The 126,458-nt window shown below is 43.7% G+C and overlaps 3 protein-coding genes and 2 long non-coding RNA genes across 8 annotated transcripts in view; 1 reads left to right on the top strand and 4 right to left on the bottom strand.

Annotated features, from left to right (window-relative positions):
- Positions 1 to 7,181: 7,181 nt before the first annotated feature.
- Stxbp3 (syntaxin binding protein 3) lies at positions 7,182 to 56,259 on the bottom strand. The gene is made up of 19 exons (XM_052179420.1): positions 56,101 to 56,259; positions 45,503 to 45,552; positions 44,982 to 45,063; positions 43,934 to 44,010; positions 40,523 to 40,601; positions 39,795 to 39,895; positions 32,241 to 32,395; positions 29,104 to 29,194; positions 25,941 to 26,065; positions 22,053 to 22,148; positions 21,875 to 21,932; positions 18,075 to 18,140; positions 16,920 to 17,000; positions 15,426 to 15,564; positions 14,760 to 14,866; positions 13,740 to 13,832; positions 11,799 to 11,884; positions 8,802 to 8,953; positions 7,182 to 7,878 (listed from the first exon to the last, which is right to left on the bottom strand). Exons 1-19 carry the CDS (start codon positions 56,147 to 56,149, stop codon positions 7,784 to 7,786), a joined length of 1,782 nt encoding a protein of 593 aa, XP_052035380.1. The 5' UTR covers positions 56,150 to 56,259; the 3' UTR covers positions 7,182 to 7,783.
- Positions 32,676 to 35,720, bottom strand: LOC127682790 (uncharacterized). Its single transcript, XR_007977428.1, has 7 exons — positions 34,925 to 35,720; positions 34,133 to 34,558; positions 33,612 to 33,884; positions 33,459 to 33,520; positions 33,153 to 33,367; positions 33,033 to 33,092; positions 32,676 to 32,939 (listed from the first exon to the last, which is right to left on the bottom strand). It is a non-coding gene; the product is annotated as an uncharacterized LOC127682790 (long non-coding RNA).
- A 15,235-nt stretch (positions 56,260 to 71,494) lies between the features above and the next one.
- Positions 71,495 to 105,806, bottom strand: Fndc7 (fibronectin type III domain containing 7). The gene is made up of 12 exons (XM_052178522.1): positions 105,744 to 105,806; positions 105,169 to 105,187; positions 98,842 to 99,096; positions 97,360 to 97,620; positions 92,466 to 92,723; positions 86,969 to 87,223; positions 85,344 to 85,601; positions 83,858 to 84,112; positions 82,081 to 82,335; positions 77,968 to 78,228; positions 73,865 to 73,894; positions 71,495 to 71,538 (listed from the first exon to the last, which is right to left on the bottom strand). The coding sequence occupies exons 1-12, from the start codon at positions 105,804 to 105,806 to the stop codon at positions 71,495 to 71,497; spliced, it is 2,214 nt and encodes a 737-aa protein (XP_052034482.1).
- Positions 95,978 to 96,947, top strand: LOC127682123 (uncharacterized). Its single transcript, XR_007977354.1, has 2 exons — positions 95,978 to 96,073; positions 96,687 to 96,947. It is a non-coding gene; the product is annotated as an uncharacterized LOC127682123 (long non-coding RNA).
- A 14,583-nt stretch (positions 105,807 to 120,389) lies between the features above and the next one.
- The window catches only part of Prpf38b (pre-mRNA processing factor 38B), an 8,715-nt gene continuing 2,646 nt past the window's right edge, over positions 120,390 to 126,458 (bottom strand). For 3 of the 4 annotated variants that reach the window (XM_052179415.1, XM_052179419.1, XM_052179417.1), the window contains 5 exons: positions 125,651 to 125,719; positions 125,273 to 125,424; positions 125,112 to 125,190; positions 122,506 to 122,729; positions 120,390 to 122,318 (listed from right to left, as the gene is read on the bottom strand). In XM_052179415.1, coding sequence (XP_052035375.1) covers positions 121,469 to 122,318; positions 122,506 to 122,729; positions 125,112 to 125,190; positions 125,273 to 125,424; positions 125,651 to 125,719 — 1,374 coding nt within the window. In that variant the 3' untranslated portion in view covers positions 120,390 to 121,468. The remainder of the gene's footprint in view (positions 122,319 to 122,505; positions 122,730 to 125,111; positions 125,191 to 125,272; positions 125,425 to 125,650; positions 125,720 to 126,458) is intronic. The other variant, XM_052179416.1, reaches the window with a different exon arrangement.

Genomic DNA, 126,458 nt, shown 5'->3' with positions numbered 1-126,458 from the left:
GTTACCAAACGCAAGATGGCCTCGTGGTTGTTGAAGGTTTATGGTAACTGGGAGGTGTGGGGTCTCAGGAGAATGACCACACCACCCAAAGCCATGCAAAAAGTTGTACTTTTGCCAAAAGGTGTGCTAGCTTCAGAAGGGCTAGCATAGCATAGCGGACCTTATAGCCCCTCCGATGGGTGAGGAAGAATCTCAGAATGCTGAGAGACATGTGGACAGTGGGGTTTCAGAGGGGAGCAAGGGCTCTCTTGGAAACCAGAGTCTTCATGTCACATTCTGGTCAAGAATCTGGCTGCACTCTTCCTTTGTCCTGAGAACTTGGGAGCTGAGATATACATTACATTGATAAGCTGTCGCGTGCTGTTTAAATGCGTTGATTTGGGGCTCTCTTGTGGCAGACTCCAGGACATTTATTCGAGTGTCCTCCAAAACTCTCTGCCCCGAGTCTTCCCACGTTGGTTCAACTTTCTAGAAATGTTCTCACAGACACGCTTACAGTTGTCTCCTAAGTGGTTCTCCAACTCCTGTTAGGTCAACAACCAAGATTAACTGTCACAAAAATCCTTCCTACCCAAACACACTGCTTTTAAAAGCACATATAAGAATGCAGGCTGAGCAAGTCGTGGGGAACAAGCTAGTAAGCAGTACTCCCCTTCACTTAGTTCCTGTCTCCATGTTCCTGCCTTGACTTCACTCCGTGACAGACTAACCTGTAAGCCAAATAAGTCCTTCTCCAAGAAGAGGCAAGGCTGAGGTAAGTCTACCTTCGAGCACACAAGGCCGTTCTTAAAGCTGAATAGAAAGTCTATATTGCCTGCCAGCTGCTTGGGGGAACTTGCTCAAATCAGGCGGCCCGATCCCCACAGTTCTTTGACTTTTAAGTGCAAAGTACACATTCTGGTTGGCATAGTTCCATTAGCAAGAAGCAAAACTACAGAAGCCAAAGAGCAAGCCCCTTAAGGGCTTTCCTGGATCCCGGACCCTGGAGCAGGTCTTGAATGGATTAGGTCTTTGTTCCTGTTTGGGATGGCGTTGGGGCCTACATGCTGGGTTTTAAGCTTAGAATGGTGCCCTTAACATGGAGTCAGTTGTGCTAAGGTCTGGGGGCCTGTTACAATAGAAGACTAACTACTATACGCATTACGCCCCACCCCTCCCTTTTGGGATGATGTTGCCGCTGCACCACTGTATACATAAGGTATGGAGTGTGCTGGTTTTTTAGGGATTTATGGGTAAGAGATTTGAGTATCAGGAGACTGCCTGGTCAACCTGAACTGATATGGCAAAGTCCCCTCTGCTTCACCACCTAACAACACCAGGCCTGGGCCTCGAGGATGGACTAAACACATTTTGCATGAGATGAAGATGAGACTTTGGGGTTCAGGAGTGGAATGCTATGATTTAAAACAATGTGTCGGGGTGTCAAGTTGACAAGGGGAAGTCTTATGAGAGTTAATCTTAATTGCCAACTTGACAGGACTTGGACTTGCTTAGGAGACAACTTCTGGGGATGCCTGTGCGGGCATTTCTAGAGAGTTTAACTGAGGCAGGAAGACCCAGCCTGCACAGCGCCCTCCATGGACTGGAATCCTGCACTGGATAAATAGAAGGAAGTAAGGTGCCCATCAGGATCCATTTCTCTGTTCCTGATGGGATGCAACCTGTCGGGATGTCTCCCACTCCAACTCTCCCACTTCCTGGCCACGACAGACTAAACCTTCAAAACCGAGCAACCTAACCCTGGATGTAGTCTCAGCTGGTCTTCAGTATACACTAGAATCCTGAAGGAGTAGGCTCTAACGCCAGTGAGTGCTGGAGCAAGCAGGCAGAGAGCTGGCTTCCTCCTTCTGTGTCCTTATTATAGACTTCCAGCAGAAGGTGTGGCCCAGATTAAAGGTGGATTTTCCCATCTCCAAAGATCCAGATTAAAAGTGGGTCTTTCCACTTCAAATGATTTAATTATGAAAAAAAAAATCCCCACAGTTGTACCTAGATGCTTGGGTTTTAATTAATTCCAGATGTACTCAAGTTGACAACCAAGAATAGGCATCAGAGGGCTTATGAAAATTTGTAACATTCCCCTTAGAATACCAGCAAAGCTTCTGAGTTGCCATTTAAATATTTTACCGTTGTTATTGTCATGCATGTGTTGGTGCACCTGCACCCCCGAGGTGCACCTGTAAAGGTCAGAGGACAACTCTGGGGGTTAGCTTTCCACCTTCCACCATTCCTCGGTTCTGGGAATTGAACTCAGTCATCAGGCTTGCAAGGCAAATGTCTCCGCCCTCAGATCCATCTTGCTGGCCCCTGAGCTCCTTCCTTACAATGACAGAGTGGCAGATTATTGACCTCTGCCCCTCCTGCAGCCTCCCAGCTCCATCATCCAACACCCAGCTACAAGTTTCCCACCCCCAGTTAGGCTCAGCATCTCTGAGAAGGCAAGAATGCCTCACTTGAGGTTTTTGTACCAACCAAGGCAGCTGTTATTTGTCTAACTCAGAGCAGCCATTTCTAGCTTTGGGACTTGGGAATTGGTTCAGGGTACCTAGAGAGAATGCAGAGGCTGGCCCGAAGAGAAGTCTGTTCGTGGCTAAGCTTAGTTCAGGCTGAGGCACTGCAAGAAGGGACGAAGGCCTACAGCGGTGGCCAGAGAAAGGGAAGGTAGCATAGACTGTGTGCTGTCAGAATTGATGGGGAGTGAGTGGGTGTGGCCGGGCTCAGGAGGCAGAGGCAGGCAGAATGAACTGTTCTCTCGAACAGGCATGTTCGAGCCCAGCCTGGTGCACACAGTAAGTTTTAGCCTAGCCTGAACTCTACAACGAGACTTGTTGAAAGAAGTAGAGTGAAGGTGAGGGGTCATTTATTTTCCCAAGCTCCTATATTGACTTCAACAGAGCCAACCAGAACGAAGCCACTCATGCTAGTGGCTAAGCAGTCAACTGAAGTGTAAAACTGGCCACTTATTATTATTTAACTTTTAAACCAGGAGGTTCAGTCACCACTCGGACAAGGGCTAGCCAACCTTAGCATGCTGAAGATATGGCTGTTTTGCCCTACACCAGGGACAGGACTGAAAGCACCAACCGGCTTTTTTGTGCCTTGCTTTCTGTCCATAAGGCTCACCTGGGGCACTCCATGCTTTTAATGCTACCCAATTCACGATGGCACCAAAAGCCAATCAGATCATCCAACTCAATACTGGAAAAAATATTCTGATGAAAAGTTTTGTGTTAGTTATGTTTTGCAGTGCTATGACCAAACACATAACATATATATTGTGGTAGGAACAACTCAAGGGAGGGAAGGTTTATTTTGGCTCATGGTTTCAGAGGCTTTCAGAGCATCTCAGCTGGTGAGGTCTGGTGGATCAGCTCCTGATGGGGAGAGTGTGGTGGAGACTGTTCTCATCATGGTGGCCCAGGAAGCCGAGAGCACGGCAGGGACCTCAGGCCAGGTATCACCTTCAAAGGCTCACCGCTCTCAGTAGCCGCCTTCTGTCAGGTTGGCCCTACCTCTTAAAGGATCCTCAGCTTCCCAACATGGCGCCAGCAACTAGGGAACGAGTATTTAAGACATGGCCTATGAGAGCACTTCATGCTGAGACTGCAACACAGGCAAGGCCCTTAGCAGGCTCTGACTACAGGGTACTTGTTGACTCTGTAACTTGGGCTCTCTCCTCAGAGCATAACTGTATTAACTGTGACTTGACAATACCTGATGAGTTTCATTACCCCATCCCAAGGTTAGAACTGCACACTTTAGGCTGCTGAAGTAGCTAAGAAAGGGCACCTCCTGCCAAGCCTGCCAACCCAAGCCGGAATCCACATGGCAGAGACAGCTGACTCCCACACGTGGTACTCTGACCTTCCCCAACACTACCCCACCCCCTGCCCCCAATAAAAAATAATTAGCTGAAAATGTAAAACTGTTCACTTTGCACTGTGCTGGAGAGATGGCTCAGCAGTTATGACTGCTCTTCCAGAGGACCTGGGTCCAATTTCCAGCACCCACATGGGAGCTCACAACTGTCTGTAACTCCAGCTCCAGAGGAGCCAACTCTCCTGGCACCTATGGGCGTAAGGCATGCATGTGGTGCGTGACCATACATGCACATAAAATACTCATACAAATTAAATAGTTGTAATAGAAATGCTTTAATCAAACACTTCTCTGGCTCAGTTTAAACTTCCTTGTGTAACTCTTCAGTTCCCTATCTGTTTGGGGTCCTGCCCCTGAGACCCTGATAGAGTTACCAAGCCTTTCTTCCCCCAGGCTCTATCTTCTATAAAAGGGCTATCTGCATTTACACAATTTTGCACATTTTTAAAAAGCATTCATGGATATGGGCTAGAGAGATGGCTCAGCAGTTAAGAACACTGACTGCTTTTCCAGAGGGTTCAGGTTTGATTCCAGGACCCACAAGTTCTCAATAGCTTGTTATTCCTGTTCCAGGGGGGTCTGATGCTCCCTTCTGGTCTCCAAGGTACTGCACTCACATGGTACACAGGCACTCATAGGCAAAATAACTATAACGAACTAACTATCATGGATTCCTTGAAACATGGAATTCCTTGAAAGTCCATGGGATCCTAGATCCTGCAAACTCATTTTCTTTCTTTGATCATTATGCCCATTCACAGAAGCACAGATAATTCAAGGAATAAAGGATTGGGGCAGTGCCATTAAAGACAGTCAAGGCTACAGAGTGAGACCCTAGGAGAGCACTCATCAAGTTCTGACTTGCTCAATCTGTAACCTGTGCTCGCCTGACTCCTAGATCAGGGCTGGTCTTTCTTCTGATTCTGTCCCATTAGCAAACCTGAAAAACCAGCCAGTTATGTAAAACTGTATCTCTGATACTGAGTCCAGGGGCTCGTCCAGGCTGAGGTTGGGGCTGCTGTGAACAGTCAGTTTCCTTACAAGAGGGAAGCCACATCATGCCGCTCTTCAGGAAACAAACTCCTACAGGTATCTTTTTTTTCTTTAAAGATTTCCTGATCAACTTTAGTTTGAGTGCTCTGCACCCTTGTATATAAATGAATCATATGCATGTGGCAGCCACATATGTGGCTGCAGGGAATTGAACCCAGGTCCTCTGGAAGAGCAGTACAATCTCTTAACCTCTGAGCTATCTATCTCAGCCCCATCTTCTATGTTAAAGGGATTTAAGAGAAAGTACTATACGGGCTGAACAGGTTGTATTTGGGATTATGTATTTATATCATATACATATAAGCAGGAACAGAAAATAGAAACTAGGTCACTGTCACCAGCTATGAGCAAGAGACAGGGAGTGAGCACTGCGTCACGGCAGGAGCAGCATCAGCACTGGCTGGGGCTGCTGCAACTGGTACCACTCACTCTGCAGCTGGAGAGGTGCTCCGCCTCCTTCCTGCCTTCTAAATTTTGACAAAATAAATGCCTATGAATGGCAGACCTCCGCTTCAGAGTCTACAAAACTTCACTTCCAGCTTTTCCCCTCAGTGTGATGCTGGGAAGGAAGCAAGGCAAGCCATGCCAACTGCGGGAGACAATATTAGACACACACACTCACCAAGCCATGCCAACTGCGGGAGACAATATTAGACACACACATTCACACAGCAACATCAGTTCTAGATGCCTGAACTTAACTGCAAAATGTCAAAGTGCTATCAAAGGAACTTTGTGAATTTATAATCTTAAGAGTGCAATTCTGAAGCCAAAAATAGAAAAGCTGTTTGTATAACCACCGTGATGGCTACTTCTGGTTGTCAACTTGACTACATCTGGAGTTAGCTGAAACCCAGAAATGGCTGGGCAAACCTGTGAGGGATTTGTGCTTAATTAAGTCATTTGAATGGAAAGACCCACTTATAAGCTGGACCTCTGAGATGTGAAGACACACTTTCAATCCAGATCTGGGAAGATCCACCATGATCCGGGCCCTACCTTCTGCTGGAGGCCTCTATAAAGATCATGGAAGAAGCTGCCTGCTTGCTTTTGCCCTTCCTTGCAAGTCAATTCCTTCACTGGCATTAGAGCCTACTATTTCAGGATTCTGACATACACCGAAGACCAGCTGAGACATCCAGCCTTGAGGACTGAACAACTACTGGATTGTTGGACCTTCTGTTTACAGGCAGTCATTGTTGGATTAGCTGGACAAAAGCCTATAAGCCATTCCAATAAATCTCTCTCTCTCTCTCTCTCTCTCTCTCTCTCTCTCTCTCTCTCTCTCTCTCTCTCTCTCTCTCTCTCTCTCTAATACTTATATCTATCTATCTATTGAGAGATAATCCAGTCTGTAAGTTGTGTTACCCTCAAGAACCCCTGACTCATACGATTGTGAAGTAGTGCTCAGACATGGCTCAGTGGCAGAGCACTTGCTGAACACGGGTGAGGCCCTGTGTACAATCCCTAGCATTGGGAGAAACAATGATGGGGATGATGTCCACTAACAGTGTAAGCACACACACGCTGTGCCACTGGTAGCAATTTGCATTATGGAATATATAAGTTGGTAGACGTTCACAACCAGAGAATGCAGCATTACCTGGAAAAATAAAAGTCTGAATGGGAGCAATTCAAAGTTAGACTTCTCTGAGGTCAGGCAGAGCTCTGAAATAAAGACTCCTGCTGTGGTTTGAATAGGCATGGCCCCCATAGATCCATGTGTTCAAATGCTTGGTCCACAGGGAATGGTGCTCACTATTAGGAGGCATGGCCTTGTTGGAGTGGGTGTAGCCTTGTTGGAAGAAGTGTAGGGGTGGGCTTTAGGGTCTCCTATGTTCAAGCACCATCCAGTGTGGAATTACAGTCAATTCCTTCAGATCAAGATGTAGAACTCTTGGCAACTCCAACAACGTGTCTGCCTGCTTGATGCCATGCTAGCTGTCATGACAATAATGAACTGCACCTCTGAACTGTAAGCCAGCCCCAATTCATGTTGTCCTTTGTAAGAGCTGCCGTGGTCATGGTGTCTCTTCACAGCAATAGAATCCCTAACTAGAAGATCCCCTTCTGTAATGCACATACCTATAGGCCTATCTATACCACCCAACCCCACAGATAATACATTGTTTTTTGAAAGTCATCAGGTATTGTACTCATGGGAATATTACAGGATCTTTTGCTTCTTTCTGGTTCCAATTAAGAGTCAAAAGAAAAAAAAGAAAGAAAAAAGAAAAACTCGAAAAAAATTGACAACAATATATTTATTTTCTCATAGAATATTCATGATTATTTTTGGTTTCTAACTTAAACAGACATGATCTCAAACATATAAAACTGTGTTCTTTAGAATTATTTTGCAGGTAATATACACAATGAAATCATCATTATTAATAACTGGAATTATTTTATACATAAACATTATGAATTTCAGTTTTTATGAAACTGCACTTATAAGAAATAATTCTATCATACATAAATTTACAGTTTTTACTTTTATAATCTTTTCATTCAAAATCATTTTGCCCCCAACACTGTATTTCAGCATAAGTATCCAGTGAGTAATTAATATGTACACAGCTGGCTGTGAAAACTACCCATACCTTGTAACAAATTCTGTTCCAAAGGTGAAAACCTCCTGATTAGAAAGCCCTTTAATGTCATATCTTGTACAGAGCAGCAACAGTATTTAAATTATTCAGAATGGCAAATCCAGTAACACATAAACTTCCTTAAGATGTACACTTGAAAATCACATTACTCCATACACTATTTACACCACTTAAATTACAACAGCAACATCTGCTTTAGCTGAACGTATGAACAAAACCTCTAGACGATAATAAAAAAGCTACTCATCCTTAAGAAAGGAAACTTTATCCTTTGATTTATTCAGCATTTTTATATCATCCAGCAGCTTTCTGGGTGTTAAAATATGTGTGGAACCTGATGGAAGAAATTGTAAATAGTTAGAATTAAATCATTTTCTTTGGCTTAAGATCTTGTCTCTTTCATATACAAATATTTGGTGCATTTGACAATACTTCCAACCACATGTCTCCAAAATTCACATCAACCCTTGTCACTGAGCATGCTCAGTAATTCTTCAGAAATCCTGCCCATCACAAGTGCTTTGTCTGATTTGTACTATATATTGGTGTCTAGTAGAGAGAAAAATGGGGGATTTTCCTATCCTCCTAACGGAACTGCAGCAGTCGTCACCTGCAAACAGAGTCTCTAAGCAGGTCATACAACTCCTGCAGCTGTCTGGGTTAGGACGCTATCTATCTGCAGTGGTTTCACTGGAAAACATTCTAATTTACTTTACCGTCTGTACACATGCATGTACGTGTGTGCACGTGCATGTACGTGTGTACACGTGCATGCCACGGCTCAAGCATGGAGACCAGCGGATGACTCTCATCATGAGTAGGCTTTTTCCTGCCACTGTGGGTTCTGGCAGTGAAGGTTGTCAGACTGGCTCAGCAAATGTTTTTTACCCACTGAGCCCTCTTGCTGGCCCAGACTGGTATTTTAAAGCTCAGGTCCACACAGGCCTCACCATTTAAGATCCATATACACAAAATAAATGCTTCTAAAGTAAAAATGTACTAATGTGCCACAAAAGCTTCTTAATGATGAGAGCAAATAAAATCAGAAGATGCAGTTTTAAAGGAGCAAGTTCAAGTTCCGAAAATTGGAATATTTAAAAACAAAACTATTAAAATACCAACCAGGAAAAAAAATCCTTCAGGCAATTTTACAAAGCATGTTTTATAATTCTTTTTCTGCATGTAATAATAGTCTTAAATTTTCCCATGCATAATTTTGCCTTAAACATTAAGAAACAAAAAAGATGAAAGTCTTACCAATAATAACCTCACAGGATTTATGTGCCTGAGAAACTTCATAAGCACAACGCATCTCCGAGTATGTAACTCCTCCGATTACAAAGATAATGAGCCGTGACCCATTTTTCCGGTCCAGCTCTAAGTAGTTGGCTCTGGGTTTCTGGCGAGCACTAGAGAGTGAAACAGGAAGCAAGCAGTGGTGAGCACTCCAAAGCCGCGGCGTGGCTCTCAAGCTCACCTTTGGAAGCAATAGTCCTGATTTTAATGAAATGATCCAACCACGGTACAATTTCACTACAGTTCTCAGGCAAAGGCTGCACAGCTCCCCTTCAGATTTCAATTTGAATAAATCACACATAGTTTTATATGTGGTGAGACAACAGGAAAAAGAGATCAAGGCTAGATCTAGGAGATAAATATATATATATAAAAACCTTATTTCCAAAAACTATAATAAAAACCACTCAGTCTAGGTTTAGAATTAGAATTTTTATTTATAAGGTAACATTATATTTTAATCTTTAAAGTATTTTTAAATTTTTATTGTGTGCACGGGTGTTTTGCCTATGTGTAAGTCTGTGCACCATGTGTATGCAGAGCCTGTGGAGGCCAGGGAAGGGTGTTGTATCCTGTGGGACAGGCGTTACAGAGGGTTGTGAGCCACTGTGTTGGTGCTGGGATGAGCCTGGGACTTCTGGAAGGTCAGTCAGAGCTCTTAGCCATCCTTCCAGCCCCCCTTTTTATTTTATATGATGATTTAACGTCCCTGAAAAGTCTATATGTTGACATTTTTAGGAAACCTGAGGTGCAGCCTTGTAAGAATGAGATCTGGAGACAGGGGCAAAAGGACAGAGTCTGACTGGGACAGCCACTGCTGGGGTTGGTGCCACACCAGGATGATATGTCTAGACCTGAACAAGGATACCTGCCGTGTGCCATCGCACGTCAGAAACGGATCAGGGAAGTCCGGGAAGAGAGGAATCAAAAATCAAAACATCAACAACAAAAAACCAACCCAACAACAAAACCCCAAAATAACCCTAAAGTTATGCTATGTAGACGTTGCTAGGTAACTGCCCAGCCTCTTACATGCAGGGGAAACTCAAGAACATGTAGGGAAAGGATGGGAAGGAGGACGGTGATCAGTGGAGGATGGAGGGACATGCCTGAAGCGCCTGACAAGGTCTCCCGGACAACCCACTGACTGCAACTACACAGACACAAGCAACCAGGAAGCCAAGCTGAAAAACTCCAAAGACCAAAGTGGCCATACACAGCAGAGAGAAAGTCCACAGTTTAAGTCTACACCAACTGCTACCACAGTGGGCTAGAGAGACGGCTGAGAGTCAGTATTGCTCTTGCAGAGGATGGGGTTCATACCTGTGACCAACCCCAGGGGACAGAGACATCTCTGGGTTCTGTGGACACCTGCACATACATCATATACTTCCTCCAACCTACATACATCACTAGGGAAGACAGAGGCATGCAGATCTCTGAGTTCAAAGCTAGCCTGGTCTACAGAGTGAGTTCTAGGACAGCCAGGGCTACACAGAGAAACTGTCTTAAAAAACGAAAGTGAGACAGACTAAGCCTGAAAACTCACCACAGAAAGCAACTCAGAGTTGCTTTCCTACGCTAGCTAAAGGGTCCATTTCCAATAAAAGATGGTAGATATGGAAAGAAGCAGTGTGGTAGAAACTTAGTTTCATAGAAGTAGAGATTGGATTGAGCAAAGACTTTCGAGCAGATTATATGTACACCATATCTATGTAACTCTATCTGGATGTAGGATCTCGGCCCCGCAGAAGTGATGGGAGAGCTGACGGGAAGCAGCGGTCAGGGCTTGCCTAGCCCTAGGTTTCACCTTCAACACCACAAACCACAAAACAAAAGCAGAAAGGAAACCACCAAGAACCAACGGCAACTGCAGACCTGCCGCAGGATGAACTACGAAGTCAGAGATGAGCTGAGAGCAGCCGTGCCATTCGAAGGAACTCAGACAAACAGGTACAACTGAGAGCACAGAGGACAGAAACGGGACCCCAGTGACCCCAGAACACAGGGACCAAGAAACAACAGAATACCTCAAACATACCACACCCGAAAACCCGCTACACAGCAAACCCCAGAGGAGTAAACCGGAAAGACCTGTGTCAACAGAGCAGCCAATGTAACAGAAGCCAAATCTCAAGAAAAAGTCCCACGTGGGCTGAGTGGCCACGAGCCGACGTGTCAGCTCAATGTCTGGGCCTGCACGGTGGAGGGAGAGAACTGTCCCCTGTAAGTTGTCTTCTGACCTCCGTACAAGCAGTCATGTGTGCAGCCACACCCAGGAACAATTCAATACGCTACACAGGGCAGGTAGAAAGGTACAGACATACAGGTAATGACTAAACTAAGACAAATACGACAAAAAGGGGCGCTGAAGTCAGCACGGAGCCAGGAAGCTCGGCTTGTCTCTAGGCTGTTAAGCAGGGCTCTGAGTGCAGGAGCATGCATGAGACGACTTTGTCTTTCTGAAATTTAAAATACTTAACACAATTATCAAAAGGGTTACACCAAGTCAGTGTGATTACTCAGAGAGGGACTGGCTGTCTAGACTACACAGTGAGACCCTGCCTCAGGAAAGAAAAGAGAAAAGAGAAAAGAAAAAAGAGAAACGAGAAAAGAGAGAGAGGAAGAAAGAAAGAAAGAAAGACAGACAGAAAGAAAGAAAGAAAGAAAGAAAGAAAGAAAGAAAGAAAGAAAGAAAGAAAGAAAGAAAGAAAGAAAGAAACTGGAACAACTAGAAGGGAGGTAAGGAGGCAGCTATCTATGTGTGGGGATGATGTAACATGTTCTGTATTACAAAGTACGTTTTCCTGAGTTTATTTAATTAGGTTGCAGTTGAAGAGGAACCACCTTTACATTACTCTGTTTCCAAGAGGACACTGGTTGAAGGGGAACGCTGGGCCGCATCTAACTACTGGTCTGCAGCAAACCACGTCTGCAGCGGCTCATTTCCAGCCTTACCTCACAGCTCCAGAGCCATTCCACACTGCCGGGCACCGCGAGCAATAGGGCCACTCTTTGGAATCTAATCTATTATCAATGGCGTCCTAGGGAGGAAAGTTATTCACACCATCAAGAAAATTTCAGGAATTTGTTTCATACACAGCTTGATGAACATTAAAGGTGCATAAATACTAAGTAAGACTAGCCTTTCTTTATACCCATGAATACTAACTGCAGTAAAAATCAATGCACTGCGACCCAAGAGATGGCTCCGTGGTCAAGCCAATCCTCATTCTTCTGGAATTGAAAGTCACCAAGTCCTGTTGGTGAGCACGGGAGGGGGAAGGGATGGGGGTTTTCAGAGGGGAAACCAGGAAAGGGGATAACATTTGAAATGTAAATGAAGAAACGATCTAATAAAAAAGAAAGAAAGAAAATACCTGAATGTATAACTGATAGCAGAAGAAAAAAAAAAAAAAAGAAAGTCAGGTCCCAGCACCCACATCCGGCAGCTACCAACTGCCTCTGACTCCAGCTCCTGGGCATCGATGCCTCTATTTCCATGGGCACCTGCACGCATGTGCACATACCCACACATATACACATCATTAAAATAATAAAAAGAAATGTAAAAAATCGATGCACTAGTTTACATGCATATTAAACACGCATTTCAGATCTGCCTTTCTGTACTGGAAGGTTCTGCAATGCTCTGCAGACCTATCAGCTCTAGGGAAGCTAGAGGTTTCTCAATGGCACCACAGGCCTCTGGCCTTCACAGAAGTTCCTCAAAACAGAATGCACACTCCTAACCTGAGACGCTGAAGACAGTCCAGTGACTGTGGAATGTTTCCCCTTCTTTTCTCAGTGCTATGTTTTATGATACACTTTTGAATATGCTTATGATGAATAAACAGATTATGAATGCTTTATTAATACAGTATATATTTGGTCAATCAACAGATAATGTTCATAATTTATTATGGTTACACTTCTTATTAGTCCATCAACTTGCTTTATAGTTGACAGCACAAAGGCACTGAAAAGTGGACACGAGAAGGAAAAGCAACTCAGAGAGGAAGAAAGCACTGTTTTAAGTTAGGAGAAATCCTAAAAGCCCAAGACAGCACAGACCCAAGTACAGTCTCTGGGTTTAACATGCAGACCTTGTCAGAGGGTTTAAACAGGTTGATTTCCATTTCAAAAAACAATCATAAGAAAAACTAATTGGGGGGGGGCGGCGGCTAGAAAGGTGGCTAAATGGTTAAGAGCACTGACTGCTCTCCCAGAGGTCCTGAGGTCAATTCTCAGCAACCACATGGTGGTTCACATCTGTAATTGGATCTGATGCCCTCTTCTGGTGTGTCTGAAGACAGATGAAGTGTACTCATATACATAAAATAAATCTTCAAAAAGAAAAGAAAAACTCTTCTGCAAATCACTGCCAGGGTGGGAGGTGGCTTACATTGCAGAAGACAAAGTCTAAGTTCTTTAGACTTTTCAAATATGTTCACACATTTATAAATGACATAAAAATTTGAAAAATGGGAAAATAGTAAAATCATTAGTACACTAAGGAAAGTAGAAATTAGAACTATAATTAGTCAAAGGAAAGCTAGAATAAATGTTTTTCATTTAGCTCCTGAGGCAATTTTAAAGTAGTTCGGTTTACAATCCCTGTAAATTATTATTTTCTTCAGATCAAGAGCACTAAAAGCATATTCTCCCAGGGACTCGTTAGGAAGCATGCAGGCGCGCACTTTTATAATTTATTTATAGATAGTGGAGAATTTCTGAGATCCTTAAGACTTCTCTCTGCAACTGAATCCTAGCAGACACAGGTGTCTTTTGTGAACTTCCAAGATGGCAGAGCTCCTGCCCGAGACCCACACTGATGAACCAAGAGGACAGAACAGCTCCAGAGGCGCTCAGGGTTAGCAGGGACGCTGGGACTTTTACCTCCATGATATCTTTGATAAAAGGTGTCCACCGAGAAAGCTGAAAAGTCTCTTCTGCAGACCGATCTTTTCTTAGTGGTTTGGCTTGTTGGGACTAATTGAAAGAACAAATAATTTCATTCAGTAATATAATTATATTTTCTAACAAAGTTTTAATTACAGCAAAATTACCAAACAAACAAACAAACAAACAAACAAAAAAACCAGAAGCACATGAGGCTGGTACCTGCTGGTCACTGGAAAGCATGCTGTACCCCAGCAGTTTGTATACAAGGCTGCATGGAAGGTGCAACCATCGGCACAGATGGATCGTAAAGAGGCAGCGTAAGGAGCAAATTACAGCGACGACAGAAAACACACACTCGCTAGAAAACTTATGTATGCAGGTTACTTTGAAGACAAAACTCTGGGCTGGGCATACAGCTCGCCCAGAAGTTCCCAGCAACACAGACATTGGGCATGGTAGCACCCAACTGGAACCACCACTGAAAGGTAAAGACAGGAGTTCAACATTATCCTTGGTTCCCATAGTAAGTTTGAGGCCAGGCTGGACTACATGAGATCTTGTCTCAGTAAATGTAAACAAGCCGGGCGATGATGGCGCACGCCTTTAATCCCAGCACTTGGGAGGCAGAGGCAGATGGGTTTCTGAGTTCGAGGCCAGCCTGGTCTACAGTGTGAGTCCCAGGACAGTCAGGACTACACAGAGAAACCCTGTCTCAAAAAACAAACAAACAAACAAACAAAACAAAAAAAACAACAAAAAAGAAAATGTAAACAAAAACAAAACAAAAAGAGCCTAATTGTTTCCTTAATAATCAAATTCTATAAAATGAAGTCAAGATTCCCATATACAAAACTAGTTCACACAGGGACCTCATGGAGCAACACAGTGTGTCTGCCTTCAAAAGTAGTTAATATATGGTCATCCACACAAAGACAGACAGACAGATACACATACAGACAGACAGACTCAGTGACAGAGAAAAACAGACACACACACACACACACACTTCCTTACTGGGGGAACAATGGGAACACCAAGGTGACTCCAGTTACGAATCATATCGCTATCATCTTCTATCTTCACGTTGTGGATCAGTCTATCCAGATTTTCTTCAGTGGTTCCTTAGGAAAGAGAGACAGGCGCGCACACTCAGATTCCTGCTACTGCAGCTAGCTCTAGCACTGAAGGGCTTCCTCCATGACTAAAGCTGGAAGGAAGCCATCCCCTCCAGGATCCTCCCATTTCCTCTGTCTCCACCTTACTAAGCATTTCCTTCTGAGGCCTCCACAACTCCCTTGTGTTGAGTAGTAACAAGCTAGTTATTAAACTGTGACTTGGTGGGTAGGGAGATGGCTCAGAGGCTAGCAGAGCTTGCTGCAAAGACCAACAGCCTGAGTTTGATCCCTGAAACACATATGGTGAAGGGAAAAATGGAAACTCAAAATGTAACCCAAACGGCAAGATCCCAGAGTAGATACCATGTGGGGACTGGCCATGTCTGTGGGTGCTATAACCCAGAAATAAAATCACCTCCAGTCATAGGCTGTGGCACATACCTTACCATCCCCACCACACACATGGAAATTATCTGTAGCAACTGAATGTAAAGTGTGACTAAGGCTAGGTGATTTTAGAGTCAGGATTTAATGCAGTTTTAGAACTGAGCAGGTGCTCCATTACCATTAATGCCGAAGATGTAGAGCAGGACTGCCCGTATTTTGTCGCAGTTGTCATGGTTCTTGTTGAGCAGTACTGGGAGGAGCACCAGCATGGAGTCCTTCACCCGCTGGCCTTCGGCATCTGTTCCAAGTGCCAGGTCCTAATGACAGTAAAGTGCACACAGTGCTCTGCAATCTACACTTGTTTTGCTGTTAAAAGTATCTCTTATTAAACTGTCAGATTTGGGTAGAACAGATGATTCTGTTTCTCCGTTTCACAGGAGACGGGAATGTTAGGTGCAAACTATTCATTGCACAAAATATAAAAGGTCATAAAGCAGATCAGAGGGAGAGAAACTCATATGCACCTGAGCTCAGTCTGAGTCTGAATGGGCTCTTGGTGCAAAACAATGGGTTTCTTAATATTTGTGAAAGAACAGAAAATATCTTATCAACAGTTTTAATATTAATCACATGTTCAAACAATAGTGTGAACATATTGGGTTAGGCTAATTTTATTTCCACAATTAGTTGCACTTCTTTTTAACTTCATAGTGTGATTACAGAATAGTTAATACTGCAAGCAACATGCATTCGATTTGTTAGTGTAATATTCTGAACAGGTTAGGAATATTCAAAAAAACAAGGGGCTGGAGAGATGGCTCAGCGATTAAGAGCACTGACTGTTCTTCCAGAGGTCCCGAGTTCAATTCCCAGCAGCCACATGGTGGCTCACAACCATCTGTAATGGGATCTGATGCCCTCTTCTGAAGGTGTGCCTGAAGAGAGCAATAGTGTACTCATACATAAAATAAATAAATAAATAAATAAATAAATAAATAAATAAATAAATCTTGAGCGTTCTTGCAGGATGGCGCACCTGCCCTGCAGTCCTGAGAAAGGGCTGCGATGAGGCTCCGCTAACGTAGCACTGCACAGCTCAGCCGCAGCTCACAGGGCAGGGACTCCAGCCAGGGTCAGAGGGCCCCAGTATGATCTAAGTGACCCCAGGGCCTCATAATAAGGATGACTCTGGTGTTTCTGAGAGCTGGAGGAACTGGACCTAGACAGAGGGAGCCCTGCAGGTCTTTGTTGTGCCTTGGAAGGACACAGGGGAACTGCCGTCCTCGTCTCTGTCTACCTCCTGGTACCCTTGCCATGCGGTGAGCTCCTGTGCTCTGTCAGACATCCCTGTTATGATGGGCCACATGCCTAAAAGCAGTGCAGCCAATTGTTTATAATACATAAGTCTCAAGAATTCTCAACCAAATGTGCCCTAGCACCAAACCTTAACCAACCAAAACTGTAGCCAAAATAAGTCTTTTCTCAGTGGTAATCGTTCCAGTGTTTGTTATAGTAACACAGAGCCATCAGACATCAGACACTGCCTAGGTGAGTCCCTTCTAAGAGTCCATGATTTTGTGGAGCCCAACCCCTGTACTGAGCGAAAGCTTTACGTGCTAGCTTACAGTCACTCTGGGGTCTACTGCGATGCGGTTTCTGGGCCTGTGCATACCTGTTCAGTTTTGCAGAGCTTCTCAATATTCATCTTAAACTTATTCATGCAGTCTTCGGCTAAGTTAAGATGGACGACTTGCTGAAAACCGGAAGACACTGATTATTTACGACACTCTAATCACTCTTTCTGAAATTGATAATATTAAACTTAAAAAAAAATGGGTGTTTTCCCCAGATGGGTGTCGGTTATGTGTGTGCCTAGTGCCCAGAGGCCAAAAGAGGGCATTAGATCCTGTGGGACTGGAGTTACAAATGACTGTGAGCCACCATGTGGGCACGGGGAACTGAACCGGGATCTTTTGGAAGAGCAGCCAGCGCCCTTAACTGCTGTGCCTTCTCATCAGCCCCAATTTAAAGTTTTAAGATAATATGGGTTTCAGTGTAAAAAAGAAACATTAAATAAAGAGAAACAGCTCAAGAAAGGCAGTGAGAATCAACATGACAGATGCAATCAACAGACAGCGAACAGAGCACAGAGCTGAACCTGCGTGGGGTCTGAAGACGAAGAAAACACAGGCAAGTGAAAAGGCAAATCCTAAAGAGGGACAACAAAGGGTCTCGTTTATATTGTTGGTTCTTGACTGGAATACAACATTACAAAAGTGTGACAAGAGAGTGACTTCCAGAAAGGGCTGGGCTCGGCATGGTGGCTCACACCTAGTCCCAGAAACCTCAAGGATTAAGTGGACGGACCTGCCTCAGGTCTGACCGTACCCTTGGATGGAGTGAGTTCCAGTTCAGTCTGAGCTGGAATGAGACCCACCTCCCCACTACCAAAGAGGAATGGATAGATGAACAAATGGACAGACGGATGGGAGGACAGGGGGAGAATGGGAAGGAGGGAGGAGTTTACCTGGACAGCTACACCTTAAGCATTTGGGTTTACAAACATCACTAGTTAAATCTCACACTGAATTGTTCTATGAATTTGAGAAATACTAAAATTATTCTGTTCAGCTGTTCAAGACAAATCGATTTCTAAAAGTGTTTTAAAAAAAATACAAATGATGTAGAGGGAAGTCGGTGGCTCCTTGGGTCCGTCCGGGCATTTCTCAGAACTACAGTAAAGGCAGCACAGACAGTATAGGCGGTGCTCCAGGGACCCTGCTAAGCAGGCAGGCAGGCAGAGCGCCCACGCGGGGGCCTTGCTTACCTTCGAGATCTGTTTTCGGAAGTGCGGCATCTTCTTCATCAGCTGGGTAAGAGCACTAAGTGATGTCTGGAAGCAAACAGACAGAACAAGCCATGCTTCAGATATTCCACAGCATAGTTTTCCAACCCAGACTCCTAAGTCTCAACAGACTTAGCTAATTTAATAAACACACTAGGTTTTAAAAGAACTATGGGGGCTTCTGACTCTCACAGCAAACCAGCTGCCATCAAGCCACTCTTCCCTGCAGACTGACAAAGCCGGGCCGTGATAACCCAGCAGCTGATCCCCAGGGCCGCTTCCCTCAGGGCTGCCTAGGTAGGTTTCACAGGCTCAGTGTTACAGGGAGAAAGGAACCAGCCAGAACATAGATAAAGCCTGTACAGTGGCTTTCCTCACACCCCATATCCTGTACAACTCTGGGCGCAGCATTTCAAGGCCGGTAGAGAACAACTAGGGAGCTAAGCACTGGCAGGGATTTCAGAAGAGTCTCAGTGCTCAGGACACAGTAGCCTTCTGATTCAGACAAAACAAAAAGACTGAAGCAAACACTCCAGACATTCAAATCACATCTCAAATAACTAACACCAGAAGTGAAAGGAAGAGAAAGAATGCTCTTCAAGCCCTGGGGCTTGGCAACTGCGGCTACAAGGAAATACCCTGATAGACACTGAGGGAGAGAAGTTACACATCAATCCCAGGAATGTCCAACTCAGGGAGCAGGAACAATTACATCAACAAGGCAAAGGGCATTAAACTGCATGCAGGTGAACTACATGTAAACTAGCCTAGGCCGGCCACAGGTGGGTCAACAGGTCACAGTGCTGGCCGTGATCCCCAGGGCCCACGAGGACGGAGTGGACAGCGGACTTCACTAAGCTGCCTTCTGGCTCTACATGTGCACTGGCACTCATGCGCTCAGGAGCAGATGGAGTGCTGAAGACAATGGCCAGCCTTGCCTACAGGACAGTCAGGGCAAAGTATCTTACAAAACAGAAACAAACTCAGATTCTATGTACCAATGAAACTGACTAAATGGCCTTTAACAACTAAATTTTAATGGGGGTAACTAAGTTTTGAAAATGAGGTAATGGTGCACCAGGGAGCCAGGAGACTCTACAGCTTTCTGTGCACAGCACACCAGGAGAGAGAGATTTCCCAGCAGTGCTTTCACTTTTGCGCTCAGAGGAGTAGGACACAGGCTCATAGGCCCACAGGAGGAACAAACTCCAGCCAGAGACAACAATACCAACTGGCACCAGAGATAACCAGATGGTGAAAGGCAAGCACAAGAACGATCAACAGAAACCAAGGCCACATGGCAACATCAGAACCCAGTTCTCCCACCACAGTAAGTCCTGGATACCCCAACACACCGGAAAATCAAAAGTTAGATTTAAAATTCTATCTCATGATGCTGATAGAGGGCTTCAAGAAAGATTTAAATAACTCCCTTAAACAAATACAGGAGAACATCAGTCAACAGGTAAAAGCCCTTAAAGAGGAAACACAAAAATCCCTTAAAGAAATAGAGGAAAACACAAACAAGGAACTGAAGAAAACCATCCAGGATCTAAAAGTGGAAGTAGTGAGACATCTCTGGAGATAGAAAACCTTGGAAAGAATTCAGATGCAAGCATCAACAACAGAATACAAGTGATAGAAGAAAGAACCTCAGGTGCTGAAGATACCATAGAAAACATTGACTTGACAGTCAAAGAAAATGCATAAAGCTGGCAACCCAAAACATCCAGGAAATCCAGGACACAATGAGAAGACCAAACCCAAGGATTATAGGTATAGAGGAGAGAGAGGATTTACATCTTAAAGGCCCAGTCAATATCTTCAACAAAATTGTAGAAGAAAACTTCCCTAACCTAGAGAAAGAGATGCCCAGGAACATAGAAGAAGCCTACAGAACACCAAACAGACTGGACCAGAACAGAAACATAATAATCAAAACACCAAACTCACTAAACAAAGAAAGAATATTAAAAGCAGTCAGGGAAAAGGGGCAAGTAACTTATAAAGGCAGACCTATCAGAATCACAGCAGACTGGGCAAGTAACTTATAAAGGCAGACCTATCAGAATCACACTAGACTTCTCATCAGAGATAATGAAAGCTAGAAGATCCTGGGCAGACCTCATACAGACCCTAAGAGAACACAAATGCCAGCCCAGGCTACTATACCCAGCAAAACTCTCATCATAGATGGAGAAACCAAGATATTCCATGATAAAACCAAATTTGTCCACAAATCCAGCCCTACAAAAGATAATTGATGGAAAATGCCAACACAAGGAAGAAACTACACCCTAGAAAAAGCAAGAAAGTAATCTTCCAACAAACCCAAAAGAAGATACCCAAACATATAAATAACAATCACTATTCCTTAATATCTCTTAACAATGGACTCAACTCCCCAATAAAAAAACATAGACTAACAGAAATATTTCTCATGTAAATCTTTAATTTTTATCAGAAAATGTTTGTAATTCCCTTTTTAATTAATTAGTAATGTTTTTTAGTCTACCATTTTATCTGCATTATTTTTCATGATAATCTTCAATTTTAATGTCTTTCTATATATTTCCTCTATTTTATCAGAAGTGTTTTCAATGTAAATCTTTGATTTTATCACAAATGTTTCTAATTTCACCTTCAATTAGAGTTTTTACATCTACCATTTTATATGTAAAAATTTCCACAAAACAGTCAATTTTAATGTGTTTGTCTATATATTTCTTGAATTTTGCCAGAAATATTTACCATGTAAATCTTCAATTTTATCTGAAAAAGTTTATAACTCCACCTTCAATCAACTTAAAATTATCTTTATGCCTATCATTTTATCTGTATAATTTCCATGGTAATCTTTAATCTTAACATGTTTTTCTATATATTTCTTCAATTTTATCAGAAATATTTTCCATGTAAATCTTCAAGTTTATCAGATAATGTTTATAATTCCACTTTCAATAAATTTAGGAATACTTTTATACCTACCATTATTATAACTATATAAAATCTTCCATGATAATCTTTAATTCTAACATGTTTTTCTATATTTTTCAACAATTTTATCAGAAATATTTTCCACGTAAATCTTCAATTCTATCATAAAATGTCTCTATTCCATATTTCAATTAATTTAGCAATGTTTTACATGTCTAACACTTTACTCTTTAATTTTCCATGAAAATTGTCAATTTTAACGTGTTTATCTGAAATATTTTCTATGTAAATCCTTAATTTTATCATAAAGTGTCTTTACTTTCCTTTTCAATAAGGAAAAATATATATACATACATATATACATACATAATAGACACACACACACACACACACACACATATATATATATATAAATTAAGGTGTAAATCATAAAAAAAAAATGAGGTAATGGTTGCCTAGGACTTTATTTTCTCAATTTCACTGTTAGAATGTCCCCAGATAGACAGTTAACGGTAATTTTCATCTTTTTCACTGTCAACTGTGCTTATAATTTACCTCTGCAGGGACTGCAAGATGGCTGAGTGGGTGAAGCACTTGCCTGACAGTTTTACATGAGAATACATGTAAAGATGAGAGAGAAACTAACTCCCAAGAGTTGTGCTCTCACCACCACCACCACCACCAACACACACACACACACACACACACACACACACACACACACACACACACACACAAGGTAATGAAATGACCTGTGTAAACTCAGCTGATGTCAGCTCCAAGAGGCTTTGTCTCTAAAATAAAAGAAAACGAAGAACTCTGGCCTCGCCTTGAAAGACTCTTACCTTCCCTTCTGTAGCTTTCTTTGTTGATGAAATTTCCTTCATAAGCTTTGGAATTTCCCTGTCAGATTGTCAGAAAAAATGTCTAAGTTAGTTCTTTACAAAACTATTTTAAGGCTATAAAATATACTTCAGTAATTTAGTCCCTATAAACTATAGAACAAAGAACAGGTTCACATACTCCAAGACCACCGCGATGTGCCGGTGCCGCACCCGCACCCATAGGTCATCGTCTTCTTCAAGAACGGCTTCCTTCTCTTTGCCATCTGTTTTGTACCTATGATAAACCAAGGAGAACATTTTTGGATTCTCTACATCAGAAGGCAGAAGAAACATTTTTCCAAACAACAATTCCGAAAAACAAACTGAAGTACAGATTCAGCCTGCTACCCAAGGGATCGAACCCCAAAGCAGAAAACCCCAAAGCAGAACATCTGTTCCTCTCAAATGTTAGGTTTACAGTCTTAGCAGAACATCACCCTGCAGTCAGCTTTAAGAGTAAGTATAGTGCACTCGGAAGGCAGAGGTTAGAAGGACTGGAGTCAATGTCGTCCTGATAGCAGTGTTCAGCGGCAGCCTGAGTTACACCTTGGCGCCTGACCCAAACAGCGAGACTATGAGGACTAAGCGACCGCCACCGGCAACACTGAACGCCTGAACGGTGGTTATGTCTGTAATCACTTAAGATGGCCGATGTGCTAATAATTTAGCCCAACCATCAAACATCTGTTAAGAAGAGAGCCGCCACTCCAGGCAGGCTGTTGAAAGTGTTTGGTACAAATTCACAAACACCACACACCATCTGCTGCTTTACACTACCCAACCCTATAATCACACCTCATGTAAAGAATAGGAAGAAACAAGAAAAACTAAGATGTTTGTAAAAAATGTTATGACAGCTTTAACAAGTTCTGCTGGAGTGCACAGCAATGCAAGAGGTTCATGGAACCCATGCAATGGGCTTTTTGACTGATTGCCTTAATGTAATTACTTTTCTTTTAATGCATATACCCTCCTTTCATTTTGGAGGTAGGGAAGACTCAGCTGTTCTTGGGAATGTTAATTTCCTGAGGCAATATTAGGAACTACACAGTGTTCCCTCAGTTCTGAACTATGGACAATACATGTAGGTTTTTTTTTCTGCTATATGAATGCAAAAATTTCTATAACCCCAAAATTACAAGCTTCATTTACAAAACAATCTTCCTATGTGGTCTTAGTTAAGATACCTAAAGATAAAATGGCTGTGTTTAATTACAAAGCTAACCTAAGGATGGAAGCCCTTTGTTATGCAGAACACCGATGTGTATTTACATAATACCTTTGCTGTTTAAGTGGCTTATAAGCAAACTAGTAGCACAGGGGCAATATTCCCAGCCCTTGGGAAGCAGAGGCAAGTGGGCATCTGTGAGTTCAAAGCCAGCCTGGTCTACATGATAAAATCCACACGAGCCAGGCCTACATAGTGAGGCCCTGGGAGGGAATGTGTGATTTCCAGATTAGCAGGGATGTGAGTCCCACTTCAGTGTGTGAACACAGAGCAGGCAACGCAATTAAACTACAACCGGGGTGGGGGTGGAGGCAGAGGTGATGTGAGACTTAGGGACTACTGCATCCACTTTGCCATTTTCTCTGAAGAAATGGAAAGTCATTTAAAGGTTCTGAGAGAAGCGATATGCACTGAAGGAGATCTTACTAAGACTTTCTCCCCTGAGTTGGAGAAAGACTGAAAGGGTGGTGGGGCAAAGACAAGCAGAGCATTAGAGATCAGTTACAAGTCTGCAGGAAGACTGAGCTGGAGGTCAGTCTGGGAACATCGTGAGTTCAAGGTTAAGGCTTCTCTCCAGTTAAACAATTAGATAGGTCTTTAAAATGCACGCATGAGTATTTACTACTCAACTGAGTGTTCTGAACTTGCTTGTCCATGACTGAAATTTTGACTTGAGTTGAGACAGGAGCTGCATTTGCTGTGGGGAGCACTGGCTGTGCACTAGAAGGCACCATCAACTCGGGTGTGGACACACAAGTCCAAGACGCTCACTAGGGACGTGAGGCTGAGGTTGAAGTCAGGATACACACAATGTGGGAGCCAAGGTTGGAGGAACCTTGAGACCAAGTATGGTTCTGAAGTATGTAAACGGAATCCCCAAGCTAAATACCAGAACATCCCAACCCTAAGAAGCAGGGATTAAGAAGGAACATGAGACCAGACTTTTGGATTTAGTAAAGCAGAGGTAGAGAAGGCATTTCTGGGCTGGCTCAGTGAATTAAAGCTCTTACAATAGAAGGCTGACAGCATGAATTTCTGAGTCTGACCAGTGGATCCCACGGGAAAGGAGCTCACTCCATATGTTGTCTCCATGTTCATGGACGGGCACATGCATACCTGCACACCCCCCCCCCACACACACCCCCACACACATACATGGAAGGGCACGTGTGTACCTGCATTTGTGCCCCCCTTGTCTCTCTCTCTCTCACACACACACAAACACACACACACACACACACACACACGCACACGCACACACTCATGCGTATGCACAGCATACTACCACAGTACTTCTATTTTTAATAAGAAATCATCTCCTATGTAAAAACTGACGGAGCAGAGGGAGTTTATATTTCCACATCAGTCTTCTTTCTGAACTTTTGTGATTCAGTTAAAAAAGGTAAAACTGTCTTTTAAAACATTAACTCTCTTCCTTACTCTTAAGCATTTAAATCTTCCTTTGTTTGCCAGCAAACCCGGGAAGAACACACTTTTATACTAGTTAAGTACTGTCTAAAAATTCTATCCAGTCTAGAACCAAATTCTCTATCGTTTGATATCAGATTCTTTTCAAAGCCTACTGAGCAATACATCATGGAGACCTAAAGAATAACAAGGGTGTGGGAAATACTTCGCAAAATCCCAAACAAACTGCCGAAAACAATTTTTATAATAGAAAAATGCCTCTGCTGATTTCCTAACACAGATATAAACAATACAAAAGAACTAAAAATAAATGAATAAATAAATAATAAAGCAGGATTTAACTGGAATGCAAGTAAAAAGACAATGGAAATATAAAAATTAAGAAAAATTGCAAAGTATCATAATTATCAAAGTATCTGTTAAATAAAACTACTATTAATTACCTAACTAATTAATTAATTAGGTTATTTTGTGGTACAGTGGGTTTACTGTAGGGCTTCATACGTGCTAGCAAGTGCTGTACAACTAAGTCTGCTTAGTTTTATTCATTTATTTAAATCTAATTTGTTTTTTTTAGTTGGGAGTCTTACTAAATTGCCCAGGCTGGCCTTGAACACATGATCCTCCTGCCTAAGGTTCCCAGCAGCTGGAATTATAGGTCTGAACCACTAGGCACAGCTCTACAAATTAGCATAAGCAAAATTTTATAAAGTTAATGTTCATTTTTATTGCATGTTCAAGTAGTAAGTCTGCCTGTCTTGAACCTGTTATGCAGCCTGGCTAGCATCAATCGCCCGGCTCTCCTGCTGAAGGCTGCTCAGTGCTGAAATTACACATGGGCTGATGCCTCACTTCAACAAGCAAATCTTGGCCAGAAAAGGACTATTTGGACTTAGAGATCATGATGTCAAAAAGCACAATGAATGTGTGTGTGTGTGTGTGTGTGTAAATCATGGGAAACTAAGTAAAGCAGTTTCTTAAGAAAAGTTGCTCATTTTGATTTTTGCCCAAGTAATATCCCTATTTAAGGGTCACATCAATAATTTGGGGGTATATGATTTAGGATAAACACAGTTTAATCATCTTGAATATAACATATATGAAATAGAATAAAGGCCTGGTATTTACTCTAAATATAAGTAAAATGTCTGAATTCAATTTGTTTAAATGCACTGTATCATAGCATAGTCGAGGAAGCCAGTCCACTTCAAAGCTCTGAGGCGAGCTGCCCGTTAGCTTATGCCAGGGTTAGTCAGGAGTGAGAGAGAGGGAAGGTCTGTGAGTAAGCAGGTCCCAGGGCTCCCGACTCTGCCCCGTCAGTCATCACGGTCTGTCTGCACGCCCCCTAGCGGCCCTCCAGTGTATACTTGCTTGTATGTGTCATTCTCAATTGGTAGCAGATCATATGCCATTGCCTGAAAGGTCAGCTCATGCAGGACAGTGGACACAGGGTCAAAGCCACGGTCAACTATTAAGAGCTGGGACTGAGTTTTACCCTAGAATAACAAGATAAAATTATCTTAAGAAATTTTAGTACCTTTATGTGAACACATTTTTAATATCTTAGAAAGTTTAATCCTTTCCCTCAACAAAACACATTAAAACAAAAACACAATAAAACAAAACAAAGAATTAAGAAGATGCAGGTATATGAAAACAAACAAAAATATGAGTGGCATAGTAGGGAAAACAAGACTATATAACTAACATTTTCATAATCATTAAGAGGTTAAATACAACTATATAAAATTCCCAATTTTTTTTTGAAGTTACAGTACCATTTGGCTTTCCCTAAATTCTCTTTCTTTCTTTTCTTGTTTTTGTAGGATAGGGTGTTCACCATGTATGTAGTCAGGCTGACTGTGGCTCTTTGCCCTCCCACATGCTGGGCCTATAGACACATACTATGCCTGCTCAAAGTTATCTTCTTGTACATTCAGTTCCACAAACAAGAAGGCTGACATAAATTATGAGTACTCGAGTCCTTTGTATTAGACATTTTCTAGCCAAGAAAGGCATTTTATTTCAGAGGCACTACTTCAGTTCTTACAGTTCCTTGAGACAGATATTAATTATATCCATGTGACAAAAGAGGCCATTAAAGCTTAGGATTAAGTAATTCTCTAGGTCACACACAGCTGCTAACTGGCAGAATAAAAATTTTAAACCCAAGTCAGCTCTATTTCAGTGCTTGTACTTTGAATTATTAGAATTAAAATAGCATATTGAATATGCTATTTTAAGAATAGAGATCATATTAACAAAACTATGATTATAAATAATAATAAAACCCTGTTAACATTAATTTCACAACAACACGTACCACTCAACAGTGAGTGAGTAACTTTGCTGAGAAATTCTACCGCTAATGTTTGAATCATTGGCAATTCTTTTGGGGTGAAGAGGCGGTGGAAGCTGGGATCAAACCCAGGGCTTCCTGCTAGGCAGAAACTGTCCTACTAAGCTATTCCAGCCCCTTTCCACTTTCAATTTTGAGATAGGTAGCCTAGAGCTCACTTTGTACCCAGGCAGTCCTTGAACTTGTGATCTTCCCTCCTCAGCCTCCAAAGTAACTGGGATTACAGGTCTGTGGTACCAACTCTGGTTCACACTTCACTCTTAAAAGTAACTAATTCTGCCAGGTGGTGGTGGCACACGCCTGTAATCTCAGCACTTGAAGGGCAGAGGCAGGCAGATTTCTGAGTTCGAGGCCAGCCTGGTCTACAGAGTGAGTTCCAGAACTGCCAGGGTTATACAGAGAAAGCCTGTCTCAAAAAACAAAAACAAAAACAAAACAAAAAAAGTAACTAATTCTTAAGCTTCTTAGTCAAAGAAGTAAGAGGTAACTAAAACTCAGACATTTCCTGTTCAGTTACACACAGCACACAGAGGTAAGTTACATCAGACTTTCAAAATACTTTTGAGTTCACTACTGACTCTCCTAATAAAGTCTAAAACAGTAAGGTACAGTGATAAAGAGAATATTTTGGAATCAAATCAGTTAAGTTCAGCCACAGTTGGTTTCTCGCTATATGACCTTGGCCAAGATTCTCAACCTCTCATACATTAGTATTTGCTTGGTAAAAATTACACAGAATGACAGAACCTTTCCCTTGCAGGATTGTGTGAAGTTAAATGAATTCTCATGACACACAATATGTATGAGTTAGAGTCTGCGGAAACATACAAACAAAAGGGCAGTGCTATGTGTATGATATAAAAGCTTTGGGATAGAAAGACCAGGGAGGTAGCATCTGTCTTGGAGAGTCAGGAAGGACTTCGAAGAAGAGAGGCAAGCCTTTACCAAGTGCTTAAATAAAGGAAAGGTGTCAAGCAATTGAAGATGAATAATTTCCCAGGAGAAAGAATAAAAAGGAGAAAGGGAGAGAATATTTTGCCTTTTCCCACTGAAACTCTGCAGGACTAAAGAGGTATTTATTATCATTCCTTGACTTAACAAATATTTCTACTCACTGCCCACTGTTTATTAAGCCAGTCTATTTTCTCACAGAACAATAGCTTTCACTAGACCTCCAAGTCAAAAGTCACTAACTTTTCAAGTAACCAGCACTACATCCAAAGTGACATCTCCTATTGTTTAACACTGGATTTTACTTTCTATGTCTCTACCCAGACTCCTGCTACTCTTGCACAAACGCCCTTTGAAATGCTCTCATCACTCTTGAAGCTCGTGGCCTCGTCCTGTGAGGCTTCCAGGACTGGTTCAGGTGAGGTGACCCTAGCTTGTGCTGCCACTATATTCTGTATTTCCTTCCCAAGCCGCCTCCTGCACAGCGCTGCCAGTCCGTGGCTCCCCTGGCCACCTCCTCTTCTAAACTAGGGCAGTTCCAGCCTTTGCTCCGTAGCTATTGAGGTGCAGTGTCTCAGCGCTCACACCATTTGTCACCTCCTCCTTCTCTGGCCACACCTATGTGCTGGCATTCCCCAGGTCCCGACCTTGGTTATTTTTAGAAGACGGTAACAAAGGTTGCTGTTTATTACTCTTCCATGTACAAAATAGTTGGCTGTTTCCTCACCTAATTCTCACACCACCCAAGCAAGGCACACACTACCCCACTCATTTCAGAGATGAGAAGCCACTCAAGGTAGCAGATGGTGGCAATCCCAGCATTTATTAAATATTAACCTAGAGGAAGGCATTATTCTGAAGACTTCATAGATATCAGTTCATTTAATCCTTTTTTTAGCTTAAAAATAGGCATTTTATTTCCACTTTCAGGAGACAAAAATTTAGGTCAAAGTTCTGTAATTTGCCTTAATTAACATAATTATTAGTCAAATGGCAGAGCCAAAGTTCAGACTCACTGCTGACTTCAAAGCCTCCAGCCTCCCCCTGGGCCACACTGACAAACCACAACCTACTAAGCTTTCCACTTGAGGACTCTCAAATCACAACTTCAGACCCACCTTAGTGGTCCCCATATCAATACTAGGAAATGAATGAACAGGTTGCTCTTGACTTATAAAAGAAACACAAGCTTTATGTAGTCATTATTTGCCATTTAGAAATTACCTTTATTAGGCCATTTTCATCAATTTTGTAGTAGTCTTCAAGCTTTTTTTCAACCAGCTGTGCAAGCTTACTGGCATTATCTAGAGGTTTGCTAAAAATGGAACAAATGTTTTAACAATTATCTCTCAGGACACACTTTACAATAGTATAAAGTTAAATTCTAGAATAAGACCTAGCAACTTTAGGTTTAGAAAATAATAAAAAAATTATAAACATGAAAAATTTAGATATCAGATGTCATGTAATTGGCACTGCCTCAGCATGTGCTTCAGACATTTAGCACGAGGGAATAAAACAGTACACACAGAGTGCCGCTCCCGTAATCCCCCTCCGTCAATACATCCAGTCCCCTGAAAGTCACCGAAGGACACTAAAGCCATTCTCAATTTCATGCATTATAAACAACATGGAACGGAACATGCTTGGCGCATCTCTCCACGACCACTGCACATTAAGGTGTGAGTCCTGGCCTGTTCTACACAGTCTGCTTTCAATGAAGGGACAACGGCGGCCTCCTCCAGTGCGGGGGTGGTGGTGGTGTGGGGGGTGGTGGTGGTCTGGGGGGTGGTGGTGTGTGCGGGGGTGGGGAGGGTGTTCCCTCCCATGCTCTCCACTGTCATAAAATGGAGGCTCGTGGAAATCTGCTCAGTGGTTTAAAGGGCTTGCTGCTCTTTCTGGAGACCTGGCTTTTGTTCCACACCAGGCAGCTAACAACTGCTGTACCCAGTCCTCTTCTGGCCTCTGGGTAACTGCACACGTGAGGCACATGAGTTTGTCCAGGCACAGACACAAGGAGAAATAAAAGTAAACAAACATTTTGTAGTAAAAATAAGATGGCAGCATCATACTTCACATGGTAACTTCATGATCAGTGGTATTAGTATATTTTATAAACCCACAAGACAAATGTTAGAAAATGATTTTCAACTAGTATACTAACACAAAAACAGGAGGAATGAGCAGGGGAAGGTCTTCATATGAGGCTTTTAAAAAGGTTTAAGAACTTTTTGGTTTTATATTTTAAAAATAAATGTACACTAGTCGGAAGGTGATGGTGCACACCTTTAATCCCAGCATTCTGGGAGGCGGATGCAGGCGAATCTCTGTGAGTTTGAGGCCAGCCTGGGCTACAAAGTGAGGTCCAAGACAGCCAGGGCTACAAAGAAACCGTCTCAAACAATAAAATAAAATAAAATAATAAAAAATAAAATAAAATAAAGGTATACTTACAAAGAGTAATATATATTTTTTGAGGAAAAATAATTTTAAAAAAATAATTTTATTTTAGAATTTACCTTAAAAGTTTATATAGCATATTCTTAAAGAATGGGTAGAATTTGTGTAGTTGTGTGTGTGTGTGTCTGTGGAGGCCAGAGGTCAACGCTGGGCTTTTCCTCTGTTGCTCTTTATTTTGTTTTATTTTATTTTCTGAGACAGGGTCTCTCACTGAATGTGGAGCTCACCATTCCAGCTCGACTGCTGGCCACTCCCCAGTGCTGCCACAACAGGCCTGGGCACCATGACAGCCAGGCTTATGTGACCGTGGGAGATCTGAACTCTGATCCTAAGGCTTGCCCAGCAAGTATTTCATCCATGGAGCTATCTCTCAGCCCCAGAATTTTAAAATTTCACTTAAATTTAATTTACTACTACTAATAATTATTATCACCAACAATAAAACAAGGAAACATTAATAGTATAGTTATCAATGCTATTAATAATGATTGAAATCAATAAACTATTAATACTTGGTAAATATTAATAAGTAATCGATAACAGACTATTTAAATTCATCAAAAATTTCATTTTTCTAGTGATTGAAAACCGTGTCTCTAGGTAAACTATTTGCTTATAGAATGGCTGGGCTCACTCGCTTCCCTGAGCATAGCCCGCCATCAACAGCAGAAGGGTAAAGGACACTAAACTCCATGGAGAGGCGGCCACTCAGCTCAGCTCCACTCGGTACAGACTGTAATTAGCATATTATTTATGCGTTTCCAAACTCCCAAGGTAAAAAGTCTATCCAGGGATATCTGAGTTAAAGAGATTTACTATATTGCTTTAATAATAAATAAACAGTAGATTTTATTCCTTTTTACATTTTTTAAAAATTTACTATGGACACTAGCATGGAGTAGTGCCAAGGTCAGAGGTCAGAGGACAGCTTATGACAACTGATTTTCTTCTTCTATCACATAGGTCTAGTAGCTTAAAATCAAGAGTATCCATCCAGCCCTTGGTAGCAAGCTCCTTTATCTGCTGAGCCATCTTGCTGGCCCCCAACATCAATTTGAAAATGCACACATTAAGAGTAATGAAGTTTGCAGTAGAACACAAATTTGCAGTTACATATTTCACCAATCAACTGGGCAAATGCCAATATTTGGATAAGAACCTGCTCAAGGAAAAGCCAAAGACACACTCGCTACATGTAGCAGTGGGGTGTGGTTGCTATCTCTCTTAGTGATTTAGAGGCAAACTCCTTTCATTCTAACAACACCATGAGAAAACTATTATCGTCATTCCTATTTCAAAATTAAAAATTCTTAAGACTTACAATTCTAAGACTAAACAGAGTCAGTAGCAGAGCTACGATTAAAGCCTAAGTGACTGAGAAAAAAAAAAAAACCTATGAAACAAACACAGTCCTAGGATCCCATCTATACCAGCTCACAATTAGCAAATGTGAGCTGCAGAGCAGCAGGTGGTCTGGGGGGAAGCAAGGCCGCTGGGAGGATGGGGCCTCCGGGAAACTGCGGATGTGGTTCTTCACCGGAGGGGCAAAGGCTGTTGTTCACATGGAATAAACTAACACACCTTCATAGAATGAATGCACTTTACTGTAAGTTGATTTTTATAAAGAAAAAAGTAAATAAAGTTATGTGGTATAAAAGTTGAAACTTATCTTTTTTTTTTTTAAAAAACTTTCTATAAATAAATGGAATCAAATTTAAGCTCTAAAATTCAGTAACAGGCTATTAGCTACTGTATGATCTGAAGCCTCAACATAAAATCTTCTGTATGCAGGGCATGGCAACTATACAAGGAAAATCTATTTTGCAAAGTGATAGAAAAAAAGCAGAGTCTTGGTGTGTGCTTCGGCCTCACAATGAGCGAACAGGGCACACAAGCCTTACCTCTTATACCTCACGCCAGGGTTTTCATCCAGAGTGGCACACACTGTCACAATCTGCTCAGCCATTGCTTCCATGATTGCTTCTTTCCTGCTGGCATTACTAGGGTCTGGACTGTAACAGTAATAGAATGCATCCGGTACATCAAGGGTATAAACCTAAGTTAGGCCAAAAAAGTTATACTGTCAATCTAGAGACTTGATTCTGAAAAAATATTTTAAAAAACACAGCTAAGCTTGAGACATTACAGGACAAATGTTGTAGATTTCCTCCTGAAGCCATTGCCTTTCTCTTCCTCAGATCTCATCTGTGTCCCCTTCATGTCTCCTGTCTCACCTGTGCTCCCTTCATCTCTCCTCTGTCTCACCTGTGTCCCCTTCATCTCTCCTCTGTCTCACCTGTGTCCCCTTCATCTCTCCTCTGTCTCACCTGTGCCCCCTTCATTTCTCCTGTCTCACCTGTGCTCCCTTCATCTTTCCTCTGTCTCACCTGTGCCCCCTTCATCTCTCCTCTGTCTCACCTGTGCCCCCTTCATGTCTCCTGTCTCACCTGTGTCCCCTTCATCTTTCCTCTGTCTCACCTGTGCCCCCTTCATCTCTCCTCTGTCTCACCTGTGCCCCCTTCATCTCTCCTCTGTCTCACCTGTGTCCCCTTCATCTCTCCTCTGTCTCACCTGTGTCCCCTTCATGTCTCCTGTCTCACCTGTGTCCCCTTCATCTCTCCTCTGTCTCACCTGTGCCCCCTTCATCTCTCCTCTGTCTCACCTGTGCCCCCTTCATCTCTCCTCTGTCTCACCTGTGTCCCCTTCATCTCTCCTGTCTCACCTGTGTCCCCTTCATCTCTCCTCTGTCTCACCTGTGCCCCCTTCATCTCTCCTCTGTCTCACCTGTGCCCCCTTCATTTCTCCTGTCTCACCTGTGCTCCCTTCATCTTTCCTCTGTCTCACCTGTGCCCCCTTCATCTCTCCTCTGTCTCACCTGTGCCCCCTTCATGTCTCCTGTCTCACCTGTGTCCCCTTCATCTTTCCTCTGTCTCACCTGTGCCCCCTTCATCTCTCCTCTGTCTCACCTGTGCCCCCTTCATCTTTCCTCTGTCTCACCTGTGCCCCCTTCATCTCTCCTCTGTCTCACCTGTGCCCCCTTCATCTCTCCTCTGTCTCACCTGTGCCCCCTTCATCTCTCCTCTGTCTCACCTGTGTCCCCTTCATGTCTCCTGTCTCACCTGTGCCCCCTTCATCTTTCCTCTGTCTCACCTGTGCCCCCTTCATCTCTCCTCTGTCTCACCTGTGCCCCCTTCATCTCTCCTCTGTCTCACCTGTGCCCCCTTCATCTCTCCTCTGTCTCACCTGTGTCCCCTTCATGTCTCCTGTCTCACCTGTGCCCCCTTCATCTTTCCTCTGTCTCACCTGTGCCCCCTTCATCTCTCCTCTGTCTCACCTGTGTCCCCTTCATGTCTCCTGTCTCACCTGTGCCCCCTTCATCTTTCCTGTCTCACCTGTGCCCCCTTCATCTCTCCTCTGTCTCACCTGTGCCCCCTTCATCTCTCCTCTGTCTCACCTGTGCCCCCTTCATCTCTCCTCTGTCTCACCTGTGTCCCCTTCATGTCTCCTGTCTCACCTGTGTCCCCTTCATCTCTCCTCTGTCTCACCTGTGCCCCCTTTATCTCTCCTCTGTCTCACCTGTGTCCCCTTCATCTCTCCTCTGTCTCACCTGTGCCCCCTTCATCTCTCCTCTGTCTTACCTGTGCCCCCTTCATCTCTCCTCTGTCTCACCTGTGCCCCCTTCATGTCTCCTCTGTCTCACCTGTGCCCCCTTCATCTCTCCTCTGTCTCACCTGTGCCCCCTTCATCTCTCCTCTGTCTCACCTATGCCCCCTTCATCTCTCCTCTGTCTCACCTGTGTCCCCTTCATCTCTCCTCTGTCTCACCTGTGTCCCCTTTATCTCTCCTCTGTCTCACCTGTGTCCCCTTCATCTCTCCTGTCTCACCTGTGTCCCCTTCATCTCTCCTGTCTCACCTGTGCCCCCTTCATGTCTCCTGTCTCACCTGTGTCCCCTTCATCTCTCCTCTGTCTCACCTGTGTCCCCTTCATCTCTCCTCTGTCTCACCTGTGTCCCCTTTATCTCTCCTCTGTCTCACCTGTGTCCCCTTCATCTCTCCTGTCTCACCTGTGCTCCCTTCATCTTTCCTCTGTCTCACCTGTGCCCCCTTCATCTCTCCTCTGTCTTACCTGTGTCCCCTTCATCTCTCCTCTGTCTCACCTGTGTCCCCTTCATCTCTCCTCTGTCTCACCTGTGTCCCCTTCATCTCTCCTCTGTCTCACCTGTGTCCCCTTTATCTCTCCTGTCTCACCTGTGCTCCCTTCATCTTTCCTCTGTCTCACCTGTGCTCCCTTCATCTTTCCTCTGTCTCACCTGTGCCCCCTTCATCTCTCCTCTGTCTTACCTGTGTCCCCTTCATCTCTCCTCTGTCTCACCTGTGTCCCCTTTATCTCTCCTCTGTCTCACCTGTGTCCCCTTCATCTCTCCTGTCTCACCTGTGCTCCCTTCATCTTTCCTCTGTCTTACCTGTGTCCCCTTCATCTCTCCTCTGTCTCACCTGTGTCCCCTTTATCTCTCCTCTGTCTCACCTGTGTCCCCTTCATCTCTCCTGTCTCACCTGTGCTCCCTTCATCTCTCCTCTGTCTCACCTGTGTCCCCTTCATCTCTCCTGTCTCACCTGTGCTCCCTTCATCTTTCCTCTGTCTCACCTGTGCTCCCTTCATCTTTCCTCTGTCTCACCTGTGCCCCCTTCATCTCTCCTCTGTCTCACCTGTGCCCCCTTCATCTCTCCTCTGTCTTACCTGTGTCCCCTTCATCTCTCCTCTGTCTCACCTGTGTCCCCTTTATCTCTCCTCTGTCTCACCTGTGCCCCCTTCATCTCTCCTCTGTCTCACCTGTGCCCCCTTCATCTCTCCTCTGTCTTACCTGTGTCCCCTTCATCTCTCCTCTGTCTCACCTGTGTCCCCTTCATCTCTCCTGTCTCACCTGTGCCCCCTTCATCTCTCCTCTGTCTCACCTGTGCCCCCTTCATCTCTCCTCTGTCTCACCTGTGCTCCCTTCATCTCTCCTCTGTCTCACCTGTGCCCCCTTCATCTCTCCTCTGTCTCACCTGTGTCCCCTTCATCTCTCCTCTGTCTCACCTGTGCCCCCTTTATCTCTCCTGTCTCACCTGTGTCCCCTTCATCTCTCCTGTCTCACCTGTGTCCCCTTCATCTCTCCTCTGTCTCACCTGTGCCCCCTTTATCTCTCCTGTCTCACCTGTGTCCCCTTCATCTCTCCTGTCTCACCTGTGTCCCCTTCATCTCTCCTCTGTCTCACCTGTGTCCCCTTCATCTCTCCTCTGTCTCACCTGTGTCCCCTTTATCTCTCCTCTGTCTCACCTGTGCCCCCTTCATCTCTCCTCTGTCTCACCTGTGCCCCCTTCATCTCTCCTCTGTCTCACCTTTGTCCCCTTCATCTCTCCTGTCTCACCTGTGTCCCCTTCATCTCTCCTCTGTCTCACCTGTGTCCCCTTCATCTCTCCTCTGTCTCACCTGTCCTGTTCATTTTCCTCTTACCCTCTGCTCCTGTTTAGTCTGTCTCACTCCAAGTTTTCTTTCAAATACAGACTGAGCTGACTGCTTTTTACAACCTGTGCAACAGAGGAAGGTCTCTGAAGTGGTAAGGAGTCAAACTAAAAACATGTAATGCTTGGTACAAAGAACGATAATCTTAACCCAGTACAGATAATGCAGAAGCTTCCCAAGGTACATACATATATCTTGGAGTCACACCCTTAAATTTCTTCCCCAAATCACAAGTCACCATGAAAGACACAAGACAACATAAATACAATGAAATCTCACAGATATGGTCACTCACTCAACTAACAAATGCACTTCCTTATGTACAAAGAACTGGGCTAGTCTCGTAGTACAGTGTTATCTGAGAGATAGACAGGAAGGAATTCAGAGTTCTTTGATACTTCCTCAGTAAAATAAATTTGGAGTTTTCAAAAACAGCGATAGCAAGCTAGGCTGTGGTGGCACACTCCACAATCTGGAGGTGGAGGCAGGTGGATCTCTGAGTCTGAGTCTAGCCTGGTCTACAGAGTGAGTTCCAGGACAGCCAGGACTACACAGAGAAACCCTGTCTTGAAGAAAAAAAAAATAGTAAGAGTAATCCCTTCTTAGTTTAGTTAAGGCACTGGGTGTAGGAATGGATGAGTAACAAATAAAGATTATGTAACAAGTTGTGAATAAGCTTTCTTGCTTTTCCTTTCACTCAAAGCCATTTACTCCCTGAATATAACCAACTACCATAGCAGCAGCCCGAACATAGACTGAAGTTCAGCTGTGCCAACCCAAGGTCTCTGCTTGCAAAGGCTCAACTGCTGCGTTATTACCAACTGACAAGAACTCTGTGCGTGACCTGTCACCTTATAGTCACTACCCCAGTGCAGCAGGAAATGCCATTATCCTAGACCTAAAGGATTTCTAGGTATGGCAGCAGTTCTCAACCTGGAGGTCATGACCCCTTTGACGGTCAAATGACCATTTCACAAGGGTTGCCTAAGACCATCCTCCATATCAGAGATTTACAATTCATAACAGTAGCAAAATTACAGTTATAAAGTGGCAAAGAGCAGCATTTTATGGCTGGAGGTCACCACAATACGAGTAACTGTATCAAAAGGTCACAGCATCAAGAAGGTTGACTGTGGAATGGTGGTAGAGGAGACAGAACATGTAAGAAGCTCTCAGAACCACTATGTGTGCGTGTGTGCGTGTGTGTGTGTCTGTGAGTGAGTGTGTGTGCGCGCGCGCGCGCACATGTGGGACAGAGAGGGTAATGACTCAGCGCTGGATGCTTGTCTGGCTTCTTCAAGGCTCTGAGTTTGAGTCCCAACACCCACCAAAGACAAACAAATCCCCAAAACAAAAATGACTGACAAGAGCAACAAGAAACAACTGTGTGGTTCCAACCTATTTTTTTTTCTCCTGGTTACATATCCATGAGGTCCCAGAATACAGAGGATATAAAATGAAACTGCAGCCAATCACAATGACTTCCAAGACTACTTCTCCTTAAAGTCTTCAGGACCAGTCCTAAGTGTTGTGTGCCAGCTCCTCTGTAATGGTCACCCTGCAGGAGCTGTAGCCCTGCAGTAAACAGACTCAGCCAGCTTATGGGAAGGCCTATTGCACCGGCCCTCCTTGGGACCCACATTCCCACTGCTCCCACATCTCTCTGCTCCTGCGTCTTTGCATTCAGATTATTCTCACCTCCTAGAATGTGCCTCTTAATTGCTGCCATGTCAAACTGTATTCATTTTTCAAATGCTTCCCCAGTCTCCTAGTAAACACTCATTTGTGACTGACTATGACAAGTATTCTGAACAAATACACTATCCTTACTTTATACAGTAATGACTCCAGTTCACTGGAGTATAGCTCTACTATACTATGTTGCTATAAGACACTTTCGGTTTCCCATGTGCTTAGTGTAATGTGACTAAATTTTAGCTGATACAGTATAAATGAAGATTCTTACTTCATTTTGTCTGTTTATTATATATTGTCTGTTGTCCTGCTATCTCATATAGGAATTCTATAATCATCTGGCTCACAAAGGTACTGCCTAAAAGAATAGGCTCCTGGCAATTCTGTAGATCTACCATGTAAGACTTATAAAGCCCATTTCCTGACATTTATAGAACGAGAAATATATTCTCACATTTTAGGCAGCTGAAAGATTAAATTTTCCTGTTGCACTCAATGAACCTAATTCTAATTTACACAGCTTTGGCTATGCTGTGCCTCTTTCACAGTTCTAGATTAAGGCAGTGAGAAGGCTGCCTTGATCTAGATAGTATCCAGCTGCCATGGACTCTCCCTGTGTGGACCAGGCTGGCCTTACACTTGGGATGGCCTTTGCCTCCCCAGTGCTGAGACTTCAGGCATGCTCCATCATGTCTTGCCCTGACAAGACATTATGATTACATTTCAGATAAACCTCTGTTCCTAGCTTAAAGCACTTAGTAATCTTTCACATGAATTTCCAATATATTTTTATTCTCACCATAATTATTCTGTATCAATTAAACTTATTAGGCAAAACCAGGTATGGTATTGGACACTACTTAGACAGTACTTAGTAAGTAGAATCAGACACTATCTCAAAATCATTTTTAAAAGTAAATGCTCATAAGATGTAGATCATGGAAGTGACTTAAGAGGAAAAATAAACTTAGAAAAAAAATCCACGGAGAGGACCTTAAATAATCCTATTTCACAGACTGGCAGTGAAAGACTTCTTTACATATATAGACATTTTCTGCCATAAGCCATCAACTCAAGTCACGCTGCTATAAAATTTTTCCCTGTAAACACAGCAACTATAGAATTTTAATGACTTTTAGGACTAAAACTATATTTGTTTGTTGTGACGTTGTTCTGGAAATGTCCATAGCATTTACTGCACTATCGCGTATGTCACAGATGATTCTAGGAAGCCTGTTCTCATCTGCACTGAACTTATATATTTATTGTCCTGAAGGATGAATTTTAAGAAAATTTAAATAGACTGTTAAAATTTTATGATTTGGATTATAGTCTTTGTCACAGACAGCAAAGCTTAAAAGAAGAATCCTTTATCTAGGATCTTCCTATCCCCAAATATTGACCTGGTAGTTTGAAAATAGCTCTAAATATTCCTCTATAAGATCTTATAGAGGAATGAGAGAGAACAGAGAAGAACAAGGAAGCTAGTCACTGACTGTATAACTTTGGGTACATTACTTAACCTCTCAAATTTCCAACCTTTAAAATGGGTATAGAAGCCAGGCATGGTGGGCGCTGCACACCTTTAGTCCCAACACTCAGAAGGCAGAGGTAAGTGACTCTCTATGAGTTCCAGGCCATCTTGGTCTACATAGTAAGTTCCAGGGCAGTGAGGGCTACATAGTGAGACCTTGTCTTAGAACAGAACAGAACAGAACAGAAAACAAACGAGACATGGGAACAGAAGAAGCCACAGCACTACTGCAAAGATGCAATTACTAAATTTACGCAAAGCAACCAAGAAAATGACCTAACAGAGTCAATACTCTCCTGGTGGCTACTACAACCATCATTACTATTATTTATGCCAAAGGCAAAACGAATGAGCATCATTTAGCTGCCAGTTATGTTATATAATATCAAATATTTATTTTAAAGTTTGCCTAACTAACATAAAGGATTACAAAAGCTAAAAGTCTCTGAATTTCATCATCTAACAGTGATGGAACTTAACAGACACAGGCTTTGGTGCTAATTGGAAATGTAAGTCTCTCTTGTCATTATTAATGTTCTATTCCAATTTTTGTCCATGTTTCTCCATTCATCATGAGAATGTTTGCTTGTAGAAGACTAACCACAAAATTTACCATATATAAATACATAAAACACCCTCAGACCATGCTTTAGTAACAAGTTCATAAAACTAATTCTAAAAATTCATTATGAACAAAAATGTTAAAATAAAAATTGCCAGTACCTGAGATTCCTGTGGAATGAAGGAGATGTTTATTTCCTTACATCTTCTTATGGACTTGGAACAAGATGCTTTAATCTTGTTGAAGAGACTGTCAGGACAAACTGAGGGAGGAAGCACAAGCCCTCATAAGCGTCACTAAGCTTAAACAATCATCCCAGCTGCAAGAACGCTTTCTGTACAACCACTGACTGGCTTCGTAAAGCAAACCACTCTGGGTGGGGATGTCTGTTACAGGGCTTGGGACAGACCAGGAAGATGGACGGCATCTTTTGTCGTTGTTGTTCTGGGACAGGGTTTCTCTGTGTAGCCCTGGCTGTCTTGGAACTCACTCTGTAGCACAGGCTGGTCTCAAACTCAGAAATCCCCCTGCCTCTGCCCCTTGAGTGCTGGGATTAAAGGCGTGCGCCACCACACTGGGCTTCAGACTTATTAAATTATAGTTACACAACACAACATAGAACATAAACATCTTGGGGCTTCGTTCCTCACTTTTGCTATGAAAATGTGGACCATGGGAAAAATATGATGGATTTTTCTCTCATAAAATATGCAAAACAAAAAGGCTGTTTTCTTTGGTCCCTTCCCATAGGCTTCTTTCATAATACAATAATCCTCAGTTGCAATGTTGATTACGATTCCGAAGTATTCACCCACATAAACTAAAGGCAGACACTCTAGAGTTAACAGGCTGTTAGACGGTATAGTAATAACCTCAGAAAGGCACTTACAGTCGGTGAAGTATATATATGCTGCTTTGTATTTTTTCTCAGATTTACTTCCAAAATCTCGCAAGAAACAATCTACAGACTTAAAAGGAAGTGAAATGTTAACACACATTTTATTAAATGCTGATTTAATATGCTGGCTTTGAAGTAACCAAGATTATTTTATTTCAGTAAAATAAGCCTTTACTAACTTTAACGTATAGCCTGATTTTGAAATAACCACGTCTCCAGCCAGTGATAGCTATTAAGGCAACATAATAAGGTCACGAGCGAGACGGTAACATGAATACCCAGAAGCTATGACTGGCAATGAGGAGGTCTAGGACGGCAACAATGAATGACAAGATTACTGAAGGAATTGAGAAGCCAATCTACTGGCCGGATTATATGGAAATAAAATTACCAAGGCTTTTCATCGAAGAAATGTTAAAACAGAGTGTGAGTAAGCAAGAAGCTAAAACTGCTAAGACATCACAATGAGAGGTTTAGGGTCTGGTAGCTGTCTCAAAGAGGAAGAACACTGGATAATACAGCTAGCGGTGTGTGCCTTAATGTGCTAAGTTTAAAAAGATAGATAATGAGGGGCTGGTCAGACTGCTCAGTGGTTAAGAGAAGACTTGGGTTCAGCGCTCAGCGCACACAGGGCTAACCACAACTATCCTTATCCCTAGTGCCAGGGACTTTATGCCCTCCTCTAGAGGTGCAGCCACCATGAACATGTATGGCACTCATGCATACATGCAAGCAAAACACACAAGCACATAAAACAAAAATAAATCATTTTTATAAGACTTGTTTTATCTATATTCCCATCTCTAAACTTATAGATCAACAGGAGCTATGTGAATCACAAATTCTGTAAAGAAACTACCATTTTGTAGCATTAAATTAAAATAGATAGATTCATTCATTCATTCATTCATTCATTCATTTGATGGGAAAATGAAGACAGCAAGTAAATTACTAATTACTCTCTCCAGTCACTCTACTCATTCAAATTTCCAGGGAGTACCTTTCCTTCCATCAGCAGCTAGAGTAAGCAGTCACACCCTAGCTCTACGAAGCATTTCAGAAGCTACATGAGTCTCTCCATGCTGTGCTACTTTTCTGTTCAGGGCGGCAAACTCTTCAAGCGGTTCGTTCCCTAACTGGATGTTTTCTTCCGTTTCACCAGACTTCCTCTCTCTGGCAGCAGAATCTCCTTAAGAGTGCAGCTGGCTGCTTTATCAGTCATATGGGACTTACATTTACATGTGGGAAGGTCCTAAATACAGCCATTTCTACAAGAGTAAAACTGGCAAGAAAGTTTCTCTTCCCAAGGGCACACCACAATGCAAAGTACACACAGCACTATGGCCTTGTGCCACCAGCCAGCCTCGCTAAAGCTGCGTATGCGTCATCGTCATCGTCTGTGTAATCCGGGAGCTGGTGCTGTGCGCAGGCTCTGGGGAAGCCGATCTCACAGTGTGGTTCCCCATTCCCCACAGTGAACCCGAAGGCTCCAAGGCCTCACCTGCTCACAGAAGCTCGGAGGGCAATTGATTCAAGGTAAGATTAAACCTGAGGTTGGCTGTGGGCAGATACAGGGCCCCAGGGGTGCTACTTTCTCTACCTCCCACTGACTGTGGGCACACACAGGGCCCCAGGGGTGCTGCTTTCCCTACCTCCCACTGACTGTGGGCACACACAGGGCCACAGTCGCAGTGGGGTGCTGCTTTCTCTACCTCCCACTGACTGTGGGCACACACAGGGCCACAGTCGCAGTGGGGAGCTGCTTTCCCTACCTCCCTGCTACTTACTGAGTATGCAGCTGCACATCCTTTTGTCACTGACCATTAGAAATGAATCCCAGAGTCACTAGATTCACATAAGCCTTCTTGTTAATGGCCACATGGTCTTTTTATACCACTTTTTATCAAATCTCAGAACTTAACTGATTTATCCCTATCATCTTAATTTAACCATTTATTCCTCACTCCAAACATAACATTTTAAAAGGTTCTTGAAAATGGCAAATCCATTTTCTTATACTGATAGTCCCATTATCAGGATAAGACTATATTGCTTCATTGACCATGGATAGCTAAAATAACTGAGAGAGTTAGAGAGAGAATGTGTGTGTGTTCACATATGAAATCCTTTTGACAATATGCTACGTGAAAAGTAGCTTGGTTGGTTTGCTTTTCTTTTCTTTTTTTCTTTTCTTTTCTAAGACAGTCTTACTGTATAGGCCTGGGTGGCCTACAACTTGTTATGTAGACCAGGTAGGCCCCGAACTCACAGAGCTCTATCTCCTTCTGCTTCCTGAGAGCTGGAATTGAAGGTTTGAGCCACATGCTCTGCTAAACATGGTATTTTTAGGCTGCAAGTTTTTTCCAGTCTTGAATTTTTCCTTGAAATGATAAATTATAAAATTATGCTGTTCCTAGCAGTCAATATGCAGATATATCTAATAGAGTTAAAGGTGGGAGTAAAAAAAACAGTGCTAAAAATGCTTTCTCAGAGTCCATGCCTGCAATCCTAGTATTTGGGAGGCTGAACCAGGAGGAGTCTGCTAGTTCAAGGCCAGCCTAGACTATAAATAGTCATTTCCAGGCTAGCTTATAACATATACTAACAACACATTATAACACTTTTTTGGGGGGGTTGGGGTTTGGATTTGGTTTTTTCGAGACAGGGTTTCTCTGTATAGCCCTAGCTGTCCTGGAATTCACTCTGTAGACCAGGCTGGCCTTGAACTCAGAAATCCGCCTGCCTCTGCCCCTCAGAGTGCTAGGATTACAGGCGTGTGCCACCACCGCCCGGCTAACACTTAAAAAAAGACTTATTTTTCTACATTTCTATCTCTTCCAAAATTAAGGGCCAACAGGAGCTACATGTATCTCAAATGCTGCAAAGAAACCATCATTTTTATATCATTAAATTCTGCTTTCATATGATAAGAGAAATCTCCCTTATACCTTCTTACTGGGAGCAGTACAAATAAAATCTGAGAACACAGAAAAACTTTTGTAAATACGCAGCTAATAGAAAGTCTTCTAATAAGGCATACTTAATATTAATACTCTGAATAAGAAACTGGTTTTTGTTTGTCTTATAACAAATGCTGAGGGGCCGGAGAGATTGTTCAGCAGTTACAAACTGTGCTGCTCTTGCAGAGGCTGTGTTCAGTTCCCAACACCCACATGGCAGCTCACACCTGCCTGTTTAACTGCAGTTGCAGGAGACCCAACGCCCTCTTCTGGCCCCCACAGGCACCTGCACACAGGTGTGCACACACACACAAAAGGAGAGAGAGCAGAAACACTAATCAATTAAGAAAATGTTAAGATCAAGGTTCAATGAGTCTTGCACATGAAAGGCACACACTCTACCACAGCCCAAACACTCCCTCTCGAGACTGGGAATACTCACTCTTGGTGTTGGAGAGATGAAATAAAGAGCTTTCATTTGTCTGACAGGTTCACGATTCCTATAAATATTCTCTATAACTGAGAACAATAACAAAACATCATTTGATGGAACCCAAGTTTAAAATATTTTTAAATAAACTTCATTGTATTTTCCATTTATAATAATAATCACATTTATATACAGTGGGCTTACTTTTTTTTCATTTGCTAAATTAGTAAATATATATACATACATATATACATATGTATACATATATATATATATATATATATATATATATATTCTGAGATTTTATGTAGAATTATGTGAAAAAGACAACAGAGTCATCACATAGGTAGGCCTGCTAGAATACAGCATAAGCAATCAATAGTGAGGAAGAAACAAAGAACTACATCATAAAGTTAAGTTATTCCTGGGGTCACTGAGATGGCCCAGCAACCCCATAGGAGAGGGAACGAACATACTCAAGCTAATACGGACATGGGGACGCACGCACGCACGCACGCGCACACAGCAAGTCTAGGCAACTACAACAGACATCAAGAACATTCCAGAGCAGTGCATTCTCTAAAATGCTTCTTATCTATTGTCAAGTAAGTTTGAAAAATGATTACTCATAGCTTAATGAATAATTCCTGGGGCCAGTGAAATGACTCAGCCAGTAAGGCTGGCCGGGCCTGATGACCTAAGGTCAGGCCCTAGGACTCCACAGCAGACAGACAGAACTGACTTCTGAAGGTTGTTCTGTGACTTTCACATGTGCACTGCTCTCTCCTCCCTCCTCTGTCTGTCTCTCTCTCTCTCTCTCTCTCTCTCTCTCTCTCTCCTCTCTCTCATAAAAATGTCATACAATTTAAAAATAAAAAAATTGTGTTAAAAACATGCTATTATAAATTATAATAGCAAATAAAACTTGAATATGTACTATGTAACAAATCATTTTATTCATAAATATCAAAACATCAGTCCTCCGTGAGGAGGCTTTCTGGAGGATGCTGGCCTCACTTCATCATAACTTTACTTTATGATGAAGAGCAGCAGTACTTACCAGTCACACCCTCTTCCAGAAGGTCTGTCATTTTGCAGCACGATGACAAGAGTTTGGTGGTAAATTCATCTAGTAGCATTATCTTAAAACACAGGGAATTAAGAAAGAGCATAAACATATGATTGTCAAGAGTTAACAAAGCCCAGAGTCTTAGTGATTCCTCTCTCAGCTTGAGCTGGTGGTGTGCTTTCTCAATACACATACGTGGAAATAGTTCATGCAGGTAAGAAAATGGAAATATTTCTATTTTGAAGCAGAGCTTGTTCATTTTAAGTATATCGAAGTTTAACATCAAATTTTCTGAAAATGTAATTGTCATGTACAGAATTGTTGCTATAAAGCACTGCGCAAACACCTAGCGCCTGCAGCTAGGTGGTACTACCGCCCCACCCTTGCGCCTTGCTTAAGGAGCCAGCGCTGTGGCAGAGGCAGGTCTGCAGTGACGTTCTGGGCCCATGTCCTAGGGAAGCGTCCGAAGCAGGGACTGAAGCCCTCCACAGAGCAAGTCACACGACCCCTACCTTCCATTCGCCTTCTTTCCGGCAGTCGTCAAACACTGCTGTTTTTATTTCTGTGAAGAAAAAAGGAAGAAAAAAGGTTTAGTAACCTAATGCAACAATTAGAAATGGAAGTCTATGCAAAAGGTCAAATGAGGAAACCTGCAACTGGAATGTGTAAAACTATATAAATACTATATATTAAGCTGTAGGTAAAAATACAGTTATATTATCAAACCTATTACAAACTGTAATGTATTCTCAAGCATCATAAGTGTATGAATATGTCCAGAAAACACTTCTGAACTATTATCTGATTTAGGTTTTCCTTCTTTCTGAAATCTTAAGAAACAAATGATCCGTAAGAAGGTCCTTAACTGGCTCATGGCTAATCACACCTGACAAGCAAATCTGCATCACCGTTTGTCATCCTCACTTTCTTGGGGCTTGGTGGCTAAGACCATGTGCTGTTCTCACACAGGACCTGGGTTCAGGTGTGAGCACTCACACCAGGCCGCTCAGAATCACCTGCTAACCTCAGTGCCAGGCCATCGGACATCCTTGACAGATGACTTCGAAGCACGCCCCCTCCGGCCTCTACCTTCCAAATTACAGGCATGCACCACAATGCCCAACTCTACTTTGATTACGCTTTTCTATTTTTAATTTTTAATTTTTATTTTTTTCTGAGACAGGGTTTCTCTGTGTAGCCCTGGCTGTCCTGGAACTCACTCTGTAGACCAGGCTGGCCTCGAACTCAGAAATCTGCCTGCCTCTGCCTCCCAAGTGCTGGGATTAAAGGCATGCGCCAGCACTGCCCCTGCTCACTTTTCTATTTTTAAAATTATATGTTTTCAGTAAATGTTTTTGGGAAATTTACCATCATATTTTGACACTGTGTTAAAAAAAGATACAATTGTAACGATCTAATCAATAGGTATCATTGTAACATAATGAAAAGTATCTGGTGGGGGGGTTGGAGATGGCTCAGCTGCTGTGAGCTAGTAGGGTGGCTCACATCCACCTGTAACTTGAGCCCTCCTCCCGCCTCCACACACATCTATGGTTTTGTATGCATACCCACAAGCACACACATGATTCAAAGTAAAATTACATCTTTAAAAATTCTGATCTGTGTTTCTAGGTCCTGGAATAAATCTAAAATCCTTGACATTCCTTCTGTGACAGAGACTATGGCACACTGGTGGTGTGACCCTTGACTGGCTGCAGCACGCAGCTAGTCCCCAGAAGAACCACACTATGACTTCTAAGGAGGGAACAGGGACAAGAGACTGTGTTCAGTTACCAGTGGCTGAGATTTCATCAGCAAGGCCTACATAATGAAAGGTCCACAACCCAGCAAGTCTCTGAGTCACTGAACACACCCATGTGTGGCAGTGGTGATATACCCAGCCCCACAGGCAGGGAAGCCCTGATGACCCAAACCCTTCTAGACCTCAGCCTGTATCTGTCACCTGCTGTTGATGTATATACTTAGAAAAACAACGAAAGGGAAAACCACCAACAACAACCCTGGTAACAGGAAGTAGTTCCTAGAGTTTGTAAGGTACGAATTACTGCGCTGAAAGCAAAGGCAGTGCACAGGCCCCGACTGGGTCCGGAGCCAGGCAGTGTGGGAAACAGGAGTGCTCTATTACTTGCTACCGGCATCTGACCTGAGGCTGAACTAAGTTATGGCTCCGAATCCTTAAGCCTGCCAAGGCTGGCACAGCAGTCAGAATCAAACTGAATTGCAGAGCTGGAGAACGTGTTAGTAAGAAGAAAAAGAATCAACATCTTTGCTGTTCGAAATGTTCTGGGGAAAGTAGTTAATTCTCATCACAAAAGTTGTGCTTTGGGGCTGGCAGGGATGGGCTTAGTGGGTAAAGTGCTGTCCACCAAACCTGACAGTCTGAGTCCAGCCTGATAAAGTCCCTGATGGGATTAGAAAACTGGCTCCCTGACGTTGTCTGCTGACCTCCACAGGCCTCCACAGGCACACTGTGGGCTGTGTGCTCCTGCTCTAACACATGCACTCAGCAAATGGAACATGATAACTTGTGATCTGAGTTTTGTGATCAGGAAGATTCTCAAGTGTTAAGAAACAACAGTTAAAAGCTGAGTGTGGTGGCATGGCACCTGAATGCCCAGTAACTGGATAACAGAGGCAGAAGGATCAGGAGTTCAAGATTATCATCAGAGTTGGCCAGCCTGGGGCAAGTCTGAGGATCCCAGTGCTCCCCGGCCAGCCTAGACTGCTGCAGGGTGAGTGAGAGTCTGAGGATCCCGGTGCTCCCCGGCCAGCCTAGACGAGCTGCAGGGTGAGAAAACCTGCCTCAAAAACTAAGGTGGAGGACTACAGGGTAAGACGCCTGATGCCAACCTCTGGGCTCTACGTGCCTACAGGTACATGCACATCCAGCCACCCCCCAAAAAAGAAAAAGAAAGAGAGATGTCAGTAAAGGCAGTTATATATTACCTACCAGGTAGACCGATTATGTTATAGGGAAAGAACATTAAAAAAAAACAAACAAAAAAAAACAAACCTAAAGTGTTTTACTGTACAGTCCAGAAAGCCCAGGTTTCTAAGGCACGGCGGGCAAGCACGAAGGCCATTTAAGGCAGAGCTCCGACACTGACAGACTGCTTTCCCTGTGAGCCAGCCCCACTGCGTATGCCACAGCTGAGAACAGAAGACACTGCGTGTTCTTCCAATTCTTCCCTAAGAAGCCGGAGCAGAAGTCACAATCTTTGAAACCTTACTTCTGCACTGCCCTAGACGACAGGAGCACGTGACACAGAGCCCTGGAACTGGAGCTAGGAGTAGGCAGGTGCAGCGGCCACACTTGGGAAAGTCTGGCCCTGGAGGCTGAGCAGGACTGCTTGGCATTCCAGGCCTGCCTGGGCCAGAGTGAAACCTGGCTTAAAGAAACCAGATCACTTGAAATGTACAACGGTCCATGAGAAGGAAAATAACAGGAGAGAAGGCTGCGGTGTGGCTCAGTGGCAGAGCACACGCTGAGCAGGTCTGAAACTGATGTGATCCCTAGCACAACAAAATGACAAGCAGAAAGACTGGGAAGTTTTAAAAATCGGGACATATAAAATATCCTATGAATTCTTTTCCCTTTACTTTATAATTTCTCATATCACGTTAAATATTTTAAATGTCAGGATAAATAAAATATATTACAGTTAATTTCATTTACTTCTATTACATTTTTAATAGTTAACTACAAAATTTTAAGTTACCTCACCCAGCCCAGATTATAGTTTTACTGTGTACAAAGTACAGCCTGAGATGCTAAGCACGGAACATCTTAAAAGTAAATACTAAATGACCATCTGGGGGTGGGGTGATCCGGAGCACTCAACAGCAACAGGACTGCAGGTGACCTACGCTGAGAGTGGGGTGGGGATCTCATCAGGTTTGGCGGAAAGGCCCTTTATACACTAATACAATGAAAATCCCTTAACCTTCTCTTCAGCAACTGAAACTGGACCCCAAACTCAATTCTTTTACCTTTGCTCTGCCTCCTCCATACGTCGTTCACCCACGTGCTCCAGGGGTAAGCACTGACTCGCCTCGTGCAGACACAGTTCCACAAGAACTGCTCCAGGCTGCATTTCTGTAGTTTGTCATTCTTGGCCACAGCCATGCGGTCCTTTTCTCCTTGTCCCACATTCAATCCTTAGGCATTACCGACTGTTCTTTGGCTTCTGGCATTATTTTTGGGGCCACTGACATCAAGAGTACCCCGATTCCTGACCTCTTTCACTGAGCTACTACAATACTCGCCTATCTGGCTTGGCTGTTTTCTACCTCCAATCTCAATTCTTCACACCTGTTAGTCACCTTTCTGAAACATAACCCACGGTTTATAACCACATCACCTGAAAAGGCCCTCAAAGGCTCACTCTGTCCACTGAGGAAAATCTAAACACTACCACTCAAGGCACTGCCACTGACTGGCTTCTACCTACTCTGTAAGCTGATCTTCACTAGCCCAAAGGCTATCCAACAGCAACACATTAGTACTGCTTTCTCTGAGGCACAAAAGGAAATATGCATTCTGTAATGACAAAGACAACCAGTGAAGGGAGAAACACAGGAAGTATGACCGTGTACAGGAGCACTGCCAGCAGAACTCACATATGACCTTAAGTCACAAAGAACAATTTGAGAACATGATAGCAATACATTAGAAAGACGAAGTAATTTATGAATAACTAGAGTTTTAAAAGAAAGATATTTTAAAAAGAAAAACTAAATGATGTGGGAACTGCAATCAAGGGAATAAGAGGGAAAAACCTGCTGGTTCTGAGAGACCTCTACTGACTGGAGAAGGGAACTGTTTCTAACTGCTCTGCTTCATTGAATCTGCTGCTATACAAAGTAACCTAAATCCTGACCTTTTAACTCAGCTCCTTTTTCTACTTTGTGAACACTTACATCTCCAAATGCCTATGAGACACCCAAACTGCCACTTAAAGTCACCATATTATAATTCAGGACTGCTTCCCCTCAGTCCTGATCCATCTCTCCTCTTCACCAATGAACGGCAACATCACTTAGTCTCCTGGAGCAGAGTGTCAGTTCCGGACGACTGCAGCTCCCAGCTCACTACTACTCTCATCTGTCTTCTCCTTATCTCCCTTTACATTCTGAGCCACCACCCCCAACCATAACCCAGGAATAGGGACCTGCCAAGGCCCGTGTTCTCGGTGACACTATTCCCCACTGACTCCATGTCAAAATAGGAGGAAAATATGTTTCTTTGCAGAACTGCTTATAACAGTTCTTCAACTATGTTTTGTTAACTCCCAGCACTCAGAAAGCAGAGGCAGGAGGATCTCTAGCCTTGTCTACAGAGTTCCAGGACAGCCAAGACTATACAGAGAAAAATCAAAGAAAAACAGAAGATTCAGAATCTTTATAGGTGGGTAAGATGGCCCAGTGGGTAAAGGTGCCTGCTGTCAGACCTAATGACCTGAGTTCTATCCCCGTGACCCCCAAAACTGCAGGTTGTCTTCTGACTTCCAAAATGTGCCAGTGTATGCACACATATATGTGCATGCACACAAAATACATTTTTAAAAATATAACTTGAAGATCTTTTGAGAAAAGAATTAAGTACACATGCGTATTTGTCACTGTTACTTAGAGAGAGGCCTGTAGTGGGATTGCTGAGATCACACGGCACTGCTTCTGTCTCAGTAACTATCACCAGCAGCTCCCACAACAAGCTGTAAGGAGTAATTCCCACCAACAAGCTTTCCAATTGCTACATGACATCAGCCACCAACTCTGCTCATGTGATGGGTTAAAGGGAGAAGCTGGTCTTAACTTGCATTTTTTCAAGTAAAAACCAGACTACCCCATCGGTAGGCTGCCTCTTAAATTCCTCTGCTCATTTTTCTAATGGGCCATTATCTTTTAGTAATCAGTCTTAGGTGACCTCCACGCATGATGTCTGGCTGATATTTTCTTCAGTCATGCATGTTCAGTTCAGAAGTGTATGAAAGCAGAACCTAGGACACTGGGGAGTGCCGCAAGAACTAAATACAAAGGTGGGGCGTGGGTGACGTCGTCCCAGTGACAGAGAGAGGCCTTCTTGTCTAGCACGTGGAACACACACACACACACACACACACATACACACATACCCCCCAACAGCAAATACAAATACCAAAGCAGAAAAAGCACATGTCCACTATGAAAATCTCATGAACAGTTTCAGGGATGCTCTCTGAAACAAGAGTGTACAGAGGAGAAACAAATTACTGGATGATAATGTAAGTCAGAAGAGTGTTCATCTGCAGCAGAAGAGAGGGTCTACACTGGGAAACCAAAGAGTGCTTAGAAACGTGACTTATTTGTTTTATGAGTTATGTGAGCAGAAGTACTACCTAAGTGTACACTTAACATTAGTATAACTTTCCATTACACCTAATTAAATTTCTCCTAAAAATAGGACCAAGAAATGGCTTCCTTTTAGCATTAAGAGACTGTAAAAATGCCTGCGTCTGCTATTTGAGAAGAGGGGAAAAGTCATCGTGAATGATTCTCTATTGCCCAGAAAATACGAAACCATTTAACAATTGGCTCCAACCTACCTTTTGGTCCAGTGCCCTGTATCCTTAGTAACAAATGCCCTGCACTACCTGCCATGCGTGTTAAGACTTCCTATGGGTGTGTGCACACGTGCAGGGAGGCTACAGGTCAGCACTGAGTGTCCCTTAGTAACAAATGCCCTGCACTACCTGCCATGCATGTTAAGACTTCCTATGGGTGTGTGCACACATGCAGGGAGGCTACAGGTCAGCACTGAGTGTCCCTTAGTAACAAATGCCCTGCACTACCTGCCATGCTTGTTAAGACTTCCTGTGGGTGTGTGCACATGTGCAGGGAGGCTACAGGTCAGCACTGAGTGTCCCTTAGTAACAAATGCCCTGCACTACCTGCCATGCGTGTTAAGACTTCCTGTGGGTGTGTGCACATGTGCAGGGAGGCTACAGGTCAGCACTGAGTGTCTTCCTCCGTCACTCTCAGCCTTCGTTTTTGACACCAGACCAAACAAGGTGATCTCACTGAACAAGCTCATCCACTTGACCAGACTGGCTGACCACTGCCATGCCTGACTCCTATGTGAGTACTGGAGATTCAAACTTAGTACTCACGCGGGGAGACAGGCCCCTTAGCTACTGACCATCACGTCATCCTCTCATTTTCTGTTTAGAGGGGTTTTAAGGTAGCTCCTAATGGCAGCTTCCCTCTTGTGTTTTAGGGCTGAGATGGGTCACTTAGTCAGACAAACCTTTCCTGACCCACCTGTGTCGTGTCGCCTCTTCCTGAGTGTCACCAGGTGGAAGGCGGGGCTTACTCTTTGTTTTCTTTTTGTTGTTAGATCCCACTTGAATGCCTGAAGGGCACTGGGAACTCTCCTAACAGGAATTCAGTGCTGTACAAATGGGGACTTTTATGAAATGGAGAAATGTATGTAACAGATTGTAAAATAATTTAAAATTAAAAAAAAAAAAACAACCCAAAACCATCACTGCCTCTCATTGGGACTCGTAAGAACTTACAGCCCCAGGTGGCTAATGAGAGGGTTCAGCTAACATGCCTACCAAGGGGATAAGGACTGAGTCTGGATCCATCGAACACACAAGAAGTCAGGTCTGGGGGAGCACATCTGAAACCTCAGTTCTAGAGAGGCAGAAACAAGTGAACCTCAGAGGTAACCAGCCAGTGTGGCCATGGGCGCTCCAGGTTCAGTGAGAGACTTCATCTCATAAGGTAGAGAGGCATCTGACACTGACCTCTGGCCTCTGCAAGCATGCACCTGGGCACTAGAATTTGTGTATGCACACACACACACACATAAATTTAAAAGCTTGTAAGACAAAACAGTGGACCTACCATCTAAAAATTTCTCAAGAGACTCCTAACTGTAAATGGTGGCTCATGACTGTAACCTCAGCATTCAGAGGGTGAGGGTGGGAGGGCTATAGCAAATTCCAGGCCAGCCTGGGCTAAAAAGTGAGACTTGTCTGAAAACAAAACAAAAGGAAACAAACAAAAAAGCAAAGCAAAAGGGACTCTTCTTAGGCAATAAAAAAGGCAAATTAAACACTAAAACAGGAGGGTGCGTAAAAAAAAAGTCAGCCTATTTGAACTAAGACTTGAAGGCTAAAATTTGAGTAGGGGAAAAAGTCAGGGAAAGGGATCAAAAGACAGAGGAATGGGCCATCAAGATAAGATAGGAAGATAAAATACTGCCATGGGAATAAACAGTCCTGGCATGGGGAAATCAATATTATACAACGGAGACTGAAGCTAGGTAACAGTCAATAGTACACCGGGTGCCTCTGTGGGTCTTCAAGCCAGTTATTAAAAGAGATTATCCTAGCAGCTATTTGCTGGATGGACTGAAAGAGAGAAAAGGAGAGAGCTCTAAGGTTCGTCACAAGGCTAATGCCATATACTGTGTATAAAATAAGACCCTAAAAGAAGGTTTAAATTGTACAGAAGCCACAGAAAGGTCAATCGTTAACTCTTTCTGTGCTGGGTGTAACTCTTAGGTATAGGTTTCATTTATTTGAGACAAGGTCTCAGAGTTCAGACTGGCTTCAAACTCAATATGTAGCTGAACTGATGCTTGTACCTCCACTTCCAAGTGCTGAGATTATAGGCACATGCCACCATGCCTGACCCTCTGGTCTAGATTTAATAGCTCCTGTCAGGTTTCATTTTAACAGCATTATCAAGATATAAATGGCAAACTACAGAAATCTCTCACTCAAAAGGATACACTCTACTGGTTTCCAGCATGTTCTGCCCCGCATCCATCGAGTGATGGGTGCATTACCACAACCGTTTTGAGAACATTAACACTACTCTAAAGGAAGCCTCATTCCTTGGGGCTGGGAGTGTTCACAGCTCAGCTGGTAGACATTCACCCAGCATGCAAAAGGCTCTGAGTCCAATCCGAGGTATAGTGTAAAACCAGGTATGGTGGGATTTATCCAGGACACTCAGGAGGTGAAGACAGAAAATCAGAAATTTAAGGTCATCCTTGGCTACCAAGTTGAGTGTGAGGCTGGCCTACGGTACAGGAGACCCTGTTTCAAAACCAAAACAAAGTGCTGGGTGGTGGCGCATGCCTTTAATTCCAGGACTCAGGAGGCAGAGGCAGGTGCTCTGTGAGTTCAAGGCCAGCCCAGACTACATAGCTCCAAGACAACCAGGAATACACAGCAAGAACATGTCTCAAACAACTAAACCCAAAGCAAAACAACAGTAACAAAAACCAAAAGAGAAAACCCATCCCTTTAATCCCGTCTCTCCAACAGGGACACAGGAAGGAGTTCCTGTTTCTCTAGATGTGCTTGTCCTGGTGTTTTTCATATGAATGGTGTCATACCAAGCCCTTAGTGACTGGCTTTTTTTTTCTTCAGCAAGTTTCCAAGATGCAGTAGCATAAAATATATCAGCATTGTACTTATGTTTGCTGAAAAAAGAAGACATGACCCTTTGTGCGTGCACTGCTCATCCACACGTCAGCCTGTGGGAATGTGACCTATTTTCATTTCTTTAATTAAGCCATTTCTTCAGCCCCTTAATGTGTTTATGTTTTGTGCAATAAACACTGCACTACTCTTGTCTTTTGGGTGTGTGTTTCTAGTTCCTAAGAATATTTTACAGCCTTGCATCTTTTTCCTTTCATCCAGCCTGTCTGTTTTCTACTCTCCATTTGGTGAGCCCGATGTTACCCCATGTGAACAAGAAGAGGGAACGTCTGTTATCTTCATACAGACAGGCCTCTTGCCTAGTTTTCACACTCTTGATACTGGCATTACTAGTGTTACAGTATCTTTTTCTCATAAGCCCTGATATAAAGTGCCACTAAAACTCAGAAATAATTTCTTCAGCACAATTTGTCACCCATTTTCGTATGAGAGTCAATATAGACAATCTGCCTACGACAGTTCTCTCCTTACACCATGTGGGTCCCTGGGGATCCAATTAGGGTTCTTGGGCTTGTCAGCAGGCACCTGTAGCCACTGAGCCACCTTGTAGGTCCCCAAACTACATTTTGAAAGGATAATTTTGTATTTCACAAAGTCTAGATATCTATTTAGTACCTTCTATATGGCAAACACTATGCCTGTACTGATTTGGATTTTAATTTTATGCAAGGAATTCTTGAAGACAGAATTCTGTTAACTAATTTCTATTCTGTTCCTTGTTCACCAAGTCGGAGTAAGAAACACTAATGAGACGTTCCTCCTTTTCTACGACTAGACTATAATTACTTAGAACCCAGAGATGCCAAACAAGGAAGGTCCTTCCGGTTTGCAGCTTTCATTGCTCCTCTAACCTGGCAGGCCTAGGTTTGGTGTAATTTTAATAAAAGTCATGGTTGATAGTGCCGAACACCAGTAACCAACAAGTAGACCAATTGTAACAGAGAAGGAGCAGGCTAAACAGGGACCGGATACTAGATAAGGCTTTAAAGTCCGCTGTTGCTTTCTCAAAAAAAATTTTTTTTTAAAGCAAGTCATCTCCTCTAGGAACAGTGGCCGAAGGCGCTCTTGAAAAGCTGCGTCTGCACTTTTCACAGGACAAGACACTGAAAAGGATGGGAGGAAAACCCTAGGTGCTAACATGAATATGGGACACCAAGCGACTTCTGAGAACACGGGGACAAGGGCGGGACAGAGTAACACAGAGCTCAGATTGTGTCGGATGGAGAGACGTCCGTGCCTGGTGTGGCGAGGGGGGTGCAATGGTTAGAACTGTCCCCGGACAGCACGGGGACTGGGGCGGGAAAGCCGGCCCGAGTCAGGTCGCCCGAGGGTGGGGCTTTGCCGAAGAGCCTCACCGGGGTGAGAGTTGGCCAAAGCCGCAGAGAAGGCCGCGTCTGGTCACCCCGCCCATCCCTGGTGCTGGCACGAAACCTGACTCTGGGCAAGCCGGAAAGAGTCAAGCCAGGGACTTGGTCGCAAAGCAACAAGTGCCCGTGCAGCTCCCGGAGAGGCTGCAAGGCTGCAGCGGGAAAACAAGACCCGGCACGGCCGACCCTTCCCTGCCTCAGCCCTGACCCCTCCGCACTCACTCCGCCACACGACGCTCTTCAGCCCCCGCTCCGTCACCGGCGGCGCCATCTTCCCCAAGCCTTGGAGCGGCAGCCACCGCCTCCCACTCGCAACCTACTTTGGCCCTGGGAGCTGCTCTCCGGGGAGGGCCCTTCCCCTCGCGGCGGGGAGGCTCCTCCCCCTCCGCGGGCCGCGCCCTCTGGTGACGTCACGCGCAGCAACAAGGGCGTGTCCAGCCTGCGCCTGGACTGCGGCTGCGTAGTGTGGACGGACTTCTGTGCACTGTCTGGCACCCTCTAGCGGAAGTCTACTATAACCCATACCTCAGTGTCCTATTTGGCATTAGAATGCAAATATGTGAACTAATACAATTTATATAATCATGATTTTATACATACCGGGTCTAAGAAATGACTTCTATTCCTATGAAGAATTTTATAGTTTAAATCATAGAGCATGATTTCTAGGATTATTAATTCCACGAGGCAGGAGTAAGACCACTACCACAATTTTAGAGCCGAAATCGAAGCAAGCTTTATTTTGTTCAGGTGTACGAGAGACCTGACCAGTTAGGGGTTAGAGGGAGAAGTGCCAAGAGTCCCTTTTAGGGAGTCCTTTTAAGGAGCAAAATAACAAGTAGCTGCAAAACAGGCTTACAGAAGCAAGACTATGGGACAGTTGGGAAGTCTAGAAAAATCTCAAAAGGACAAAAACCAGTCATCACTGAGTAGTTATTGACAAGGGAAGGTCAAAGTGTTCTCAAAAACAAGTCAGGGTCACAGGGTAGGGCAGGGCAGGTTCCAGGAAACAGAAACTTAAAAATAGACACTCAACTCTCACAGTAAATGAGATTTTGTGTTTAACAATACAACAAAATGTCTCCTAACTTCAAAATGGGGTCAGGCAGGTTCCTTATTCTCCCCTTGACTTATGTGTCCCTGTCAAATCCTTGATAGGGGACTGTAATAATGTCTGTCAAGTGGCAGTAATGCTAGCATTGTTTATCTGACAGGTGGTTCAGGCTGGCAACAAGTTGGCGGGTGCAGAGCTCAAGTATGGTAGCCAGTAGACACATTAGTGGGCCAATGAAGGGGGGAGCCATCTTAGCCAGTCAACATTTGTTTGAGAGATTTTGTTTCTTTCTCCATCAATACTTGTCAATAGTATAAGAAGAATCAGAGATATTAAAACAGCACATTTCGGTAAATTGATGACAACCAAGATTATGTTTAAGTAACAGGTAAGAGGGATCTTTTCTGACATTGAAAGAGTTTTCTTGTTGACTTTCTGGTGGTAGATGGAGCCAGAGGTTTTACCCTACATTGTTAGTTACACACAGGGTTCCTCTGGGTGTGTTAAGTTCAATAGAGATAATTGATGAGTCTTCACTTCCGAATCTTATTTTAGGACACCTGTGATTTCCACTATCAGAACTTTTAAAGAATATTTGATTGTGCTGAAGTCTGTACTGTTACTTTGGGATTGGTCAGTTAGAATAGTCAGTCCCAAGTATCCTCAATCCATGGTGAATAAAAGCAATCATTTGCATGGCAAGACAGTATTGGGGTGTTTCTTTTAATAGGGATGACTTTTATTTCCCCCATCAAGATGCATTTAGATTCTGTTTGCAAAAATAAAACGGCAAAACTGTTAGCCATAGGACAATGGCGGTATAGATTCTAACAGCAAGGTCACAGTGTTTAAAGTTATGTTAGATGGTCAAACCTTAGAAAGTTTGTTTTTTTTAAATGCATTTTTTAAAGATTTATTTATTTTATGTGTATGAGTACACTGTAGCTGTACAGATGGTTGTGAGCCTTCATGTAATTGCTGGGAATTGAATTTAGGACCTCTGCTCATTCTGGTCAACTGTACTTGTTCCAGTTGGCCCCGCTTGCTCCAATTAACCTTTCTCGCTCAGTCCCTGCTCGCTCAGGCCCAAAGATGTAATTATTATATGTACACTGTAGCTGTCTTCAGACATACCAGAAGAGGGAATCAGGTCTCATTACGGATGGTTATGAGCCACCATGTGGTTGCTGGGATTTGAATTCAGGACCTTTGGGAGAGCAGTCAGTGCTCTTAACCACTGAGCCATCTGTCCAGCTCCAAAAGTTTAATTTTTTTTTTAAAAAAGATTTATTTATTTATGTGTATGAGTAACTCTATCTGCATGTACTCCATGCCAGAAGAGGGCATCAAATCCCATTATAGATGATTGTATGCTACCACGTGGATTCTGGGAATTGAATTCAGGACCTCTGAAAGAACAGGCAGTGCTCTTAACCATTGAGCCATCTATCTTTCCAGCCCAAAAGTTTGATTTTTAATAGTCCTTTTTCAGTTATGTTTTACCTCTAGGAGTATGGCTTCTCTTCCACAGTCCCTCAGGTACCTTCTTGAAAATTTTCCATTATTAATTTCTTAGCCGGTTGGTAGTGGCACACACCTTTAATCCCAGCACTCCAGAGGCAGAAGCAAGTAGATCTCTGTGAGTTTGAGGACAGTCTGGTCTACAGAGCAAGTTCCAGGACAACAAATGCTACACCAAGAAACCCTGTCTCAAAAAAGAAACAAAAAGAAAGGGGGAGCAAGAAAGAAAGGAAGGAAGGAAGGAAGGAAGGAAGAAAGAAAGAAAGAAAGAAAGGAAGGAAGGAAGGAGGGAGGGAGGAAGGAAAGAAGGAAGGAAGGAAGGATGAAGAGAGAGAGAGAAGAAAGAAAGAAAGAAAGAAAGAAAGAAAGAAAGAAAGAAAGAAAGAAAGAAAGAAAGAAAGAAAGAAAGAAAAGAAAAGAAAAGAAAAGAGCGGAAAAACAAAGAAAAGAAAAAAAAATTCTTAGAACCACCTGGGTTCTTCCTATTAGGGGTGGAAAGGCCTCTACTCAGCCTGTGAAGATGTTGACAAAGACCAGCAGATATTTGCAGCCATATAGTCCAGGCCTCACTTCAGTAAATCCAATTCCCAAAATTACCCTGGTACATTTTCTTGACTCCACTGTCCTGGGAGAAGCGTGTCCGTATTTCATTTGCCTGGACACTGGTCAGACATTGATCTGGAAAGCTCTGAAATTTGTTCCAGGGTCCAAGTGTCCAGACATGAGAGGAGATAAGTTCTGAAATCTTCTTAGGAGCGAGGCAACGCTTTAGCCAGTTTCAACCCCGTACCTCTGACACCCAGAATCTTCCATCTGTCAGGGTCCACCATCCTTTGCCGCTCTCCTGAGCCCCCAAGTCAGAATATGGCTCAGTCTCTTCTGGATTGTACTCACAAACATCTTCATGGGGCAGAGTCGGGGTCTGGGGACAGCAGACAGTTCCAGGATGGTCTGGAGTTTGGGTTGCCCAAGAGCAGCCGCTTTGGTCTTTGATCTGCATAGCTATTACCTTGAGTTTGGAAGCTTTTGTCTTTTTAGTGTCCTGGCCAGTGTATCACAGCACACTCAGCTGGCAGCCAGGTGGCCTCCGGCAACTGGACAATTTCATGTTTATTTTTAGTAGTTTTTTCTCTGAGGTGAGTAAGCTCCTCCGTTTGTATATCTGTTCATGAACATGAGTCATGACAAAATCATGTCAGCTGTCTGTGAGATATTCACCTTTTTTTCCTTTGGCCCATCTTAAAGCCTATGTTAGAGTGATTCTATCTGCTTTCTGGGTGGATGTGCCCCTGGGTAAGGCTTGTGCCTAAATGACCTACATCCTTCTGGCCTGTGACCACCTCTGTCCTCAGATACCTTCTTGAATGAAGCTGCTACCATCTGTGTAGAGATCTGAATCTCTGGTGGTTAGTGCAATGTGTGCCAGGCTGGGTCCAGTATCTTGGATGATGTCCAGCATCTCCAGGTAGTCATGGATGGGTCCTCAGGGTCGTCTGTGACCTGGCAGCTGGATGGTGGAATTGATGGCCACAGATTTATCAAAGGTCAGTCTTTCCTTATGTAAAAGAAGGGCAGCACTTGACATCCACTGGTTGATGGCATTTGTCTTAGGCAGCGTTTCTACACAAACATCATGACCAAGAAGCAAGTTGGGCAGGAGAGGGTTTATTCAGTTTACACTTCCACATTGCTGTTCATCACTAAAGGAAGTCAGGACAGGAACTCACACAGGGTAGGAACTTGGAGGCAGGAGTGGATGCAGAAGCCATGGAGGAATGCAGGCTTACTGGCTTGCTTCCCCTGGCTTGCTCAGCTTGCTTTCTTATAGAATCCAGTACCACCAGCCCAGGGATGGTGCCACCCACCATGGGCTGGACTCTCCCCTGTTGATCACTGAGAAAATGCCTTACAGCTGGATCTCATGGCGGCATTTCCTCAAGGGAGGCTCCTTTCTCTGTGATTAACTCCAGTTTATGTCAAGTTGACACACAAAACCAGCCAGGATTTCCCCAGTGTGCAAAGCTGTTACAGTTAGAATCTGTCCCACTGTGAGCTGGTCAGCTTCTTTTGCTTTCAGTAGCTGTGATGTCTCTTAAACAAAGGGAGGACATCTCAAGACGACAGGATCTGGCCTCTTTGAGATATAAGTTATTGGCCTCTCCCAAGGACCCAGAGTCTAAGTCAGGAGTCCCTTGACAATGCCTTTTCTTTCATGGATGTAAAGATGAAAAGGCTTGAAGACATCAGAGAGAGTTAAAGTAATAGTCTGTACAAGGATCTCTTTTAAGTTCTTAAAGGCCTGTTCATGTTCCTCAGTCCATTCAAAAAGGGTGTTGCCCCAGCTTTAGCAGAACACAAGGGTGTGGCAAAATCAGCAAACCCACATATCCTAAGACAGCAATATCTAACAGCTCCCAGAAACCCCCTAACTTGTTACTTGGTAGTTGGAGCTGGGGTTTGTATTATGGCTGCTGTTTGGGCTTAGGACAGCAGTGTTCTCCCTTCTCCCAGTTCATATCCCAAGTAGGTAACTTGGAGCATGCAACTTTGGACTTCCTTTCTAGAAGCACTATAGTCTAACAGGGCTGGAGTTTCTACAAGGCCTTGAGTGGCTCTCAACAGTCCTTCTCATCTTTAACAGTCAATAATAAATCATCCACATATTGAAGCAAGGTTAGCTCAGAGTACTTATTACAGACAAGACTTAAATCCTGGCTGAGTGCTTCATCAAAGACAGTAGGGGAGTTTTTGACCCCTTGAGACCATCTGGTCCAGATTAATTGCTCTGATATCCCTAGTTCAGGGTCGGCCCATTCCAATGCAAAGATAAGAGGACTTAATTTTGACAGGGGGATGGAAAAGAATGCACCTTTTAAGTACAATACAATATAAACTTTATGTTCTGGTGGTACATAACAGACTGAGCAGACTGTAGACATTTATAACAATCAGGTGAATGGTTTCTAACTGCTTATTTACTTCCTTAAGTCTCTCATTGGTGTGTCCTCTCGAGTTCCAGGCTTTTGGATAGGATACAAAGGTTATTGCAGACTGACTGGCAAGGAGCACCTGCTTCAAGGAGGCCCCTGATGTGAACCTTAATCTCTTCCTGGCTTCCGAGCAGAGCCCCAGATATTAGTAGCACACATTTAGCCAAGCCAGGAAGAATGCCCTCTGCCCAAACTGTAGAAGTTTCCTGGATTAATAACCCTTCCACTCCCCTTCCAGGGAGAACAACATTGTTGTCTGGAACTTGTTCAAGGTTCCTGCCCTAGTAAAGGGTAAGGACATTCAGCAGTAAGGATAAAAGAATGAGTCATAGTTCCTTGTCCTAGGTTAGCAGTCTAGTCAGTGGTATTAGCTATTCTATTCTGTAGCTAGTCTATTCTGTAATACCCCGTTTTCCCCTGTATTTCCATTGTCTGGTTGGTTAGGGATCCTAGGGGCTCCCATAATACTGAATATATAACCCCCATGTCCACCAGAAAATTTACATGATGGCCCTCATAGCAAAGGTTACTACAGGCTCCTGGGGGCTTAGTTTGAAAGAGTCATGGCCTCACTAATTCTCCATAGTTAAGATTGGCTTGGGTTTACGGGGTCTTACCTGTTTTCATCATGGGCATTCATTCTTCTAGTGACCTATTAATTTGAAGTAGGCGGTCCTTTTTGTAAAGGTTTCTTTTTTATTGTGGAGTTAATGCACAGAGTTGAAAGTGGCTGGGGCTTGCAGTGCAGCCACAGTGGTCCACACCATCTTGTTTGCCAAAAGATCTTCTTTGCTGTCTCTGTGGCCAAACACCTTCTGGGCTATTTCTAATAGCTCTGACCTATTCTTTCCTAGAAACCATTCCATCTTTTATATCCTCCTATGGATATCAGGGGCCAACTGAGGCCAGCTTAATTTCCTTGAGGTTTGCCAGGTCTTCTGGGTCTATAAGGGTGTATAACTGATAGGTGTTGAGGAGATGTCCCAGAAATGCTAAAGGTGATTCATCTGGGCTCTATTTTATGTCTGCTACCTTAGATAGTTTGGGGGTGCTTTCAGGATGCCCATTACATCCCTTCTAAGAGAACCTAGTGGTACTCACTGGCTGACCCATCTCCCTCTGTGTTGTAGTCTCTTTTGAGTTGCTCTGATGGTCAATTGCCTTTACCCTCTAGTCATCAATCACTAAAGATATTCTGGTGAGTGTTTCAGCTGATTTCCTGAGAACCCATTTCCTTTCTTGCTGGAAGAGGGCACAGAGAATATGATGACAGCCATGCCATGTGGGGAGGTGTACTGTGCCAACTTAACACAAGCTGGAGTTATCACAGACGAAGGAGCCTCCCTTGAGGAAGTGCCTCCATGAGATCCAGCTGTAAGTATTTTCTCAATTAGTGATCAAGGGTGGGAGTCTTTGTGGATGATGCCATCCCTGGACTGGTAGTCCTGGGTTCTATAAGAAAGCAGGCTAAGCAAGCCAGTAAGTAACATCCCTCCATGGCCTCTGCATCAGCTCCTGCTTCCTGACCTGCTTGAGTTCCAGTCCTGACTTCTTTGGTGATGAACAGCAATGTGGAAGTATAAGCTGAATAAACCCTTTCCTCCCCAACTTGCTTCTTGGTCATGATGTTTGTGCAGGAATAGAAACCCTGACTAAGACAGGAGGTGGTTGAAAAAGATAGAATCAATTAGAGGGGAAAAAAATAAACCAGGGTTAGTGCTGAAAGGGGTGGGGCTCTGGTTCTTCTAGTTATAGAGAGCTATACTGAGTAGAGAAAGGAGCATATAGGTTTTAATTGTCAGGGAACTGCCATGGGGGAGTTAGGACAAGAGGAAGGTACTATCCCAGAATCAGGGTGAGAGGTGGGAGGGCCATATGGGACCCCCTGATAGGTGGGGAGTGGGGAAAAGACAGGGAGAGATAGGGAAGAAGTAGGGAGAGAGAAGAGGAGGGAGGTAGGAAAGAACTGGACAGGGTAGGTGTTGATGGCGATGGAGGAGCAGAGTGGAAAAGGGTTGAAGGGGATGGAAGGGCAGAGAGAGGCTGGGGTGATGGGGACTGGGGTAGCAAAGGTAGAGGATGAGGAAAAGAACGGAGAAGAGGAGGAGGATAAGATGGTTATAAGAGGGAGGAGGGATTCTTCCTCCTGTGAGGTTTCAGAGGGGGCTCCTGGCTTTCTGCTTCAGGTAAAGGACCCACCTGCCAACGAGCAGGGCTTGCCCATTGAAGATCATTCAAATCTGAATGATATGGGTTGGAAGTTGCTTTAGCCTGAGGCAAGATATATATATATATATATATATATATATATATATATATATATATATATATATATATATATATATATATACCAACCTAAGCTTGGTAGCCAGGGTTACCTAGGGTGATATTTACCATTGCCCAGGCTATCTGAGAATCAAAAATACCTTCAGGGGGCATTCAGTTCCACAGAATGTTTGGAGGCTATTCACAGTGACAGGGTAATCATAGTCCTCTTGACTATATGGGGGTAAAGTTTGTCGAAACTCTTTAGAACACCAGTTAAGCTATTAGACTTGCCTGTCTTATCACTCTTCTTGTCTGTTCATTCAATCGCCCCAAGTTCAAGATAAATCAACACAGAATGGAGAAAGTACAAGGGATGGAGACGATAAAAACAAAACCAAAAACAAGACATACAAAGAGAAGACAAATGAGACACGAAACCAGGACTAGAGACCTCAGGTGGGCAGTGCAACATCTCACTTCTTGCCCTGGAGAGTACTGAGTCTTCTCAGAACCCTTCTCATCCCAGACCAGGAATCCAAAAGAAGCAGATGTCACAGAAATTGCTCTGACTTACCAGGGGAGGTCTCCCTAGACGCTCGCTGCTTTTCTTGGCGTTGTAGTTCATTCTGATAGACTGAGAAACCAAAGTGTGCTTGGAGCCTTGGAATGTCTCACGGTGGCCACCTCCTGAGGTGGTCCTTCAATCCTAGATTCTCAGAACGGAGATCTAGCTTTAGAATCTGGGTGGTTGGTCTTATCCTACTGAGGCATCCAGAAAAAGTTAATACCAATGATCAAGAATAAGAATACTATCACAGTTTTTGAGCCAGAATTGAAGTAAGCTTTACTTCTTTGGCTACACCAGAGCGCTGGCCAGCAGTTGTCTCCTAAATGGGGTTAGAGACAGAGAAGTACTGAGTCTGTTTCTCAGGACCCTTTTAAGGAGTAAATCATGAATGGTTGCAAAGCAGGTTTATAGAATCCAGACAATGGGACAGTTGGGGAGTACAGAAAAATCTCAACAAAAGAAAGCAGTCATTATCATGTGGTTGTGATTAAAGAGAGTCAGGCTGCTCTCAAAAACACGCCAAGGTCATAGGTTGGTGCAGGTCCTTCCAGGAAACAGAAACTTAAAAACAGATACTCAACTCAAAGTAAACAAAAATTTTACTTATTTATTTATTTATAGGTTTTGTTTTTTTTTTTTTTTTTGGATTTGTTTTTTTTTTTTCGAGACAGGGTTTCTCTGTATAGCCTTGGCTGTCCTGGAACTCACTCTGTAGACCAGGCTGGCCTCGAACTCAGAAATCCGCCTGCCCCTGCCTCCCAGAGTGCTGGGATTACAGGCGTGCGCCACCACTGCCCGGGGAAAATTTATTTGTAATGATACAACAAAATGGCTTCTGCTTTCAAAATAGAGTCAGTCAGGTTCCTCAGTATCCTATGGCAGTCAAAAGAGGGCTATAAAGTGAATGCTTTAAGGCCAAATGTGGTGACCCAAATCTGCCATCCCAGTACGAAGAAAATGAAAACAGGAAGGTCAGGAGTTCAAGATCATCCTTGGCTATATACCTAGTTCTAGGCCAACCTGGACCAGAGAAACCTTGCCCAACCCCCCATTCCAAAAAAGCAAATGTCTTACGGATATTATATATATATATAAAGCAATAATCTGTTACTCAACCAATTTGTGCAAAAAATGTGTGGAGGAGATTATCAATGTTGAAGGCTCCAAATTATTGCTAGAAGCTGATGAGCAGGAAATGCTTGCAGCTCAGAAAGCAATCCAGGCAGCAGCCTGCTGGAGGGGGTTGTCTCGGGACCTGAAAGCAAAGCAATCAGCTCAGTTGCTGGCTAAGTGCCCTGACCACCATTATTTACACTATCAGACAGAGGCTTGCCTACAGGATTCTGCAAAGAGTCAGTAGTTTCAGAGATTCAAACTGGTCACTGGGTGGAAATGGTTAGTAAGTACTTTTTCCAACAATGTCTAGTGTTGACTGAGTGCTTGGTATGCACTATGCACCAAAAGTGAATTATCTCCTTTATCCTCAAGCAATCCCCAGAAATGAGGAAGTCAGACTGATTGCCAGAGGTTCCTGGCTTGTGCTGCAGTGGGGGAACTGTCAGTTTGCTCAGCACAGGAAACAAAGGCAAGCGACTGGAAAAGACTGACAAGAGGTGCTTTCTGATTGTGGTTTTTGTGGCAATGCAAGTTGGAGCCCTTGCTCCCTTCAAACTTCCTTTAAAGTGATTCAGTTGCTCACAGTTTTAAACATATGCCATCTTCCCCCCTCCCTTTTCAAGCTTAAATCAAGTTCTGCTTAGTGTGTAGTCAATGGAGCCTGACACATGAGAAACATCCTAAGGGAGGAAACCTTACTGGAGTTCCTTATCCCTGCACGACAAACTAAGAGGAAAAAGTGAGGTGGGTGAGATACCTCCACATCGTACTCTTCAAAAGGCTAGGTGTCAGGGAGTGACACAAAATGCCCTTCATAACTGCAAATATGGTCATAGGAGCTGTGGTTATGACATGTGTCCCTAAAGCCTCAGGGACATTGTAGAGTAGTGGAGGAGTACTAAGCTGCACACATACACAAGTCTATAATGTGCAAATTTAGGTCTAGTTCTTTCTAAAAGTGTGGACTTAAACCATTGCACCTGTGTGTGACATGTTATCTACATGTGTCAGGAGGAGCATGTGTGTGGAAGCATGTGCATGCAGAAGCCAGGGGCCAACGACAGGCGCTTTCTCAGTTACTTTCCCATCTTTATTTTTGAGGTGGGGTCTCTTGTTAAACCTGGAATTCGCTTATTTGGAATAGACAGACTGGCCAGCAAGCCACAGCAATCCTGTCTCCATTGCCTCAGGACCGGGATAAGAGGCACACACCACCATTCCCAATGTTTATCCAGCTTTTCAGTCAGACCCAGGTCCTTACGCTAACTCAGCAAATACCTTACCAACTGAGCTATCTCTGAAGCCCTTGGATACATGTCTAAAACCGTGTAAAACCCAGCAAGATGACAATCTTTATTGCTGGTTTACAAATGAGAAAAAAAGAGGCTGAGGAAAGTTAGGCACATCATGTAAGATCTCAGGATGAGCTAGGACCTGGAGCTATCTGGCTAGAATCCCTCCTTCTCTTGTAGGCTTTTGTTTAGTCCTCCTATGTTCCCTAGTTTTACATAATCTCCCTGAGCTGTTTCTTCAAATCGCCTCTAGTTGGCTCTCCTGCACAGATTAAAAGAGTGTTTGGATTGATTTCTTGAACGTGACACAGCGGAATGAAGGCAAAACCACACCGACACTGGCCAGAGATGAAAAGATGCACAGGCCCCGGGGATTCTGAAGGGCACCAGACCACTGTCATGTAGCCACAGCTCCCCATAGAGAGAATTGTGGCCACCAGTCACTTAGGGCCAGCGCCCCTAAGCCCCGCCTCATGTAGATGAGGCTTCTCAGGCCAAGCCAATAGGAAGCACTTGTTGTCAGACCCAACCCACCCCAGAACTACATCTAAGTAAGATTCTATCCAGAAGGAATCAAGGTGTATGAAAATTACTCCATCATCTGAGAGCATTTGTCACAAGAGCTGTAACACTGCCTGGGAAGAGAACGCTCTTCGGAAGCTTTTGCCACCAGAAGCTCCCCTGCACTCAGCTCTCTCACTAGCCAGCCCTCTGCCAACTCAGCTGGGCTCTGCTGGGCTCTGCTGGGCTCTGCTCAGCTCTGCTGGGCGCGGCTCAGCTCTGCTCGGCTCTGCTCGGCTCTGCTCGGCTCTGCTCGGCTCTGTTCGGCTCAGCACAACCAGTACAGTCTTGGAGCAACAGCAGCTGTTGGGGCAGCGGCACCAGAACAGCTGCAGCAGAGGGAGGTGGCATGGCGGAAGCACTCGCCGCTCCCATTTGTGCCCTTTCCCCTTTGCTTAAACCCTCCCACTGGGCCAGGCCAGTGATCCTCGAATAGCCTCTGGTACACAGACCCACAGTCACCTACTCCAAATCTGCTTTAAATCAGGCCTGCAAGATCACTTGGTTGTCTCTCTAATTTTGGTAATGGGAAACCCCAGCATACTGGACTTCTGCAGAATAAAACACTCTTTGCATTTACATACTGTTTGAGTCTGGGGAGTCATTTTTCGACAATGAGTATGCCCTTACAAAATGAGTATGCAGAAAGCTAAGCAGTGTGTGGCCTGTGCATTGCACATGTTAAGTAAATGAAGTAGGTATACATTAATTTTCCCCTCACCTACCGTGGACCACATTGACTTTTGTGGAATTCTGGCCAGTGCATCCTAGCCTTAAACACACAGCTAAGTGGACATGGCTATTTTCTTGTGCTGATCTTTGAGAACAGAGATACTGGCCTTCCATTTGAGCTAAGCTACTTGTTTCTTCTAGTCAAGCACAGATCCAATCCTGAGGTACCATTCTGAAGGCACACTACTGTCAACCGATGCAGCACATAGTCAGTCTCACACGGTGCTGCCCCACATGCAAGCCCAGAACATGGTTTCATGTCTCTTCCACCAGGCTTTCCCAGCAAAACAAGGAACTCCCCTGAGCACTGTGGGACTCACAAGGCTTTCTTCACAGGCCACGGGTCTCCATCATGTCAGCGTCCCATCACTGAAATCTTACTTCAAGAAAAGAATTCACCAAGGCAAGCCCACTAAGTTTTTTTCAAACTTCTGCATGTCAGAATCCTTTGGTGATCATAAAAAACAAACAAACAACCTACCCACTATTTCCAAGCCTGATCCCAATATCTAATTAATATAAGTCTCCAGAATAACAGCTTGGAATCTATGTGAGAAACGGTTGTTCCCTCTGTGGTGTTCAGAAACTAGAGGAGAGCTGTGGAGTCGGACAAGGGAGGTTAATGGGGCTGAACATGAGGTCAGTATAACAATGTACATGTGAACTTTTCAAAATGAAGCTTATGTTGTTCATTGACAACAATTAATTAAAATACATGAATTTTGTTTTGTTTTGTGTTGTTCTTTTTTTTTTTTTTTTTTGAGACAAGGTTTCTCTGTGTAGCCCTGTTTGTCCTGGTATTTGCTTTGTAGACTACGCTAGCCTCAATCTCAGAGATCTGCCTGCTTCTGCCTCCTGAGTGCTGTGATCGAAAACTGCCTAGATTGGTTGTTGTTTGTTTATGAGACAGGTCTTTCTATACTCTATAGCCCTGGCTGTCCTGGAACTCACTATCTAGTCCAGGCTGGCCTCAAACTCATAGAGATCCACCTGACTCTGCCTCCTAAGGGCTGGCATTAAAGGTATACATCCCTGCACCCAGATAACACCATTTTTTTTTTCCTGAGACAGGATCTTACTATCTAACTTTTATTGGCCTGGAGCTCCCTAGGTAGACCAGGCTAGCCTTGAACTCACAGACATCTACCTGCCTTTGCCTCCTGAGTGCTAGCATTAAAGGTGTGCGCCATCATGACTAGCAAAAACTTCTTCTTTTTTTTTTTTTAATGAACAAAACTCAGCCTGCCTCCATTTGTGCTCTTGAAACATTTAACTCAGCCGGGCGGTGGTGGCGCACGCCTGTAATCCCAGCACTCTGAGAGGCAGAGGCAGGCGAATTTCTGAGTTCGAGGTCAGCCTGGTCTACAGAGTGACCCTGTCTCAAAAAAACTAAAATCCGAAAAACCAAAAAAGAAAAAAAAAAGGGGGGGGAAAAGAAACATTACTCCACTTCTAGAGCTGGCTTGTCTCTGGGAAAGATCTCTTTATCAAGGGGCTCATGGGACCCCACCTTTTACCTCTGAAGCATTGGCTATCAGTAGATCCTCTGAGAGGAGGGACACTGTCTTTAGTTGTGTGTCCTCTGCTGAGCCCATCACAGCCCACACACCGCCCTGGCAAATCTTTCCGTGTCACTAAAGGAAACATCCAGGAACCCAAGAGAGATTGAAAGAGCGTGGGGGGAGTGGACAGGGGTAGTTGAGGACCGGGAAGTAGGTGTTCAGAATGCAAAGTGTACATATGTGAAATTGTAAAAATAAATAGGGGCTAGAGAGATGGCTTGTTGATCAAGAGCATTTGCTGCCCTTGCAGAGGACCCGGGTTCCGTTCCCAGCACCTATATGGCAGCTCACAACCACCTGCTATTCCACTTCCGCGGGATCTTATGTCCTCTTTCGGCCTCCGCAGGAACATGTGGTGCACAGACATACATTCTGGGAGCACACTCATCCATGTAAAATAAAAAAATCAGTCTTTTAAAAATAGATACTTGACAGTATAAAAAAAAATCTCTTTGTCACGTGACACGTTTTGCATCCCTGATTTGTTTGTTGAGACACTGTATGTGCGCCAAGCTGGCTTTGAGTTCATGATCCTCCTGCCTCAGACTCCTGAGTGTTGAGATTACCAGCATGAGCCCTCGTGCTTGGAAAGAAGAGGCAGGAGAGGAAGTTTGCCCTCTTCTCCTTGCTGGCCTCATGCCTAACTTTCCTGCATGTGCACCATTGGGTGCCTGGTGCTCTTGGAGGCCGGAGATGACCGGTAGCGCCCACCACCACCACCACTACCCTGGACCAGAGTTACAGATGTTTATAAGATTCCATGAGAGGACTCAGAGTGGGACCTGTGCCTTCTGCAAGAACAGCCTGTTGTCTTAACCACTGAACCATCCGTTCACACACTACACCCATTCCTTTGAGGATACGAGACCCAAATCTTATTCATACTATTTTAAAATTACTTTTCTGGCATTAGATAGACAAACAACATCTGTTCTACGCACAACAGATTTATGCTAGTTATCCCTGCTTTCCCTCCCCAATCATGGAAGGGAGCCATTACAATGTGTGCGGAGCATAGAGAACAGGATGAGATGGGTGAACCCTGAAAGGCTGTGTGTGCGTGTCAGTCGGCCACGTCGGTCTGAGACTGCTTGCCCTTGGCTGCTGCTCCACCTGACATCTCCCTCTCACTCAGAGGGCGTGATGGTAGTCTTTCCAGCCACAGCCCCACGGTTCTGCTTTCCCAGAGGCTCTGGCAGAGGTCTGCTCACATGGCGCTCTGACTCAGGGAAGTCTGCCGGCAGCACGGCTTTCCCCAGGAACTTGTGCCGAAGGCGAAGGCGTTTGTTAGCACACGTTGCCCTAGCAGCAGCCACTCTAGACTCATGCTTTAAAGCCCCAACAAAGGCCTGTCTCGGATGAATGCTGTCCTCCTTAGCATGGCTTGACTGCAGTGGGGGTGCACCGCCATCCTTCCTGCGGAGAGGATATTGTAGGGAAGCGTTTGAGAGACTCCTGACCAGGACCTTTTAAAGTCTGTGATGGAGCACAACGGTGGATGCTGTAACCGGAGCACTTCGGGAGGCTGAGGCAGAAGGACTGAGACGTCAAGGCCAGCCTGGGCTACATGGGTTTGGGATAAGCAACATTCTGAACAAGCCCCTGTTAAGCACTGCTTTTAGCATTCCAGGCAGGATCAGTGTGCTGACTCAGTCCGGCAACCTTCCGGGCGACTTTCTGGACCATTCCTCTGTGGAGTCCTCTCCTCTCCACAGCTCATCTTGAACTCGACCTCGTCCTCTCAAAACAGTACGAGTTACTCCTTTAAAGCGCAAAGGAGCGTGTCCTATGCTATGGGTATTTTGTGTTCTAATAGAGAGACTCCACGGCTGCTCAGTAACGACACGGGGACTCTGGAAGAGAAGTGGGACTTTTTAAAATGGAAGACAAAAATCTTGCTGTGGAATCAGACAGAATGAATTCTCTCTACTCACCTCGTGAGGTGTCTGTTTTTACCTGGGGCTCGCTGTATCGTTCCTCTTCCCTCTGTAAATCACTGAAAGGACAAGGAAGGGGGCACAGAGGCTGCGTCACAAGGTCAGACATTCAGATATGTTGTTTTTATGGCACCTCACAGCAAGCAAGGAGGAAAGTGAGCTACCAAACTGTTCAAAGGGATCGGAAGTTTCTGACCAACCAGTGTGACGAAATTCCTGCTTCCCGAAATGAACCCTCCAAGTATCCCTGGGCTCACGGTACTGATTGGATGAGGAAAATTCCTTTCACCCTTAGGCTATCTTGCTGTGCCCTCCCCCCCTCCCCAGAAACTTCCACTGTTTCATTCATTCAGGCATTTGCACAAGGTAAACATGAACCTTCAGCTGCTGAGGACGTCGTGGGGAGGAGAGTCCCCAAAGCTCCACAGGATGAGCAGGTGACACTGAAGCTGGCTGGGTACCAAAGGAGAAGGATACCACACAGGGCACACGACCCCACACCTGTCACTTTCTCCTCCAGCCAGGCATCAGGTTCCAGCAGCAAAGGCGCTTTCCTGGCCTAGAGCCCTGATCCTCTGACCCACGTCTGCTGGTTAAAACAGAGTTGCTGGCCGGCCAGGTGGTGGCGCACCTGGCAGGGCACAGAAGCTCTACGTGCTAAAGAGGCGAGGTCTGAATAAGCTTAACTTTAGAGACAATCAGCCCCTCCCCATCTCTCTGCCCCACCCTAGCCTGGGCATTGGAGCGTAAAAATCTTTAATCCCAGGAGATAGAAGCAGACAGATCTCTTTGAGTTCTAGGATGGCCAAGACTATACAAAGAGACTCCATCTTGAAAAACAAAAACACCCAAGCCAAAACCACAAGGTTGCTAGGCTCCAGAATTTCTCAGTTACTAGGTCTTTGGCCAAACCCTAAAGGCAATTTCTAAAAGGTTATCAGATAACATGGGTATTGTTGGGCCCATACTTTAAAACTAATGTGTTCAAGTATTATGAGGGCTAAGGTTAAAATACAATTACATTGGAAGTGCACAGTAAAATGTTAACACCTAGAACATAATAGAGAGTTATGAGATAAAATTGATCCTGAATTCTCACTGTGTCCAATTAATTACATTAATTTATGAGAATTAATTTAATGTCATTATGTTTTATGAAGTGACTATTCAGTTTTCAGATGAGGAAAACTAGGCTGAGGAATTTGAATAATTCAGCTACTGGCAAATAAGAGCAGCAGGATTTAAATCCTCTGTGAGTTCGAGGCCAGCCTGGTCTACAGAATGAGTACCAGGACAGCCAAGGCTATATAGAGAAATATAGTCTTTAAAAAAAAAGTCATTTCAGGCAGGCATTATGGTGTAAAAACATTTTTTAATTTCAGCACTTGGGGGGCAGGAGCAAGCAGAGCACTAAATTCCAGGTCAGCCTGGTCTATATAGTGAGTGCCAGGCTAGACAGAGGTATACAGTGATACCTTGCCCTAAAAACAAAACAAAAAAACTCAAAAAACTAAAACCAAAAACCAACAACAACAAGAACAACAACAATACCCAGTCCCAATTCATGGGGTTGACAAGATTTATGATAGTCCAAAGATCAAGGAAGTCTTAAGCGAACAGAATCCCCAGGGATCCTTTTAGCTGGTCAAGAGGGGTCCTTGCCAGCCAGGATCCTGATCTGACTAGTCTGGTATTCACAGAAGATAATGATGACATCTAGAAATTCTTCCTAGACATGCTGATTTCCATGGTACTGCAGAGGCTCTCAAATGGCTTACTCAGAGAGGGGGAGGGGTTGTCTCTCTAAGGCTGAGCTATTCAAAGCCTGTTCAGACCTTACCTCATTAGCATGGAAAGCCTCTGCCCTTGCCAAGGCTAAATGTGCCTTTGCCTGGTGGGGAGCTGCAGCGGCTGGGGAGAAGCCCTGCTTACCACAGCAGTTCTCAGCCTTCACTTCACTTTAAAATCACCAGAGGAGCTTTTAAAAGTCCTGCTGCCCAGCCTTCAACTTAGAACAATTATGCCACATCTTCAGGGGCCAGAGAGCTAGCATCAGTAAAACTGAGGGCCTCCAAGGAATGTTAGCGTGCAGCCAGGCTGGAACCGGTTTCTAAAGTGAGTATGCAAAGAGCAGGAGTAATCAGCTGCCTTCCAAAAAATTTTTGCATTTTTCTCTGGGACTCTAGAAGACTAAAAAGATTTCAACATCTAACGGAATTCATCTTGGTTTGTGCATTGTGAAGGGGGGCAGGGCACGCTGACATCAAAGGGGCATTTGGCATTCTCAGGAATTAGCATTAGCTTTGATCATGATTTCATAAGTAACTGCAAAACACAGACACACAAATTCTCTCCTATTTTTTATGCTTGGGAAAAATGACTTACCCATCCCAAGTGTACTACCAGAACAGGTAACTGTAAAAAAAAAGAAAGAAAGAAAGAAAAATCAAGACATAAGCAATAAGCATTAAGAATACACTCATTGACATATTTACATATTTACTTATGTATTTATGGTGTGTGTGTGTGTGTGTGTTGTACTTGTTAATGTAGGTGCACATGCACACGTGTGTAAGTGGAAACCTGAAGATGTCAGGTGTCTTTCTTTGCTCTCCACCTGTACGTTTTGAGATAGTGTCTCCCTGAACCTAAAGTCCATAGATTTGGCTAGGCTAGAGTGGTAGTTTGAATAGACGTGGCCCCCACAGACTTATGTTTGAATGCTTGGCCCTTAGGAAGGGGCACTGTTAGAGGCCTCGTTGGGCTCGGTGTGGCCTTGTCAGAGGAAGTGTGTCCCTGTGGGGGCGGGCTTTGAGGTCTCCTGTGCTCAGAGGAAGTGTGTCCCTGTGGGAGCAGGCTTTGAGGTCTCCTGTGCTCAAGCTGTGCTCAGTGTAGAAGATGCAGTCTCCTGCTGCTTTGGATCAGATGTAGAACTCTTGGCTCTTCCAGCACCATGGCGGCCTGCACATTGCCATGCTTCCTGCCATGATGATGATGGACTGAGCCTCTGAAACTGTAAGCCAGCTCCAGTGAAATGTTTGGCTTTATAAGAGTTGCCTTGGCCATGGTGTTTCTTCACAGTAATAAAACCCTAAGACAGCTGAGTTGGCTAATAAGCTTCTGCTTATCACCTCCCGTGCTACTACAAGTGCTGGGACTACCAGTGTGTGCTCTCCTGCCTAGCTTTTCAACTGTGTCCTGGGGATCCAAATTCATTTCTTTCTTTTTTTTTTTTTAAGATTTATTTATTTATTATCCTCAAGTACACTGTAGCTGACTTCAGACACTCCAGAGAGGGTTTCAGATCTCGTTACTGATGGTTGTGAGCCACCATGTGGTTGCTGGGATTTGAACTCAGGACCTTTGGAAGAGCAGTCAGTACTTTTAACCGCTGAGCCATCTCTCCAGCCCCCAAACTCATGTCTTTAACATAGTGTGGCACGCACTTGACCCCCTGAGCCCTCTTCCCAACCCTATCGATGTATTTCAGATGGAAAATATATACATTAAAAAAGAATAAACATGCTGGGCACAGCAGGGCACACTTGTAATTTGTAATCTAGCAAGCTGAGGCCAGGAAGGGCAACTTAGCAAGCCCCTATTGCAAAAGAAAGCTTTAAGAGAAGGTTAGGGGCAGGCCTGGGGGTTGTTAGCTCAGAAATGTAGTGCTTGCCAAGCATGTACAATATCCCGAATCTAACCTCCAGAAGTCCTAAAAATCAATAAGTAGAAAGTAGACAAAAGATAAGGAAGAGAAAACTCCAATAAGAGAAGGCAATGTTGAGGTGGGCAAGCACGTGAATGGTTTGGTAACTTGGGACTCTGCTAGGTCTGGGCTGTGCACATAGAACCCTCTTCTAATGTGCTCCTCGGCCTGTGCAGGCTATGCACGCACACACCCCTCTCCCAACAATGTGCCCAGCAACCTCAGACCCATGTTTGCATCTAGCTCTGCACACCCTCCTCTCTGAACAATGGCATAGATTTCTTCTTGTCCTAACAACAACCACACTTGGACAGTTTCTGTGAAAAGATATTCCAAATGTAATGAATGGGGTGGGAAGAATGGAAAGGGTGATCCGGCCTGAACCACTTCCGGGTGTATAAGCATCAGGCACACTATGTCCTCCAGGTGTACTTTTGGAAAGGATCCCTCAGTGACCATTTTGTGCCTATGCATACTTGGGCTCATATACATTTTAGTGACTTGAAGAAAATGGTTGTAGATTTACACAGTTTCCTTATTTATAAAGGCAGAGACAGTTCATGTCTGCCTCGTCTACATCTTAGGGTTATTTTTGAGATTCAGTCAGCTATAATTGTGAAGACACTTGTTAAGTTGAGAAATATCCAGTGAGCAAAGCATGGTGTTATTGAGTGGCAAGCTGGCCTCCCGGAAGAGTTCATCTGCACCCCAAGAATCTCTTCTCACAAGCTGGCCAGATTACTCTGTGGGGAAAAATAATTCCCTCAAAACAAAAGAACAAAACAAAAGGAAACAAAACATGCCACCTGAGGAGGGGGGGGGGGACCTTGCTCGGGAGGAGTGGGCCATGCTCTGTCACCTACAGCCATCTTGAACTTCTAGTCACCTACATTTAATTAGAAAGTGTGGACTGTGTATCAGTGACAGCTCATGAGTCGTTTCTCCTTCTTCCTGTTCACTCACAAAATTCTAGGGCTTTGTTATTGCTTTTCTCTTCTTTCTCTTAGAAGCACATGAAAAATATATGACTGTGCCTTGGGCAATGTAGCAGAGGGTGCTGCAACACAGAACAAGAGAATTGCTAATGTCTCCTGCCAGCTCTGGTGAGATGCCCAGGCTGACAGCCCTGGGTTGTGATCACAATCTGTCTACCCACTCATATTTCCAGACTTAATTTATGATTCATAAATTCCTTTTTCTCTGATCTTCAAATTTTTCCTTAGACCTCATTTGCAATCTGTGTAAATAAAAGTTTAAGACCTTTCTTTTCTTTTTTTTTTTAAAGACAGGGTTTCTCTGTGTAACAGAATCCTGGCTGTCCTGGAACTTTCTTTGCAGACCACTGTATGGCAAAGTTTAAGTCTTTTAAGGTCCAACAGGACAGGGTGTTTACTGTCTTCTCTATGTTTAAAAATTTGTTCCAGCTGGGCAGTGGACACACCTTTAATCCCAGCACTGGAGGCAGAGACAGTTGAGTTGGAGGCCAGCCTGATCTACTGATCAAGTTCCAGGACAGGCACTGAATAACCCTGTCTCAGAAAAAAAAATCTGTTTCCAAATCTCCAATCACTTTTAATTCACTTTATTATGTGTATATATATATATATATATATATATATATATATATATATATATATATATATATATAAAATATCTATAAAGAGTGAGCAAAAGACAGGGAGAGGAGCAGAGGCCCACATTAAATTACAAAACACAATTCCAGAGAAGCTGGAATTCCCACAGCTTGTAGACAGTTCACACATAGCACATACTTTGTATGTGTGAGAGTGTGTGTGCACTGGTGTGTACCAAAGCATTTATTGGGAGGCCTGAGAACAACTTTCAGGAGTCAGTTCTCTCCTGCCACCATGTGATGGTTAGTTTTCTGTCAACTTGACACAAGCTATAGTCATTTAAGAGGAGGGAAGCTCAATTGAAAAAAAATGCCTCTGTAAGATTGGGCTGTAGGCAAGCCTGTAAGGCATTGTCTTGATTAGTGATCCCTGTGGGAGGGCGCAGGCCATTGTGGGTGGTGTTGGGTTCTATAAAAAGTAGGCTTAGCCCGCCATGGGAGAGCAAGCCAGTGAGCAGCACTCCTTCATGTCTTCTGCATCAGTTGCTGCCTCCTGGTTTCTGCCCCCAACTGAGCTCCTGTTATGATTTTCCTCTGTATTGGAAGCAGAAGCAAATAAACCCCTTTCCTTCACACTTTGCTTTGAGTCATGGTGTTAAATCACAACAATAGAAACCTTACCTAATGTGGGTTCTAGGGATTGAACTCTGGTCATCAAGCTTGCCTGACAAGCACTTTTAAGACTTGTTATACTGGTTAGTTTTTATTGCCAACTTGACACAGTCTAAATCATCTGGGAAGGAGAAACCTCCATTGAGGATTTTTCTTCAGCAGATTGGCCTGGGGCCATGTCTGTGAGAACTTGTCTTTTTGACAATTGATGTAGAAGGGTCCAGTCCACTGTGGGTAGTACAACCCTTAGGCAGGAAGTTCTGGGCTATGTGAGAAAGTTAGCTGAATCCGAGCCTGGGAGCTAGCTAGGACTCAGCTTTATCCCATATTTCCAGCCTCTGCTCCAGCTCAAGTTCCTGCCCTGATTTCCTTACCAGCCTAAACCACCTTACCAGCCCCAGGGTTAGTTTTAATCTTCCTCTTGTGCTTTTCTTTTGGGTGCCACGGGGCCTCGTGAGTGCTGTGTCAAGTGCTGTACCACTGGGCTACATTCAGTTCCAAGGTTGGTTTTAAACTAAGGGCCCTAACTTGCTTTACCTGAATATATTTTTTTCGGGCAGAAAGTAAGCTTCAGTCCTGTCTCAGCAACCGGTGAGACCATGACGGTATATACATCCCCACAGGGGATGTTGGTGATGTCACAGAAGCTTAGACCAGCTTGAGGGGCACATGTAAAGATGCCTTTGGAGCCATAGAGGTCGGTGCTATAATTGGCAGAGCCCCTTGAGGCTTGCCAGTAGATCCGGATGCCATTAGGGCCAAGCCTATACAATTTGACCCCCAGTGGGCAGCAGGCACCTGTAGGAAAAAAGAAGTACGGAATTATTTATCCCATTATCATACAAGCATGGCCATATTTACAATTACTAGAGAGGAGAAAGATCACAAGCAGAATCTTCTGCACACAGAATGATTGATCCCTGGTTAGAACAGAGCAAGGTTTGAAGTGATGCAAGTTCTTCCCGTGCTGAGCCATGTGATCAGAAATCCACGTGTGGGCAGGGTGTTGTATGGGGTTTTTAATATGGAACACTGGTGAATCAAAGGTCTGCAGTTAGCAGAGAGACACTGCGCTGCTCATGACTCAAACTGTGAGTCAAACGCTCACGCTCCCACCAAGTCACAGCACAATGCCCCGATTTTATTTGACTTTAGGGGCACTAAGTTTAAATATAACTTACTGTGCTCGCTATTAGCTGGAAAAGAAGCGGCCATGTGAGTCAAGTGGCACACCATGGAAGCAGCCACTTCTCCGACAGGCTGCCCATGCCTACCTGTGCTCAGTGGGTAGCTGTACTTTGATCCTGTCTTCCAACTATTTTGAGTAGGCCACACATTAGGTACTAATCAGGATACCAGATGGTGGAATGTGAATTAGCTAAAATAAAGATCATATTGTATAATCTTTTAAACTATGAAAGATAATCAGACTCACTTGATTTGTGCATATTTCTCTCTCTCTCTCCTCTGTGTGTGTGTGTGTGTGTGTGTGTGAGTGTGTGTGTGCGTGTGTGTGTTTGCTTGAGATAGGCTATTGTTTTATATCTCAGGCTAGTCCTTAAATTTATCTTCCTGCTTAGTCTTGGGTGCTGGGATGCTGTGATATACCACCATGCCCACTGTGATTGATTAACTGGTTGATTATTTGAGAGGCAGTTTGAGACAGGGTCTGACTCCCTATATAGACTAGACAGGCTTTGAAATCACGGCTATCCAGTGAACCTTTTTGTTTCAGCTTTCTGAGTGCTGGGACGCCAGGCAAGAGCCTGGTGTGGTTGGTTGACACTGTCAACTTGATCAGATCTAGAAACATCCATGAGACAAACCTACAGGGGCAGATTATCTAAAGTTACCTTCCGGAAAAGTCTGTTAAGGAATTATCTAGATTATGTTAAATGGGAAAGACCACCCTACAAGTGGGTGTTAGCATTCTACCAGATGGGGGTCCTGGGCTGCCGACAAGCACTCGGCTATGGGGTTCCTGAATTCAGACAACGTGTCCCGCTCCCTCCTGCCGCCATGATTTCCTCACCATGAACTGAAACCAACCCTTCCTGACACTTTTAAAAGTAATTTCATTGTTTATTGATTTATTTTTAATTCTTTGTGTGTGTGTGTGTGTGAGTTGTGAATGTGAATGCAATTCCCAGAGAGACTGGAAGAGGACATACTCTTGGAGTTGTGTCAGGAGCTGCCTGACATGGGTGCTGGGAACTGAAATCAGGTCCTCTGGAGGAACGGTGGATGATCTTCCTGTTTGTTGGGCCAGTCACTTAGCTCCTTAAATTTATTGTTGTTGTTGTTGGTGGTGGTGGTAGTGGTGTTTTGTGGATGTTGTTTGTTTTGTTTTGGTGTTAGGTTTTGGATTTTTCTAAACAGGGTTTCTGCGTGTAAGTCTGGTTGTCCTGAAACTCACCCTATATACCAGGCTGGCCTTGAACTCAGAGATCTGCTTGCCTCTGCCTCCTGAAAGTTGGGACTAAAGGCATGTACCCCTTTTTCTTCGATATTTTGTTAAAGCCACAAGAAAAGTACCTAAGATACCTGGATTAATTTATTCTTTTTACTGACAAAAACCAATTGTTTTATTTTGAGACAACGTCTCCTTTAGCACAGTAGTTCAAGATGACCTTAATTTCCTGACCATCCTGCCTATATCCCCCATGTAGAGCTTATAGTCATGACCCACCTTGCCTAGACTGATTTAATTTATTCTTTTTTAAAAATTATTTTAGCCAGGAGATGGTGGCTCATGCCTTTAATCCTAGCACTGGGAGGCAGAGGCAGGCTGATTGCTGAGTTCAAACTTGGTCTATAGAGTGAGTTCCAGGACAGCCAAGTCTACACAGAAAAACCCTGTCTCAAAAAACAAAACAAAAAGAGTTTCTAATATAGCCTCCCAGGAAAATCATTCTCAGCTATTTCCAAGATGCCAAAATTATATTTTAACCACGCTGCCCCAGGCCCGGGAAGAGGCAGCTAATAACTACCAGGCAATTTCTCCTCTAGCGTGGAGGCAGTCCCTGGAGCTGCCTCAGCAGCTTAGAATTATGTAAGAGGAAGCCTTTGCTGGCCATGCTCTGCTGCTCTGCTCTGCCTGCTGTTTCCTCCCCTGTGGTTCCGGAATGGCTTGGTCCTTGTGGAGAGCAAAGAACCACGGCATGAAGAGAGGCCTTTGCTCTGTCTGACCTGCTGAAGAGAGAAACTGAAGAGAGAAGCTGCAGTGGTGTGTGTGTGTGTGTGTGTGTGTGTGAGTGTGTATGTGTGTGTGTGAGTGTGTGTGTGTGAGTGTGTGTGTGTGTGTGTGTGTGTGAGAGAGAGAGAGAGAGAGAGAGAGAGAGAGAGAGAGAGAGAGCACTATGGGTCCAGTACAGGTCTCTCTGTCATACAAAACCATCCCTTCAGAAAGCATAACCCAGACTCTTTTATGTACCAACTACTGACAGTAACCTCTGAGCATTGAAGTTCTAAGTCAAAGAGAATTGTAAATATGACAGGAAGTGATCTGCAACGGGGCTAAGGCAATGTCTATTTCAGGGAAGTGCTTGCCACGCATGCATGAGGACCTGAGTTTGAGCTCCAGTGCTCATGTAAAAACTGGGCACAACATCCCCAGGGTGGCATGTGCCTATACTACTAGCACTGGGAAGGGGGAGACAAGACCATTCCTGGTGCTTGGTGGCCAGCCAATCTAGCCAAATCAGTGAGCGTTAGATTCGACAAGAGGTCTTACATCCAAAAAACAAGGTGGAGAGGACAGGCAGTGGTGGCACACGCCTTTAATCCCAGCACTTGGGAGGCGGAGACAGGTCAATCTCTATAAATCTGAGGCCAGAGTGGTCTACAGAGCAAGTTCCAGGATAGCCAGGGCTACACGGAGAAACCCTGTCTCAAAAACAAAAACAAAAACAAACAAACAAACAAATCAATAAGGTGATGAGTGGTTGAGGATGACGTCCACCATCAAGTGTGCCCCGCCCCACGTACACTAAGAAAGTAATCCGCATTTGAGGAAAGCTGGGCAGAGATGTACTGTCTTTTTAAATGGGAAGGAAGGAATGGGCCTGGACCAGGTAGCATGGAACCCTTAGTAGTTTTAGTGGTTTGAATGAGAACAGCTTCCATAGCCTCATATATTTGAATGCTTGGTCCCCAGTTAGTGGAATAGTTTGGGAAGGATTAGGAGGTGTGGCCTTGGTATGGGATGTGTATTCTCTCTCTCTCTCTCTCTCTCTCTCCTTTAGATCAAGATGTAAAGCTCTCAGGTACTGCTCCAGCACCATACCTGTCTACTTCTCATCGTGACGATCATGGCCTAGCCCTCTAAAACCATAAGCAAGTCCCCAATTAAATGCTTTCTTTTATAAAAGTTATCTTGGCCTGGGGGGGGGGGGAGGCGGTGGCATACACATTTAAACCTAGCATTCAGGAGGCTGAGGAAGGCAGAACTCTGAATTTGAGGCTAACCTTGTCTATAGAGGAAGTTCCAGCTCAGCCAGGGCTATGTAGAGAGATCCTGTCTTAAAAACAAAACAAAGCTAAACCAACCAAACAAAAGAGTTGCCTTGGTCATGGTATTTCTTCCTGGCAATAGAACAGTGAGTGATTAAGATAGCAATACTCAAGAGCTAATGTTTAGAATTTACTTACTAGAAGAATAACTCTGGTAGGCACAGTCTGCAGTCAGTCCCGTGGGACTAATGGCTTTCAATGCCACCGTGTAGTTGATGCCACATGTGATGCATCCCAGAAGGCAGTGGTTTTGATGGGTGTGGCACTTAGATTGTCCAGTGTATGACTCCAGCACCGTCACATAAGTTTGAGCCACTGCCCCAATAGTCCAGCTCACGTTGATTATAGACTGGGTGACCTGAGCTGCTGTCAGGCCAGCTGGACAGCAGGGCACTAAAATGGAGGGAAAAAGATAATGGGAGTTGGGGTTGTCCTTCGGGTAAAGCACTTGATAAGCAAGCCCAACAACCTGAGTTCAATCCCGGGGAATGCTCAACGGAAACAGAACTTACAAAGCCCTCTGACTCCCACATGTTTGTTGTGGTATGCTCACACCCTCCTCCACCATACATGCACACCCTCACACAATAAATAGAAACGGTCTAGCTTTCTATCTATTAATAATATAAGAATAGGGCTTAGCTCATGTTTTATGCAAAATCCTAAGTTTCTCATACTTTCTCTTTCAAATTAAATTTTTCCTTTGTCCATATCCTTTGATATATCTTGTAATATACCATATAGAGAATGCAGCATCCTAGGACAGGCTTTGGATTATATTTTGTCTCTCCCAATTCTATTTTTTTTTTGAGACAGTCTCATGTAGGCTAGCCTTAAACTCTACATGTATCTTTAGATAACCTTAAACTTCTGATCTTCCTGCCTCCACCTTCTGAATGCTAGGATTGCTTGTGTATACATCATACCAGGAAGCACTCTACCAATGCTAATAGTATCCATATTAATTTAAGTAATTTGCTAAATGTCTTGGGTGGATATTGAGACAGGGTCTCATTGTGTAGCCCTTGGATTGGCTGAAATTCACTATTTTAGGCCAGGTTGGCCTTGAACTCATAGAAATACATCTATTTCTGCCTCCTTAGTGCTGGAATTAAAGGTGTGCACCACCATGACTGATGACTAAATGTTTTTTCAAATACAATATTCTCAATCAATAAGAACCTTCTATAATGGAGGTCTCATCATATGCACCAGGCACAGAGTTAAATGCTTTGTAACTTAATTAGCTAAGAGCTCTCACATATCCTTAAGAGTATTACAGGATAGTTGTACTCTCTTGCTGAATCAGAAACCAAATACAGAAACCATTTTAAAAAAAATATTTATTTTATTTTAATTGTGTGTGTGTGTGTGTGTGTGTGTGTGTGTGTGTAGTTCCCCATGGGGGCCAGAAGAGGGTGTTGGATCCCTGAAGCCAGTGTTGTACAAGGTTTTTGCCTCCTTAGGTGCTGGGAACTTAAGTCCTCTCCAAGAGCAGTAAATGCCCTTAAACTACTGGCCTATGTCCAGCCTTGGAAACTAAACTCAGAAAGTGGTTTTTAGAGAAAAACATGGAAAGGGCTCAACCAGAGACATGAATAGTAAATCAGCTAGCTCCTTTGGTGTCTTGTTAGCTGTTTGGACTGTGTCTTGGGGGAATATAGATTCTAAGGAGTGTTTCTCCCGGGTCAGTGTTTTGTTCCTTTGAAGTGAATGTTGGGTAAGACAAGAGACTTCTGAAGATGTTTATAAAACATGCAAAATGTCAAAAGGTTTTTTTTCTTCTTTTTCAAAGACTGGGGCTCTTTGAAAGGACACTAAATGCTGTAGTTTCATTATACTTGGGGCTGATTAAATGAAATTCATGCCTTACAGCCAATCCCTCAGGACTCGCCGCGTCCGTGTAGCCACGCACCTGTCTCCAGGGGTACACTGTAGCTGGGCAGGCTCTTTCCTGCCCGGGTTTCGGCCACAGCAGTGACAGAGAACATGGAGCCGCAGGGCAGGCCCCCCATCCTGCAGGTCTCCCCCATGCTGCTGCACTGGAACAGCCCCGTCTTCCCCTGGGCCGTCACCGTGTAAGTGGCTCCTTCATTAGTTGATCGCCAGTACACACTGATCATAGAGAATGCATCCTTCGAAATATTTTTTATTTCAGGACTGCAAGGAGCTAAGAAGGATTAGATTAGTAATTATAACACTGGAGTCAAATATACCCCATGTGCATTTGCTCTGAAATGGATTCCTCTACCTGCTCCCCAATACCTCCAACAAAAAGACCATCAGAGCTGTGGGGTGTGGTTCAGTTGGTAGAGGACCTGCCTCGCATGCACTAAGTCCTGGGTTTTGTTCCTAGCACTGTATAAACTAGGCTGGGAAGCACAGGCCTTGATTCCTAGCATTTGGGAGATCGAGGTAGGAGGATAGAGAGGTCAATGCCATCTTTGACTATACAGTGAATCTAAGGCCAACCTGGGCTAAATAAGACCCACTTCAAAAAAAATACATTGAAATGAAACCAGATATGATGGCTTATGCCTGCAATCCCAGTTCTTGTAAGCTGAAGCAGGAGAATTTCTGTGAGTTTAAGGCACCCCTAGGTTAAAGAGACCCTATCTCAAAAGGGGGTGGGAAGATAAACTAAGGTTTGTTTTTTTTTGAGACTACCTGATGGGGGGGGAAGGGAGTAAAAGAAGATAATGATAGGGTGATACAATATATCATATATGTATGAAATTATGAAAAATTAAATAATAGTCTTTTAACAAAACAAAACCACAGTTTTTCAAGTGTACATATATGTAGGTCAAATTCACAGAACCTTTTTCCAGAAAACTGTTGCTGTTGGTATAGAGCATTAGGTTCCGGCAGCTTTGAGCCAACTGGAAAATACAGCATTTTGAACTTTAAAACCCAAAAGAATAACCAAGACAAACACCTGCACACCTCCTGGTGTGTAGGCAGGCAGTCTCCAGTGGCAAAAGGAACCCGATAGTTGGGGTCAGAAACTGTGCCAAAGCCTCCCCCACTCTCCATGATCTCTTCTGTTACTGTCTTTCCACAGTTTCTTCTCTGCCTGTCTTGAGTGTGGACTTGCACACATGCATGCAGTGACCACAGAGGCCAGAAGAGGGCATCACCTCACTGGATCTGGAGGTACAGGAGGTTGTAAGCCTCCTGATGTGGGTGCTGCCACCTGGACATACATCCTCTGCAGAAATAGTAAGCACTCTCGACAACTGAGCCCCCTCCCCAACCCCTTTGTCTGTAGGCCTTTCTGAATAGCTATCCTGAGGCACAAAGAGTGACAATGGAGACATTATAGAATGACGTCATAGAATGACGTCATAGAATGATGCCATAGAATGACGCCATAGAATGACGTCATAGCGGTACCATACCTGTGGTGATAAAGTGGGAAGAGCAGGACAGATTGCTGCCCCGGACCTCACTGAAGGAATACACTGTGACATTGTACTTGGTGTCACAATCCAAAGCAGAGAGGGTGCACGCAGGAGCAGTGTCGTTGCACGCCACAACGCTGTACCCAGCTATGGCCTTGGTTTCATAGAGTTCAGCGCCACGCACAGGAGACCAGGCAATTTCCACCCTGTCGCTGGACACCAACACTGGGCTGATGTCACTGGGACAACAGGGAGCTGAAAGCAGGGGGACCTAAGGTCACAGGAGCAATGCTGCCAGAGGGGGTATCGAGTCTCAACCTCTCCACCCACTGCCCTCCTAAATGACTGCAGGAAGACTGACCGGTCAGCTCCAACCGTGACCTGATTTTTACTGCACCCAAGGCAAATCCTCAACTCGGTTTCCAAGGGAACATCAGGCCTCTCAGGTCTATACCTGACCTGTGCTCTTGAATCTCTATGCTTGGAAGACTTTTGGTCTTTCTGCTAGAGAATCTGATTGCTATTGTCTAATAAAGTCATACTGAGCCTGAGTCCTCAGGTCCTGTCAGTCTGCCTAGACACTAAATCAGATAAGGATGGGGGATGAGTATATGAAGATGACAACTGTATTAGTAAATTTTAAAGGAGACCCTAAGAACCCCCACTGACAAGGACCTAGCACAGCTTTCACTGTCTCTGGTCTTCTTGCCCGCCTACATTCTATCTAGTTTTGAACTCCTGCTCTAGGCCACTCCTGTGCTCTTGAGGCCTGGCCAACAACCTTTTCTACATCCCCAAGGCATCAATTACTCATACCCCTCACCCTGGTAAAATTTATCATAACCCACCCTTAGCACATTTTACAATTATAATATTCTATAAATAATTCATTTCAAGACACCCACTCAACCATTCTCCAAAGATTTAGTATCTCTCAGTGACAAACCACCCTATGATTATCACTGGTGCCAGAGAGCTAAATAGAGCACACTCAATTCCCAGTGTAAGATCCAGGCCTAGAGGAGGAGGACCGTGATGGCTACCAAGATAACAGATGCTAAGAATGACACAATAACAATGCTAATAAAAATATTTACATTCTGCTCTATCACATGCAAAGTCCTTTTCTACCGATTTGTTAATGTCCCATATTGCAGTGGCGGATATATTGTCTTACTGTATGACTGACTTAGAGGTCAAGTTGGACTTAATCTCAGGTGTCCTACTCAAAAGTCCTCTACAGTGTGTATGTAGCATCTTGGCCACATCTGTCATCATCTGGTCCCAAGAAAGGACTGTGCTTCTGGAATGGAGGGACTGCATCCCCTTCAGAACCTCAAACAGGCCTGATTACTGTGTAGAACTTTGTGGAAGGTTCAGTTTTTCAGAGTACAGTTGAACAAACTCATCCACCCCCCCCTCCTCACCTTTGCATTCTTGTTAGACTTGTCTTCACATCCAAATCATCCCTACTCTGGAAGGAATGTGAAACAAGGGATGTAAGCTATTCTTCGTCCTGAATGACTCCGAGGTGCTGAATCAGCAAGCACAAGAACTTGTTCATCCTGCTACTGAGTTCGCTGAACTCAGAACTCCCTTTCCCGGCATCAAAGATGACTTACCTGTGGTGTAATTGAATACATCGCCCAGAGGACTCTGCCCTGCCTTGTTGTAGGCAAACACACTAATGAAGTACGTGAAGCCGCACTCGGACAAGAAGTTGCACCGGGTAAGGGAGGTGTTGCAGTGCACCTCCAAGCCGTCATCGCTCTTCACGAAAACCACATAGTAGTCACCCAGCTCCACATTGGACCAAGCCACAGACAAGTGGCCAGGGGGCTCTTCCTGGATCATCACCCTTCCAGGTGCACAAGCGACTAGGAAACAATAAAACAACAACAACATCAACAATGAAAAACCCTGAGCTATCGCAGGAGACTTTCTTGGCATCTTGGCAGCTATCTGAGATGCCAAGACAATCCAAATCAGCAACTCTGAGTTCTGTAACAGACTGAATTTGATGCACAACATGCAAAACTATGTACCAGACACATTAGAATATATTTTTATATAAACAAAGACTATGCGAAATACCAGGGAACTACCCACATTCTTTCATTATAACAGGTGGCCATTGGAAGTGTTTTGTTTGTTTGAAACAGGGTCTTATGTATCCAAAACTGCATGAAGACTTACTACACATCTAAGGATGACTTTGAACTTCTGATCCCCCTACCTACATCTCTTTCTTTCTTTCTTTCTTCTTCTTCTTCTTTTTTTTTTTTTTTTTTTTTTTTTTTTCCCAGACAGGGTTTCTCTGTATAGCCCTGGCTGTCCTGGAACTCACTCTGTAGACCAGGCTGGCCTTGATCTCAGAAATCTGCCTGCCTCTGCCTCCCAGACTGCTGGGCTTACAGGCGTGCGCCACCACCACCCGGCAGCCTACCTACATTTCTTAGGTGCTTGGATATTATAGTTATGTACCACTACACCAGCTTTGTATATGCTGCGGGATGAAATCTAGGGCTTTGTGACTGCCATGCACTTTACCAACCACCTATATCCCCAGCATGTGCCAGGAGAATTTAAGAGTCAATTTAAGGAAGATATGTGGATTTTGTCAGGTGTGGTGGTTCATGCCTTTAATCCCAACAGTTGGGAGGCAGAATCAACAAGACTTCTGTTGAGTTTGAGGCCGACCTGGTTTACATAGTGAGCTCCAGGACAGCCAGGGTTACATAGAGAGACTCTGTCTAAGGAAAAAAAGTGTGGATTTCACCTTAATTAGAGACGAAGTCTATTTGACATGAGCCAAACAGTAAATATCCAGAAGTTATCTTTTTGGAGGTAAAAATATACCCATTACGTTCTCTGCTAACACTTTCTTTTACTGTCACAAAAATTATCATTTTACAGTTGAAGAAAATGAAGCCCATAAAGGAGAACTGAGTTGCCCCAGATAATATAACTAGAAAGGTAGGACATGCCTGTTTGAATATGGCCCAATATGCCCATATATTTGAGTGCTTGGTTATCAAGGAGTGGCGCAATTGAGAAGGATTGGAAGGCGTGGCCTTGCTAGAGGAAGTATGTCACTATGGGTGAGCTTTGAGGTTTGAAAAACCCCATGCCTGGCCCAGCTCGCTCTCTCTCTCTCTCTCTCTCTCTCTCTCTCTCTCTCTCACTGTGGCATGCAGATCTAGATGTAGCTCTCAGGTATGGTTACATACCTAAGCCTCTGAAACTGTAAGCAAGCCTCCAAATAAATGCCTTCCTTTTTAAGAGTTGCCATTGCTATTGTGTCTCTTCATAGCAATAGAATAGTGACTAAGACACAGGGTAACTGAGGCTTTCTGGGAACTGGGTACAAAGCTCACAGAGTGGGGAGTTCTCCTAACTGTCACCTTCCATGCACTCAGTGATAGAGTCACATTCTCATGACTATCCATCTCCAGAGAACACCCTGAACACACAGTTAAAAAGCTAGATGCTCAGACAAGCAACAAATCAGACATTAAGCACAACTCAGTGCAAACCAAGGAGATATGCTCAGATGCTCTCAATTTTTAATTCATACAATAGATGCTGAACTATCTCTTCCGTAGACATGGGTCTCCTTGGCTAACATGCATGGTTTTCTGTGTCAATGAATATTTCTTTTATGGAAGATTAGCATGACTGAACTCTCCTGAAAGGATAATTTCAAATGAAGGTCATCTACCCAATCCATGAGCTTTCAGGAAACATAGTTCTTTTATGGAGAAACCAAGGTTTCCTTATGATCAGTACTGACTGTGTCATACACACCCCAGTGGTACCTCATGGATCGAGAAGGACAGGAATTGAAAGTTTGAGGGACTCTTTCAGTAGCCCTAACACTGACTACATGGTAAGCATTGACTGGGCAGCTGTTGAAGACTATTCTATCTGGACTCTACTCCCAGAAATCCCAATCTAATTCTCATGGTAGCATCTGGGTGTTTGGGTTCTATGAACATTCCCTAGATGTTTTTGATGTGCATCCAAATTTTAAAAATGCAGGATGTTTTCTCCTGCATTAAATAACTGACTCAGAATGATTGTGTCTTTGAAGTGTTTCTTATATTTTCCTTCATCCCTAGTCACTCCATCTTCAGAATGGCTTTATTATACCTGCCAGACAAACTTGTAATTGCCAAAAGAGACGTCTATTCACGAAGCTTGTGTTGGTGACCTTAATTTAACGGAACTCTAAGAAGGCGTGTTCTGAGAATTTGACTGCACCTTTTTCCCTTGTGGAGGAGAGGACGGCAGCTTGTTGAGCTCGAATCCTCTGTTCAGAATTCTTTTTACCTTACAGTTACATAACTCTGACGGTTGAGTAGAGTGGACATTGCTACAATGTCTTCAACCCAGAGGATTGCAGTCAGGCAAGCTTGAGCTGAGATCTCAGCTGTGCCTCTTACTGTCAGTGTGCACCGGAGCAGACAGCCTCTGCCTCCCTGAGCCTTAGTCAGTTTTTGAATCTAAAAGGAAGAGATAAGTTGGACGCGGTGATGCATGCCTGCAGCATGAGGGAGACAGAAACTGGAGGATCAGGAGAGCAGGGCCAGACTCAGCTACCAATGTAAGGTTGTAGCCAGCCCGAGTTTCATTAGAGCCTGTCTTAAACAAGCAAGCAAGCGAACAAACAAACAAACAAAAAAAAGAAACAAACAAGCAAAAAACAAGAGAGAGACAGCTCTCAAAATTATCCTAAGAGTTAAGTAATGTAGTTACGGCACCTGAGATATAATAGATACCATTAAATGTTAGTTCCAATTCCCCAGAAACATAAACGCTTCTAAATGCAGCTGCAAGCCTCCATGAATGTGTCTTTACATCTCCAACAAGAAAAATATTGGGAAAATACTTAGACACATTTAGATCTAGAAATCTCTCATCTTTTAGTTTTAAAAAGAGCTCCTACCAGGCCTTTGTCCTGAAACATGTCAGGAAGAGCCAGTTAGGGACAGAAAGGATGACTTAATGAGTCAGAGCATTCTCTTTAGCCATGAGGACCCAAGTTCAAAGCCCTAGGACCACATGAAAAGCTGAGTCCTGCTGTGTAGTTGTGTGATCCCACCTTGGGAGGATGGAGACAGGCAGATCTTCCAGGCTCACTGACTCAAGAGGTGTGCTTCTGGTTCAGTGAGAGGTGGCTGAGTCTTTGTCAAGGCAAAAGGCAGAGAGTGACGGGGTGAATACCTGATTTCTTGGCCTCCATGGGTGCACACATGGCTGCAGGTATCTTCATACCTACATGTATGTACCACACACACATACAACACATAAAACCCATGCACACATAGACATACACACAGACAGAGATACACACATACACACTGTACTGGTTGATTTTGTGTGTCAACTTAACACAAGCTGGAGTTATCACAGAGAAAGGAGCTTCAGTTGAGGAAATGCCTCCATGAGATCCAGCTGAAAGGGATTTTCTTAATTAGTGATCGAGTGGGGAGGGCCCTTTGTGGGTGGTGCCATTTCTGGGCTGATAGTCTTGGGTTCTATAAGAGAGCAAACTGAGCAAGGCAGGGGAAGCAAGCCAGTAAGAAACATCCCTCCATGGCCTCTGCATCAGCTCTTGCTTCCTGACCTGCTTGAGTTCCAGTCCTGACTTCCTTTGGTGATGAACAGCAATGTGAAAGTGTAAGCTGAATAAACCCTTTCCTCCCCAACTTGCTTCTTGATCATGATGTTTTGTCCAGGAATAGAAACCCTGACTAAGACACATACACACACAGACACACACAGACACAAACATACAACACATAAAACACACACATGAACACACACATATACAGACATGCACACACACCTACACACACAGACATACACAGACACAAGCGTACAACACATAAAACACACACATGAACACACACATATACAGACATGCACACACACATACACACACAGACATACACAGACACAAGCATACAACAAATAAAACACACACACATGCACACCCACAGACACAAACATACAACAGATAACACACACACACACACAGACACAAACATACAGCAGATAAAACATACATGCACATACACACACAGACACACACACACATATACACACATGCAGAAGCAGTTAGCTACTTGTACTGCACAAAGCTGGAAATAGAAAACTGGATCTTAGAGTTTTCAAAACTTTAACAATTAAAAAAGCAAGCCGGTGATGGTGATGAACACCTCCAGGCCAGCTGATGTAGGGTCTTTTGAGCCCTGGGATTCAGAACCAGCCTGGGCAACGATGTGAGACCTTGTCTCCGAAAGTAAAACTAAATAGCAGAGGAAGAGGAAAAGGATCCAATGAGAGACCAGGCATAGAGGCCAAGCTTGTGAATGTCAAAGACGTGCTGCGTGCAGTGCATAACGCATGCGTGCTTCTCCATCCCAACTGCTCGGTCCTCAAAGTCCCCAGCTCCGTACTTTCATTTAGACCAGGATTAGCTTGATTTTTAAAAAGTTTTTGTTTTGTGTGTGTGTGTGTGTGTGTGTGTGTGTGTGTGTGTGTAATGTGGCAGGGAAGGGTACAATATCATGCAAGTAGAGGCCAGATACAACTCTGCAGAGCTGGTCTCCTGCCTCCTACCTTTGTGTAGATTCCTGGATCAAACTTAGGCTTTTGTAGCAAGCACCTTTGCCTTTTTTGTTGTTGTTTTGTTTGGTTTTTTGTTTTTTTTTTTTTTTTTTTTCAAGATGGGGGTTTCTCTATGTAGCCCTGGCTGTCCTGGAACTCACTTTGTAGACCAGGCTGGCCTTGAACTCAGAAATCTGCCTGCCTCTGCCTCCCAAGTGCTGGGATTAAAGGCATGCTGGCTTCTTTTCTGTTTTTGAGACAAGTTCTTGCTATATATCCTTGGCTGACTTAGTGCTCGGTATGTAGCCCAGGCTGGCCTCAGCCTCATAGCAATCCTCCTGCTTTAGCCTCCTAAATGTTAGTATTATAAATGTGTGACCAGCTTAGAGCAGGCTGTGCCCAGCTGAGAGGCCCAGCCCGTTCTAAGACCTTGGTGGGGATTTCTGTTCCCCCATGGCACCATCTGGTCGTCAGCCCTGCAGGACTTTCCTTTTTCTCACGTACCAGTCTTCAGGGTCGGTGCCGAGGAGGACTTGCTGGACCCAGCATCGTTACTTGCTGAGACAGAAATCAGGTACTCTGTTCCGCACTGCAAGGAACTGATGCTACAGGAGCTGAGAGCCGTGCTGCAGCTGCGCTGGGAAGAATCGCCCGATGCCACCACGGTGTAGTTGAATGCTCCTTCTGTCGGGGTCCATGAAACAGATGCCTTTAGGGCCCCGCTGTCAAAGAAGACTTGAATGTTGGTGGGGGCACGAGGACCTGTGTTTTTGAGAAACAAGAACCCATGTAAGAGTTGGCTTAGTAATGCTGAGGCAACCGGGAGATAAGAGACCATAGACGCTGGATAAGATTAAGTTGTTCAAAGGATAAAATAGGATTTAGTGTGTCTGGGGATTACTCTACAAATTCATCCGTAGCTATGCAACCTCTGTCGTATCATTTACTCTTTTTTTTGTCATTTTGTAAAAATGGATATATGAGCAGTGTTTAACGCATAACTGACACTTACAAGCATACTTTGAGTGTGTGAATACACTACCTAAGAAGTGGTGAAGATTAACATTGGGTTGGGGGAGTAATTCCAGCACTTGGGATGTTACCGTAGAAGGGACATTGGGAGTTCACAGCCAACTTGTACTACCTGCTGAGTCCCTATGTCAAAAAGATCAAGCAACCAAACAAACAAGAATAAAATGAGCATATTCATGTGAAAGGCCAAATTGAAAGGACATATGATGTGTTGTCACATAGTAGGTCAAATGTTTTTTTTTCTTCTACTATTGATCCATGAGCTTAAATGTATCGTTTCTTGGACTGGGAATGCAGCTGGGTAGTAAAGTGTTTGCCAAGGCAGGGGAGCAAAAGGGTCAACCCCGCCTCCCCAACACCCCTGCACTGCTATTTTTGACCTCTCGTGACTTTTACTTTGTACGGGTTTTAGTTCACAATAGTCATCTAGTTTCTAGATAAGCAAATGTCCCATTATAAGGAAAAGGCTCAGGAAGACTCAGGTCTAAGCCCACGCCTGAAAGTAATCTTCTTGTGTCTCCAAGGACTTTCCCCTCATTCCTTTAAACATGCCTTGATGTCGTCATGGTTAGACCATTTATAAACCGGAAAACTGAACCAGTGGAAAGCTCACTGGGTAATGGCAAGACCAATGACCTGAGTTCAGAACCCACATGGTGGGAGATGCCTGGGATTGGCAAATTGTTCCCTGACCTTTGCATGTGTGTCATAGCATGAAAACACTCAGGGTTTTCTACACTGGTGTAGAAGGCAGAGAAAATTGCTTTTTAAAAAAACTAGAGGATGCTTATGCCTCTAATCCCGGGACTAAGGAGGCAGATGCAGAGGATCTCTGAGTTCGAGGCCACCCTTGTCTACAGAGCAAGTTCCAGGACAACTAAGGCTACACGGAAAAACCCTGTCTCCAACCAACCAACCAACCAACCAACAAACAAACAATAACAAACTGGAGTACATGGCTTATGAGCAGAAGTTGGTCTCATTTCTCCTCAAGGATCTGCAATGACATTTTAGTGGGCCTAGAAAACGGTGAGGACAGCTTCCATAGAGAACATCCTCCACACAGATCTTAAGCACAGAGAAGGCTCTGTCTGAGGAGACGTTTCATGGACACCTGACTCATTTTGTTTGAGAAAGGCACCTGTTGTGTTTCCCTTACAGGCCGTCTTGACAGGTCCTTTCCCTCACCACATGGTCTGCTTGTCCCCAAAGGACCTGCCTTGAGATAGTGCCAGCTGGACCAAGGCTGGTAGAGGTTGCCTGCAGTGTCTTAAGACAATTAAGGGAGCTAGGCAGTAGTGGTATATACCTTTAATCTCAGCACTCAGGAGGCAGAGGCAGGAAAATCCCTGAGTTCAAGGCCAGCCTGGTCTACATAGCTAGTTCTAAGACAGGGTTACACAGAGAAACCGTCTTGAAAAATCAAAACAAAACAAACAACAAAAAAAAGACAATCGACTTTCCAATCAAAGCATAGGAGACTTAGGGGGAAGAGTTAGACTATCAGGAGTCTGTCAGAGCTGGACTGTGTACCTAGCACTTTCAGAAAGTGACCTTATTTGGAATAGGGTCAGGGGTCATAGAAGTTATTTAAAATAAGGTCATTTAGGATGGGATATAATCCAACATGATAGAGGTCTATATATATATATATATATATATATATATATATATATATGGACCAAACTATAGACGAGGCTGGCTTCGAACTCAGAAATCCACCTGCCTCTGCCTCCCAAGTGCTGGGATTAAAGGCGTGCACTACCCCGCCCAGCAATAGATGTCCTAATAAAGAGAAGAAATTCAGACATGCATATAGGGGAATCGCCAGGTAAACATGAAGATGGCCACACATAGGCCAGGTGGACACCTCTGAACATATCTTTCAAGCAACTCTGCCAGGGCCATCATTTTAGGCTTAGATTCTACAACTGTGGAACAACAAATTTCCATTCCTTAAGCTATCCCGTCTGTGGTATTTTCTTACAGCAGCCCAAGAAAACTGATACAAAGACTAAATCCAACTGTATAAAACATGAAGAAACGGAGCGAGGTCTGGAGGTGTCTGGCAGATGGAGGCACGGGAAGATCAGAGTCAAAGCCAGCCTAACCTACAGACAGATTTCCAGGGAAGCCGGGAACTCTGTTTCAAATAAAAACAAACCAAACAGACAACAAACAAACAAAAAACCATGGAGAAACACGTGAAAGGGAAACAATGAAGCAGGTGGGAACATCTGTTTCACCTTTGCCCTCAGTCTCGGGATCATCTCAGAAAAGAGAGAAGAGAGCGAAGACACAGGCAGGGAGATGAGACCCAGTCTTCTGGTTATGTCAAGATGGCGGATGAGGACTGAGCTAGGTAGCATCCTAGCATGGAGGGGCAAAGGCCTTCAACAGCCCTCGCCACCGAGCAGCTGTTGACAGCTGATGGCTCCTGGAGGAGGGAGAGGCATTGATATAAGGGTGGGGCCCAGTGGGTCAGCCAAGTGCCAACAGCCCTGCACCCAAGCGCATCTGCGTATGTAAACTGGCCTTGATGGTTATGTTTGGGGGAGGGGTGGCTAAAGGCTCCCTGACTGCTCTTCAGAAGATGGGGAAGGCGGTGCTGATTCCCCGGCCTCTGCATGGTGGCTCGCAGGCGGCTATAATTTCCGTTCCAGAGGATCTGATACTCTCGTCTGGCCTCCTTGGGCAAAGAGCATACACATAGTGTACAATCATACATGAAGGGAAAAAAAAAAACTATGTACTTTTTAAAAGAGAGAGAGCATGAAGTCGGGGGTGTGGAGGTGGGTGTGGGAGGAGTTATGGGGAGCATTGGGGGTGAATATCCAAGTGTATAAGATTCCCCAAAACTAATGAAACTATTATTCAAAAAGGAACCTGGTGGTTCTCTTGTCCCTTGCTCGGATGTAGACGCCCTTTCCTAGGCACACTCCGCCCACAACCGGTCTAGCAAAGCTCTTTGTTACATCTGTCATGGCTGAGTTACGCGGCTTTGGACAGGGTCCATTCTTTGGGTCTAGGAATTGCCTTGTTTCATTTTTTACTCCTAGCTGCTAAATGTTTGTACGAGGGTAAGGTAGGGAAGAGAAAGGGAGAGGGGGGAAAAGGGGGAAAGGGGAGAAGGGAAGAGGGGAGGGAGGTGGGGGGGGAAGAGGGGAGGGAGGTGGGGGGGGGGAGAGGGGAGGGGACGGGCTGGGCTCGGCAGGCAAGCCACCCAAGGGCCCGGGAAGGCGGGGCACAGATACCCTGACTCACCAAGCCAATCATGACTCACCTGAGTGTACATCCGAGCTCGCCATCCTTTTCCCTATGTGAGTGTTAGACAAGGCAAACCCTCTTTTCTCTCGCATTTCTGCCGGCCTCATACACAATAAGACTTCCATTCCAATTTAGAGAAAGTAGAAGAAACTATTTCCAGTTTCTTCCTACATTTCTTGGGTCCTACCCTATTCCCTATGAGATAAAATAGCTAATGCGGTTAAGTTGGCGAAAGCTTAGCATTAATTACACACACACACACACATACACACACACACACACACACACACACACCTGCCACCGACACCCACACACTTTTGCTCCCTGATTCTTCAGACTCACGCTAGCAGTTGAGGGTTTAGACTGCCTCCTCCCCACCCCACCCCCGCCTCCCCACTCCAGACTACGAGGGTCTCATTTTCCTAGGGTGGAGTAGTGGGCGCACACATCGCACTCTCACTGAGCTGTCCACGCGTGGAGAAGGGATGGTAGGCAGCCCCATGGCAGCTTCCGGCTTCGGGCTCAAGCTCAAGTGTCCGAGAAATGTCTCTAAAACACAGACTCTCTCACGTCGCGCATACCAGCATCAGGAACTCTTTCTACGGCTGTATCCCTAGAAAATGCTGGCTTCAGTTGGCACACGCGCACTAAATGTCTGTTGAATAAATAAATTCCTGTTTTCCTCTTTTTTTTTTTGGTTTTGTTTTGTTTTTGTTTTTGTTTTTGTTTTTGTTTTTTTTTTTTGGTTTAGATTGTTGACTTGAACCCGGAGGAGGTGGGGAGAGCGTTTTAGTGGACCTAGCAAGAGCCGGAAGGGACGAGGAAGGATTGGTCCCTTTCCCTCTGTGATCTGGAATGTGCTTGCTGCAGCGGACTTGGCTCTGAGTGGGGGAAGCGCTGTGCTCCGCACCGCTCAGAGAGTGTTTGAACTGCTGCCGAGGAATACTCAGGGCTCTATAAATAACTTCATAATAAATTCGAACAGCCGTTGCCGGCTGCTCTGTGCGCATCACTCGGCATCGCTCTCCTCGGCTGCGGAGCACAGCCCCGTCATCAATCAAAAATGAGATTGGTCAAGGCCGAGCTAAGAAGCCCTTACTGGTTCTCTGATTGCGGGTGGAGTCATCCCCGGGGATTCCATTGGCATTCCACGCATAGGCCTTTATAGTGTAGAGAGTCCCGGCATCCAGACTGCTGAAGGTCAGGGAGGTGTTTGTAGTGTTCTCCTTCCAAATTCTACCCAAGCCATTGGCTTGCATAACAGACACGGAGAATCCGATCGCCATGTAGACGTTGTCCCAGCTCACAAGGATGGAGTCTGGGCTTGGAGAGCTAACTTCCAGAATTGGTGCAGCCAGCACTATAAGTAAAAACCAAACAAGACAGTGAATGTATGTTACAAAAGTCTATGGAGAATACTTTAAGTTGCTGAGAAATAAATAAATATGCAGGTTGATTATCCATATTACTCTCTCTCTCTCTCTCTCTCTCTCTCTCTCTCTCTCTCTCTCTCTCTCTCTCTCTCTCTCTCTCTTTGGTTTTTCAAGACAGGGTTTCTCTGTATAGCCTTGGCTGTCCTAGAACTCACTCTGTAGACCAGGCTGGCCTCGAACTCAGAAATCCACCTGCCTCTGCCTCCCAAGTGCTGGGATTAAAGGTGTGTGCCACCACCACCGCCAGGCCACATTATTCATTTACAATGGCAGAGTTCAATTTAGGAATATCTAATTGGAGCTGAGGATATAGCTCAGCAGTAGAGGCCCTGGCTTTGTGCTACAGTATGATCTTTTAGAAAAACTAAGTATATATTAATAATAATTGATGAAGAAATGTGGAAACATAAGCCAGGAATGGTGGTACACACTCACAATCCCAGCATTCAAGAAGCTGAGGCAGGAGAATTGCTTTGAATTTAAGGTCTGGTTGGGCTACCCTGTCTCAAAAAACATGAGGAGGGAGACACCAGTGTACAATGCTGTCAGCTTACAGCTGGTAAGCAGTTAGGTAAAATGTCCCTGTGAGTGAGTAAGGAAAAATGGTTATTTATCCTCCTTCACTGTGCAGCTAACTTTTGTTTTTCAACTCTGAGAGTGAACTCAGAGCTCTATCCAAGTTAGACCAGCACTTCACCCAAGCTACACCAATCCCTGCACACGGATTTTCAGAAATATGCCCAGGGGTGACTTTGTGAAGTGAATTTAATGCTGATGGGCAAACCCCAGAACTTTTATTTGTTAACGTATCTGCCATGGGATTAAGGTACTGCAAAGTCTGTTCTATATGTTCTCTGTCTGGCATGGATAAAAACGGAAATTGCTTTTTTCTGGGAGATTTAAAGGCATCCTGCTTTTAAAGCTGCCCAGAAATGGGTTTTAAATCCCAAAGCAAATTACTAGGCATTTAAATGTCACTTTCTCTACAAATTGCTGAGTTGCCAAAAAGAACATTTGGTGGCTTTTGCCTCTAGGCCTTGCGTAGAAAATGCTGGCTTGTGTACAAACCACACCATACATTTGCAGTGCTGAAAAACTGACCTAAGTTGCAGGCCACCACTCAGACGACTGAGCATCCAGCTACCGACCTGTCTTTGCTTGCTTTGGAGATGATGCCTGGCTTCGTCCAGAGGCACTGATGGATCTGATGGTGATTTGGTACAAGGTTGCAGCCTTCAGGCCGGTCACAGTGCCTGGGGAATTGGCCACTGTGGTCTCAATGATTGTGTTCCCATCTTCAGCTGTGAGCAAGTAACTTGTGGCGCCTGGCACGGTAGTCCACTCTACAGTGATACTATTGCTGATTTTCGAATACGCCTGATCAATAGTTGGTATTTCAGGAGCTGAAAGATAGTTTGAAGCTGTTCGTTAGCCAGAGTATCCTACAAGGATGACATCTTTTGTCACTTCCTCTCTAAACTACGTAATCCTGGTGTCTCCCCATGAACATAAACTTTTGATTCATTTTCCAGAATTAAAAAAGAAGCTGGGAAAAAAAAAAAAGCCAGGTGGTGGTGGCGCACGCCTTTGATCCCAGCACTTGGGAGGCAGAGGCAGGCAGATTTCTGAGTTCGAGGCCAGCCTGGTCTACAGAGTGAGCTCCTGGACAGCCAGGCCTACACAGGGAACCCCCCCCCCCCCCCCCCCCCGTCTTGAAAAATCCAAATCCAAAAAACCAAAAACCAAACAAACAAACAAAAAAAGAAGCTGGGTGTGATGGTGTGGTGCACACCCGAGGTCCAGCTACCTAAGAAGTAGAGACCGGAGGACCTGAAATTCAAGGCCATTCTGGGCAACTTAACATGGGCATTGTAGCACATGGGTGCCCACCACACACCTCTACTTGGGTATTGTAGCATGCAGGTACATACCACACACACACACACACACACATACACACACACACACACACACTCACACACGTATATACACATTTGCAATACATGTACATGCTAAATAAATAAATACATAAATACATAAAACTTTAAAAAAAAAGACTGGGTGGCAATGGTGGTGCACACATTTAATCCCAACTCTTAGGAGGCAGAGACAGGTGGATACCTGAATTTGAGGCCAGCCTGATCTACAAAGAGAGTTCCAGGACAGCCAGGACTCCACAAATAAACCCTGTGTCAAAAAACCAAAAACCAAATCAAACCAAAAGAGCCAAACAAACAAAAAACAGGAGTAGAAACAGAGTAAGAAAGAGCAGGGGAAGATAGGAGAATCACTGTTTTCCAAAATCAGTCATTACTTCCGGCTGCCTGTGGGTCCTGGGTGCTTTCTATGCTTTTAAATAATAAAGGGCCGGAAAAGACTGTGGGAAAGAGCTCCCAGGAAAGGGAAGGGATAATGGAGGCGTTTTATTCCAGAGGATTCTGTGAGTTCCAAGGCTGCTTTTTGCGGCTGCCTTGTTTCCAGCTGGGCCTTCCATGCCTACCTCTCGCTGTGCCTGTGGGTACTTTCTCATGGCTGCACATTTCCCAAGTGGGCTCTAACCTGACAGAGGTGGATGGAGAACTGCACTTTGTTATAGTTGCCTCTTAGTGCTTGCTATCAGAGCAGAACAATGCTTAGGTTCTTCTATGTACAAGAAAATTAACTGCCGGGTGGTGGTGGCACTCTAGGAGGCAGAGGCAGGCGAATTTCTGAGTTCGAGGCCAGCCTGATCTACAGAGTGAGTTCCAGACAGCCAGGGCTATACAGAGAAACCCTGTCTCACACACACACACAAAAAGTTAACTTTATTCTTCCTTTGTCTATCAAAATATATGCCTCAGTGTGAGGTTTAGATACTGAAGCCCTTTTGTGGCTGTGTGCAGTTTGCCATGGAAATGGGAATGTTTATGTCATGAGTACACCAGAGAGTCCTCTGCTTCTAAGGTAGAGCATACAGGGTGAGAATCAGATTTACTACTTCAGAACTTCAGAAAATCTGTGGACACACACACACACACAACCACACACACACACACACACACACGTGTCCTGGATCTTGTAATAGCCAAGCAGAAGAGATCAGTAAATGAATGCTGGGTTTGAATTCTGAAACTGGCTCTTTGCCTTGTAACATATGTTGAGCACTGTCACTGTAGGCTGAAGGGCGAGCCGGACATGGTGGTACATGCTTGTGACCTAGCCTTTGGGAGACTGAGGCAGGAGGATTTCAAATTTGAGTCCCAAAAGATCTTCAGAGATCCTATCTCAAACAAACAAATGAACACCATAGCGTGCACAACTGCAATCCTGGGGGTGAGAGGGTGGGGTGGGGGGGACTGGAAGGTCAGGCTCATCTATATAGGGTGTTGGAGAAAACCAGGCTATTTGTAACCCCGTCTCAAAAACAATCAATGAAACCCAAACCAATCAGGCAACCAACTTCCCCAAGCCAACCAAATAAAGAGCTTAAGGGCAAAATGTCATCTATAGGACAAGAAGACATGATACCAGCCAAGTGCTTTGCCAGCTTTCACTTTTCCTGGCTGCCCCTCAGCCAAAACCCTGGTACACAATGCAGCCAACCTTCTCTTTGTGCCCCAACAGTCAAGAGAATGCATGTTGGCAGCCTCTCAGAAATAACTAAGCTGCAAAAAAAAAAAAAAAAAAAAAAAAAGAACAAAGTCTCTACTGTTCATTGGCCAGATACTTCTGGAACGTAGTCCAGGAGTATCTTGTCACAGAAAGAAAATCATGGTGATCATATATGTTGGAGAAACCGTGTGTGTGTGTGTGTGTGTGTGTGTGTGTGCGTGTTTCTGGAGGAGGAGCGCTGGTGGCCTTTTGCCCCTGAAGTTAATTCTGCAGAAACAGCAGTTGCCCCTTTAGGCCCCTCAGAACAAAAAGCCCCAGTAGGGTTTCCCTCTCACACAGCAGATCTCTCAACTGCCAGCTGCCCCTCCCCTTCCCCTCCCCGAGTCATTTCCCTGTGGTCTGTGTGTCCTTTCTTCTCGTTTTCTGGTGTCTCTCAACGCCTTCTGTTTCCTCCGTCCCAAGGCTTATCTTATCTCCTGTGATAGATAGGCCTGCTCATTGGAAGGGACAAACTTCCTGGGAAAATGACCAGCTGCAGACCCTGAAGGCCTGACTGCATTCATGGAAACGGGCTGAAAGGCCAGCATGCACAGGCTGTCTTCCCACAGGCGGCCATACTGGCTGAGAAGACTGCATTTTCCCCATCCAACTGAGCTATGAAGGAGTCGTGCCTGTATCGGCAGAGTGAAAATTAGGGCAGAAAAATAGCAAAGAACTTAGATTCAGAAGTTCTAGGCTTAAGGCATAGCTCTGCTGTTTACTTTTGGGTGAGAGCAGAACAGGACATTTCAGCCCAAGCTTCCTCTAGACACTGCTGGGTGAGCGGCAACAGGAACATTTCAGGAACTATGAAAGGTGAAACACATATAATGTAGGATTATTGCAAAGATTAAGTAAAAGTATATGAGAAGGTACTTTGAAAGCTCCCCTTCCCTTTCTTCCTCCCTCGTGTGTGTGTGTGTGTGTGTGTGTGTGTGTGTGTGTTCCAGCTAGTGCTAGTGTGGGTACACCTACCAAGTGTGGATGAGTTTGGAAAAAATCAGATCATATAGCAAAACCATGGGAAGGTAAAAGTGAAACTCTGAGGAGTCTGCGGTGAACACAGGCGAGAGAGACAGAGTGCCTAACTGGCTCTCAGAAGACTGACTAGTGACAGCCACAAAAGCAAATCAACCCCTCCAGGACAGCTGCTACTACAGTTCCTCATGTTGTGGCAACCCCCCAATCGTAACATGATTCTCATTGCTACCTCCTAACTGTAATTCTTCTCCTGTTAGGAATCATAATGTAAAGATCTGCGTTTTATGGTGGTCTTGGGTGACCCTTGTGAAAGATTGAAAACCGTTGCTCTAGGAGACGAGAAGCAGAAGCCCAGCGCTCACAGGGGAAGGGCACGGGCGGAAGCCCATGGGAGCAACTGAGCCTGTCAGAGCTTGGTGAGCTGGTGACAGAAGGATCAAGTGGGATCAGCTGCTGTATGCAAATGAGTCTGAGTGGCCAGTCCAGGTGTGGCAGAATGAGACCAGGTGGCACAGGCTTTAGGGACACGTATTCCATGGGAGGGATGGACTGGTAGGTAGATCTGGTACTGTGACAGGTAAGCAAAGTGGCTCTTGAGTGGCTAGGGACTTGGCTCAGTTGGTAAAGTGCTTGCCTAGCAGGTAGGAAGCCCCGGCTGCATCGCTCGCCTTGCAGACACCTAATGCACGCCCACAATCCCGGTGCTTAGGAGGCAGAAGTAGGAGACAGTTAAGGTCATCCTTGACTACATCGTGAGCTTCAGGCTAAGCTGAGGGACATAAGGCCTTGCCATAAAATAAAATAATAAAATAAAATAAAATGAAAGCAGGACTTAGGCACCTGAGAGGGGAGAGGTGGCAGGATGGATCTGACTCTGAGGAAGCGGGCAAACCTATCGGCACTAGCACTCTTTTGAAAACAGACAGCATCTATGTCTTTACAGAAAGAGGCTTGAAGATTCTCGTTGATAGAGCCAGGCTTTGCCCCTTTCCACCCTTGGTGCTGTAGAATTGAATAAAGGGTCTCACACATGTTAAGTAAGCTTTTACAACCATGCTACCCAGCCCCTGGCTAAATGATGATTATATTGTATTGTATTGTATTGTATTGTATTGTATTGTATTGTATTGTATTGTACGGTATTGTATTGTATGGTACTGTACTGTACTGTATTGTACTGTATTGTATTATATTTATCACTTAATAGTAACGTGGGATTGCCATTTTGCTTTGTTTGTTTTCTACTGCTTTTTGTTTGTTTGTTTATCAAGGCAGGGTTTCTCTGTGTGGCCCTAGCTATCCCTATCCTGTAGCCCAGGTCAGCCTCCAGTCAGAGATCCTCTGGCCTCTTCTTCCAGCCTCTGCCTCCAGAGAATTGGTACTAAAGGTATTCACTACCACACCTAGCTTTAACAGTGTTATTTTCATCATTTTAATAATGATAAAAGTTATGATAGAAGTTATGAGTCCTTCTTTCCCTGTTCTCTCAATTTCTGAGACAGAGAGAGAGAGAGAGAGAGAGAGAGAGAGAGAGAGAGAGAGAGAGGAGAGGGAGGGAGGAGAGGGAGGGTGGAGCTGAGAAGATGAGTACCAAGTGCCAGGCACGCCCTGGGTTAAGGAGAGGGAAGACTTTATTCTCCAGCCATGCATCCCTCTACACTGATAACATCCAAAATGAAACCCTTTGAATCTTTTGAACAGCTCAGAGATCCCATGTCAGCTCAGAGTCCTCAGTGCCCAGACACAGATCAACAGTGATGCCAAAGCCAAAAGAGAGTCAAATGCACACTGAAGATGAAGCCTTCTACACGTACAGATCGCACACGGCCCACGCATTGAAAAACCAAGGCAACTTCACTAACAGCATCACCAACAGCATCACTGGTGCTGAAATCTGGCCTCCTGCCTCCTTTCCAAGTGCGGATCATGTGGGGACTAAAAGGAGTCAGGAGTCCATCTTAAGGTCTCAGCTGGTCTGGGTTTGAATATATAAGAGTTTATCTTTGAAACCATTGATTTTGCAGATAATCTAAAACCTATTCAATATAAATTCCTATCCTGTGGACTTAGATTTCTGGATGTATGAGGCAGGAAAAGTTTCTTGAAAAATTATTGTGGCCTCCGGTCCATTTATTCAAGAAAAAAAAGGTGTTTGAAATCTTTTTAAAATAAGGAAATATCTTTTGAATTCTGAATCATTATATTACTGTGTAGATCTCAGTAAATAAGGTTACATGTGCTAATCTCTCTATCTCTTCCTCCCTTTTTCTGGTTTGCTTTTAGTTTCTTGATTTGGGGGGCGGGGAGATTCTCCTGCAGCCTAGGTTTGCCCCTAAACTTCTATGTATCCATCTTGAACATCTGACCCTCTTGCCTCCAAGTGCTGGGATTACAGGTATGTACCCCCACACCCAGAACAAAGGTTCTGTTCTTGATAGAGGACTTTCTTGAAGGTGTATTTAAATTTGGCATTTCTAGGTTTTTTTTTTTTTCTTCTAATGTCCCAAAAGATGAGTTGGAAAGTTATATAAGCAAGATTCTTGCAGTGAGATTTTATTTGTTTGGCTGGAATGATGGTCATTGTGTTAGTTTGTCCACAACAATCTGGATGAAACTGTGACACTGTATTATGGTGCTCACAATACCTCCAAAGGACTTGTATTTTAAATATGACCCAGCTGGTTTGTTTTACCAAGTATGCTTTCCCAAGCACTGTTTACAGTGTTGTTAGCTTCCATCATGCACACTCAGAGAATGTTCATGCCTGCCCTCTAAGATGGTGATATACAAGACAGCCCATAAATCAACGGTATAAGAAGGGACTCAAATAGAAGAAGAAAAAAATGCATTTCATCAATTGTTACCTGTTTTGGATGAAGTAACCTGTAAAGGAAATGTAGAAAGATAAGAATAAGGAAAAACAGTATTTGGGAAAATGAAGCAAACACATCAACCAGAACACAGTAAGAATAGCATTTCTGTGTACTGTATGAGCAATTTCCCCATTCACGTCCATGCTTTTCTGTTCGACTCATTTCCCAGCTCTCAAATCTACCATAAAGCAGTGCTTGAAAGGACCTAGAGGCTGGGGCCAGATCACCTTACTGTTTCATTCCCTCTCAGCCCGTCTCCTCTCCCCTCCGCCCCAATACACCTTGAATCTACGCATTGAACTAAGTCAGAGGCTGTTGACAGATTCCCCCCCCCCCCCCCCCCAGGAATCTTTGGTCTTTAAACACAATCACAATGATAATCTTGTTTCGTTTTCTAGTATATCACTTACATTTCAAACACACAAATGTACCATCTTAGTATGATTTAAGGGAATTTCTACTTATATCTCCCTGTTCCTCAGCCCTTCATAAAGAGAACAAGATAATGTATGGGTCTGTTCCCCTCTCCCCCAAATAGTTGTGGGTAGTTGAAAAGGTAGACTCACCATTTTCAGACAGAGGAGACTGAATCTGATCAAAGACAAACACTTCTCCGGTCTTCCAGCCATCGTGTGAGCTGCAGCCCTCACCCAGCACACACACAGCGGTGAACTGAGTCCTGGTTGGCTCCCAGAAGCTCAGCACTGAAAGCTGTAGAGTGAAGGGCCACAAGGCTGGAAACCAACTCTGGAAGTTGCCTCTCCTTCGGAGAGCGCCAGTGCTTACCTGTAACTAGAGGCACTGGGGACTGGCAGGGACAGGTACTGCAAAGACTGAAAAGAAAAAAAAAACAAAAAAGAGCCTGGGAAAGCCATGCCAAGCGGGCCAAAGAAGCTCCTGTAACCTTGGTTTCAAGGAACTATGTACAATGCTCTCCCTTTTAATAACTTTTACTCCAGGCACAGTGGTGCAGCCCTTTAATCCTAGCACTTGGGAGGCACAGGTAGGCAGATCTCTTAGTTCAAGCCCCCTGCCCGGCTCCCAGCAAACAAAACCAAAACCAAAATTTACAAAGCTGTAGAGAAAATTATTGATATGGTAGAGTGATTCCTGCAAGTCTTAATTTTTGTTTTGCATCTTTAGCTGATGCTTGCATATTAGTTAGACTTTGTATGTCTTAGCTGGCCTTTTGCCACTGTGGCCAAAAGACCTGACAGAAACAATTTAAGAGAGAGAGGTTGATTTTGGCTTATGGTTTCAGAAGGGGTCACTTTAGCTCTATTTGTTTCGGAAGAACATTATGACATCCTCAATGACTGGTGAATTTGAGGCCAGCCTGGACTACATGAGATACTGTCTTAAAACAAATGACTGAATAAAGACAAAAGATTTGGGGATGGAGATATGGTTCAGCAGTTAAGAGTGCTGGCTGCTCTTGCAAAAGACCCAGGTTCAATTCCCAAAACTACAGAGCAGCTCAAAACCATCCATAACTCTATTTTGGTGTATTTTTTGCCCTCTTCTGGCCTCTGTAGGCACCAGGCACACACATTTTATACAGATACAAATGCAGGCAAAACACCCATGCACATAATATAAAATAAAAATAAAAAACTCAAAGACTTAAAAATGCATAAATAGGTGAACTTGAGCTAGACATAGGGGCCCACTTTTTAATCTTAGCTACTCAGAAGGCAGAAGGATCTGTTGAGACCATGAGTTTAAGACCAACCTGGGAGACATAGTAGGACTGATGAAGTTTCCTTCAAATTATTAATCGACTAATAATAGAATCAAAACCTAAAAAAAAAAATCAGAAATGAGGAAATGTGCAGAGGAAAATATTTATGATTTCAGATTAGGCAGAAGATTTTCTTTTTTAAAAGGTGTGTGTGTGTTCTGGTGGGCATGCATGCACTATAGTGTTTTCCAGTCAGCTCTCTCTCTTCACCTTTATTGAGCTTTGGGGAGCAAATTCAGGTCATCAAGCTTGAAGGGAAGGACCTTTACCTCCTGAGCTAGGCAATGATTTTTCTAGATACAACAACATTGAACACATGATTCATTTGGAAAATAAAATCAGCAAATTGGTCTTTATAACAATTAAGAACTTTTGTGCTATTTAGTGAATAAAAAGACAAGTTATACTTGGGGAAACATTGTAGATCATGTATTTAAAAAAAGCTTGTGTGTGTGTGTGTGTCTGTGTGTGTGTGTGTACACAGGTGTGTGAATTAGTCTCAAAACCCAATAAGAAAACATCTGAGGGCTGGTGAGATGGCTCAGCAGTTAAAGGGTCTTGCCACTAAGCCTGGCAGCCTGAGTTTGATTCCTAGAACCCATTATAGGTAAAAGGAGAAAACCAACACCACAAAATTGTTCTCTGATCTCTATACCTATGCCACAGCAAGCATGGTGTCCAGTTTGCTTTTTATTGCTGTCATAAACACCATGATCAAAAGTAACTCAGGGAGATAAGGCTTACACTTCTGCATTACAGTATTTCAGCATAGGAAGTTGAGGCAGAAGCTCAAGACAGGAACCTGGAGGCAGGAACCAAGGCAGGAACCACGGGAACCATGAGGACTGGCTTGCTACTCATGGCTGGCTCAACCTGCTTTCTTATGACATCCAGGTATCCCACACCAATAATTAGTTAATAAAACACCCCACAGACTTGCTGTTGGGCCTTGCTAATTAAGGTCAAAGTCTACCATTATCCGGACAGCTCTCTTGAGCTTGGCACAAAATGGAGGACACCCTTTACCAGAACGGCTTCTCCTTCTCTGACCTTGTCTGGGGAACCAGAAACCCCAATCTTCTACCTGAAGAATGTCACACAGCCTTGAAGAGATTACAAGTTTAACTTCTTCTTCTCCTCTTCTCCCCTTCTCCCCTCCCCTAACCACAAGAATCCACCCAACAACTACCTGGGATTCCTGGATTGCCTCTCCATGCAAAGGAAGCATTTCAGAACTTTAAAACTCTAGTCTATGATGTTCATTCATTCCAAAATCTCCTTCTCACTCTCCAAGGTCCATATGGACCCCTGGTTCACTCTAATGAAGTGTATGTGCACAAGCTGTTTCATTGCATACCCTCTGAGAGAGCTGCTTCACTGGATGTCTAAAAGAGCCGTGACATAGAGAGCTGTTGTATTACTGAGATCTCCGGAGGAACACCCCCAACCCCTCCACCTGCAATCCTAGTATTCTGGAGGCTGAGACAGGAGGATCATGAAATCAAAACAGGCTTGAGCCATACAGCAACACTGTCTCAAAAACAAAACGAAACAAAACAAAAAACCAAGAACTGAACGTACCTGTCATCCTAGTATTAGGGAGGTACAGACAGGAAGATGGCACATTCAAGACCAGCCTACACTACATAATGAATTGCAGGTCAACTTGGGCTATATAATGAAACCCTGAAAACAGAAGGGCCAGTGTATAGCTCAGTGGTGGAGCATTTATCTAGCTTGGGTTTGAACCCCAGCCCAGCTAAAATATACTGAGAATTGTATTTTTTCTTTTGTTTTTTAACGATTTATTTACTTATTATGTGTAAGTACACTGTAGCTGTCTTTAGACACTCCAGAAGAGGGCATCAGATCTTGTTATGGATGGTTGTGAGCCACCATGTAGTTGATGAGATTTGAACTCAGGACCTTCAGAAGAGTAGTCAGTACTCTTAATGGCTGAGCCATCTCTCCAGCCCCAATGGTCAAGAGAACACATGTCAGGATAATGGAATAGCTCTGCATACTTCTTATGTGTCTGAAATTAGAGAGATTGAGCTGTGGAAGTTGCCCAATAAGAGTGTGTGCCCTGGGTTTGAGCTCCAGTGACAACAAGTATACACAAAGCAAAATTGATAAGACTATGCCACGTGTGGGTACAAGCGCAGAACAACCAGCAATGTCATTGCCGTGGAACTCTGTCCTCTAGGCACGACATGGCTACTGCCTTATTGACATTGGAGCAGGTGTGAATACTTACAAGGACATCCTCAGAAGACCGAGCCCACTAAAGTTCCCTTGATGGGGAGTTCACAAGGCTCATAACGTGGTGCAGAAAACGCTGCCCCTCTCTGAGGACACATAAGGACTTCACAGTTGCTTGGTGGAGACTCCTCATCGTGTAGCTGCCATAACTTGCCTGTGTTCCTTTAAGTAGCCTTTCACCGAGGCTTTTGTAAGGAACTCCAGTTAAAGCCATTGCTTCATCAAGCTAGACTTGGGTGGATTGTTTACTCCATCTGGGGTGAATTTGTTTGTTATATTTGTTCATCTCCTGAGGAAAAGTTATTACAACACCCATATTGGCAGGCATATGAAATGGTTGGGCCTTGGAAAACAATTTGGCTGTTTTGTAAAAACTTGAACTATATTGGTTGAATGTGGTGGTTCTTGCCTGTAATTCCATTACTTAGAAAGTTGAGGCAGGGGCTGGTGAGATGGCTCAGTGGTTAAGACGCTGGCTGCTCTACCAGAGGTCCTGAGTTCAATTCCCAGCAACCACATCATGGCTCACAACCATCTGTAATGGGATCTGATGCCTTCTTCTGGTGTGTTGACAGACAACTACAGTGTATTCACATACATAAAGTAAATAAATCTTTTTTTTTTAAAAGGGAGCTGAGGCACAAAAATTATGAATTTGAGGACAGCATGAATTACCTGTAGCATTATACTCCTAGATGCTTGCCCAAGAAAAAAAAGAAAGAATATATATTCATACAAAACAAACATAAATGTTCAGAATAGTATCATTTTATTTATCTTTAAGATGTATGTCAACCTTTATTTTATGCGTGTGGGTGTTGGCTGCATGCATGTGTTTATGTGCACTATGTGTGCTCAGTGCTATCAGAGGCCCACAAAGTTTCCTATGGGACTTGAGTTGGATGACTGTGAGCTGCCATGCTGAGAACCCATTGGAACCCAAATCCATTAGGAGGGCAGCCAGTGCTCTTAAACACTAAACCCGCTCTCCAACCCAATAGTATTTTTTTAAAATAATCCTTAAACTATAAGCAAATCAAATAAATATTCATCAACCAAGATGAATTATGAACATGTAGAATATTTTAATAAGAAAAGAATGAGGGCTAGAGAGATGGTTAGCACTCACATGGCAGCTCACAGCCATCTGAGATTCCAACACTAGGGGACCCAATGCTCTCTTCTGGCCTCCAAAGGTGGCAGGCATGCATCTGGTACACAGACATACATGTAGACAAACACTCGTATACATAAAATAATAAAGAACAAGACCAAGTGCAGTAGTGCACATCTGTAATCCTAGCACTCAGAAGGTGCAGAGAGGAGGCTGACAGGATGGCTCAGTAGGTAGTAGCTGTATAAACCTAGAGACCTAGATGTCTTCTTTTACACATACACACACATAATAATAATATTAATAATAATAATAAAATAAGAGAAGTGCAGACAATAAGATTAAGATTTCAAGACCATCCTCGGCTCGGGCTACTTTCTTTCAAAAAAGTACTATATAAACAACTAAATGAAAGAAGCCAATAAAAAGAAATGGAGAGAGAGAAAAAGAGGAAGACAAAAGCAGATAGTTGGGTGGCTTTACTCACTCAGGTAAATTCCCAAAAAGACACACAAACTATTCTGAAAACAGAAAGCAAAACAACGGTTGCTTAGAAACAGGAAAATTAGCAAGAAGGATGGACAAAGGAAAAGAGGCAATTCTGAGAGATAGAAGGTTTGCTCATCATCTGAAAGGACTTCGCATTTAGTCTAGGCTCCGCCCCACAGTTACCTGGCAACAGCCAGGCGTGCTGACTCACTATAAAAAGGGGCTGCTTGCCCCTCCTCTCTCTCCTGCTCCTGCTCCCTTCTCTCCATAAGCTCCTGGCTGGCTTCTACTCTCCTCCTCTTCTCTCCCTCTCTCTCTGCCTTTCTCTCAACTCCCCTCCCCATATCCTGAATAAACTGTATTCTTTACTGTATACACCACCACCAAGCAGAAGCTTGGAATGCTGAAGTTAGACTGGGTTTGCTTACAAACAGGAAGGGCAGGGAGAAGCGCTTCTGCTCCTAAACCTTTCCTGAGATGACTGCTATGAATCTAGGTACTTCTGGCTATGTGTTCAATAAATATATGTGGAGTAACTGCTAGAACACCAAGAACTGTTCTAGATACCAGGCTACAAACGTAAGTGAATGAGCATAAACTCAAAATCGCCCAGTGTTGTTAAACATTATAAGAAAAAAAAAATGCACAAGAGTAAGGGGACAGTAGTGAAAGGTACAGGGCTAGTTGAAAGGTACAGGGCTAGTTTATACAAATTCAGGAAGAACTCTGTGGGGATAAGTGCTTGGTAAGGATAGTGTGGATGCTCATTGCCCAGTGACAGGGACTATCAGTGGCTGTCATTTTTGACTGTCTTTCTCTGACTTGCTATTAACTGATGGAGATCCCTTATTCAAGGCCACATACCTCCACCTCCAAACACCTCCAGTAGCTAATGAAGGATTAGCAGTGTCCCTTGCCTGAATCCAGGATGGGTCTGGTTAGGATTTCTGGATAACACATCATGTCACCCACTAGGGCTGAGAGTATTACAAGAGACACAACCTAGAAGCTCCCAAGTCCAGAGGTGAGCAATGAAAAAGGTCAGTTCTGCATCCATCCTAGGTCCCAGGGCCCACTGCTTTACCAGTTTGGGGTATAGCACCACACCATGCTTACTGCCCCAGGGTACATGCCATGTCCTGAACAAGGAAACCCTACTCTTCCGTACTTTCTGTTCAAATGTACCTTTTCTGCATCTTTGGCAGGTTACTTCTGATATTTTAAAAATTACTTATTTAGATTTTATGTACATTGGTTTTCTGCCTGCGTGCATGTCTGTGTGAGGGTGTCAGATCCCCTGGAATTGGAATTATAGACAGTTGTCAGCTGCCATCTGGGTGCTGGGAACTGAACCCTGGTCCTTTGATTAAGGACAGCCAGTGCTCTTACCTGCTGAGCTGTCTCTCCAGCCCTGGTTACTACTGATTGTATACTTAATCATAGAGATACTAGTCAGCATTGTTGTCTTTTCTTGCCTCTTCAGCCATTTGCATACAGGTTCAGAGTATATGAGAGCTGTATTTAATTTGCATCTGGGTATCACTTGACAAGTAGGAAGAGACATGCTGGAAAAGACATAAGCAAGGCCTTGAAGATGTTTACAAGGAAGTGATTTATGACGTTGGGCAGCGGAGACTACAGTGGGTAAAGAAGAAGTGAGGCTTGCACTAATTCACTGCAATGAAGGTTGTGGTGGGGATACAATGGGGGTAAAAGCTGCTGTGGGCAATAGACAATCCACCAATTGCGTGATTTCTCTATGTCTGTCATAAACTAAAAAAGAAAGAAGGTGGGGCTTGATGGTCATTCTCATACTGTGTAGTGTGAGCTCATTAGTTGCTGTTGTATAACTGTTAAGGGTGTTCATTAGTAAAAATCTATCTTGTGGGCATATGTTCTTCATGATCATTGCTTCAATAGTTCTTCTTTGAGCATCAACTTTCATTGACTGTTCTACATAATTAAAACTCCAAGAAGTTTTTAATCTTTTTTAAATCTTTTTTTAATCTCCAAAAAAGATTTTTTTTTTAATAACAGGAACAGGGAGGAAGTAGTTACCATGAAAAAATGTCTGAGATAATAACTGGGATATTAGAAGGAAAAGTAGGAAATACAGAAGTTGGCCGTCAGCCAAAGGACTCCGAGTCAAAACATTGGAGAAAACTGCACACCACCGTTTATTATACTTGTTTCATAAAAGCTAAGTTGTGGAACCAGCCTGGTTGTCCAAAAACCCGAGGAATGGATGAAGAAAGCATACAGACCATGGTATTCTTTTTTATCCATAAAGAAAAATGCAGTTACAGGTTTTGCAGGCAATGAATCAACTGGATATAGCTATAGTAAGTAAATTAAGCCAGTCTCAGAAAGACAGAAGTCCCATTTCCCCCTCACATTTGGTTCCTACGTTTTATATAGAAAATTCAAGCCTGCTGTATGTTTGTTGTGAAAGAAGAAGTGAAACTGTGTATTGGAACATAGGAGAGTCACAGAGATGGGAGGGGCAGACAAGGGTGGGCCCAGGAATGCAGGGGTGGGGGTGGGGGAAGAGGATCAACACATACTATGTATTTCTATGAAATGTTCAAAAAGAAGTTTGTCCAACCATGTGGCTGGTTGTCCAAATGGGGGTGATGGGACCATTTCAGCTGTTGATGATGAACAGTTCTGTGATGGAGAAGTAGAACAACTGCGCTTAGGAGGAGGGGAAGATGGAATTGAAGATCAAGGGGTCAAAAAATAGGATGGTCTCTGTATTGGAAAGATTGTTCCATTGATATGGAAGTCAACAGTTATAGCAGCAGGGTGAGGTGTAATTCAGTGGCAGAGTGCTTGCACCACAAGAATTATTTGGGGTTTGGTAGTGTGTGTAATCCTAGCACTTAGGAGGTAGAGAGTCACCTCCAGACTGGTCTGCGTATGAGTTCTACCAAGATCCCATGCCAAACAAACAAAAACGAAAAGCCAAAGGCAGCCAGATGCTATGGTTCAGACCTGGATCTCAGCACTTAGAAAGCAGATACAGGAGGATGTTGTGGTTTGGATAGCCTGGGCTAGGCATTGTCTCCAAAGATTTATTTATGGCAGGAACAGGGAGGAAGAGGTGTGGTTACCATGAAAAAAATGTCTGAGATAATAAACTTTAAAAAGAGAAAAGATTTATTTTGGCTAGTGCTTTCATGAGTCCATGGTCTCTTTGTCTCATTGTCTCTGAGCCTGTAGAAAGAACATGATGGTAGACAGGGCATGTGGAGCAAAACCATTTACCACAGGGCAGATGAGAAGCAAAGAGAAAGACCGGAATAGATGGAAATTCTGATGGTCCCTTCATGGGCACACCCTTGATGACTTAATTATGCAACTATACACTTCCTAGTAAACCACACAATTATTAGGGGACAAAACCCTAGGTTTCTCTCGGAGGACCTTCAAGATCTCAATGATTCGCTGAGTGTGGTGGCACACAACTAAAATTCCAGCCCTTGGAAAGTGGATGGAGGAGAATCAAGAGTTCTCAGCTACACAGCACGTTTTAGGCCAGACTGGGATATCTGAGTCCCTGTCTCAAAAATCAAATCAAAACAAAACAAACAAAAAAGTCCAAGGGACAGCAAGATAGCTGTTGAAATTTATAAGCACTGTTAAAACCTCAGGGCAGAACTCCTGAGGTCAATGGATGAGAATTGAAGAATGTCAGTTTTAAAGGAAGTAAGGCAGGAAAGAGGTTTAGGGCAGAGGGGAAACAGTGGCTTGGAAAATAATGATTAAAGAAACGAGTGGTGGTGGTGGAGAGATGGCTCAGTGGTTAAGAGCACTGACTGCTCTTCCGGAGGTCCTGAGTTCAATTCCCACTTCGTGGTTCACAACCATCTCTAATGGGATCTGATGCCCTCTTCTGGTGTGTCTGAAGACAGTGACAGTGGATTCACATACATAAAATAAACAAATCTTGAACAAAATGACTTAGGGAAGATAATTATGGCATTAGCAACTATTTCTGACTGTCAGCTTCTGAGTTGGCAACGTAGGTGCTGAGAAGCAATGGCATGTATCAATTGTTTTTACAAATACACTTTATAGCTTTGAATTACTAAAATTATCAGTTGTTTGAATCCTATTTTCAGGAACAGGACTCTGCAAAGTAAAAAATACATAAATTTAGATACTAAGGGAACAGGGTCAGCTACAGGAGTGGTTCTATTGGGCTAAGCATATGGCTCAGTTAATAGAGTGCTTGCCTAGCACGTTCAGTCCATAGCACTGCAGAAAACTCGGAGGGAGGTGTCAGAAGCAGAAGGCATGAATCAGAAATTCAAGATCATTATTAACTATTTGGTAAGTTCAAGGCTAGACTGAACTACAGTCTTGTCTACAGAGATCTTGTATAAAAAAACAATAATAATGAAACAAAAAAGTGTACATATTAAGCACGATTAGTGTGCGATAGGGTAACACGAGAAATGCCAAAAGTAACCAGTTGAAACTTTAACCCAGTGGTAGCAAGGGTGAGGTCCTGTGTGGTAACCAACACATACACACACATACACACCCAGCAGCAATACCAACTTCAGGAGAGTATCTGGATATAAGCATCTGAAATGAAAGATTAGAACGTAGGCGGTATATTGTTTGACTTTTTCCCTCCATTCTCTCTCCACCTGTAGAGTAATGCAGCTTTCAGACTCCTAACTACTCAGAGCACAGAGAGAGTTGGTACATGAGAGATGCTCGGCCTCAGACAGGTCATCTTTATTATACATCCCCTCCCTACCCAAAGCTCAGAGAACATCAGGTAATAGTGGGCAGAAAAATTGTAAGGGCTAGAGGGTTAGGCTGGGGAAGACAAATAAAACAGTGCCGTTGGGGCATAACAGGACCACAGCACTCCTGAACTCTCAAGAGCTATGGTTGTCTGCACACGGCCTAAACAGGATCAAGCCAGACAGCACTCCAGCATGGAGACGGAGGGCCATGAACCCCCATCCCTAAATCAGAAGCTAGGGACAATTGGTGATTTTCCTGGGAGTAGGAGAGACAGTTTTAAGGGTGTGGCGCTTGGCAGACTGACAACAGTCTGGTGAATGGCCCTATTTTTTGCTTTTTGCTTTTTTCCTAATAAAGGAGCCAAGTGATGGTGGTCCAGACCTTTAATCCCAGTGCTCAGAAGGCAGAAGCAGCAAGATCTCAAGGTTTGAGGCCAGACAGGTCTACAGAGCGAGTTCTGGGACAGCCAGGGCTATACTGAGAAACTCTTATCTCTAAATAAATAAGTAAATGAAAAGGAAAAAAAAGAAAAAAGAGCATGAGGCTGGGTTAAGGAGGTGGGCGGAGATCTGGAGTCAGGGAAAGAAGTGCAGGGTGAAATGGTAAAACTACATTATATGAAATGCTCTTAATTTATAATAGAAAAAATTGTTATTTGGTGTACATCTCTAGATGTAAGATATATGCTCAGAGCCTCCAGAAATGTAATTTAATTACACGGCATCCCCAGGAACCCAGTCTTCACGTACTGTACCTGCCATCCGTAAAATGAGGTCCTCCTGACCCAAGAGAACAGTCCCAATTTCAACAGTCACATCCAAGTTTTAGATCACAGAAGTAGTCAAATGCCAAAGAAACTGTTTATTTATTTATTTATTTATTTATTTATTTATTCATTTATTTATTTATTGGTTTTTCAAGGCAAGGTTTCTCTGTGTAGACCTGGCTGCCTTGGAATTAACCCGGAAGACTGGGCTGGCCCTGGAACTTGAGGGCCACCTGCCTTGCCTTCTGAATGCTGGAATTAAAGGTGTGCCCATTTAGAGAAACTTCTTAAAAATTTCCTCTGGCTACCTCCCACTGGCTATCATTCAGTCACATAATTTCATGTGTCTCGTAAGAGGTTGAAAGATATTTGGACTGAGTGAGAGGGAGAACGGAGGGAAAAGGAGGAGACAAAGGAGATGTGACTGCAACTAATCTTTTGGTTAGGAGGAGGGGGAAAGGCAAATTGAGGGACTCCACTTGATAGTCTGAAAATGAGTGTGGAGGCAGGTCCTGAAATAGCCATTGCAGGACACTAGAGGACATACAAGAATTGTTTAGAAGAGATGGGAGTGGCAGGGCATGCATTTAATCCCAGCACCCTGGAGAGACAGGCAGGTGGACCTCTTTGAGCTCAAGACTAGCTTGATCTATACAGCAAGCTCCAGGCCAGGACTACATAGTGAGACCCTGTCTCAAAAACAAGTAAACAAAGCGCAGAGCCAACCAAGCAAAGATCCAGCTCAGTGATAGAGCACTTGCTTAGAATCCACAATGGCCTGGGTCTGTTCCCCAGGACACACATACAAATTGTTTACAGGGATGGGATATGAAGCAGGCTCAGGAAACAGTAAGAGACTTAGATTTTCAGTGGCTCCACATCACACTCTTGCCCTTCACCAATCCCCTTCTGCCCACAGGCAGAGCATTTCTAAAGAAAAGGAATGGCACCTAAAACCTTTTTGGTTGGTTGGTTAAATCAAGAAAGTGACATTTCAAAGTAAGGAAATGCTGGGCAGAACCTCCCTCGTCAAGGTTCAGTGCTAGTAACAGTAAAAACCAGAGTTGGCTCCTAGTTCCAAGGAAGAGAAACTCAGACTTGTTGAAGGAAAGCAGAGAAATTAAAGGATATTCATTAAAGGATTAAAGGCCCAAACTCAAACAAAACAAAGTGAAAACCAGCCTCAAGCAGACAGGAAATAACCTTCAAGGCCCCATGACTAGGTCCTGAGTTCTTTTACATGTCCACCCTTACAAGCGTGAGTCTGGTCCATTCTTCTGTTTTTTGTCATTGCTGGGGATTCATCCTAGGACCTTGCATATGCCAGCTCAGCACTCTGTCGCTGAAGGACACCTGCCAAACTTTAAAAAAGTTGTCCTTAGCCAAAACACTTGTAGGGAGTCTAATTCACTTGCATAATTATTAACAAACTTGCTCAGCTGAGCACGAACACTTCCTTATGCTAGACTGTACCAAAGGCCACTAAGCAACGTGAAGAGCAGGCCACATCAATACGGCCAGTACTGTCGAAATACACTAACGCTGGGTCCAGCCAGGACACAGAGAACACACTTCTAACCAAGTTTGATGTAAAGAATGAGTATCCAATAGGGAGAGTATTAGTTACTGAGAATAAAGAGATCTACAGAATACAGAAATGATAGGGAAGTCATGTTACCTTTAGGGATGAGGCAGAGATCCTAAAGGAAAAAAAAATTGAGTCACTCACTCAAGAACGATTGAGTCACTGCTGGATGTGGCTGTGGCAGTGTTTGCTGAGACATGAAGACTGGAGAATGGGTGTAAAAATAGCTAGGCCACAGGATCCTAGTGCTGAGAAGGGGAACTGGGCACAAGCTCCCGTCCCTAACCAAGCAGCAATCTCAATCAACACAAAAAAATGTCCTCTAGTGTGCCTCACTGGGTATATAAACCAAACTTAAGGGTAGACTCCCATTCCCAGCAGCAGTTGGCCAACACAAAACTCAATGGCATTTGTCTCATTAAAAAAACCAACAAACTTCCTGGTCTTTTGCTTATAAAGTATGGCTTACAGTTGTTTTTTTGTTCTTTTGTTTCGGTTTTTTTTCCCTTGCCTATTTAAAAGAAAAAGGGAAGAGTTTGGATGGGTGGGGAGGATCTGGGAAATGGGGGAGAAGAATTTGTGACCAAAATATATTGTATGGATTTTCAATGTAAAAAACATGCACACTGCAAAATAGCTAAGACTACATATTTTAGGAGTAAAGAAATAGACTCAATCCTCTCAATGTATTAAAACATCACACTCCATTTGCCCCTTCTCCTACCCCCCAAAAGTAGTTAGGGCACAGTCCACTGGTGCATTAATGAAGCCTGCAGGATAGCTGTGTGCTGGAGCAAGCCTTGCTGGGGTTCCAATGGAATTGCCAGAAAATCTGCCTGAGATGCCACTGGACTTTGATGGCTGAGTGACACCAGGTGCCCTATAAGCTAAGCGCCTGCACACTGCAGGTGAATAGGAACTAGGTCTCTTCTCCTGCAGCGTTCTGTTGTAAGAACAATGGGCCGACTTGCCAGTTCCAGATCACACTGAAGGGTAGATTTGGATCCAATACAGAAACAGGTGTACACAAATTAGCAGTGGTTCCCATACAAAGTTTGGCAAAACTTGGTACAAAAGGGCCAGATAAGACTGGCAGCCTTGCTGGTTATCTAGGCCACTGGTGATATCAGCATCAAAGAGGGGATAAGGACAGAACTTTTTTTTTAAAAAAAGGTTTTATGAGTACTCTATCTGCATGTCCACCTCCGTGCCAGAAGGACATCAGATCTTACTATAGACAGTTGTGAGCCACCATGTGGTTGCTGGGAATTGAATTCAGGACCTCTGCAAGAGCAATCAGTGCTCTTAACTGCTGAGCCATCTCTCCAGTCCTAACAGGACTTCTTTTGCATTTGCTCAACAAGCAACATTTACTTTCATGTGTTGTTTAGGATGTAGGGGGACCATGAAGGGACTACACGGAGTTTAGGAGCTGAGTGCACAGTACACTTTCAGAGTCTTGCTCTTAGCTCCATTGTCAGCTCTGCTTACGTCCAGCCCTGGGGAAATCAACCTCTCTGGTCTCTAAGAGCACCTACACACATCAGAAAAATCTTATGGATTGAAGGGTTATTGATGCATGAAGATCAACAGCACTATCAATTCCCTTGGGGATTTACAGACAAGATCTGCCTGCCTCTCCAGGTCTGGGATTGAAGCATGCACCCCTATGTCCAGATCTATAAGGAAGGAACTCTACTAAAAAGCATTCCTTCAAGTTCCCTAGAGAAATGACCAATGAATCAGAACATTTGTCTACTATGTAGCCAGGGTTAGATAACCCATTAACTATAAGGGGGGAAATCAATTGAACATAAACCTGAGTTATTATACTTAATGGTTTTTCAATTTCCTTCACATTCTGTTTTAGTATGTGAGAGTAACAGTGTAGGTGTGCCCAGAGGACACCAAGAAGGATTCTGTTTTCTTATGTGATCCCAAGAGGCAGCCCCAGCTTAACTACCTTGGGGAGCCTAACTTCCTGTTGTAACAGACTAGTTGCTCAATTTGAAACATGGCTAGATTTTTAAAAGTATAGCATTTTAACCTGAGCATTTCACTTGGAGATCTTTCTTAGAAGTGGTACAAATGTATCCTGTGGGATCTTCAATCAAATGCCTGATAGGGCAAGACAAACCCACAACCATAATGCTAATACCAAGAGTCACAACTCGTTTTAAAACATGTCTTAAAACTTAAGGGAAACTGCCATTTTAAGATTCTATTAAGTACCAGCATAGCAGATCTACTTCCAACCTACAAGGATTTAAAAACTATTTACAGGGCACATATGCACAATAGTACTGTAGTGAGCTTTCTCCTCCTCGGCCAGGGATGGGCCCAGGCCTGGCTGGGTGGTAAGCTGAGCAATGTGCTGTTTTTAAAGAGTCACCTTTGCTCAAGATAGCCTCATGGAAAACTGTTGCCATTTCATCAGTTCCACAACTTTCTTTAAATGTTAACAAATGGGGGGGAAGCCAACACCCAGGAGGAAGGATTTAATCCAGTATTTATTCCACACTCATGATGGTTTTCTGAAATCAGAATACAAGTCATAAGAACAATCTATCAAATAATTTGCTGATAGTCTTAAATAACGCAGCACTGCATTACTGTTAATATTTCTGTTCTAGATTAAGTTTAAAAACTCAAACAGCAATCTTCATTATCAATAAAAAAAGTTTTGAATTCTTAAAAAAGGATACTATATCAAGCTGTTTCATAATTTAAGTATTCTCCATTTATAAAAATGCTTTGGAAGCCTGAGGCTTGACTGCTTCTCTCATGTGCCCGCCCTCTCCCAATCACTTGGTTGCTACAATGCCAGGCTTTACACATTTTAATATAGTACTTTTAAAATCTGAGAAAGAATTCAAGAGGGAGGAGGGAAGCACATTGTAAAAAGGAAAGTAAATAAATTTTAGGCATACTAACAGTGTCCCTTTGAGGTAGAATGCTAAAAGGACTTCTGATCAAAGCACAGCCTAATTTAAACCTCTTATAAATTCTCTCTAACATTAACTGTGGAGAATAACATATTAACAAGAGCTTCCAAGGTAATATACAGTGGACAAGAATGTTAACCCTACAACTGTTGCCCTCATGTATACTGAAATACACATAATTCTCCTAAAACAGACACCCAAGACCCATTCCCAAAGTCTTCAGCATTCTATTATGAAGAGCACAGTCATGCTAGCTTCAGTACACAACCATAATCTCACACCTACAAAACAAAAATACAATTAGTGGCAGTTTATTGCCTTATACAAATTTAACCAACATGGCAACCATGCCAAAGAATTAAAACATTTTCAGGACATATGTACAGACTGTACATTTTAAAAACAAACAAAAATGCAAGAACAATCTGTGCATCATGAGTCAACTCAACTGGGTGAAAACATCAATGCTAAATGAGATTACAAAGGCACTTCCCTACACAAAAGAAACCAGCCTACAGGGAGCTCAAAGAGTGCATAACTACTGCACAATCTCAACTTGGGGGGAAAAAAAGCAGAATTTAATCAACATTTATAGGATTCAATGTGATCCAATTTTACAAAATCTTCACCCAGTCTCATCTTTGTTTTTGTGTTCTTTTTCTTGGCTCTCTGGCTCTACAGTCTGGCTTCTCTGATGATCCTGTCTGTCTGACTGGTCCTTGCTATCACCATGATCTCTCTTGTGGGAACGGTCTTGGCTCCTGCTGCGCTTTCTAGACTTCTCTCTGCTAGGGCTGTGTTCTCGTTTTCTCTTTTCAACACTGCCAGTTCTTCCTTGACTGCCACTTCTGCTCCTTTTATTTGACTTCTCCTTGCTTTCGTTTTTATGTCTGCTTGACTTGTCCTTGCTCCTGCTCCTGCTCCGCTTCCCTGCATTTCTGCTTCTGCTCCTACTTCTGTGTTTCCTCTCCCTGCTTCTACTTCTGCTGTGTTTCTTCTTGGACTCTTTTTTGTCATCTCTGTGTCGTCTATCCTCCTTGTCTTCTTTGTGCTTCTTCTCTTCTCCCTCACCCCTATTTCTCTGCTCCTTAGAGCGCTCCCTTGATCTCTCCCTGTCCCTTTCTCGGTCATTGCCTCTCTCCTTATCATAATCTCGGTCTCGTCTTCGGCCTCTCTCATTTTCTTTCTCTCTTTCCCGATCCCTGTCTCTTCTGTCCCCTTTCCTATCACGGCTGCGACTGCGGCTCCTGTGCCTGTCCCGACTGCGGCTTCGCCTGCGATCTAAGCCTCGGTCAATGCTTCGGGATCTTCGCCTTTCTTTCTCTCTTTCTTTGGCTTCCCGCTCTAGTCGTTGGCGCTCTTTCTCTCTCTCTAATTCTCTGTCAAAGCTAGACGATCCATGGCCCTCCCGGTGATGACTTCTGCTTCTTGATCTTCTAGGAGACCTCCGAGGACTCAGTGATCTTCTTGGAGATCTAAAAGGAGAAAGGAAGAAACAAATAGCCTTTAGATGGCATGGCTTGTGGGGAGTGCTTGCCTGGCATGCATGTGTGCAGTGATGTAACTGCTCTCAGTATTTTATGGGGAATCACAAGTAAAAGGAGCACCACATTTTCCTAAGAACTTTGTATAGGTAAATTAAAACAACGTAACTGACATTACCTGGATCGCCGCCTCTCAATGTGCCTGTCTATTTCCTCAACACCTTCCTTCCCGTCTTTCTTGATTTTCCTAGGTCGAGTTTTAATCTGTTGATCAATATTCTTCTGAACTGGAACTGGAATTCTTGGAAACAAAGTAGAAAACCACTCCAGTTTTGTGAGAAAAGAACGCAGCATCTCACCAATGGTCATCACACAGCCTCCGCCAGCTTTCACATCTAGGTCCTAGGAAACATAAAGGACACCCTACCGGTTAACAAAAGGAGCACTTCAACATATACATCAACACTTTAAAATTTTTTTCTTTTTTACCATCTTTGGAATCAACTATAAAAAAAAAAACAAACAGAAAAATTTCAATTTGTGTATCCTAATCTGGCAATGAATGAAGAATATTTAGACTAATTGTTTGCATGCAGGTGAAAACAACCCTGCAGCCTCTTGGGCATAAAGGGACCTGACTTAGTTACTAACAAAAAAATCTGGAAAAGCCCCTTTTATCACTAAACTAAGTGGAACAAGTAGGTTAACATGACATTTCAGATACCTACACTTGAGGACACATTTGCGCTCATACCTAGTGCTGAAACCTAGCTATGTAGGGATTACTTTTACATAATTCCTGTCTAAAGGGTATCTTTTAACAGCTGCAATATAAAATGAAGCCCTGCTACAACTGGAAGCAATAGCAAACCAACTGCCATGAAGCAGTGAGGTTTCTAATTCAGTTATGTACAAAATAAATAAATGAACAAATAATTGGAAACGCATAATCCATGATGACCATTGTCTCTGAAAAGGGTCATTACCGCATGAAGGCCTTCTTGCTATGCCCTCTCACAGCTCAGGACATGTTAGTCAGCTATTGTCAGTCCCAAACCTATAGTGCAAGCACACAAGGAAAGTGAGATTTGTTATCTAAACAGGAAAACAAGAGCTAAAGGTAAAACTGCTTGCACTCACACACATTTAAGTGTTCAGATATACAGTATTTCCAAATATAATCGCTGCAGATATCTAAAGAAGAAAACATATGTTAGCTCAAATAGAGGACCTCAGGCTTGTAAACACAATAAAGAACAGATAAATTAGAAAGCATTCAGAAACCTACTAACAATTTTAAAAAGTGACATGCCTTTTTGAAGTGCCTTAATCTCTCTAGAAAAAAAAAGCCATGTAAATAGGAGACAAGTTTAACAATTTTGATTTTATCTCAATCAATTTCTGGATCTCTTGAATTAATAAACAACTTGGTAAACAGGCCAAAACAGGACAGGAAAATTTCTAACAACCATCTCTGGGTTTGCTTGTAACCCTAGTTAGTATTAGGGAACTGAGACAGGGGATCAGTAGTAGAGGCCTTTCTAAGCTAGTCTGAGGCCAACCTGAGTGAAGTAAGACCTTGTCTCAAATGCTTCTCCTCTGTCTACGTTAGTGAGTTTTTTTTTTTCTGAAAGAAAGAAAGAAAGAAAGAAAGAAAGAAAGAAAGAAAGAAAGAAAGAAAGAAAGAAAGAAAGAAAGAAAGAAAGAAGAAAGAAGGAACCTGGGCATATAATAAAAATGAAAATTTTATTAGATGGATGTGTTCATCAAACAACAAAAAAGGTTTTTTGGGACATGGTCTCACTATAACTCTGGCCCTTAGCAATCCCTGCTCTCTAGGCGCTGGGATAAAAGCTGTGCTACACTAAGCACCAAACTTCTGTCTGAGCTCACAGAAGCAGTTTAATGCTACTATACAGACTCTGATTACAAATCAGTGATGAAAGGAGCTGCACGGATAAGTGTATGCTAGTCCTGTAGTCATCAATAAGGAAAGTCACAGGGTATAATTTCAGTACGACTCTAATCTTCATTTTGTCTTAAGGCTTGAGACAGTGACTAGATTTAGCCTCAAAATCTAAAGTGCTCATTTAAGAAGAAGAAATGTATTCTTTGGCAGTATTGGGATCCAGCCCAGAGCTAGGGACACTAGACTCTGAGCTGTGTTGTGTAGTGACTGAGAAAGCTAGAACTAGCCAGGCATGGTGGTGAATCCTGTTTGTAATCCTATCTACTCAGGAGGCTGAAGCAGGAAGATTACAGATTTCAGACTGACCCAAGTAACACTGAGTATGTGGCTCAAAAGAAAAATGGAAAAAAGATTATGTTCTCATTTTGGACAGGTATAATTGTCAGGCTATTTAAGCTAATCTCAACCCTTTCAAAGTCTATACTTATATACAAATATAAAAATCGATGTTTGAAAAAGGTCACAGTAAAAACAAAAACAGTTCAGGGGATTTAAACTGTCTACAGTTACAGCAGTGCATGCTGCCCATCTGTCAACCCTCAGAAAGTCACCATCAGCCAAGGAGTTAGGATCAACACAATACAGAGTTTAATTTGGGAGAAAGTTATCATTGAAGTTATTAAAACGTAGTAACTCTTAAAGCATATTAAAATAACTTAAAATTTTAACCTAACATAAAAAAGTCATCAAATCTTAGCAAAAGGACAATCCCATAAGTACAACTGAAATAAATATACAGAAATTCTGAAGACATTAAACTTCCAACAAATAAAAGAGCAAGAGCAGAGTAACCAAAAAGGAAAGCGGACGATTACCCTTGCTGACTGACATACCTCCTCATCATCAAGGAAGGACTCGAACCAGTCCCACAGGTCTGTAGGGGGCTGTGTATACCTACAATTAGAACAAGAAATCTACTCAGTTTATGTCAACTAAAATAGTATTTATTTAAATATGTAGATAAACACAGGTGTACCTTATATACATAAATCCAAGGGCTCTGATATATGGAGAGTCTGTATGTGTTATGAGACCCATCACTTGCTTTCGAGTTAACTTCAGGGTAAATAATTTGTATAGAAGGCAAAACGCTGTAGAAACAATGCCTCCTGTTCCAACACCTCGAACCTTTAAAGGGAAACATAGTTAATGAAAAATAAACACATACTTAATATCTACTGATTGATGCTGTTATCAACAAACAATCTACAATTCAATAGACTTGACTTTTGCACTTTTGAGAAATTTGAGAGATCTGCCAATGAATCGGTATTTGATTATCTAAAGCCCTCAGCTTTCCTATAAACTTAGCAGACAGAAAAACTGGAAAAACAATGCACGTACTTCTACTTACCCCCCCGCACATCCCCGTCTGGCCAGCAGTTTTCCTGCTCCCTTTCTCCCATGGCTCAACATGCGTGACCTGAAAATAAAAAAAAGGAAGACAACAGACGTTCGGACTCTGTCTGAAGCTACAGTGAGCTCAGTTCCTAAGAGCAACTCCTCCCAAGTGTCGGCCACTGTGCGGGTGCCATCCACCATCCTCCTGGACTCACACGCTAAGTACATACGGCACCTCTGGGAAAACGGCTCAGACTCAACACCAACAAAGTGAGAGGAGTCAACAAAACCCTGGCATGCTTTCAAAGCAGACAGGTAATTTTTATGGTAAATTTAAATACACATTACAAAAAATATGAAGTCTATTTCTAGGGCTTCAGAGGGGCAGGAAGAGCTTGTTTAAGGCCTGGGGTGGCGGGCAGGGAGGAGGGAGAGAGATGGGGTCTCACTTAAACCAGGCTGGCTTGAATTATGATCACACCAACCTTTGGACTTTTATTTCTCATTTGTTTCACCTGCATTAATTAATTCCTAATTAAGTAAAGGTTAAAATTATAAAGCTACAAAAATCGTTTTTGTACTTAATTTTAAGCCAAACTGCAAACGCAGAGTATAAACTGTTAAAAGGTTAAGTGTGAAGTCATTAATGCATACCAAACAGAATCAATAATAGTATCATTTTTGTTAAAGGGAATACCCTACAAAACCAGCTTTACCCCAAAATAGCAAAAAGCTGACACTAGAGAGATAAGCAAAAAATAGTAGACCTGTTTTTGTTTCTTAAATAAACCCCACTCTCTATTTCTGCCCATACATGGTGA

Source organism: Apodemus sylvaticus, chromosome 4, assembly GCF_947179515.1.
Source record: "Apodemus sylvaticus chromosome 4, mApoSyl1.1, whole genome shotgun sequence".
Classification (NCBI taxonomy): Eukaryota; Metazoa; Chordata; class Mammalia; order Rodentia; family Muridae; genus Apodemus; species Apodemus sylvaticus.
The sequence above is the reverse complement of the archived record's forward strand: the minus strand, read 5'-3'. Positions and strand labels throughout refer to the sequence as shown.

Coding starts and splice junctions, on each gene's coding strand:
- Stxbp3 (XM_052179420.1), bottom strand. CDS start 56,149: ATGGCGCCGCCGGTGACGGAGCGGGGGCTGAAGAGCGTCGTGTGGCGG. Junction 14,867..15,425: donor CTACATCTTCGGCATTAATG/GTAATGGAGCAC, acceptor CTCTTTCCTAAG/GAACCACTGAAGAAAATCTG. Junction 8,954..11,798: donor AATGGCTCTGGAGCTGTGAG/GTAAGGCTGGAA, acceptor TTCACTCTCTAG/TGCTCGCCAGAAACCCAGAG.
- Fndc7 (XM_052178522.1), bottom strand. CDS start 105,806: ATGGCTGGAAGACCGGAGAAGTGTTTGTCTTTGATCAGATTCAGTCTC. Junction 92,724..97,359: donor CACCCGCAATCAGAGAACCA/GTAAGGGCTTCT, acceptor TCAAAAACACAG/GTCCTCGTGCCCCCACCAAC. Junction 87,224..92,465: donor GGCACCGACCCTGAAGACTG/GTACGTGAGAAA, acceptor ATTGTTTCCTAG/TCGCTTGTGCACCTGGAAGG.